Source organism: Crinia signifera, chromosome 8, assembly GCF_055691185.1.
Source record: "Crinia signifera chromosome 8, ASM5569118v1, whole genome shotgun sequence".
Lineage (NCBI taxonomy): Eukaryota > Metazoa > Chordata > Amphibia > Anura > Myobatrachidae > Crinia > Crinia signifera.
This window is the reverse complement of record NC_139224.1, coordinates 76,146,785-76,269,072: the sequence shown is the minus strand read 5'-3', so window position 1 is coordinate 76,269,072 and position 122,288 is coordinate 76,146,785. Positions and strand designations below refer to the sequence as shown.

At 45.7% G+C, this 122,288-nt stretch overlaps 1 protein-coding gene and 1 long non-coding RNA gene across 3 annotated transcripts; one reads left to right on the top strand and one right to left on the bottom strand.

Annotated features, from left to right (window-relative positions):
- Nucleotides 1-13,940: 13,940 nt before the first annotated feature.
- On the bottom strand, nt 13,941-34,238 carry LOC146026222 (uncharacterized). Of its 2 annotated transcripts, XR_014454394.1 has the most exons (5): nt 34,112-34,238; nt 28,735-28,876; nt 25,264-25,430; nt 24,167-24,308; nt 13,941-14,568 (listed from the first exon to the last, which is right to left on the bottom strand). It is a non-coding gene; the product is annotated as an uncharacterized LOC146026222 (long non-coding RNA). The 2 variants fall into 2 exon arrangements; XR_014454393.1 differs by lacking the exon at nt 13,941-14,568 and having other exon boundaries at nt 23,953-24,308.
- Nucleotides 34,137-93,314, top strand: TXN2 (thioredoxin 2). Its single transcript, XM_083156679.1, has 4 exons — nt 34,137-34,341; nt 54,398-54,672; nt 88,807-88,930; nt 92,553-93,314. Exons 1-4 carry the CDS (start codon nt 34,297-34,299, stop codon nt 92,667-92,669), a joined length of 561 nt encoding a protein of 186 aa, XP_083012805.1. The 5' UTR covers nt 34,137-34,296; the 3' UTR covers nt 92,670-93,314.
- Nucleotides 93,315-122,288: the final 28,974 nt, after the last annotated feature.

Sequence of the window (122,288 nt, the reverse complement as noted above, 5' to 3'; positions counted from 1 at the left end):
CGCTCTGGTTCCAGACCATCCAGTCAAATCATATTTACATATTATCTTGGTAGCAGATATCGAAGCATTATAAGTTAAGGATGGCTGGCCCAACGCCTGCTACCTTAAACTCTACCGAATGATATGTCTTAACAATACCGTGCCTGGTTTCCTTTGGTTGCTAGGAATGTTTCTGATTAATATATTGTTATTGTACCTCATGCCTTATTTTCTTCTACACATGTATGGATGATTATGATCATGATGTGCTCTCATATGTATACTCAACATGAGCAATGTTCCGAGCAAGATGAGAGCAAAATTGCTTCTGAAATGTGTTTCCAAAATTTAAATAATAATACTTAACTTTTATTATTCTAACTTAAAATAGGCAAAACTAGATATCCATCCTGTCTTGTAAACAATTTGGTGAAGATTGTTGCCACAATTAATTTTATCATTAGCAATGCTAATAATAGCATTAATTGTGAGAACAATTATTTGGGGATTGCTTTATCCCCGCCCTTTTTTTCCACAAATTATGAGAAACTACGATCTGCACCAAATTCTCAGAGAGACATGATGGATACCTACCTGCAAAGGATCCAAAAGTAGTAAGAATTTCTAATATAGTTCTAATATAGTTGGGATCGACTTTTGGAGGTAAGAAACATAAGAGCATGTTATATGCAAATAAACATGTTTTGAGATCTGCCGAGGCAATACCAATGCCACATATATCAGCATTAGCCCGTTGAGCCACCTCAAGAGGCTCCAGGGCCAATGCAAAAAGTAAGAGGGATGGGACACCCCTGCCTGGTTCCCCTTTGGACACTAAAGGAGGTAGAAAGATAGCCATTACTAGCCTCTTGAGTTAAGGGTTCATGATATAGGGTATAAAGCACTGTAATGAATGAGTCACCAAACCCAAACATACGTAGAGACTCAAATAGATGGTCCCAGTTGAGCATTTAATGATCTGATCACATGATAACCAGGACCACCCATTCAAGTGGGATGCTGAACAGCTGCTAAGACCTTACGTACATTAACGTCTGAATGCCTGCCATATATAAACCTTTTTTGATCAGGTGAGATAATGGACAGTGGTATACATTTTAGCCAGTCTGCTAGTATCTTAGTAAATAATTTGTAGTCAACATTTACAAATGAGATGGGTCTACAGTATATAATCCCAGATCTTTCAAATACCTTCCAGGCTTAGGGAGAACTTTAATTGTTGCCAAGTTAACATGGAGAGGGGGTGGGGAACACTGTAAAATGAAATTAAATACATCATGAAGAGTAGTACCTAACTTTCCGCTAATATTTTTTTTCCCGCAAACTAATTTTTATTGGCTAAAGAGTGAAAGAAATACAATGAGCATACACAAGTACACAACAGTGGTTACAGTGTGTCGGACAAATCTGTAGTATAAAGTATTAATTTTACAAGTCAATCAATGAATCACTGATTTAGCAAAAAGGAGAAAGAAAAAGGACATTAATAAATGCAGGGGGGAGACACAGGAGGAAGAGGGGGGAAAACAGATTGGGCATGAAAATAGATGAAGGAGAGGGTTCGTAGTCGTGGTATTATTTATTTATTAACAGTTTTTTATATAGCGCACACAGATTCCGCAGCGCTTTACAGAGCATAGTTATGATCAAAAACACATAACAAATTACAGTACAAGACCGTTTAGGACAAGTACATGGTTAATATGGATAGTTGCACCAGGGGACAGGACACTGAAGCAATCATCAGGGTGACAGAGATTTATATATTCTAAGAAAGGCACATGAGGAGAGAGGGCCCTACCCGTGAGAGCTTACATTCTAAAGGGGAGGGTTAGACAGACTGGGGTGACACAGAAGGCGAAGAAGTGAGCTTAAACAGGTTAGGTTGAGAGATTGTCAGGTTTTATGCAGGAGGGTGGGAAGAGGTCAGCTTAGTCTTTAATATTTTAAGTCTAAAAAAGCGCTGGGTCATCCAAGAGTAGATAGCAGAGAGACAGTAGGAGATATGAGTGAGGATAGAGGGAGAGAGATCAGGAAAGGATCGGTAGATTTTAGTATTATCAGCATAGAGGTGATAGTGTCAGGCGCCGGGGGCACACTCTGGCAGGGAAGGGGTGCCCGGCTGCCCAACAGCGTAGCGTTTGGTTGCTCGGCAACCAGAGACGCTAGCCGTCTCCACGTCAAGACGCAACCCCCGGCAGAAGCCGTCGGGGTTGCTTGGCAATGGAGGACACCTCTGACAGGCGCCGGAAACACCTCTCCCTGCTCTGGCGTTGCTGGGCAGCGTGCAGGACGCTGTCCAGCACGCGTTATCCCAGCAGGGATTAATTAGGCTACTGCCCATTGGTTACACTCCCTTTTTAAGGGGAGTCAGCTCAGCCAGACCCCGCCGGTGATAGCTTCCGCTCTGATGCTGTCACCTGCCTGATCCCGCTTCTCCTGTTCCCGTGCCTGTCTGCTTGCTGCTTGGAGCCATCCTGATCCTGTCAGTCAGTTCCTGGTACTGTAAGTTCCCCTTTTGGGGGTCTGGTTCTTTCCCCTTTTGCAAGTTGCCCGCCTGGGTATTGTTTGGTTTATTAACCCTCCGTTTGATTTTCTTGAGGGCATCTCCAGCAGTTGCTGGGTGTTCAGGTTACCCTGTCTGGGGTTTGCCAGTTGGGGTTATCTTCTTTGTTCTGTGTTTGTGCGTATCGTTTCATCGTGTGCTTTGGTGTGGTGTATTTATATTGTGTATGCGACGTGGTCGCAGTTGGTGGCGACTAGGTCGCTGGCGCCTTTAGCCGCGTTAGTTAGCTTCGGCAAGTTGCCTTTTTCCTTAATTTCAGTTAGGGTCCCTCAGCTAGATTATCCTTTTGACTGTACCCTGAGGGGGTCCCCGGTTCTTTGTTCTTACCTAACTCCTGGCTGCACCGGAGCTGGGGCGGGCTTAACTCGCCCTCCCAAACGTGGCGGCTACAGGCGAAGCCTAGTTCTCGCAGGAACCGGTCACCCAACTCTGGGAGTCAACAGAGGTAGCGTAGGACTCCGCCGTGGCTGTCCTAAACAGCAGTCCCGGCTACGGGTGCACACCCGAAACGTAACAGATAGTGGAAGTTAAGTGAGCAAATAAGCTCACCCAGAGAGGACATGTAGAGATAGAGAAGAAGAGGGCCAAGAATAAAATGTTGGGGGACACCTATTATCAATGGAAGAGCAGGAGAGGTGAAGTCATTAGAAGTACAGCTGTGCATTTTCAAAACAGACAGTGCATATGCAAGCAGAAAGAGTAATATTCAAAGTTTTAGCAGTTAAGAGTTGCACTTATGTTGATTGTAGTTTCCTTCAGTTTCTGTCCAGTTTAAGTCCAGGCTAAGTCTAGGCTGACAGTATGCGGTTGTATATTCCTACTTAGAATCTTCCTACTTTTAATTCTGACTAAATTTCTAAAGCCAGATTTCTATAGCCAGCCAAGGCTTAGTCAGCCTCCTATACCTATATTAGGGCAGGCATGTCCAAAGTCAGGCCCGGGGGCCAATTGTGGCCCGTGCTGTCATTTCAAGCGGCCCGCAGCCTCCAGCTGGAAGCGGGTAGAGCATCAGATGTGGGAAGCACGGCACAGGACACTAAAGGTGGGGCCCCGGCGAGGGCACCTTTACCTTGCTGTCTGCTGGCAGTGAGGAGGTGCTGGCCTCCACAGTGTTTGGCGTCCTACCCCTGCTGCTGCAATCGTACATTACCCTAATAGATGGTCCCAGTTGAGCATTTAATGATCTGATCACATGATAACCAGGACCACCCATTCAAGTGGGATGCTGAACAGCTGCTAAGACCTTACGTACATTAACGTCCGAATGCCTGCCATATATAAACCTTTTTTGATCAGGTGAGATAATGGACAGTGGTATAAATTTTAGCCAGTCTGCTAGTATCTTAGTAAATAATTTGTAGTCAACATTTACAAATGAGATGGGTCTACAGTATATAATCCCAGATCTTTCAAATACCTTCCAGGCTTAGGGAGAACTTTAATTGTTGCCAAGTTAAAATGGAGAGGGGGTGGGGAACACTGTAAAATGAAATTAAATACATCATGAAGAGTAGTACCTAACTTTCCGCTAATATTTTTTTTCCCGCAAACTAATTTTTATTGGCTAAAGAGTGAAAGAAATACAATGAGCATACACAAGTACACAACAGTGGTTACAGTGCGTCGGACAAATCTGTAGTATAAAGTATTAATTTTACAAGTCAATCAATGAATCACTCATTTAGCAAAAAGGAGAAAGAAAAAGGACATTAATAAATGCAGGGGGGAGACACAGGAGGAAGAGGGGGAAAAACAGATTGGGCATGAAAATAGATGAAGGAGAGGGTTCGTAGTCGTGGTATTATTTATTTATTAACAGTTTTTTATATAGCGCACACAGATTCCGCAGCGCTTTACAGAGCATAGTTATGATCAAAAACACATAACAAATTACAGTACAAGACCGTTTAGGACAAGTACATGGTTAATATGGATAGTTGCACCAGGGGACAGGACACTGAAGCAATCATCAGGGTGACAGAGGTTTATATATTCTAAGAAAGGCACATGAGGAGAGAGGGCCCTACCCGTGAGAGCTTACATTCTAAAGGGGAGGGTTAGACAGACTGGGGTGACACAGAAGGCGAAGAAGTGAGCTTAAACAGGTTAGGTTGAGAGATTGTCAGGTTTTATGCAGGAGGGTGGGAAGAGGTCAGCTTAGTCTTTAATATTTTAAGTCTAAAAAAGCGCTGGGTCATCCAAGAGTAGATAGCAGAGAGACAGTAGGAGATATGAGTGAGGATAGAGGGAGAGAGATCAGGAAAGGATCGGTAGATTTTAGTATTATCAGCATAGAGGTGATAGTGTCAGGCGCCGGGGCACACTCTGGCAGGGAAGGGGTGCCCGGCTGCCCAACAGCGTAGCGTTTGGTTGCTCGGCAACCAGAGACGCTAGCCGTCTCCACGTCAAGACGCAACCCCCGGCAGAAGCCGTCGGGGTTGCTTGGCAACGGAGGACACCTCTGACAGGCGCCGGAAACACCTCTCCCTGCTCTGGCGTTGCTGGGCAGCGTGCAGGACGCTGTCCAGCACGCGTTATCCCAGCAGGGATTAATTAGGCTACTGCCCATTGGTTACACTCCCTTTTTAAGGGGAGTCAGCTCAGCCAGACCCCGCCGGTGATAGCTTCCGCTCTGACGCTGTCACCTGCCTGATCCCGCTTCTCCTGTTCCCGTGCCTGTCTGCTTGCTGCTTGGAGCCATCCTGATCCTGTCAGTCAGTTCCTGGTACTGTAAGTTCCCCTTTTGGGGGTCTGGTTCTTTCCCCTTTTGCAAGTTGCCCGCCTGGGTATTGTTTGGTTTATTAACCCTCCGTTTGATTTTCTTGAGGGCATCTCCAGCAGTTGCTGGGTGTTCAGGTTACCCTGTCTGGGGTTTGCCAGTTGGGGTTATCTTCTTTGTTCTGTGTTTGTGCGTATCGTTTCATCGTGTGCTTTGGTGTGGTGTATTTATATTGTGTATGCGACGTGGTCGCAGTTGGTGGCGACTAGGTCGCTGGCGCCTTTAGCCGCGTTAGTTAGCTTCGGCAAGTTGCCTTTTTCCTTAATTTCAGTTAGGGTCCCTCAGCTAGATTATCCTTTTGACTGTACCCTGAGGGGGTCCCCGGTTCTTTGTTCTTACCTAACTCCTGGCTGCACCGGAGCTAGGGCGGGCTTAACTCGCCCTCCCAAACGTGGCGGCTACAGGGGAAGCCTAGTTCTCGCAGGAACCGGTCACCCAACTCTGGGAGTCAACAGAGGTAGCGTAGGACTCCGCCGTGGCTGTCCTAAACAGCAGTCCCGGCTACGGGTGCACACCCGAAACGTAACAGATAGTGGAAGTTAAGTGAGCAAATAAGCTCACCCAGAGAGGACATGTAGAGATAGAGAAGAAGAGGGCCAAGAATAAAATGTTGGGGGACACCTATTATCAATGGAAGAGCAGGAGAGGTGAAGTCATTAGAAGTACAGCTGTGCATTTTCAAAACAGACAGTGCATATGCAAGCAGAAAGAGTAATATTCAAAGTTTTAGCAGTTAAGAGTTGCACTTATGTTGATTGTAGTTTCCTTCAGTTTCTGTCCAGTTTAAGTCCAGGCTAAGTCTAGGCTGACAGTATGCGGTTGTATATTCCTACTTAGAATCTTCCTACTTTTAATTCTGACTAAATTTCTAAAGCCAGATTTCTATAGCCAGCCAAGGCTTAGTCAGCCTCCTATACCTATATTAGGGCAGGCATGTCCAAAGTCAGGCCCGGGGGCCAATTGTGGCCCGTGCTGTCATTTCAAGCGGCCCGCAGCCTCCAGCTGGAAGCGGGTAGAGCATCAGATGTGGGAAGCACGGCACAGGACACTAAAGGTGGGGCCCCGGCGAGGGCACCTTTACCTTGCTGTCTGCTGGCAGTGAGGAGGTGCTGGCCTCCACAGTGTTTGGCGTCCTACCCCTGCTGCTGCAATCGTATATTACCCTACTCCACAATCACAGTGACAGCAGTGTTTGGGGAGGGGGGAAGCTTGCTCCCGTAACATGCAGAGTGGAGGAGGGCAGCATCGGGAGCCCAAGCATCTCCTGTCCTTGCAGTTCCTGCTTTGCCTCTACTTTTGCTGGCTCACACAAGGGGCTGGGAAACATACAGTGAAGGAGGGTCAGGCTGGGGGACATATAGTAAATGGAGGCAGTGATGGCCATCCAGAGAAGGGGGAGCAGGGGCAGGCTGGGGGACATACAGTGAATTGGGGGCAGAATGGGGTACATAGTGAATGGGGGTCATATAGTGAATGGGAGTCATACAGTGAAGGAGGGTCAGGCTTGGGGACATACAATGAATGGAGGCACTGATGAACATTAAGAGAAGGGGGCAGGCTGGGGGACAGAGTGAATGGGTGCAGAGTGGGGATCATACAGTAAATGGGGGACATACAGTGAAGGAGGGGCAGGCTGGGGGAAATACAGTGAAGGGGCAGGCTAGGGGACATAGAGTGAATGGGGGCAGAGTGGGGGACCATTCTGATGTGATTAATGATTCAAAGAATGTCAGGCTGAATGGTCGACTCTCTGTATCCAACTGGATATAGGTGGTTGGTGGAGGTCCTCCAAAAGCAAGGGATGGTAGCCCTACCTGCGTTTACTAAATGTGAGTTTTGTAATAGGAAATTGGCATATCCATCAGGCTGAGGAGCCAAAATTCAAGAGTTTCCAGGACTGGGTATCCAGTGAGTTCATGAGAATTTTTTTGGACCTGTTACCTAAAACCAGTCAGTAACTTGCATTGCCACCATATATGGAGAGGAGTGCCCCGTGATTGCTTGCATCGCCAGCATAGAGCCAGGACAAGAAGCATGAAAATATTAAAAAAATTAAATAAATCATGCAACGAAGGGCTTAACAACCGCTCACTCCCCGCAGTCAAACCCTAACTCCCCCGCTGCAGCTTAACCCTTAACCTGCTAGTGCCTAAACTTAACCCAACCCCTTCCCCTAGCCAAACGCTAACCCATTCAGCATACTTACCATTGGGATGGCAGTTGTTGACATTCTCCTTGATTTTACCATTCCTACGCCTGTCTTTTGGCCACTAGTTGGGTTAATGGCATTGGTATTTTGACTGACAGCATTCTGACCTCTGGGATGCTAACTGCATGCACACCTTTTAATAATCACTATAACTTACCCCAATACTTAATGTTCAATTATATAATAATGTGTGCGCAATAATCTTCTAATTGCAAGGGATAGAGGCGACTGTTCAATCTTAATCCTTCTGGACCTCTCTGCAGCATTTGACATTGTTGACCATGGGATTCTAATTGAGCACCTGTATTTCTGTGGTCTGGGTGGTACAGTCCTTCAAATCATTTCATGCTGGCACCAGCGCCTTTGTCTTGTGGTGTCCCACAGGGTTCTATACTATCTCCCATGCTTTTTGCAGTATACATGCTTCCATTGGGTGACATAATCAGACGTCATGGTCTGGTCTACCACTGCTATGCAGATGATACACAACTGTACCTGTGCTTTGCTCCAGACACTGATAACACAAAGACAATCTTAAATGGCTGCCTAGCTGAGCTCCAGGAGTGGATGAGTGCCAGTTGGCTGAGACTGAACCCAGATAAAACATAAGTCCTGATGATAAATCACAGGACAAGACAGCAGCATAGCCAACTGACAGGTCTTACACTGGAGGGCACAGCACTAAAAATCTCTGATGGTGTGCGGAATCTTGGTGTTGTCTTGGATAGTGGCCTGACACTTAAACATCAGCTATAAGCCACAATCAAATCCTCATTCTTTCATCTGAGAAACATAGCCAGAATCACTTACTGTAACTCCCTCATAAGACCTGCTTAAAGTCATACATGCATTTATATAATCACACCTAGACTATTGCAATGCCCTCTACCTGGGTCTCCCATCAAATGGATTGCACTGCTTGCAGCTGGCTCAAAATGCAGCCGCCAGACTATTAAGTAACCAGCTTCGCTCCTGCCACATAACTCCCATTCTCTGCTCCTTTCACTGGCTACCTGTAAAATGGCGAATTGTTTTCAAGATTGGCTTACTCACTTTCAAGGCCCTACATGACCAGGGCCCAACGTAACTGCAGCAGCTTCTAATTCCTTACTGTCCTACTCGATTACTATGATCTGTTGAAGAAGGACTTCTAACAGCACCTAGAATCTCTCTGAATTCATCTGATGGACTTTGTTGCTTCATCTTTATGGAATTCTCTTCCTCGTACAGTGCAAAAAAGCCTCCACTGTAGAACCCTTTAAAAATAGACTAAAGACGTACCTATTTACTCAAGCATTTTACTGATATCTACTGTTAAGCTTGTTTTGTATTTTGAGCTGTAGAGTCAATTGTAAAGCACTTTGAGTCCTATTGGGAGAAAAGCGCTATATAAATATCATTATTATTATATGATTTCCTGTTTATATTTATGTGTGCTTACTTTGTATACTCCATAATATGAAGTTAATTTTAAAACATTTAATATAGAATGTAAGCTCTCACGGGCAGGGCCCTCTCTCCTTATGTGCCTTTCTTAGAATATATAAACCTCTGCCACCCTGATAATTGCTTCAGTGTCCTGTCCCCTGATGCAACTATCCATATTAACCATGTACTTGTCCTAAACTGTCTTGTACTGTAGTTTATGTGTTTTTGATTATAACTATACTCTGTAAAGTGCTGCGGAATCTGTGTGCGCTATATAAGAAACTGTTAACAAATAAATTATATATATATATATATATATATATATATATATATACACAGCAGGGTTTCTCCTCCTCAAAGAAAAGTTGAAACGACACGTCACTGCAGCAGATGAACAATTCTTTATTGGAGCCTCAACGGCTCGTTTCGGGGCATCAGCCCCTTTCTCAAGAGGCAAACAGAACAGCTTACAAGCAGCAAGATGATACAGTGTCACAAATGGCTTTACCTTTTAAATGTTTCAGACAGGCGCCAAATCAGTCGCATTCACGTGGAAATCAGCACAGCTGCGCTCAGTCAGGCACCAGCCGATGACGCGTACGGCTCCCACCCGCCACGTCATCACCATAGTAACCCGACAAGCGTCCCGGCCTGACCCTGACAGCGCGGCTCCCACCCGCGCTGCCATAGCAACAGGACGCTGCTCAGCTGATTGCCGCACACAATGAAGTATCCTGTGTGAGCAATCGGCTGTCAGTTCTCTGCAGCCAGACAGACCTCAGCAGCTCACACCTGCTTAGTCAAGCCCCTGTCATCGAACTCACAGCCTATGCTCAAAACACAGTGATGCGCCTGTGCAATACATACATTCATAATATAATTTATCAAGATGTAACATATTTTATATCACATATACTCATGAATAGAGAATGGTTCTTTGCTGTACATTTATTCATCAACAGAACAAACTGAGAAATACACAAATAAAAATAAAAATAAAAAATATATATATCATAAACCCACAGATATTAACTGAATGGTTGATTCACAAAAGCTGGACCGGTACGCTTATATCACACCAAGTGGCTCTCACTCACCAGGGTAGATAGTAGCTAATACCAGAACAGCCAATGGAAACCGTTCAGTTACAGCATCGTGGGCACCAGTTCATCCATATAAATCAAAAACCATATTGTGAACAGAAAAACACCCAAAGTGATAGAATAATTATTCAAAAAATGCAGGTCACTTTTTCTTCAGTCTGCGACCTGAAGTACAAAAGGTTAAAAACAACATTAAGAAAAACATTAAGAGAAATTAGGAACATGAATGCCATAAAGTTATAATAAGAACAACAGTAAGGTTCCTAGAACACCAATCTACATGAACGTACTCCATACAATACGCTCATTCAAGCCATTTGGGGCCACCGTATTTAATCGGTGGATCCAAGTGGCTTCCAGTTTTAATAATTTTTTAATTCTATCTCCTCCCCTGTTTGACATGGGGACTTGGTCGATAACTTGGTATCTCAGAGATGCCAAAGTATGTTGGCACTCCTTAAAGTGAATAGCCACCGGTTGGTCGGCCTTTTTCCCGGCCAATGCCAATTTAATGGCAGACCGGTGCATGGCCATTCTTTCTTTAAATTTGCGAGATGTCATGCCTATGTAAAATAGGCCACAAGGGCATACAATTCTGTATACCACGAACTGCGAGTCACAAGATAACACATACCTGATATGGTGGTTTTTAGAAGAGTGAGGATCTTTAAATTCACTCCCCACTATCATAAAGTTGCATGTAGTGCATCGAGGGCACTTATAGCAACCAGGTTTTTTAAAAGATGTATTGGGTTGTTCATTAACCCCATATCCGGTGATATCTGTGTGAACTAGAATGTCACGAAGATTTCGTCCCCTAGTGTAGCAAGTTAAAGGACGGACATTTCTAAATGTAGGTAAATTAGCATCAGTAGCAACTATGGGCCACAATGCTTTACTTGCAATGGGCACCACAGAACTCGATGTATCAAATTTAGTGATGAAGGGAAAAACAGAGGCAGGGGACTTAGTCACAGGCTTAAGTAAATCACTACGACATAGTCGCAAAGCTTTAGTTTTAGCTGTCATAAGTAGTTTAAGGGAATATCCTCTGTTACGAAATTTATCAATGATGATGTTAAGTTCATCCTGCATTTTTACCGGGTCACTACATATCCGCACCGCTCTCACCATCTGCGAATATGGAAGACCCCTGCGCAAAGCAGGAGGGTGGTGGCTGCTGGCATGTAACAGGGTATTACGATCTGTAATTTTCCTATAAAGCTCAGTACTGATTTTCCTATTGCACAAATTGACAGTTACATCCAAAAATTCAATAGATGATTGGCTGGATTTATGGGTGAATTTTATGGGCGTTTCCGCCTCATTGATTTCACCCATCATGTCATTAAATAACTGTGCTCCACCATTCCAAAACATAAATAAATCATCGATGTATCTACAGAACGTCCGGATGTGCTGGCTGTATCGATGTTCAAAGAAGAACTCGCGCTCAAATTTGAACATGAAAATGTTGGCATAAGCCGGAGCTACCGCCGCTCCCATAGCACACCCGGACGTCTGTAGATACATCCCTCCATCAAATAAAAAATAATTCTTAGTGAGCACCAGCTCAAGCAGTTTAAGATACAGATTGATGTTGAACTCAAATCCCTCTAAGTCGATCAAAAATTCTTGCATGGCGAGTAAACCCTGCTGGTGAGGGATGGACGTGTACAAACTGCACACGTCCATCACACACATGAGGGTATGATCGCAAATGTCATCCGCAGTGGCCAACCGATTAAGGAAATTTGTGGTATCCTTAAGGAATGATTGCTGGGAAGGAAGAAAGGGCTGGACCAACATGTCCAGGAGCTGGGAGATGGGTTGATATAGACTCCCCCTGGCAGAGATAATTGGTCTGCCAGGGGGGTCTACCTGGTTTTTATGCAACTTAGGTAGAGAATATAACGCCGGGATCACCGGATTGGCTACCTTCAGCGCTGTTGCACATTTAGCATCAAGAATCCCCTCCAACACAGCTCCGTCAATAACAGCAAATAATTCTTTCTGAAACATTTTAGTAGGATCACAGGTTAATTTTTTGTACACTTTATCATCACTCAATTGCTTATATAGCTCTTTGCGATAATCGGACACATTTTGTACAACTATCCCACCCCCCTTATCGGCGGGGCGGATAGTTATAGACCTGTCCTTGCTGAGTGACTTTAAAGCACTCTGTTCGGCCCTTGACAAATTACAGTGTACCGGGTGTTCAGCAGCATTAAACCTGGTCATAGAGTCATTCAGCAAGCGGACATAAGTCTTGATAGAAGCATTGGTACTAGGTGGATCAAATTTAGAAAGATGTTGGCTTCTAATAAATGCTCCTGTGATACTATTATCAGGGGGTAGTACCGAGCCCTGAAAATGTTCCCGTAGCCGTAAGTTCCTACCCAGTTTATGAGTGTTACATTGCCATTCAAAACTGTCATGGGGATTGGTGGGGATAAAGGATAATCCCTTACCTAGGACTTTTTCTTCAATCGTAGTAAGCGGACGGTCCGACAAGTTAAACACTAGGTCCTCTTTGAACCTCTGGCTCTTGAAGATCCTTTGGTTTTGTCCGCTGCGGCGGGTTCTTTTATCCCGCGACCGGCTCTTTTGCGGGTGGTTACCCCTAAAGGGGGACGACCTGTGGAAGGGTCATCTGATTCTGGCCAGCCGAAGTCGCTGTCACTGTATGAAGAGTGTCGATACTGGTCAGGTCTCTCTCTGCGATTCCGCCAGTTTCCATTATTGCGCTGTTTGAAGTTGCGTCTGGAAGAGCTCATTCCAGAGACCCAGCGGTACACCGTGTTGTCTTCGTAGTCCTGTTGGACAGTGTGCAGCTTGGTCTTTTTAAACTTTAATAACTCCAATTTATAATTTTCACATTGGGTTTCCAGCTTCTGCCACAGTTTCTCGTGCTCTTTCGCTGTGAGCACATTCTCATGGATGTTGGTAAAGGCCTCCAATTTGTCACGGGTGGATTTAAGTTCACGCCCAGCTTGCTCTATCACTAGAAGCATTAGATCTAGCCCACACTTATTGAGTACGGCTACCCACCGTCTACAAAAATCGGGGCTGGATCGGCCTATTGTAGGAACATTGTGGCATCGAAACCCACGGGGAATCATTTTGTCCCGGAAATAGTCAGAAAGTGACTGTCCATGTAATAAGAAATCAATTTCTTTTTTACGCATCTTCAATAAGCGGAAATAAATATCTTCAGTATTAGGGCTGGAATCGCTGATAGATTCACCAAACAGCATCTGAGCAGCATCTTCAGCAGTGAAGGATAAAGTCTCACCTTTAGGTAGATTCAGGTTCCCAGAAGAGAAGGTGCTTTCCATTCCTCTATCTGTTTGTGAACTTTCCATCATGCGTTGTAGCACTTAGAGTCCCAGTAAAAATTCTGGTGGTGGTATAGAACAATAATCAAGTAGGGGTGCCTTGTCCCTGGTCAGAAGGCAGAAGTCTTCTTAGATACAGGCAGGTAAACGGACCAGCACTCTCCTCAAGTTCCTTAAATGTGGCTGCGTGCCTTTGCCAGGATACATACACAGCAGGGTTTCTCCTCCTCAAAGAAAAGTTGAAACGACACGTCACTGCAGCAGATGAACAATTCTTTATTGGAGCTTCAACGGTTCGTTTCGGGGCATCAGCCCCTTTCTCAAGAGGCAAACAGAACAGCTTACAAGCAGCAAGATGATACAGTGTCACAAATGGCTTTACCTTTTAAATGTTTCAGACAGGCGCCAAATCAGTCGCATTCACATGGAAATCAGCACAGCTGCGCTCAGTCAGGCACCAGCCGATGACGCGTACGGCTCCCACCCGCCGCGTCATCACCATAGTAACCCGACAAGCGTCCCGGCCTGACCCTGACAGCGCGGCTCCCACCCGCGCTGCCATAGCAACAGGACGCTGCTCAGCTGATTGCCGCACACAATGAAGTATCCTGTGTGAGCAATCGGCTGTCAGTTCTCTGCAGCCAGACAGACCTCAGCAGCTCACACCTGCTTAGTCAAGCCCCTGTCATCGAACTCACAGCCTATGCTCAAAACACAGTGATGCGCCTGTGCAATACATACATTCATAATATAATTTATCAAGATGTAACATATTTTATATCACATATACTCATGAATAGAGAATGGTTCTTTGCTGTACATTTATTCATCAACAGAACAAACTGAGAAATACACAAATAAAAATAAAAATAAAAAATATATATATCATAAACCCACAGATATTAACTGAATGGTTGATTCACAAAAGCTGGACCGGTACGCTTATATCACACCAAGTGGCTCTCACTCACCAGGGTAGATAGTAGCTAATACCAGAACAGCCAATGGAAACCGTTCAGTTACAGCATCGTGGGCACCAGTTCATCCATATAAATCAAAAACCATATTGTGAACAGAAAAACACCCAAAGTGATAGAATAATTATTCAAAAAATGCAGGTCACTTTTTCTTCAGTCTGCGACCTGAAGTACAAAAGGTTAAAAACAACATTAAGAAAAACATTAAGAGAAATTAGGAACATGAATGCCATAAAGTTATAATAAGAACAACAGTAAGGTTCCTAGAACACCAATCTACATGAACGTACTCCATACAATACGCTCATTCAAGCCATTTGGGGCCACCGTATGTCGTTTCAACTTTTCTTTGAGGAGGAGAAACCCTGCTGTGTATGTATCCTGGCAAAGGCACGCAGCCACATTTAAGGAACTTGAGGAGAGTGCTGGTCCGTTTACCTGCCTGTATCTAAGAAGACTTCTGCCTTCTGACCAGGGACAAGGCACCCCTACTTGATTATTGTTCTATACCACCACCAGAATTTTTACTGGGACTCTAAGTGCTACAACGCATGATGGAAAGTTCACAAACAGATAGAGGAATGGAAAGCACCTTCTCTTCTGGGAACCTGAATCTACCTAAAGGTGAGACTTTATCCTTCACTGCTGAAGATGCTGCTCAGATGCTGTTTGGTGAATCTATCAGCGATTCCAGCCCTAATACTGAAGATATTTATTTCCGCTTATTGAAGATGCGTAAAAAAGAAATTGATTTCTTATTACATGGACAGTCACTTTCTGACTATTTCCGGGACAAAATGATTCCCCGTGGGTTTCGATGCCACAATGTTCCTACAATAGGCCGATCCAGCCCCGATTTTTGTAGACGGTGGGTAGCCGTACTCAATAAGTGTGGGCTAGATCTAATGCTTCTAGTGATAGAGCAAGCTGGGCGTGAACTTAAATCCACCCGTGACAAATTGGAGGCCTTTACCAACATCCATGAGAATGTGCTCACAGCGAAAGAGCACGAGAAACTGTGGCAGAAGCTGGAAACCCAATGTGAAAATTATAAATTGGAGTTATTAAAGTTTAAAAAGACCAAGCTGCACACTGTCCAACAGGACTACGAAGACAACACGGTGTACCGCTGGGTCTCTGGAATGAGCTCTTCCAGACGCAACTTCAAACAGCGCAATAATGGAAACTGGCGGAATCGCAGAGAGAGACCTGACCAGTATCGACACTCTTCATACAGTGACAGCGACTTCGGCTGGCCAGAATCAGATGACCCTTCCACAGGTCGTCCCCCTTTAGGGGTAACCACCCGCAAAAGAGCCGGTCGCGGGATAAAAGAACCCGCCGCAGCGGACAAAACCAAAGGACCTTCAAGAGCCAGAGGTTCAAAGAGGACCTAGTGTTTAACTTGTCGGACCGTCCGCTTACTACGATTGAAGAAAAAGTCCTAGGTAAGGGATTATCCTTTATCCCCACCAATCCCCATGACAGTTTTGAATGGCAATGTAACACTCATAAACTGGGTAGGAACTTACGGCTACGGGAACATTTTCAGGGCTCGGTACTACCCCCTGATAATAGTATCACAGGAGCATTTATTAGAAGCCAACATCTTTCTAAATTTGATCCACCTAGTACCAATGCTTCTATCAAGACTTATGTCCGCTTGCTGAATGACTCTATGACCAGGTTTAATGCTGCTGAACACCCGGTACACTGTAATTTGTCAAGGGCCGAACAGAGTGCTTTAAAGTCACTCAGCAAGGACAGGTCTATAACTATCCGCCCCGCCGATAAGGGGGGCGGGATAGTTGTACAAAATGTGTCCGATTATCGCAAAGAGCTATATAAGCAATTGAGTGATGATAAAGTGTACAAAAAATTAACCTGTGATCCTACTAAAATGTTTCAGAAAGAATTATTTGCTGTTATTGACGGAGCTGTGTTGGAGGGGATTCTTGATGCTAAATGTGCAACAGCGCTGAAGGTAGCCAATCCGGTGATCCCGGCGTTATATTCTCTACCTAAGTTGCATAAAAACCAGGTAGACCCCCCTGGCAGACCAATTATCTCTGCCAGGGGGAGTCTATATCAACCCATCTCCCAGCTCCTGGACATGTTGGTCCAGCCCTTTCTTCCTTCCCAGCAATCATTCCTTAAGGATACCACAAATTTCCTTAATCGGTTGGCCACTGCGGATGACATTTGCGATCATACCCTCATGTGTGTGATGGACGTGTGCAGTTTGTACACGTCCATCCCTCACCAGCAGGGTTTACTCGCCATGCAAGAATTTTTGATCGACTTAGAGGGATTTGAGTTCAACATCAATCTGTACCTTAAACTGCTTGAGCTGGTGCTCACTAAGAATTATTTTTTATTTGATGGAGGGATGTATCTACAGACGTCCGGGTGTGCTATGGGAGCGGCGGTAGCTCCGGCTTATGCCAACATTTTCATGTTCAAATTTGAGCGCGAGTTCTTCTTTGAACATCGATACAGCCAGCACATCCGGACGTTCTGTAGATACATCGATGATTTATTTATGTTTTGGAATGGTGGAGCACAGTTATTTAATGACATGATGGGTGAAATCAATGAGGCGGAAACGCCCATAAAATTCACCCATAAATCCAGCCAATCATCTATTGAATTTTTGGATGTAACTGTCAATTTGTGCAATAGGAAAATCAGTACTGAGCTTTATAGGAAAATTACAGATCGTAATACCCTGTTACATGCCAGCAGCCACCACCCTCCTGCTTTGCGCAGGGGTCTTCCATATTCGCAGATGGTGAGAGCGGTGCGGATATGTAGTGACCCGGTAAAAATGCAGGATGAACTTAACATCATCATTGATAAATTTCGTAACAGAGGATATTCCCTTAAACTACTTATGACAGCTAAAACTAAAGCTTTGCGACTATGTCGTAGTGATTTACTTAAGCCTGTGACTAAGTCCCCTGCCTCTGTTTTTCCCTTCATCACTAAATTTGATACATCGAGTTCTGTGGTGCCCATTGCAAGTAAAGCATTGTGGCCCATAGTTGCTACTGATGCTAATTTACCTACATTTAGAAATGTCCGTCCTTTAACTTGCTACACTAGGGGACGAAATCTTCGTGACATTCTAGTTCACACAGATATCACCGGATATGGGGTTAATGAACAACCCAATACATCTTTTAAAAAACCTGGTTGCTATAAAGTGCCCTCGATGCACTACATGCAACTTTATGATAGTGGGGAGTGAATTTAAAGATCCTCACTCTTCTAAAAACCACCATATCAGGTATGTGTTATCTTGTGACTCGCAGTTCGTGGTATACAGAATTGTATGCCCTTGTGGCCTATTTTACATAGGCATGACATCTCGCAAATTTAAAGAAAGAATGGCCATGCACCGGTCTGCCATTAAATTGGCATTGGCCGGGAAAAAGGCCGACCAACCGGTGGCTATTCACTTTAAGGAGTGCCAACATACTTTGGCATCTCTGAGATACCAAGTTATCGACCAAGTCCCCATGTCATACAGGGGAGGAGATAGAATTAAAAAATTATTAAAACTGGAAGCCACTTGGATCCACCGATTAAATACGGTGGCCCCAAATGGCTTGAATGAGCGTATTGTATGGAGTACGTTCATGTAGATTGGTGTTCTAGGAACCTTACTGTTGTTCTTATTATAACTTTATGGCATTCATGTTCCTAATTTCTCTTAATGTTTTTCTTAATGTTGTTTTTAACCTTTTGTACTTCAGGTCGCAGACTGAAGAAAAAGTGACCTGCATTTTTTGAATAATTATTCTATCACTTTGGGTGTTTTTCTGTTCACAATATGGTTTTTGATTTATATGGATGAACTGGTGCCCACGATGCTGTAACTGAACGGTTTCCATTGGCTGTTCTGGTATTAGCTACTATCTACCCTGGTGAGTGAGAGCCACTTGGTGTGATATAAGCGTACCGGTCCAGCTTTTGTGAATCAACCATTCAGTTAATATCTGTGGGTTTATGATATATATATTTTTTATTTTTATTTTTATTTGTGTATTTCTCAGTTTGTTCTGTTGATGAATAAATGTACAGCAAAGAACCATTCTCTATTCATGAGTATATGTGATATAAAATATGTTACATCTTGATAAATTATATTATGAATGTATGTATTGCACAGGCGCATCACTGTGTTTTGAGCATAGGCTGTGAGTTCGATGACAGGGGCTTGACTAAGCAGGTGTGAGCTGCTGAGGTCTGTCTGGCTGCAGAGAACTGACAGCCGATTGCTCACACAGGATACTTCATTGTGTGCGGCAATCAGCTGAGCAGCGTCCTGTTGCTATGGCAGCGCGGGTGGGAGCCGCGCTGTCAGGGTCAGGCCGGGACGCTTGTCGGGTTACTATGGTGATGACGCGGCGGGTGGGAGCCGTACGCGTCATCGGCTGGTGCCTGACTGAGCGCAGCTGTGCTGATTTCCACGTGAATGCGACTGATTTGGCGCCTGTCTGAAACATTTAAAAGGTAAAGCCATTTGTGACACTGTATCATCTTGCTGCTTGTAAGCTGTTCTGTTTGCCTCTTGAGAAAGGGGCTGATGCCCCGAAACGAGCCGTTGAGGCTCCAATAAAGAATTGTTCATCTGCTGCAGTGACGTGTCGTTTCAACTTTTCTTTGAGGAGGAGAAACCCTGCTGTGTATGTATCCTGGCAAAGGCACGCAGCCACATTTAAGGAACTTGAGGAGAGTGCTGGTCCGTTTACCTGCCTATATATATATATATATATATATATTACATTGACATAAAACCTTACGGTTTTACATGTCCCATTAAGGCTTCTTAAACATGATCTGGCATTTCTGAAACCTGTTGTAACTCTTCCACTCAAACGCCAAAAAGCAATGAAATTACGATCATTAAGGCTGACACCTTAATGGACGTGTTCCTTGCGCAATACAGATATGGTACGCCATCACAGCCTGTGGGTAAGTGCAGATTCAGCACTCTCACAGAGTGAGATTGCTGTCACTCACACAATGGTGGAGCTGCTAATTCACAGATTTGTGTGCTCATTGGAATACACACATGCAGTCTATGCAACTGAAGGTCTGAGCAGTGTGGCACACTCATCCTAATAAGTACCTGCAATCATCTAAAATTGTCTATACCTCTGAGTTACTATAGTGTTCATTCTAGCACCCACCATCTTTAAAAACCGATGCAGTTCCTCTTCCCTGCCTGGGGTGTAGCTGTCTGCTATAGTAATTCTAGCACAGTGTGGTCTGTATATCCGCACTGCAGACCAGACCTGTGCTAGAAACACTACAGCAGACAGCAACACCCCAGACAGGGAAGAGGAACTGCATGGGTTTTCAAAGATGGCGGGTTCTAGAATAAACACTATTACTAGAACTATCCCACTGAGGGTCCAACATCTTTCACACTCACTACATCTATCCATTTCATTTAGTATTCACATGCAGTTACCAGAAACATCTTTCATAATTGCAAAAACTATAATACTCCCAACTACTATGCATCTACACTTTCTTCTCCTATACGCCTTCATGCTGCTCTGTCTTCCCCAATCCCTACTGCTGTGTGTACTCCCTCATCCGCACCAATGTGTCTTTTCCTATCTGCCCTGCCCTGTCTTTCCACACAGATGCCACTGTTTCCTTCTATCTGTGCCACTGGCTTCCCCTCTATTAGTGATAATCTGTCCATCTCTCCATCCATGCTGCTCTGCCCGCCTCATCCATGCCACAGTTTCCTTCCATCTGTACTGCTGTCTCCCCTCTCCATCTGTAATGCTCTGTTTTCCCTTTATCCCCTTTGCTCTGAACCCCCTCCCCCATCAGTGCTGTCTTTCCTCCAACTGCTCCTGTTTCCCACCCAATCGCATCACTCTGTCTTACCTTCCCCAATCTGTGCCACTGTTTTCCACCCAACTGCTTCGTTAGTCCCCCATCAGTGCTGCTTAGCCTTCCTACCATCTACGCATTTCTATTCCTCCCCATCCGCACCACACTGCCTCCTACCCCAATCAACACCACTTTTACCCAATCCTCTCAGCTCTGTTTACTGCTCAGACCTTCAGTTGCATAGACTACATGTGTGTATTCCAATGAGCACACAAATCTGTGAATTAGCAGCTCCACCATTGTGTGAGTGACAGCAATCTCACTCTGTGAGAGTGCTGAATCTGCACTTACCCACAGGCTGTGATGGCGTACCATATCTGTATTGCGCAAGGAACACGTCCATTAAGGCGTCAGCCTTAATGATCGTAATTTCATTGCTTTTTGGCATTTGAGTGGAAGAGTTACAACAGGTTTCAGAAATGCCAGATCATGTTTAAGAAGCCTTAATGGGACATGTGAAACCGTAAGGTTTTTTGTCAATGTAATTTCATAGCTTTTTTCAATTTATTTTTATTTATTTTAAATTTAAAATTTCAGTGTAAGAATAAAATTAGATTTTTTAAATGTTTAACCCCTTCCCGACATTTGACGTACATGTACGTCATGGTCGGGAAGTACTTCCCGACATTTGACGTACATGTACGTCATGGCTTCTAACTGTCACTGCGTCTATAGACGCGGTGACAGTTACGAGATGTCTGCTGTCCCTGACAGCAGACATCCCCCCTCGCCGCCCCGGTCGGCGATCGCTGTGATTGGCTGTTCAAATCTGAACAGCCAATCACAGCGTTTCCTGTGTTACCGGCGGCTAAGCCGCTCGGTAACACAGAAAACGGTGGTGATCGGTGCAGCACCGATCACCACCGAGCGGCAGCACCCCCCTCCCACCCACCGGCACTCACCCGGCAGCTCCGCCGCCCGGAACAGCAGGCTCACCCGGCTCCCCCAGCGCACGCAGCGCTTCCCCCCTCCCACCCCCCCCCCCGCAAGCTGCAGCAGCAGCAGCAAATAATAAACTGGGGTATAACTGGGTTATAATGAAATATATATATATATAAATATATATATATATATATATATATGTGTGTGTATGTGTATATATATATATACACATATATGTATGTGTATATATGTATATATATATATATATACACACATATATATGTGTATATATATATGTGTACATATATATGTGTATATATATGTATATATATATATATATATATATATATATATATATGTGTATGTATATGTATGTATATATATATATATATATATGCGCTTCCAGACAGATATTCCCGACATATGACGTATATATACGTCATGGTCGGGAGGTACTTCCCGACCGAAGACGTATATATACGTCATGGTTTTATAAACTGTCACCGCGTCTATAGACGCGGTGACAGTTTGGAGATGTCTGCTGTCCCTGACAGCAGACATCCCCCCTTGCGGCGATCGCTGCGATTGGCTGTTCAAATGTGAACAGCCAATTGCAGCGTTTTCTGTGTTACCGGCGGCTAAGCCGCTCGGTAACACAGTGATCGGTGGTGACCGGTGCTGTTAAGTACAGCACCGATCACCACCGATCGCCAGCCCCCCCCCCCCTCCCACCCGGCAGCCCCCCTCCCTCCCACCCACCCGGCTGCCGCAGCGCCAGCACCCCTCCCAACCCCCCACCAGCCGCAGCGCCAGCCCCCCTCCCAAAGCTGGTGACCAAAATGGGGTCACATGTGGGGGGGTTCCACTGTATTGGTGCTTCGGGGGTCTTGCTAATGCGACATAGCACCCACCATTCATTCCACCACCAAAAATCACTCCTTCCCTTCTGAGTCCTGCCATGCACCCAAATGGTATTTTTGGGTCACATATGAGGCATTGCCGTACTGGGGAGAAATTGGGGCACAGATTTTGGGGTGCTTTGTCTCCTTCATTCCTTGCGAAAATGAAAAATTTTGAGCCAGAACTGCATTTTTGTGTAAAAAATTACATTTTTTTACACAAAAATGCAGATCTGGCTCAAAATTTTTCATTTTCACAAGGAATGAAGGAGACAAAGCACCCCAAAATCTGTGCCCCAATTTCTCCCGAGTATGGCAATGCCTCACATGTGACCAAAAAATACCAGTTGGGTGCATGGCAGGACTCAGAAGGGAAGGAGTGATTTTTGGATTTTGCAGCACAGATTCTGGTTGAATGACCCCTGAAGCACCCATACAGTGGAACCCCCCCACAAGTGACCCCATTTTGCAAACTACACCCTTCAGGGAATTCATCAGGGGGTATAGTGTACATTTCAAACCCCCAGCGGTTTCACCAATTTTGATACAACTGAGCTGTGAAAATGAAAAATTTAATTTTTTCATTTTCACAGCCCAGTTGTATCAAAATTGGTGAAACCCCTGGGGGTTTGAAATGTACACTATACCCCTAAATGAATTCCCTGAAGGGTGTAGTTTGCAAAATGGGGTGACTTGTGGGGCAGGTTCCTAACTTTTAGCACTTATGGTGCCTAGAAACCTACATGGTGCCTAAAAAAAAATCTCATAAAAAGGAGGCTCCAAAATCAAGTAGGTGCTCCTTCTATTATGAAGCCTGTGGTTTGGTCAACGTGCACACTAGGGCCACATATAGGATATTTATGAAAACAAAAGAATTGGGGGAATCAATTTTTAGTCACATTTCTCTAGTAAAATCTACTGTGTTCGTTAGAAAAACGTATTAAAATTGAAACTCTGCAAAAAAAAAGAAATTTTGAAATTTCACCTACACTTTGTTTTAATTCCTGTGAAACACCTAAAGGGTTAACAAACTTCCAAAATGCTGTTTTGAATACTGTGAGGGGTGCAGTTTTTGAAATGGCATCATTTATGGGGGTGTCTCACATACAAGTCCCTCAAAGTCACATCAGAACTGAACTGGTCCCTAAAAAAATCAGTGTTTGAAATTTTCTTGAAAATTTGAGAATTTGCTATTCATATTTTAAGCCTCCTAGTGTCCAAAAAAATGAAAATGAGGTTGAAATAATGATGGCAACATAAAGTATACATATGGTCTATGTTAGTTATTAACTATTTTGAGTGGTATGTTTATTTGTCTCACAAGCAGAAAATGTGACATTTTGCAAATTGCTAAATTTTCCATTTTTTCACGACATTTTGGTATTTTTCACAAAAAAACACAGACTGTATCGACCCAAATTTACCACTAACTTGAAGTACAATGTGTCACGAGAAAACAATCTCAAAATCACTGGGATAAGTAAAAGCAAAAAAAAGTTATCCCCACTTAAGTGAAACATGTCAGATTTGAAAAAAATGGCTCTGTCAGGAACGCAAAAACTGGCTCTGTCAGGAAGGGGTTAATGATAACACACCCCTGGGACAGCGTACATGCGGGGGGTGGGGCACTGGGGGGGCAGCATACACACGGGGCACTGTACACACGAAAGCACTGGGGGGAGGCAGCGTACACACGGGGTCACTGGGGGGACAGCGCGCACACGGGGGCCCTGGGGGGGACAGCGCGCACACGGGGGCACTGGGGGGGACAGCGCGCACACGGGGGCACTGGGAAGACAGCGCACACGAGGGGGGCACTGGGGGGGGGGCAGCGTACACACGGGGGCACTGGGAAGGGCAGCGTACACACGGGGGCACTGGGGGGGGGCAGCGTACACACCGGGGCACTGGGGGGGCAGCGTACACACACGGGGGCACTGGGGAGGGCAGCGTACACACGGGGGCACTGGGGGGGTAGCGTACACACGGGGGCACTGGGTACACACGGGGACAGTGGGGTGGGGGACAGGGTACACACAGGGACAGTAGGGGGACGGATTTACCTGGATGCAGCTGCTCCTCTGATGGCCCGGGTGTCTTCTTTCTGCCTTCTCGGTGGCGGAGGCAACTCAAGGAAGCACCTGAATCTGGTCCGCAGGCTGTGGAAGCTCCTCAGTCCTGGCGGTGGCATGGGGAGGTCAGCGTCTGGGCAGGAAATATAATAAATAATAATATTAAAGGGCTCAGTGTACACACGGAGGGGGGCACAGCGTATACACGGAGGGGGGGCACAGTGTACACACGGAGGGGGGGGGCTCAGAGTACACACGGAGGGGGGGGCACAGAGTACACGGAGGGGGGGCAGCGCACACACGGAGGGGGGGGCAGCGCACACACGGAGGAGGGACAGCGTACTTACAGGGGCACTGGGGGGGACAGCATACATACGGGGGCACTGGGGGGGACAGCATACACATGGAGGCACTGGGGGGGGGACAGCATACACACGGGGGCACTGTACCCACGGAAGCACTGGGGGGAGGCAGCATACACACGGGGGCACTGGGGGGCGACTGCGCACACACGGGGGCACTGGGGAGGACAGCGTACACACGGGGGCACTGGGGGGGGACAGCATACACACGGGGGCACTGTACCCACGGAAGCACTGGGGGAGGCAGCATACACACGGGGGCACTGGGGGGCGACTGCGCACACACGGGGGCACTGGGGAGGACAGCGTACACACGGGGGCACTGGGGGGGCAGCGTACACACGGGGGCACTGGGGGGGCAGCATTCACACGGGGGCACTGGGGGGGCAGCGTACACAGGGGGGCACTGTGAAGGGGACAGTGTACACAGGGGGGCACTGTGAAGGGGACAGCGTACACACGGGGGCACTGGGAAGGGACAGAGCACACACGGGTGTACTTGGGGGGACAGAGCACACACGGGGACACTGGGGGGGACAGCGTACACACGGGGGCACTGGGGACGGGGGAGAGCGTACACATGGGGGCTCTGGGAAGGGGACAGCGTACACATGGGGGCTCTGGGAAGGGGACAGCGTACACATGGGGGCTCTGGGAAGGGGACAGCGTACACATGGGGGCACTGGGTACACACGGGGACAGTGGGGTGGGGGACAGGGTACACACAGGGACAGTGGGGGGACGGATTTTCCTGGATGCAGCTGCTCCTCTGATGGCCCGGGTGTCTTCTTTCTGCCTTCTCGGTGGCGGAGGCAACTCAAGGAAGCGCCTGAATCTGGTCCGCAGGCTGTGGAAGCTCCTCAGTCCTGGCGGTGGCATGGGGAGGTCAGCGTCTGGGCAGGAAATATAATAAATAATAATATTAAAGGGCTTAGCGTACACACATAGGGGGGCACAGCGTACACACGGGGGGGGGGGCACAGCGTACACACGGAGGGGGGGGCACAGCGTACACACGAAGGGGGGCACAGCGTACACACGGAGAGGGGGGCACAGCGTACACACGGAGAGGGGGGCACAGCGTACACACGGAGAGGGGGGCACAGCGTACACACGGAGAGGGGGGCACAGCGTACACACGGAGGAGGGGGGGCCGCACGCACACGGAGGAGGGGGGCAACGCGCACACGGAGGAGGGGGGAAGCTCGCACACGGAGGTGGGGGGCAGCGCGCACACGGAGGGGTGGCAGCGCACACACGGGGGCACTGTACACACGGGGGCACTGGGGGGGGGACAGCGTACATACAGGGGCACTGGGGGGACAGCATACATACGAGGGCACGGGGGTGGGCAGCATACACATGGAGGGCACTGGGGGGGACAGCATACACACGGGGGCACTGTACCCTCGAAAGCACTGGGGGGAGGCAGCATACACACGGGGCACTGGGGGGGACAGCGCACACATGGGGGCACTAAGGGGAGGACAGCGTACACACGGGGGCACTGGGGGGGGCAGCGTACACACGGGGGCACTGGGGGGCAGCGTACACACGGGGGCACTGGGGGGGCAGCGTACACACGGGGGCACTGGGGGGGGCTGCGTACACACGGGGACACTGGGAAGGGGACAGCGTACACACGGGGGCACTGGGAAGGGACAGAGCACACACGGGTGTACTGGGGGGGACAGAGCACACACGGGGACACTGGGGGGGGGACAGCGTACACACGGGGGCACTGGGGGGACAGCGCACACGGGGGCACTGGGGGGGCAGCGTACACACGGGGGCACTGGGGGGGCAGCGTACACACGGGGGCACTGGGGGGGGCCAGCGTACACACGGGGGCACTGGGGGTGGCAGCATACACACGGGGACACTGGGGGGTGGCAGCGTACACACGGGGGCACTGGGAGGGCAGCGTACACACGGAGGCACTGGGGGGTGGCAGCGTACACACGGGGGCACTGGGGGGGGGGTAGCGTACACACGGGGGCACTGGGGGGGCAGCGTACACACGGGGGCACTGGGAAGGGACAGAGCACACACGGGTGTACTGGGAAGGGACAGAGCACACAAGGGTGTACTGGGGGGGACAGATTACACACGGGTGTAATGGGGGGGACAGCGTACACACGGGGGCACTGGGAAGGGGACAGCGTACACACGGGGGCACTGGGAAGGGGACAGCGTACACACGGGGGCACTGGGAAGGGGACAGCGTACACACGGAGAGGGGGGCACAGCGTACACACGGAGGAGGGGGGGCCGCACGCACACGGAGGAGGGGGGCAACGCGCACACGGAGGAGGGGGGAAGCTCGCACACGGAGGTGGGGGGCAGCGCGCACACGGAGGGGTGGCAGCGCACACAAGGGGGCACTGTACACACGGGGGCACTGGGGGGGGGACAGCGTACATACAGGGGCACTGGGGGGACAGCATACATACGAGGGCACGGGGGTGGGCAGCATACACATGGAGGGCACTGGGGGGGACAGCATACACACGGGGGCACTGTACCCTCGAAAGCACTGGGGGGAGGCAGCATACACACGGGGCACTGGGGGGGACAGCGCACACATGGGGGCACTAAGGGGAGGACAGCGTACACACGGGGGCACTGGGGGGGGCAGCGTACACACGGGGGCACTGGGGGGCAGCGTACACACGGGGGCACTGGGGGGGCAGCGTACACACGGGGGCACTGGGGGGGTCTGCGTACACACGGGGGCACTGGGAAGGGGACAGCGTACACACGGGGGCACTGGGAAGGGACAGAGCACACACGGGTGTACTGGGGGGGACAGAGCACACACGGGGACACTGGGGGGGGACAGCGTACACACGGGGGCACTGGGGGGACAGCGCACACGGGGGCACTGGGGGGGCAGCGTACACACGGGGGCAGCGTACACACGGGGGCACTGGGGGGGGCCAGCGTACACACGGGGGCACTGGGGGTGGCAGCATACACACGGGGGCACTGGGGGGTGGCAGCGTGCACACGGGGGCACTGGGGGGACAGCGCACACAGGGGCACTGGGGGGGCAGCGTACACACGGGGGCACTGGGGGGGCAGCGTACACACGGGGGCACTGGGGGGGGCCAGCGTACACACGGGGGCACTGGGGGTGGCAGCATACACACGGGGGCACTGGGGGAGTGGCAGCGTACACACGGGGGCACTGGGGGGGTCTGCGTACACACGGGGGCACTGGGAAGGGGACAGCGTACACACGGGGGCACTGGGAAGGGACAGAGCACACACGGGTGTACTGGGGGGGACAGAGCACACACGGGGACACTGGGGGGGGGACAGCGTACACACGGGGGCACTGGGGGGACAGCGCACACGGGGGCACTGGGGGGGCAGCGTACACACGGGGGCAGCGTACACACGGGGGCACTGGGGGGGGCCAGCGTACACACGGGGGCACTGGGGGTGGCAGCATACACACGGGGGCACTGGGGGGTGGCAGCGTGCACACGGGGGCACTGGGGGGACAGCGCACACGGGGGCACTGGGGGGGCAGCGTACACACGGGGGCACTGGGGGGGCAGCGTACACACGGGGGCACTGGGGGGGTGGCAGCGTGCACACGGGGGCACTGGGAGGGCAGCGTAAACACGGGGGCACTGGGGGGTGGCAGCGTACACACGGGGGCACTGGGGGGGGTAGCGTACACACGGGGGCACTGGGGGGGCAGCGTACACACGGGGGCACTGGGAAGGGACAGAGCACACACGGGTGTACTGGGAAGGGACAGAGCACACACGGGTGTACTGGGGGGGGGACAGATTACACACGGGTGTACTGGGGGGGGACAGCGTACACACGGGGGCACTGGGAAGGGGACAGCGTACACACGGGGGCACTGGGAAGGGGACAGCGTACACACGGGGGCACTGGGAAGGGGACAGCGTACACACGGGGGCACTGGGAAGGGGACAGCGTACACACGGGGGCACTGGGAAGGGGACAGCGTACACACGGGGGCACTGGGAAGGGGACAGCGTACACACGGGGGCTCGGGGAAGGGGACAGCGTACACATGGGGGCTCTGGGAAGGGGACAGCATACACATGGGGGCTCTGGGAAGGGGACAGCGTACACATGGGGGCACTGCGTACACACGGGGACAGTGGGGTGGGGGACAGGGTACACACAGGGACAGTGGGGGGACGGATTTACCTGGATGCAGCTGCTCCTCTGATGGCCCGGGTGTCTTCTTTCTGCCTTCTCGGTGGCAGAGGCAACTCAAGGAAGCGCCTGAATCTGGTCCGCAGGCTGTGGAAGCTCCTCAGTCCTGGCGGTGGCATGGGGAGGTCAGCGTCTGGGCAGGAAATATAATAAATAATAATATTAAAGGGCTCAGTGTACACACGGAGGGGGGCACAGCGTACACACGGGGGGCACAGCGTACACACGGAGGGGGGGGGCACAGCGTACACACGGAGGGGGGCACAGCTTAAACACGGAGGGGGGGGCACAGCATACACACGGAGGGGGGGGGCACAGCGTACACACGGAGGGGGGGCACAGCGTACACACGGAGAGGGGGGGCACAGCGTACACACGGAGAGGGGGGCACAGCGTACACACGGAGAGGGGGGCACAGCGTACATACGGAGGGGGGGGCAGCGCACACACGGAGGAGGGGGCAGCGCACACACGGAGGAGGGGGGCAGTGCACACACGGAGGAGGGGGCAGCGCACACACGGGGGCACTCTACACACGGGGGCACTGGGGGGGGACAGCGTACATACGGGGGCACTGGGGGGGACAGCATACACATGGAGGCACTGGAGGGGGACAGCATACACATGGGGGCACTGTACCCACGAAAGCACTGGGGGGAGGCAGCATACACACGGGGGCACTGGGGGGGGACAGCGCACACACTGGGGCACTGGGGAGGACAGCGCACACACGGGGGCACTGGGGGGACAGCGTACACACGAGGGGCACTGGGGGGACAGCGTACCCACGGGGGTCACTGGGGGGACAGCGTACACACGGGGGGGCACTGGGAGAAGCTAGTTCTATCTCTGATATAGCGCCCCTTTTCACAGAAAAGCACCCCTTTCACACGCTGTACATCCTGCACCCATTTTATTCTACTCATCATCAGTCCGGCAGAGCAGCAGTAAAGGCCATTGGTAAAATTGCTGAGTATTGTCCCAAATTTAAATTACACAGCACGCAGTGACCCATATTCATATTACATAGCGTATAATTACCCATATTCACATTACACAGCACGCAGTGACCCATATTCATAGCACATACAGCATAATTACCCATATTCACATTACACAGCACGTAGTGACCCATTTTTATATTACACAGCACGTAGTGACCCATAGTCGCATTACACAGCACGTAGTGACCCATATTCGCATTACACAGCACGTAGTGACACATATTCACATTACACAGCACGCAGTGACCCATATTCATAGTACATACAGCATAATTACCCATATTCATATTGCACAGCACGTAGTGACCCATTTTTATATTACACAGCATGTAGTGACCCATAGTCGCATTACACAGCACGTAGTGACACATATTCGCATTACATAGCGCGTAGTGACCATATTCACATTTCCCAGCATGTAGTGACCCATAGTCACATTACACAGCGATTAGTATCCTATATTCACATTACACAGAGGGTAGTGACCTATATTCACATTACATAGGACGTAGTGACCTATAATCACAGTACGCAGGACGTAGTGACCTATATTCACAGTACGCAGGACATATTGACCTATATTCAAAGTACGCAGAACGTAGTGACCCATATTCACATTAAGCAGGACGTAGTGAACCATATTCACATTACAGAGCATGTAGTGACCCATAGTCACATTACACAGTGCGTAGTGACCCATATTCAAAGTACGCAGAACGTAGTGACCCATATTCACATTAAGCAGGACGTAGCGAACCATATTCACATTAGAGAGCACATAGTGACCCATACTCACATTGCACAGTGACCTATATTCACATTACACAGCGCATACTGATCAATATTCATATTACACAGAGAGTGGGCGTTCGGAGGGCGGCGTTCCACTCGCTAAGCAGCAAAAGAACGATGCTTAGCGAGTGATCCTGAATCAGGCCCCCCTGTTCCTCTTACAAACTATGCTCTCACACACTGGTGCCTCCCCAGTCCATGCACACATTACCTTCAGCCTGGAGCAGCATGCCACAGATCAGTAAGCAGATCTTCAGCTACAGTAATCGCCAGGCAAAGCTACCCCATGCACAAGCAAAGGAGCATGATAGTTTTCAAAAGGGGGCGTGGCCATGGGGGTCTGTGATTAGGCCACGCCCCTTTTGAAAACTATCAGTAGCCCAGGCTACTGCTAGCCGGCCGGGGGAGGGGACAAGCGGGGAATCCTAAAGCCTGGTTTGCCTCTGCCAGTGCTTTTGACTAGTGAGGCAGAGCCGGTCTGAGGCTGAGTCAGCTCAGCAGCAGCATTGCAACAGCAGCCAGCCCGTCCGGCTCTGAGACTGGCAGCAGCATCACACTGCTGCTGACAGTCATAAGGAGGTGCCTGTGCACCCCCTTGTGCACGCCTATGGTGGGCATTAGGGGTACATTGTGAGCACTCACTTGCTGCCCCTGGGCTACCCTGCTCCATGGAGTCCTCTTCCAGGCTGCTATATCTGCTGCTTCTGCATGTGACGTTCAGCTGGCACAGAGACCATCTGAACTCACTCACCAGCGCTCAGCAACTGCACTCATGTCGGGTAGCTGTCAGCCGACTCCCCTGTAGCAGCGCCACAATTGTTTGTTTCTCCCTCTGTCCCTGCTGGCTGCAGCCTGAGCCACAACTTCCTCTATGGGGGAGAGAAGCCACAGCCAGTGCCCTGCACGGCTAACATACAACACACACCTGCAGGGTGGTAAAGTAACCTGGACAGCGCCCGCATATAACGCCTGCTGGACGGCAGGACAGTCACCCAGCAGCCCAGCACCAGGAGCACTTCCCCACAAAAAGCACTTTCATATTTGAATTTCCCGGCAGTGCTGGCAGTGCAGTGAATAAATTAGCTGACGTCACTCAGCTTACACCCACCTCCGGAACAGCACGGACCTTATTAAACTCTGTCATTAGAACAGTGTCAGTGAAAATAATCACACAGCGCCCCCCACCCCTCCATCCTCACCCCCATGTATAACATAAACACCACTAATTACACTTACACAAAAGAATTTCAGTTTGCGAGCAGGAGTCGGCCATCTTGATACACTCAAGTGAAGCCTCTCTGTGTACTCCCCCTCCTGGTGGCTTCTACGGTTGCGCAACAAGTTGAAACCTCCTATCTTTATAATGGGGGACGTTTCACTAAATTATAAAAAAAACTGCACCTATCTGAAAATCCTCAACCCCAAAAGGCACTCCACTGGGACAATAGCTACCTAATAAAACAAACCCCAAGTCTCAATTGTTCCTCTACCCCGAGTTATGCCTTCCCAAAAAAAACCTCATAGACTAACATGGGTGACAAAGTGTCATTTCTGAAGTGTCAGAAAAAAACTGACAGTTGGAAGTTTAGATCGCTCCCAATTGGTCATTTTTTAATATTTCGCCCTGAAATTTGGCACGCAGCACCGGTTGACGATTCTATGCGTCCATGCCAAATTTCAGCTCAGTACGCCCAGTCACTTTTGAGGTGCAGTCCCTCAAACACCATGCCCCCATCCGAAAAGTTCCCTATGGGAAAAATCCGTTCGTTGGATTCAGCCTTAATATAAGGGCATTTCCGTGCCCTTATAATATATATATATATATATATATATATATATATATATATATATATATATATACATATATATATATATATATATAGACAAAAACATGGGTCTCAAAAATGGGGTTCTTTCTTTTAGGGCCATAACTAGGGGGAAGCGGTGCACCGCATAGACAGCAGAGGTTCTGTGGGAGCACTCTCGACCACTACACCGCCTGCGCTTGTCTAGCAGAGTCATGGGATGGCACCCTTCAGCCAGTAGCGCAGCAGTAGTATCCCTGCAGCGGCCTGTACTCTGGATACTGCTGTAATTTCTGGGTGCTGGCAACCCGCATTCTGTGCATGACATCACACGCAAAGGAGGCCGGGCCAGCACAGGGCGCTGCGAGTGATTGTTACTGTGCTGCTTTCTTTGCTTATAGTAGACTCTATTTAGAATAACGTAGTACTCTATTAAACCCACATAAGCATCACCAACAGTTCGATTTTTTGGTACTTGTTTCCTAGAATGGCCACACCGATTTTGATCGGGTCGGAAAAATTGCATGCGATGCGACCGACGCGATGGACCCGATTTTTACATTGATTCAAATGTGAATAGGGTCCCTGGGACCCTATTTTACATTGGATTCAATGTAAAATTGTCCCCAGACCCCAATTTTAACCCCCCTGATGACTCAAATTCCCCCATTGTGAACGGTACCCCACGATTGACGCCATCCCGAAGCATGGCGAGCGTAGCGAGCCCGCTAGGGGCGGCGGCACGCGTCCTCCGACCTTTTCATACCCCTACTATCCACGTCGGCGTGGAGTTGAGAATATAAAGTGTGGCGAGCGCAGCGAGCCACCAAGCCCGAAGCGTGGCGAGCGGACGCGCATAACTTCACAGGTATACGCGTGCGCTCGCCACGCTTCGGGCTCGGTGGCTCGTCACACTTTATATTCTCAACTCCACGCCGACGTGGATAGTAGGGGTATGAAAAGGTCGGAGGACGCGCACCGCCGCCCCTCGCGGGCTCGCCACGCTACGGGTTGGCGTTAATCGCGGGGTGCCGTTCACAATGGGGGGGCATTAATTAATAGCCATGACGGGGCCAAATACAATGAGATATTGGGCCATTTCCCATTGTTTGCTATGTAAAATGTTGTTAATCGTGTCCATCGCATCTTGTGCCATTATAATGGCACAAGACCGACGCGATCAACGCGATTGCATTGTTAAAAATATTTTAACATTGAACATGGCAAAATTGAGTTGATCGCGTCGGTCGCGTGCCATGTTAGTGCACGCGACCGACGCGATGAACGCGATTTTGCCTTTGCCGGCAAAATGGACCTGATTTCTAAGGAAATCGGGTCCATCGCGTTAGTCGTGTACCTTAACTTAAGGTACACGATTACTAACGATTGTGGCCGTTCTAGGAAACAAGTACCGATTTTTTTTTTTTCACAAATGAAAGGTGGTAATCTTACAAATAGTTGGTTTAGCAAAATAATTACAAATGATATCCTGTGCAGTGCAGCATATCCCAAATTATTATGCTCGGTATAACATGATAAACGTTACATTAAAGTACGCCAATACTGTAATACTGTAATACAGAACCTCTGTGTAGCATAAACTTTGCAGCAAATCTTACGAGTAACATACTGTACACATTGCGTAAACACTCTAAAACCAGTGCCTAATACAGAGATAAGCATTCAGAATCAGAAATAGAAAACACCCGGGCCAGTCTGCCTTCCCTCAAGCTCCGCCCCTAAGCCCAGAAGGAGCCATCATCATACAGGCGACGGTGTACGTGACTGTGACCTCTAATATCCACGCTAGCAACAGATTCCTCCGCATATCTTTTTGGTTGTGCATTTTGTCCTACTGCAGTGCTGCTGCGCGTTTGCCGTTCAACCAGTCTACAGTAACGTCACATACGCCCCCTGGTCACGTGACTGGAATGTCATTAAGGTCCTTCTGAATGTTCTGTACAGTGTTTTTCTTTGGCTTCGCAGAAACCTCCAAGGTGAGTGAGAAAGCTGCACGCCGGTGGGATTAATGGTCGTTCGCCGGCTTCCCTCACATACAGCAATCTTACACGTGGGACACTAGGGAAACGTTAAAAGATACAGAAACACGCATGGTATGCAGCTACTCAAAAAAAAAAAAACCTGGTAGGAAGTTGCTGATAGCGCCGTAAATGGTCAGTAACACGCGCCCAAACACGTCTTCTGTCAGTGTTACAAGAGGTTATGCTGTCTAACATTGTATAAAGGGAACAGAGAAGTAATAAACTCGAAGTTGCTGTAATTTATACCACTTTCAAAAATACGACCCAGGAATTTCCCTGCTCAGACCTGGGTCGTTTTCATTTGAAAAAAAAAAAGTTCTTGCCCAAGACCCTTTTTTTTTTCACATTATGGGGTCTATTTAGTAAGGACCGCATATACAATGTGATTCAGGTGGGCCCTTACTGCCCAGGATCGCATTGCAAAACTTGATTTGGTGAGGCGGCGCAGTTTCACGCGCCGCCGCGCGCACACTCTGTCTCAGAAACTTGGCAGCCAGCCTTAACTGTGCTACGTATTGTAAGCTACGTTATCAGCGTAGTGCCGGGCAGCAGCGCGCTGCCCAGGCGCTGACAGGTCACTGTGGTACTTGTAGTTTCACAGTGAAATAGGCAGTCCTGCGCACTGCTGACAACGGGGGCATGTGAAGTGGACACCCCGGCACACCCCTGTCGTGCCGGGGCTTCTAAACTACACAGCCTGGCACACCGCTATCAAAGGGGGTGTCCCCCATGTAAACACTAAATTTTAGGCGCAAAACCGTCTGAATCCACACTGCCTGCAAGCCGCTAAGAAGGGGGAGTCTGGATTTAGGCGCTAAAGCGTCTGAATCCAGGCTCCCTGCAAGCCGCTAAGAAGGGGGGTGTCTGGATTTAGGCGCTAAAGCGTCTGAATCCAGGCTCCCTGCAAGCTGCTAAGAAGCGGAGTTTCTGGATTTAGACACTAAAGCATCTGAATCTAGGCTCCCTGAAAGCCGCTAAGGTGGTGGGGCATCTAAATTTAGATGCTAAAGCGTCTGGATTTAGTTGGGGGTAGGGGTACATCTAAATTTAGACGCTAAAGCATCAAAATTTAGTTGGGTCTAGGGGTACACTATTGAAACCTGTCCACAATGACACTAGTCGACGCAACAGCTGTCGACCTTGTTAATTCCACTATCCACGCCAACCCGAAGCGTGGCGAGCGGGGGCACGCGTCCTATGACCATTTCATACCCCCACTATCCACATCGGCGTGGAGTTGATTTTATAAAGTGTGGCGAGCCACCGAGCCCGAAGGGTGGCGAGCGGAAGCGGATACCTGTGAAGCCCGCGAGGGGACCCGTATACCTGTGAAGGTATGCGCCTCCCCTCGCGGGGCTCGCTGCGCTCGCCACGTTTCGGGCTCGGTGGCTCGCTGCGGTCGCCACACTTTATAAAATTAACTCCACGCCGACGTGGATAGCGGGGGTATGAAAAGGTCGTAGGACGCGTACCGCCGCCCCTCGTGGGGCTCGCACTCGCCACGCTTCGGGTTGGCGTGGATAGTGGAATTAACAAGGTCAACAGCTGTTGTGTCGACTAGTGTCATTGTGAACAGGTTTAAGAGTGTTTTGCATAGTGCACCCCTATGTACCCCTACACTCTACTAAATTCAGACGCTTTAGCTTCTAAATCCATACACCCTCTTTGATAGCGGGGTGTCGAGGGAGTCTGAGTTTAGACGGATTTAGACTCTAGTCTACACTGATAACGTAGCGCTGCGCTGAGAACAGCTAGAGCGGCACACGCTACGCTGGTAACGTAGTGCTGAGCACAGCTAGAGCGGCACGCGCACAGAGTCTGGCAAGCTGCCAAGTTTCAAACAGACTGTGCGCGCGGTGGCGCCTTGATTCTAATGGCAGGAGACATCAGTTTGCACAGGCAGGGAGAGTTGCCCGAAAATGAGCCTGTCCCTGCGATGCTCTCAGCTGAGAGGGTCTGCTCATGCAGGATGAGTGCTGACCACGGTCAGCGATGCCCGGCCTGAATTGCGGTAGGTAGGCTACAATGAGCTACCGGCATCTCAGAATTGTCTCAGTCCCGAGGGAGACCTAGGTTTTTATTTATCTTTTTTTTATTTTGTGATTATTATTTTTTGGGCTACTGAGGACAGGCCTCAAGACAGGTTCAGCCCTGTCTGCTTGCTACATGGGAGTTCCTGGTGGGGGTCAGGCCGCCACTGCATGCAGTGTTCTTCTAAAGGTGCCCATACACGTTACAATTATTGTATACAATATTGTATACAATATCGCATCTCATCCGATCTCGATTTTGCGATGACATCAGATGAGATGAGATCTAGTACAAAAAGTATGTTCAGCACATACTTTTTGTACTAGATCTCATCTGATGTCATCGTAAAACCGAGATCGGATGAGATGCGATATTGTATACAATATTGCATACAATAATTGTAATGTGTATGGGCACCTTAAGACTCAGCCACCGGGCACCCCCCACAGCTGCATGCAGCTCGCGTTACATGTCCACGGCTTGCTGCCAAACCACCAGGGGTTCTTCTGCAGGTAAGAGCGCACTTGCGCCGCAGTGGTACTCGCACACTGGTCGGCATGGGACACAGCGCACACGGGAAACAGTTTACACATCGCTCCCACTCCAATTTGACACCCCTGAGCTTTTCTTCCTGTGCAGCTGCCATCTTTGCCCACGCAGTTTCCCAGAGACTGCAGCAGCTCCTTGCTCTCCAGGTACCTGTGCATTCTCCAGGGTGTCCTCAGAAGGGCTTCAGGGACGCTGTATGTCCTGCAGAGGGGATTTTATTCAATATTGTGGGCAGTAAATTGGGGTTTGTAGTGGCTCCTCCCAGACCCTGCTTCTGCTGACAGGGTGTGATGTGTGTGTATATCGCAGTTAAGATGGTTAGCAAAGCCACTTCTAAAGGGGCACTTAAGCTTTTTAAATGTAAAAAGCTGTAAGGCACAGTACACTCAACACATTAAGGGCATATCCCTGTGTGAACATGTGGAGGATGATTCTCAGGGCATAAAGGCTTTAGGGCGGTATTCAATGAGGCTGATTCGCCATGTTTTTATGGCGATTTTGTGCTGTAAGGCAAATTTTTGACTAAAACGGTGAATCACCCTATTCAATGACCAGATGGAGAATACAATTCAAGGTTTTTTTCACCATGATTCACCGAGTAGCAATCGCTATCTTTTTATGGTGAAGTGGAATGTGAACTTTTAAAATAAAGTGTTTTGTTTTTTACATTTGGTGTCAAAAATTCAGGAATTTTATTCTGAGGAGGGGCATGCTCTATTTTTATTTTATTTTTAAGCACATGAATATATATATATATATATATATATATATATATATATATATATATATATATATATATATATATATATATATATATATATATATATATATATATATATATATATATATATATATATATATATATAATTTTTTTTTTTTTTTTTTTTTACACAGAGCAGCCAGCAGGGGGCCGGGAGCCGAGCTGCTCATTAGATATTCATATATTCACTGCACCCGATCATTACATATGCATGATCGGGTGTAGTGAATATACCCGGTCCCCTGCAGGCACCCCCGGGGGGCAGCCTGTGCTGCCTGGCTCCCGGGGAGCCCACCTCCCCCCCACAAACGTTCTGGGGCAGGCAGGGAGACTTCCATCTCCCTGCCTGCCACCGTCCTCAGGCTCCGCCGCAGGAGTTAAAATTCGACGGTCAGGGGCAGCGAGCCCCTGACTCGTTGAATACTGGAGCCGGCGAGGCTCCGGAACGCGGCGAACAGTGGCGAATGTGCAGCGAATCCTAAACAGGATTCGCTGCACATCGCCAAAATGCTCATTGAATACTGCCCTTAATGTTGCTGATGATGATCCTCCTACTCAGGCCTCTATTTTTGGGAAAGTCCAAAAACAATTGGTTGCTTTTCTGGATTCATCCGAATTAGCAATACCCATTGCTAGCTGCGTGAAAAACGCCTGACAACATTTTTTTATATTTTAAAGCGTCTCAGGTTGCTTTACCAAATTTCTCCTCAATCTAGGGAAAAGTGGGAGACTCCACCTCAGGAGGACATTTCAGTCTCTAAAAGATGACTGCCTGTTCTGGGCACTGTAGCATTAAAGGAAGCTCCCAACCGTAGGCTAGAAACTACCCATAAGACCATTTATACCACAGCGGGAGTTCTCTGCCCAGCATTAGCAAGTACATGGGTCAGCAAGGCCGTGAAAAAGTGGGCAGATGAGCTCGCCATGGGTTGACAACAAAATAGACCCAGAACAAAATTGTTACGCCTAGCAGAATATATCAGGGATTCTGGTTCGTTTTTGGGAGAGGCACCTTCAAATGTATCTGATTTAGGCACTAGGATTTCAGTTTTGACCAGACGCACCTTATGGTTGTGATCTTGGCAAGCAGAACCAGAGATTAAAAGAGCCGTCGAGGCATTACCTTATACTAGTGACATTTTATGTGGGCCTGAGCTTGACAAATTAATCTCACAATCAACTGAAGGGAACTTGACATTCCTTCCCTCTTCAGCTCCTCTTACAAAGTGACAATTTGTGGGCTCTTCCTTTCGTGCCTATGGATTTTGCGGTAGAGCCAGGATCCTAAACCAACGGAAAAGTCTATTGCATGATGCGCTCGCCACGCTTCGTGTTGGGGGGTGCGTTAAACCTATTTTGGGGACATACAATCATATTATTGTATACCTAATTTCATGGCATCGCACACCCTATAAAATCGTATGTGATTGCATGCAATTTTGCGGCAGATGCGATGGGACGGCCCAGGGCAGAGGTAGCGGTGAATAAATTACATAGGAAAATCACATCGCATGGCCCTAAAATGGCCCATGCGATGCAATGTGATTTTCCTACGCAGAATAGCCCACTAAGCAAATTGCTTAGTGGGTGCCGTTCTAGGAAATAAGTACCAAAGTTTTTTACCACTGCTCTATCTCGTTCACTGTAAAAGTGGGAAGCTCTCTGCACCTTTATTCAGAGCCTTCCACAAGCACATGTAGTTCCGTTGGATGAGAGCACTCAAGGATATTACTCTACTCTTTTCGTTGTCCGGACGGCTCGATGTGTCCGATACTGAATTTAAAACATCTAAATCAATACATTGTATATCACAAAAAATATATACACAAGGTATACCAGGCGCAAACATATATAAGAATATATGTATAATTTAAAGCAGGCATGTCCAACGTTGGCCCTCCAGATGTTTTGAAACTACACATCCCAGCATGCTTTGCCATAGTTTTGCTAATAGAGAATGCTAAAACTATTGCAAAGCATGCTGGAATGTGTTGTTTCAAAACATCTGGAGGGCCAACGTTGGACATGCCTGATTTAAAGCATAAAATAATTTATTTAATTATGTATTCTGTCTGTAAAAATATCAGAACCTACCAAATCAGCAATGGATACCAAATCAGTAATGGATAATCTATGGATAATCTATACCAGGTTGAACTAGATGGACGCAAGTCTTTTTTCAGCCTTACTTACTATGTAACTATTAGCCACAGTTTTAATTTAATGTCGGGCTGTTCCCACAAGAATTATCGGTACTTGTTTAGTTTCACGGCGGCAGCATGAACTTCCGGGTGCGGCGCTCACCAAACTATCTAAAATAAAGGAAATTAACTCTATGCCAACATAGATAATTCATACCCCTACTATCCACGTTGGCATAGAGTTGATTTTAGATCGTGTGGTGAGCGCATTGAGCCACCGAGCCCGCAGTGTGGGCGAGCGAAGCGAGCCCCGCAAGGTGACTCAATTTTACAAATTCAACAAGTAAAACAAAATATTTATAATTTAAGGGGGATATTCAATCCCCGGCGAGCATCTCCCGTCGGGCCCTATTCAATGCTGTCTTCCCCGACAACATTGAGCAGGGTTTCTCGGCAGAACGAGCCCGACATCACTAGCTGTCGGGCTCGTTCTGCCGAGAACGGCCAGGAAGTGACGAGCTGCCGTCTGCAGCTCGCCTCTTCCTGGCCGCAACTCGCAGCCACGCCCCCTTTTCACTCACCGGCAGGCGGGACATTGAATCCCGCCTGCATGTTCTCGGTCGAGCTGACCGAAAACGGGACTGGGTCACGGCGGTCGAGCAAGCTCGACCGCCGTGACCCTCAGATTGAATACCCCCCTAAAAGAGCACACTGAGTTGATTTAAATAATTATTTCCTCTACCTTCCCCCATGGCAGCCATTACTATGGGTTCCTCCCTTCTGGGTAGTCCTTCGGAAAAGAAAAAAAGACACCAGCCCCTATAAGAAGGCTCCACCTCCCTGCTCCGGTGTCTTTTTTTCTTTTCCGGGTAGTTGGAAGGGCTTACCCTGTGAAGTGCTGCCTGGATACCGCTGCTCAGGTGTGAGGACTTTGCTGCAGCTGGTGGGGTCCGGTCCCAGAGTTTGTGCCGCATGCAAACCCAGAAAGGGGTAAGCTGAGTCGGCGGCATCCTCAGGAGTGCACTATCAAGCGGCGCGGGATAGCGTTTGCAGTGTAACTCCTGGCCTGTGTTAATCTCCGTAGAGAACAGGCGGGTGTCAGGTGGTGCGCGACGCGGGAGATGACGCGTGCATAACAAGTAGCCGGCTGGAGGAAGAAGCCGGAAGACGCCGGGTCGCGTGGACGCTGCTGCACGGAGCGCGGTTGGACGGGTGAGAGAGTCTGATATTTTTTGTTGTCCACTGCATCACCAATGCTTGCGGGGAGAGAGAGAGAAGTAAGCACCTTGTATTTTGCTTTTGTCAGAATTCTGTGGAAAGGATTGTCTGCTTGGAAGCAGGTGTGTTGGAGTAGTACTGAGGCGGTAACTCTTTCCCTGCTGGATTGAAGAGGTGATTGTGGATGCAGTACTCTCTTACTGAATGAGCAGTGTTTTTTTGCATAAGCTAAAGTTGTATATGCTTCTATTCAGCGCACCACCTTGAGATTATGGAGGAGGAAAACCGGCAGGCTGTTAGGAAGTCAGGGTAAGCCCTAAGAGAGGAATAATTTTTTAATGGTGGTGGTCATTAGTTTTTTATTTTTATTTTTGTTGTGGCACCACTGTGTTTGTTACTTAGGTGATATTCTTTGTTGGTAGGTCTGAGACCAGCAGAGAAAAGGAAGCTAAGCAGAAGAGATCACACAAAGCTAAATGCAGTTCTTGTGACAAATCTTTGCCTGAGAGGCATGTGGGCAGCCTGTGTGAGGCTTGTAAGACCCCGCTGCAAATACCTATGGTTCAGATGAACAGTCTGGTAGATATGCTGAGAAAATCACTGTCAGATACCTTTATGACTAAGGAGGATTTTTCCAAAATGAGATCTAAAAGGAAACATGCTGTATTAAGTGATTCAGATGAATCAGTGGAAGCAGCTGGCAGTGTGCATGTGCTGGATCAAGATCCTGACATTGATGATGAGGATCAGGTGCAGGACAAGTCTGAGTCTGACTTCAGTACAGACATGATTAATAACTTATTGGGACTGATTCACAAGTCTTTGAACATAGAGGATCCAGCAGAAGATCTTAATTTGCAAGAATTGCTGTTTAAAGATAAAAGGAAAAAGAGTAAAGTTTTTCCATTATCACAGACTTTAAAAGGGGTGATTGCTGATGAGTGGAAACACCCAGATAAAAGGATTGCTATACCAAGTAGGATTGCAAAAATGTATCCATTTGAGAGGGAGCAAGTTTCATCCTGGGATGAGGCCCCTAGGGTGGATGCAGCGGTCTCTAGGATATCCAGGAAGACTACGCTTCCACTAGAGGACGCAAACATTTTTAAGGATCCCATGGAAAGGAGGATCGAATTGGGCCTTAAAAGGCAACACTTGGTAGCAGGGGCGGCATTAAAGCCTGCTGCAGCAATGGCGGTGACCTCCAGAGTTCTCAGAGGCTGGTGTCAGCAGCTTGAGGCTGATATATTGGATGGCATAAAGAGGTCTGAGTTAATCAAAATGATTCAGGACATACAACTGGCAGTACAGTTCTTGTGTGAGGCCTCTTTGGACTCAGTGCGCCTGGCTGCAAGGGCAGGGGCCACTACAGCAGCTATCAGAAGGGCCTTGTGGCTGAAGCCATGGGCTGCAGACGTTCAGTCAAAGAACAAGTTAATGTCTCTTCCGTTCCAGGGTGATTACCTGTTCGGAAAGCAGCTGGATGATCTGGTGACAAAGATATCTGGGGGCAAGTCGGTTTGGTTGCCCCAGGACAAAACTGCCAAGAAGAATGTGCCTAGTAGGTTCAACAGATACCAGCCACAGGATTATAGGGAAGCCAGGAGTTATAGGCCTGACAGGGCCTATAGAAGGGGATCCTGGATATCCAGGGCAAATTTTCGGGCCCAAAGGGGCAGAGAAAATAGATTCCCTTCCAAGAAGGAACAGCAATGACGCCGACCCTCAAAGGGTAGGTGCCAGACTGTTAAAGTTTCATCAGGTCTGGCAAAGGTCCACCACAGACAGGTGGGTCTTGGAAATCATCCAGTCAGGATACAAGATAGAGTTCAAAACGTGGCCAGGAAATCTGGTAGTAGAATCCCCTATTCCCAGGGACAAGGAGGAAAGGGAAGCTTTGTTTTTGAGTTTGGAAGAGATGATGGCCCAAGGCGTGGTCACTGTAGTACCAAGAGGACAAGAGCCTCTAGGGTGGTACTCTCGTTTTTTTGTTATAAAAAAAGCATCCGGAGGTTTTCGTACCATTCTGGATCTCAGACGTCTCAACAAAAAGGTGCGCATCAGGCCATTCAAGATGGAATCAATCAAGTCCATACTTCCAGAGATAGGTCCAGGAGATTTTATGACTTCAATAGATCTCAAAGATGCGTACCTTCATGTGCCAATATTCGAGGGACATCGAAAATTTCTACGTTTCAAGATTCTAGGTGTGAGCTATCAATTCACGGCCCTCCCATTCGGGTTGGCAACTTCCCCACGCACATTCTCAAAGGTACTGATAGTACTAGTGGCAAGACTGAGGCAAGAAGGCATAAAGCTATGGCCTTACCTAGACGACATACTTATAGTGGCAAGCTCCAGGGACGTTGTGCTACGTCACACAGAAAGAGTGATTCAATGTTTGGAGCAACATGGGTGGCTTATAAATCGAAAGAAAAGTCATTTAGAGCCAACTCAGAAAATACAATACTTGGGAGTGATAATAGACTCCGCCCAAATGAAGGTGGCATTAACCGCCGACAGGAGGTTGAAGTTGATACAACAAGCCAATATGATGAGGATAAGATCAACGGTGAGGTCACAGGACTGTATGAAGGTGCTGGGTCTCATGGCGGCCGCATTAGAGACAGTGCAATGGTCCAGATTTCATATGAGGAAAATACAGGCCTGCTTTCTCATACAATGGAACAAGGACAGCAAAAATCTGATGCAAAGAATAGTGTTGACAAAGGCGGCAAAATTAGATTTGGCCTGGTGGTCAGACGACGATCGGCTAAGACAGGGAAGGTCGTTCGCCCCCATGGAGCAAGTAGTCGTGACTACGGATGCCAGTCAAATAGGCTGGGGAGCAACTTGTGGTCCAGGGATTGCACAAGGAAGATGGTCCCCATCCTGGGGAAAAGCACACTCCAATGTGAGAGAAATGGAGGCAGTGGTCAGAGCGTGTCGTCAGTTCCAGAGTCAGATTCAGGGCAAAGAGCTCATCATCAGATCAGACAATCGGGCTGTAGTGGCCTATATAAATCGCCAAGGCGGAACAAGAAGTCGCAGTCTGATGGAAGTGGCAGACAGGTTGTTGGCCTGGGCAGAGACTTCTGTTCTAAACATAACATCGGTCTTTCTGGCAGGGAAAGAGAACTACAGGGCAGACGAATTAAGCAGGAAGACCTGTCTACCAGGAGAATGGTCGCTCAACGACGAAGTTTTCACCATGTTAGTGAGGAGATGGGGTCTACCTCAAGTGGACCTCATGGCCTCAGCAGAGAACAACAAGGTACCAGTGTACTTTTCTCGATTCAAGGATCCACAAGCAGAGCAATGGGACGCGCTGACGGCCACCTGGTGGATGAGGCGTGCCTATGTTTTCCCACCGATTCCGGTAATTCCGAGATTGTTGAGGAAGATTCAGAGGGAGAAAGCAGAGGTAATAGCGGTACTACCTTATTGGCCACGGAGGGCGTGGTTTGCTTCAGTACGCCAGATGGCGGTGGAAGAACCGTGGACGCTTCCGTCAAGACCCGATCTTCTCGTTCAGGGGCAAATATGTCAGCCGCAACCTTTGACCTGGAAGTTGACGGCCTGGCGGTTGAAACCAGGTCATTGACTGAAAAGGGTTTTGAAGGGGAAGTGGTCCAAACCCTGCTCAAGGCTAGGAAGGGATCCACTTCTGCAGCGTATTACAAAGTGTGGAAAAAATACGTATCAAGGTGTAAGGAGAAGATGCAGTCGCCGAGGGAAGTTACATCAGTACTAAGTTTTCTGCAAGTAGGACTGCAGATGGGACTGTCCTTAAGTACTTTGAAGGTACAAGTCTCAGCCCTGTCGGCAATGTTGGACTGGGACTTGGCAGGGGACAGGTATGTCCGAAGGTTTATTCAGGCAGTAAGAAGACTGAAACCTAAATTTAGATCTCCCATGGCACCTTGGGACTTGAATTTGGTGCTTGGGGTGCTTATGGAACCTCCGTTTGAGCCCTTACACGAAATTTCATTATTATTTCTTTCCTGGAAAGTTTTATTTTTGGTGGCAATTACGTCTGCAAGAAGAATTTCAGAATTGCAAGCGTTGTGGGCAGAAGAGCCTTTTCTAAATTTTTTTGAGAATAGGGTAGTTCTAAGAACTAATCCACAATTCCTACCAAAAGTTGTGACAGAGTTTCACATAAATCAAGAGATTGTTTTGCCCTCTTTTTGTATGAATCCTACAAACGAAAAGGAGAAGCGTTTGCATAACTTGGATATTGTGAGAGCGCTAAAAGTTTATGTTCAGAGAACAAAAGAAGTTCGAACAGTCAAGAATCTGTTTGTTCTAACAACTGGTGCTAGAAAGGGTCAAATGGCCTCAAAGGCGACATTGGCGCGGTGGATTAAGGACTGTATCCTCAAAGCGTATCAAGTGAGGCAGAGAGAGCCACCTGTGAGCTTGAAGGCACACTCTACAAGAGCAATGGCTGCTTCCTGGGCGGAGAAAGGATCCGCTTCAGTGGAAGAATTATGTAAGGCGGCAGGATGGTCGTCGATACATACATTTACAAAACATTACAGACTGGATGTAATGTCTTCAGCAGACGCTAAGTTCGGGAGGAAAGTTCTTAGCGCAGCTCTATGAAAGTTTAAAGAAGTTGTTCTGAAACTATGATTTATGATTATTATGATTTCGAGGAGGCAACAATTCGGTGCTGGTTGTGAGTATGCCCTCCCGAAAATGATAACTGCTGGGGTATGACCCATAGTAATGGCTGCCATGGGGGAAGGTAGAGGAAATATCAGATTATTACCTGGTAATATGTTTTCCTCTACTCCACCATGGCAGCATATATTCCCATCCCTTACGAATTGTTGTGTATTGTGTTATGTGGAATAATTATTTCTGTTTATGTATTAAAGCTGGAGAATGCAAGACACCGGAGCAGGGAGGTGGAGCCTTCTTATAGGGGCTGGTGTCTTTTTTTCTTTTCCGAAGGACTACCCAGAAGGGAGGAACCCATAGTAATGGCTGCCATGGTGGAGTAGAGGAAAACATATTACCAGGTAATAATCTGATATTTAATGTATCTAAGAAAATGTATTACCATTTCACATGTATATTTGCACACATAGATTTATTATAAAGATAAAAAATAATAATAGTAAAAATCAAGGTACTTGTTTCCTAGCACGGCCACACCGATTTACATCGGGGTGGTCGTGTCGGAAAAATCGGGTCGATCGCATCGCATGCGATTTGGTCGCATGCGATGCGATCGACGCGACCGACCGATTTTCGACCCGATTTTTGGATTGAATGAAATGTAAATCGGGTCCCTGGGACCCGATTTTACATTGGATTCAATGTAAAATATTCCCAACCCCCCCCAAATTTAACGGCGTAAACCCCACCCCACGATAGACTCCAACCCAAAGCGTGGTGAGCGCAGCGAGCCCGCGAGGGGCGGCGGTGCGCGTCCTCCGACCTTTTCATTCCCCTACTATCCACGTCGGCGTGGAGTTGAGAATAGAATAGTGTGGCGAGCGCAGCGAGCCACCGAGCCCGAAGCGTGGCGAGCGCACGCGTATACCTGTGAAGTTATACGCGTCCCCTCGCGGGGCTCGCTGCGCTCGCCACGCTTCGGGCTCGGTGGCTCGCTGCGCTCGCCACACTATTCTATTCTCAACTCCACGCCGACGTGGATAGTAGGGGAATGAAAAGGTCGGAGGACGCGCACCGCCGCCCCTCGCGGGCTCGCTGCGCTCGCCACGCTTCGGGTTGGCGTCTATCGTGGGGTGACGACGGGGACATCTATAATGTGAAATGGGTCATATTGGCCCATTTCACATTTTTCACATTTTCTCACGATTTCAATGTTAAAAAATATTTTAACATTGAAGCCTATGTAAAAATCGGGGGCATCGCGTCGGGACCAATGTTAATGGTCCCGACCGACGCGATGCCCCCGATGTTTTACCTTTCCCGACACGATTTCAATGTTAAAAAATATTTTAACATTGAAGCCTATGGAAAAATCAGGGGGGTCGCGTCGGGACCAATGTTAATGGTCCCGACCGACGCGATGCCCCCGATATTGTGTCCTAGCCGGCAAAATGGACCTGATTTCAAAGGAAATCGGGTCCATCGTGTGGATCGTGTACCTTAACTTAAAGGTACACAATCCATAAGATTGTGGCCGTGCTAGGAAACAAGTACCAAAATCAATATTCAAGTTAAATATAAAAGCATAACATATGTCCAGGAGCATCCCCAGTTAACCTATAAATGTATCCACTTTTTTTTTTTTTTTTTTTTATAATTCTCTTTATTTGATTTTTTTATACATTAACAAAAAATAAAGACATACATATACATATTCTACCTAACATAACAAAATAGCTTATCCTGTACTCCGATCAATGTTCATAAATTACTTCCTCTAGCTTCCTATATCATCCCGCTATTACTTCAACCTTGCATGATCGTTACAATGATACCATTGTTTCAATTTCTATTCTACCCACTAGCGTCGTTAGAGCTTTAAGCCGAATTAGTGCGAGTCTTAAATATTTATTGACGACCGAAACCCTTACATGCACTCTATATGGTAATGAAAGGCAGAAGGGGAGAAGAAGAGAAAAAAAAAAAAGGGAAAATTAATAACACTGTGCTGTACCTTTGGTGTAAATTATTCAATAATTTGTGACTATATTACTTCCATGCCATTTTCATAAATACTTCAAAACTGTGCTTTCCAACATAACATAGTGTGGGTTTAATTCATACTTAATTCTTACACTTCAAAACTAACTTTATGTGTACTTTAATCTATTTATCATACCTTATAATAATCTGAGTGGTACCAAACTCCCCATATTTTATAAAACTTATCAATATTATTCCTTAGGATATAAGTCTCCCTCTCATGCTTAAATACATCATTTACCAAATTGATCCATTCCGTTATTCCATGGGTATTATTGGCCATCCATTTCCTGGCCAAGCAGACTTTCGCCAATGAGCTTAAAATAATCGCAAACTGCCTCATATCTGCAGACATTACACTATTGGGCCAAACTCCCAGTACCAGAGTGAGAGGCTTGATTCCCTGCTGTGGTATTCCCAAACAGATCATCTTTTCTCTTATTTTCAACCAAAATTTTTGCACCTCACCGCACTGCCACATTAGATGCCAGAAGTTACAACCAGATTCTTTACACTTAGGGCAATTAGAAGGCTCTTTACCTGAGAATTTGCTTATTTTAGCTGGAGTTAAATATATTCGGTGGGTGATGTTATACTGAATCTGTTGAACCCGTAGCGAGTTAGAAGATATTTTAATGTATGCAAGGGCAATCTCCCAATCCCCTGTTGTCAATTCAGGTATATCAACAGTCCATTTCGTCTTAAGGTATATAAGTTGATCTGACTGAACAGTATCTATAATTTGTTTATAGAACCTAGAAATACTCTTTTTTTACCATTTTTCCTAATAAGGGTTTTTATTGGATTGTCCTGTAGCACTATGTGTGTTTTTTTAATATATTCCTCCAGGGCACTCCTCAGCTGAAAATAGCAAAAAAACATATTTGTCCCCAGGCAAAACTCCTCCTGGAGTAAATTGAAGGATTTTATTCTATTATGGTGTATGATTTGCCCAATAGAATTTACTCCCAGTGAATCCCATTTAGTCCTGCCTTGCTGGATTTCAGTTTTATCTAATGGGGCCATTGAAAAAATAGCTGTTTCGGGGTCTACCCCCTTATATCCACTAATCCAACTGTTCCAGTTCCATATTTTTATGCCTTGATTGAGAATCTGTGGGTATTTTTTCCTACAATGATTTGTGAGGATGGCCTGTAGAGGCGAGCAGCCTGGAATGGCCATTTCCACCATTTTCAATAATTCCTTCGATTGCTCTGACTCCACAAGCCACTCCCTCTAATGCACCATTTGGGCAGCAATATAGTACAATTTAAAATCTGGAAAGGCAAGGCCACCTCGATCTCTTGATCTTTTAAGTATGTCACATTTAATCCTGGGGGTTTTATTCCTCCAGATAAATGACAGCAGTACACCATTCAGTTTCCTGAAGATTGAATTGGTTATATAAATGGGAGAGTGTTGTAACACATATAATATTTTTGGTAGGATTAACATTTTAATTAAATTAACCCTTCCTATATTAGTCAAAGGAAGTTTCATCCAGTTTTTACATCTTCGTTTTATATCTTCAATCATTGGTGTAAGATTCAATGTGACATACTCATTGGGATCAGCAGATATCATGACCCCCAAGTAGTTAAATCTATCCACTCTGGGAATACAACTATTTTCTCCCAGCGATTCCTCCCCTTCACACCCTGGGGCACTGACCAGAAGATGGGACTTCTCCTTATTTATTACCAAACCAGAGTAAGACCCAAATTCTTGAAGATAGAACAGGACTTGGGGAAGATCTCTCTTATACTCCGACATGCCCACCAATAAATCGTCGGCGTTAAGAGAGACAAGGCCTCCTCACCTGCGGTACACACAGAATGTTTCTAAGTTTACAGGCAATTGGCTCAATAGCCACCGCAAATAAGGTGGGGGAGAGTGGGCAACCCTGTCTTGTTCCCCGGTATAATGGAAATGTCTCAGACACATACCCATTAATGGAGACTCTGGCGGTAGGGGATTGATATATAGAGAACACTCTATTAATAAAGCCTGGTCCAAAGCCAAACACTTCTAACACCGTTCTTAAAAAAATCCACTCCAGCGAATCAAAGTGTATCCACTTAGGTTGGCTCTTACCCACTTTATATAGAGTCACAGTCTCCTTTAGGTGGGGAGCATCTAGTGTCCTAATCTTTTTGAGCGGAGCCCAAGATCGGCACCGGGGGACAAGCTCCTTAATGTTTGTTTTATAGGAGTATTCCTTTAAATGTTTGGGGATCCCAATTTGGAAAGAAAAAATCTCCTTTATATATAAGGTGTCCGCTGTATAAAGGTTGTAGTGACGTGAGCAAGGTTAGGGCTGTGTAGTGGGGGTGATTTGATGTTGGCGGTCTGCTACAACCGGCGTGGCTCTCTTGCAATATGAGCCTGCACCAGGAGCAGATCCACACACCCCCACCTCTCGCTTCCTTCTCTGATGGCAAAGAGAGGCGTCACACTCACCCAGCCAGGTGTCAGCACCGACAAGATCGACGCAGGTCACTTCTTGGTGCGGCCGAAGAACAGCGGGTATCCGTGGGGAGATAAAGGGGTCCAGTTGTAAACGAGCAGCTTTGGGGTTAACTGGTGTTGCTGGATAGCAGATTTCAGTAGCTTGACATGTTTCTCCGTCCACACAGAGAGTGTTCCTTCCTATGGAAAAGATTGTGGCCTTACAAGCACAGGTGAAACAGGTTCTAAACCCTCACAGAGTGTCCATCCATTCGTCTGTTGGGAATGATGGTAGCTTCCTTCGAAACTCTTCCTTGTGGACGTTTTTGGTCACAAGTTTTTCAATGGAACCTCCTAACGCAGTGGATGGGGTCACACCTTCAGATGCACAAAAAATTGTTCTGTCACCAGAGACCTGGCTGAACGTAACCAATCTGTTACAATGGCGCAGTTTCAGTGTCTAAAACTAGACTATTGTAATGACAGATGCCGTCTCCGCAGTTGGGGCACGGTAACTCTGGGTCAGGCTTTTCAGGGCCATTGATCTCCAGCAGATTCAAGGCATCCTCAGGTTGCAGGGCCGTTCACTAGCTTTGTTAAAGGCAGCTGCTCTTCTCCATGGAAAAGCAATTCGCATTCAATCAGACAATGCAACAGCAGTTGCGTATATCAATCACCAAGGCAGAATGAGAAATCGTCTGGTGATCAAGAAGGTTTGTCCAATACTGCTGTGGGCTAAACAATATGAGACAAGTCTGTCAGTGTTTTTTATTCCCGGAATGGAGAACTGGGAGGAAGACTATATAAGCTGCCAGAACGTACACCCGGGGCAATGGGCTTTGCATCCTTAGGTTTTTTATCAACTAACACTGATGTGGGGCATGCCCCAGATCGACCTAATGGCTTTGAGGATAAACCACAAACTTCCACAGTATTTTGCCCGTTCACAGGACACAGAAGCTGTAGATGCTCTCTCCATTCCATGGAATTGCCATCTAGTGTAATTTGTTTCCTCCATTTCCACTTCTTCCAAGGCTACTCAAATGAATCAAAAGAGAGTTTGTTTCTGTGATTCTGGTGGCTCCAGATTGGCCGAGGCAGACCGGGTACTCAGATCTGTGTCTTCTTCTAGTAGACGAACCATGGCGTCTCCCATTGCAAAACAGAGCCTCTTCAGCAAGGACCATTTGTTTACCCCGACTTACCTTGTCTGTGTTTAATGGTGTGGCTGTTGAAACTGACCTCTTGTAAAGGTGTAGTTTTCCGGTCAAGGTAATTCCAACCATACTTTAGGCACGGGAAGAAGTCACGTGGGCCCATTACCATCAAATTTGGAAGGCGTATATTTCTTGGTGCGAGTCACATCATTGACCTTAAGTGGTTTTCAGACTGTCTCGACTTGGTTTCTTGCAGTCTGTTTTTTCTACCAGACTTTGTTTAGGTTCCCTTAAATTACAGATTTCAGTAGGCTGCTTCTTAGTCAGGCATCCAGATTTGGTAGTGCTGTATTGCATGACTCTCAGCTCTCTCACACCTGTGAGGGAAGCTTTAGAACCTCCCCAATGTGAAGACTGCAGATTTGGTACTCACCATTAATTCCATGTCTCTGATTCAGCAGGGGACACTGCATGCCCCCGAGTGCATGTGTGTGTCTGGGGGCTGACGACAGTTTGCTGTTTTGTTTCTTGTATAATCTTTGCTGTTTCTTTTCTGCTGTTCGGTTTTAGTGTCCATTTTGAATGTGTTGACATTTGGGATAAGAAAAAGTGAAAAACCCCATGTCGACCTTTTGACTGTCGACCTTGCCCATGTTGACCTAATGCTTGTGTTGCCCTAATGTCCCTGTCGACCTTCAGTCATGTCGACCTTGATGCATGTCGACTTATAGTGTTTGACTCAATGCATATCGACCCTATGACCCATACCCATTTTGCACAGATATTGGCACTCAAAGGGTTAATCGCCCTTTCCTTGCAATTTGATGAACAGGAAGTTGTCTTTTGGGGGTGGTAACCTACCATTTTCTGGGAGGGTCCAAAAAAATGAATTCGTGCCCAGGCGTTTAGAAGGAGGGTGTTTGATGTTGGCGACAGGCTTGATCAGCCTGTTTCTGTTGTAGAAGTGCCACATTTGCACAGAAATTTCACAATTCACTCAGATTTACAGAGGGTAGGTTTTCTTTATGCCTGGGCGGCGGCTAACTACTTGTATTTATCTGCAAATATGCAGATGAGCGATCAGATCTAAATTAGGCCCTCAGGTCATTAATGTGGCTTGTATATTATCTGGGTTTACAGCCGACTATTTGCATTATTTAAGTCACACATTATTGCTAGCTGGAAAGTGTTTATAAAGGGGAAAATACATTTTTTTTTTTAAATTTAGGTTTAATAATTTAAAATGTCAGCCACATCTCTTTCTCTACATGACTGATCCAAACTAATGTGGTACAAAATGTCAACATTTAGATTGTCCACATGGATACTGGGTCAGATGTATTATACCTGGTAAAGCAATAAAGTGGAAGGTGATAATGCACCAGTTAATCAGCTGTGTTCGAAAAATGACAGGAGATGATTGGCTGGTGCATTATCACCTTCCACCCTCCAGCTTAATACATATACATCTGCCCCATTATGTCAGCATGTTGACATGGTCTGAATGCAGCCTAACCCTAGCATGGTCACAGTATTGTTTATCCATGTCAACATTTTAAACCATGTCGACAAAGGGTCTAAGTCAGAAATGTATGCAAGCCGTATGGTTTGCAAATACGCATCTCAAGATCAGGTCCTGCGTTGTCACAAACATTGTCCCTAAGCTGCAGCATACTGAGGCTGTTTGGGGGTAGGGAAGGGGCGGCCATGACCAGCATTTCAGAAAAGGGGGGCATATCAGACCAGTTCTCTAGGCATGCCAAAGGCACTGGGCGCAGCTTCACGGAGACCACCAGTGTGAAAGCACTGGTTATCCTGAGAAACTTGAGGATTATTCAAATTGCCAGTGTTCACGCAGATGATCTGATGAAACCTGGAGGTGGCACAAGTCTCTTTTTGTGACATTAGCATAAAAATCAATCAAATATTTACATTAAATTACATTTCTAATTAATGTTTTTTAAGATCCATTTGATGGGTCATCTGTAATAAATATGTACAATTGATATATGAATTATTTGTGGATTCTTCTTTGTCAGCCCAGAGTCTATATATAGGTCCTGATTCTGTTTGACTCGCAGACACTTCCCACGCGGCCATCCGCCCCCTTCCCCAAACCCCCGCAGGCATACGAATGAATGCCTTTGTTTGCAGCCTTGGGTGCGAGGGAGAAATCATTCAATGGTTGGCAGCCATCAAATGATTTCTTCAGTGCTCGCAGATCAGAGACACCTCTGGTGTCTGATCTGCAGGTGCCCTGTGTGAGGACAGGGTGGGCAGCTGACATCAGCTACCCGCCGCCCGCACCCGTGTCATCAGGGAATTACCATGGGAACGCCCAGCGTTCTCATGAGAACGCCCATGAAATGCTGGGCGTTCCCATAGGCAAATTCCCTGGCCCGCCTCCCCATGCCCCTCCACAACCCCTGCTCGGGCTTCTGCGTGCGAATGCTGTGGGCGCTCGCACAAAGTGGCTGCGCATGTGCATAAAAACCTATGCCCATGCGCAGTCATGAACATTCGATCCCCTGTGCGAATGTTTTCTAGCATTCACATCAAGCCTATTAGGATTACATACTGTTGCTCATTCCTGTCCATATGCTAATTTAAAATCGAATGAGAAAAGCACTTACGTGCACTTGTTGAGTGTGCATTTTTCTGCTTAGGTTTGAGGCAAAAAAAACCCACTTGCTTTCAGTGTGTAAAACAGGGATGGGGAACCTTGGACCCTCCAGCTGTTGTTAAACTGCACATCCCAGCATGCCCTGCTACAATCTTGTTATTTGGCCATACTAAAACTTGCAGGGCATGCTGGGATGTGTAGTTCAACAACAGCTGGAGGGCCGAAGGTCCCCTATCCCTGGTGTAAAAGAAGGATCCTGGAAATACTCAGAACTGTTAACTATAGAGGTCTCTAATAAAAATAACTTAATCTGTAATACTGTGTTCTTCCTTGTTCATTCAGTTTGTAGTGGATGCATCTCTATCAAATGTAGCATTGTTTTATATATAATCTTTTTATTTGGCTGTTACAGATGGCCCAGAGGCTGATCCTTAAACATTTTTTCTCGACATCTGGAAAGAGTCTAGTTGTGCCAGCCAAATCTTCCTTCAATCCGATTTCAAAGTGTACACGAACATTTAGTCTACTATCTACAACTTCACAATCCTCTCATTTGCCTATTCTTAATGTTCATAAGACTTCTATGTCAAATTCTTGTAGTGTAACATTTAATGTCCAAAATAAAGATGACTTTCAAGATCGTGTTGTTGGAAGTGAGACCCCAGTGGTGGTGGATTTCCATGCACAGTAAGTTTTATTTACATCTATACAAAGTACTTATATATGCAAACATCCAGGGCTACTCTATAAAGTGCAAAACCGTTATAAACCTGTACCGGTCTTGAAATAAAAAAAGTTCTATAACTCTTGAAAAATTTAACCGGACACATATGCAGATATCCCTTGTTTGTGCTCTTGAAATCTTGGTTCACCTATTGGTTTTCAACTTTTTGGTCTAGTACAGTTATTCGAAGTCATTGTCCACATTGGTTTTTCATGGCAGCTTATTTGCTTTAATTTTGCCCCCAACATTTGGAAATTAAAACATTTTAATGAATACAATTGCTATTCTATAAAATGAGGGCCAGTTCGGTTGTGCAGGAGTTTGGAAATGCACTTTAGTCTTTAAAATCACTCACTGCTAATTTTCACGAAGCACCGCTTTGATTCTCTATTCTAAGGGGTACATTTACTAAAGCTTCTAATAATGAAAAAAGGTGATGTTGCCCATAGCAACCAATCAGATTCTCTTATTTTCTTGGATGCAATTTATAAATAAAAGGCTAACTACTCCTCACCTCTATTAGGAGAAGTACAGCCAGTGACATCTAGATACCACTCAACTGATCAATCTGCTCCTTTGTGTGCTAAAAGATGTCATAACAGAAAGTAAAACTTGCTGGATATCTAGAGAGGGAGCTGTGAAGACAGATTGGAGCAGATAGGGACTGGGGGTGGAGAGTTTGTGTGCTAAAAACTGGCACAGCTCAAAAGGAAAGTACATTGCAGAAACTGTCTTTTAACTAGTAGAGAAATGATAGACAGAATCTGATCACCTCTTTTAATATTTAGAAGCTTTAGTAAATTTACCCCTTAAATGTGCAACCTAGGTGAAGCGTAAGAAATGGTAGGAAAATCACCCTGTACACCCAAGAAGTGGCAAATAACATCGCAGAACAGTATTAGAAAGATTTAAGTTCTCATAGGAAAGTATTGGTTGTTCTTTAAAAGTGTAAAAGTTGATATTTATATATTTTTTTTAAATGGTAGAAAAACCTTGCAAGGATTTTGTAGCAAAGTAATAATTTTATAGTATTTTTGAGTACATTAAAATGTTTCATGTGATTTTTCAGTATCTTTAAATGTAACACTTTTAGCTCCAAACTACAAGCTCAAAAACCCATTTTTTCAAGAATGCAACACCTAGCCATACATGTCCCCGATCGATTAAAACAACTACAAGTGTATGATTATTAATTGGAAGGGATCTACCAGAGATTCTGCACTTCTGTATCTTGACATCACTACTTGAAACTAGGACTTTTTCCCTGCTGGGGATTCTAAGATTAAAAAAAATAGCCTCTGATAATTGTCCATTATTTTGGAACTGAATTGTGAAATATTGCTGAGATGATTTTTACTTGTCATTTTTCATTTGTTTGAACCAATTCCTTATACTTGAATTCCCATCTCCCCCATAGTCCTAAATTCCGACGTTATTCATTATTGGAGCTTTGTCACAAATTATTTAGGTTTCACTAATTCCAAAAATCTTTTTTCGACAATGTATTTTTGTACAAGCTGTCTGAATACTATAATATATGCTGTTAGAGATCCCTAGCATGCTGCTTTCCCTCTGCGACTACATATTGATTTCCCCATGCCCCTTTTCAGAATTTCATTAATCTATCCATGAGTCTCACAGTGAGTTCCCCTGGTTGAGAAAAACTGTTCGAATAGTAAATGTACAGTATACATCTTTGAAAGAGAGCAAAAAAAAGTGTTTGTTTGTAATTACATGCTAAAGTTTCCATTAATTTAATTCCTGCACATTGTCTTTAAGAAAACCATGAATTTCTTTATTTTCAATACATATTCTAAATTGTAAAATAATACTGCAAATCCTTTAATTGTTTGCAAAAAAGAAAAAGTAAGCACCTTTGCACAGACAGACCATGTTGCAATGCAATGGATGCAAATATTGTACATGTATTTGTTTATGTATCTACAGTAGTTTTAAATGTGGGGTAAATACAGCCTGATTAAAGGCCCCCATACAATAGTCCTACTTGTTTAAGGACAAGTTGGACCTATTTGCCTTTGAGCTCCCCCGTCAGCTCCCTAGGAGGCCCATTTGCTATTTGGCACTTGATGCAGTGATTTATTGCATGTAACTTCCGGGGGTGTACTGGCTCCTCCCCTCTGCTCCCCTCCCTCTAGTCAGTTTTAGAAATGTGCCTCAGGAGAAGCATGCATCAGGAAGAGCTCCAGAGAGTTTTGTCTTCTGCTTAATTTCTTTATTATTTTGGGGCTGCTGTTTGGACTTAACAGCAGTCCTGCGTCGTGGGAAACTAGGGGAAGGGTTCAGCTGCAGGCCACTTCATGGTACCGAGCTGTCCCTGCCACAGGACCACTGTCCTGCGTTGGTGATGTTACCGCGGGCATTGCGCTGCAGCGCGCACACCCCTGGCATGCCGCACACCCCTAGTCCAGTCTGAAGACGTCGTGTGGTGAGTATTACCCCGGGGTCCCCCGCCGTGGGGTCCCCGGGTAACGGTGCGGCAAGATGGCGGCGGTGGTATCGGCGGTGCCCTGCACAGGGACCGCGCAACCCCCTGCCTACACTGGGACAGGGTACTGCCTCCTGTATTGTCCAGGGCAGTTTACCAGAGAGGTTTGGACATTCTTCAATGTCAGTCTCAGTATAAAACGCAGGTAAGCTCCGGCACCATTACGCTGGGCGGAGCTTACCCAGAGTGGGACCATAGCTCTGTGAGGGCGCCAAAACCTGCTTCCTGCTTCTTCCCTGGCTACTGGAAACGCCATTGTACTGCTCCAGACACTCCTCAGCGGTGTGGAACAGAGGGAATCTGCTTGCAGAGACAGCTTCAGGTTTTCAGCGCTTGTGTACTTGTACACTTGCCTGCATACACTGTAAAGTACTGTTAAGATTACTGTACTGTTTACCAGCTCTTAAAATTGGTGAGCTAAGGTTGTTTGGTGTATTGGTCCCCTCCATTACCTTCTGTACACCACCACACTAGCTTGTTAAGCTATAAACAACTCAGATAGTACTACACATAGTAATTATCTGTCTAAATCACACTGCATAACTGTGTTTGCTCTGTGTGTGAGGGGAGACTGTTTGTTTGTCACAATGGTGAGGAAACTTACATGTATGATGTGCAGTGATAAGTTTGTGCCTGCATCTTCATCACAAGTTACTTGTGGGCCATGTATGTCCCCCACAAAGTAGTGGGGTTCCCCCACAGCTTACTGGGCAGCAGAGTAGCACACAGGACAGCTCACAGCAGCCTGCCTGGGCAGCAGGGATGAAATCCATGCTTGAAACTGTAACTACACAGTTAGCTGCTACAGCAGCACAGACCCAAAGGGTGCAGAGGGAGCTTGCTATCCTCTCTGCCAGAGTTGATATTATAACTCCTACCCCTGGCATAACTCGTAAGAGAAGTGCACCCTCACAAACCCCTGAATCTGGGGCAGATGACGGGGATGATGATGATGATATTGGAGATGCAGACGCGGGTGGTGAGGAGCCTAATGCTTCACAATCACTGCTCCGGGGCACAGAGCCATTAATTATGGCAATCACGGAGGTGCTGGACCTTCCCTTAGCTGAGTCCTCTGAAGGGGATTCTTTCTTTGCTACTCAGAAAAAACAGCAGGTTGTTTTCCCTGAGCAGTCTGACCTGGAAAATACTTTCAAGTCAGCGTGGAAAAAACCAGAAATGAGGTTTAAAGTGGCTAAGAAATTTAGAGCCACGTTTCCATTTGATCCTGCGGGACACAAGGTGTGGGAGGAGCCACCGGCGGTAGATTCTTCTGTGTCTCGCCTAGCAAAAAAAGATGGTGCTCCCAGTACCAGGGTCGTCTTCATTGAAAGATGCCACGGACAGGAAGGTTGAAAATACCCTATAGTCCATGTTTACTGCTAGTGGCGCGTGTCAGCGTCCAGTCTTAGCAAGCTGTTATATGGCTAAGTCTATATACACGTGGGCCTCCCAGATCCAGGAAGGTCTTCTGGGTGACATGACAGTGGCGCAGGTGTCTGAAAAATTACACCATATTCAGGACACAGCTAAAGTTCTGTGTGAGGCGCAGAAGGAGTTAGGAGCCATTAACGGCCGTAACTCAGCCATGGCGGTGTCGGGGCGCAGATCCCTCTGGCTGCGGCAGTGGATAGCTGACGCTGACTCCAAACGGAGTGTAGAAAACCTCCCCTTCACTGGCGACAGGTTGTTTGGGAGTGATTTAGATGAGTTAATCTCTAAAGCCACAGCAGGGAAGTCCACATTCCTGCCATCAACCCCACAGGCGCCCAAGCGTCCTTTCCAATCTCACTCCCAGCAGTCCTTTCGGGCAAATAAATTCCGTCCAAAGGCCAGGGGTGGCTCAAATGCTGCCAGAGGCTCCCGAGGTAAATTCAGGAAGCCTTCTGCTTCGGCCACCACAGAGCGGCCATCCGGGGTAGCTGCAGGTAAACCCGCAGCATGACGGTGGGTCTCCACCAATAGCTCCAGCCGAGGTGGGAGCCAGACTGGCGTTCTTCGGCCATGTTTGGGAAGCCTCGTGCCTCAATTCTTGGGTACAGGCTCTTATTACGCAAGGCTGGAGTTTGCAGTACAGCCACCTCAGAGGTTTTTCAAATCAGGCCTTCCAGCGTCCCCAGGGGACCAAATGGTTTTGCAGCAAGCAATCCAAAAACTGGTACAGGCCAGGGTAATAACCCTGGTCCCTCCCCTGGAGAGGGGGCAGGGTTATTACTCAAATTTATTTGTAGTCCCAAAACCGGACGGGTCAGTACGCCCGATACTGAACCTAAAATCCCTGAACCCTTTCTTGACTGTAACCAAGTTCAAGATGGAGTCCTTGCGGGCCGTGATAGCGGCACTGGAGGAAGGGGAGTTCTTGGCGTCCTTGGACGTGAAGGACGCCTACCTTCACATCCCAATATGGGCCCCTCATCAAAAATATCAGAGGTTTGCGCTGCTGAACGAGCACTATCAGTTCCGCGCACTGCCGTTCGGCCTGTCCTCAGCCCCGCGCATATTCACCAAGGTGATGGGGGAGATGATGGTGGTTCTCAGGAAACAAGGGATTTGTGTGATACCATACTTGGACGACCTGCTGGTAAAGGCGCGGTCACCAGAGGAATTGCAGGCAGCCTTACAAATTACCAGACAGACCCTGTCGGCTCATGGTTGGCTCCTGAACCTAGCAAAGTCCTCTCTGATCCCTTCACAGAGACTCCAGTTCCTGGGGATGGTGCTGGACACGGCTCTCATGAGAGTGTCCCTGCCACAGGACAAAATTGTAGACATTCAACAGCTGGTCACAGACTTGTTGAAGCCCCCCCAGGTGACAGTGCACCAGTGCATTGTCCTGTTAGGAAGAATGGTGGCCTCATTCGAGGTTCTCCAATTCGGGAGGTTTCACAGCAGGACTTTCCAGCTCGACCTCCTGAGCAAGTGGTCCGGTTCACACCGCCAGATGCATCGGCGGATTGTGTTGTCATCTCGGACCAGACTGTCGATACAGTGGTGGCTCCACACGCCCAACCTACTAGCAGGGCGTCGGAATGGCATCCAGGATTGGGTCTTAGTCACCACGGATGCGAGCCTCCTGGGATGGGGTGCAGTGACCATGGGTCAGTCCTTTCAGGGCAAATGGACCCTATGCTGTGTATTATGCACTTCTTAAGGCGGCCCCTCTCCTCAGCGGACAGGCGGTCCGCATCCAATCAGACAATGCCACTACTGTGGCATTTCTGAACAGGCAGGGCGGGACCAAAAGCAGGCCCTGCATGCGGGAAGCAACAAAGATCCTGTCCTGGGCAGAGAGTCACTGTCAGGCTCTTTCTGCCATATTCATACCCAGGGTGGACAACTGGGAAGCAGACTTCCTCAGTCGCCACAAGCTCCATCCCGGGGAATGGAGTCTACACCACCAGGTATTCAGTTCTCTGGTGGCTCGGTGGGGGATCCCACTAGTAGACTTGATGGCATCAAGACACAATTGGAAAGTATCCAGGTACTTCTCCAGGGCGAGAGACCCTCAGGCAGAAGGAGTGGGCGCCCTCTCCATACCGTGGACGTTCAACAGCCTGATTTATGTCTTCCCACCGATTCCCCTGGTGGCTCGGGTGTTAAGGAAGATAAGAAGAGATGGAGCCGAGGTAATTCTTGTGGCTCCGGACTGGCCACGAAGAGCGTGGTACCCAGATCTACTAAGTCTTCAAAGGGACTCGCGGCGCCTACCTCTGCAAAGAGACCTGCTCATGCAAGGCCCGTGTGTCTTCCAGGCCTTGGAACAGCTTCGTTTGACGGCCTGGAAGTTGAGCGGCAGATCCTGACACAAAAGGGATTTCACACATCAGTCATCAAAACTATGACAAGTGCAAGGAAACCAGTAACGGCTGCACATTACCACCATATCTGGAAGAGATATGTGGGTTGGTGTGAACAGGAAAAGTTTACTTCATCAGAGTTTAAACTTGAAAGATTTCTCAGATTTCTTCAATCTGGTTTGGATCTGGGCCTACGTTTAGGCTCCTTGAAGGTGCAGGTATCTGCATTTATCTGTCTTTTTCCAAAAGAAGCTGGCTAATATACCTGAAGTGCAGACATTTCTGCAAGGAGTATTGCATATACAGCCTCCTTTTGTGGCCCCTACTCCACCATGGGACTTGGATGTCGTTCTGACGTTCCTAAAATCCTCCTGGTTTGAGCCAATGGAGGAAATTGAGTTGAAATATCTGACATGGAAGATGGTGGTCTTACTAGCCCTAGCTTCGGCTAGGCGGGTCTCTGAGCTAGGGGCATTAACATGCAAGAGCCCATATTTGATCTTCTATGAAGACAGGGCAGAATTACGCACAAACCCGCGTTTTCTTCCCAAAGTAGTGTCTGCGTTCCATGTGAACCAGCCAATTGTGGTTCCTGCTAGTGGGCCTCATTCTGAGGTGCCAACATGTTTGGATGTGGTAAGGATTCTCCGTGTCTACATCAGGAGAACAGCGAGAATTCGCAAGACTGATGGACTTTTTGTCCTTTATGATGCCCAAAAGATTGGGCGTCCTGCTTCTAAGAAGTCTATTGCACGCTGGATCTGTGCAACCATTAAACAGGCTTATGTGGTAGCGAAGCTTCCTATGCCTGCTGGGGTGAAAGCCCACTCAACTCGTTCAGTGGGGACTTCCTGGGCGGCTGCCCGAGGAGTGTCTGCCTTACAATTGTGTAGAGCCGCTACATGGTCAGGCCAACACACTTTTGTCAAGTTTTACAAATTTGATGCTTTGGCCACTGAAGATACTCAGTTTGAGCAAGCAGTGCTGCGGCAATCTTCGCACAATCCCGCCCGTTCTGATGTCTTTGGTATATCCCCATCGTTATGAACGACTTCCCTGTATCCCATAAGAATGTAAGAGAAAATAGGATTTTAATATCTACCGGTAAATCCTTTTCTCTGAGTTCTTATGGGATACAGGGTGCCCGCCTCTGTGCGGAGTTCTGCCTTACTCGCTATGGTGTGCTATGGACCTATACTGGGTCCTCCTGCTACCTTTTGCTCCTTGCGAGCATACGGGTGTAGGTTACCAAGTTAACCTTACTGTTTACATCGTGTACCTCAGCTGTTCACGAGTGTATGTTGTCACTTAGGTGATATTTCTTATTAAGTTGTTCCAGTTGGAACACAGTTACAAAAGTTGTCATGGTTGACATGTTCTAAGGCCCTGAGACTTCCCATGTTCTGTGGTCGCTACAGTGGTCTATGTATGTTGAAAGTATGTTGGGTGTGCTGGATGAATCTCACCACGTTAAATATTACACATATTCCTCTCATATGTTTCTTCTCCTTCGGCACAGTTTCTATTAACTGACTAGAGGGAGGGGAGCAGAGGGGAGGAGCCAGTACACCCAGTATAAAGTTTTATATGTGCCTGTCTCTTTCGGATATTCTCTTTTCCCCATCGTTATGAACGACTTCCATGTATCCCATAAGAACTCAGAGAAAAGGATTTACCGGTAGGTATTAAAATCCTATTTTTTTAATTCAGCCGCTTCGCGCCCTGCTGCCCGGCAACCGCAGCTACCAGCTGCCCGGACCTCGCTACCTTGGCACACACCTAGGATCGGACCCAACACATCTTAGGTACTAAAAAGCAGACCCTTAATGTGTCCCGCTGATGGGTCTGACCCGATGCACATTGGAACACGCATCGGGTTGAAGGGGATGTCAAATACATCAGATTTGTGACGATTTCTTGATTGGGTGAAACCGGACCAAATCGGAAGTTTATGGGCACATTAAAAGTTGAATGCGATTTGCATTTCTGCTGAATCTTTGAATTAAGCAGCTAAGTGAAAATATGCTAATTTCACAGACAAAATATGGCCACTTAGTGTTCACTCTAGAAATTTTTTAGGGCAGGGTGCTGACCACAGGGAGGGCACATTTTTCAATCGCGATCGCACATTTTAATTTAAAAGGTCAAAATGGAGACACCTAAGCTACAAACCATCAGCACGTTTATGTTTTATAAACCATCTTGTGACACTGGAGCGTCACACCATCAGCACATTTATGCTATATAATCCATCCTGTGACACCGGAGCGTCACACCATCAACACATTTATGCTATATAACCACCTTGTGACACCGGAGCGTCACACCATCAGCACATTTATGCTATATAACCATCTTGTGACACCTGAGCGTCACACCATCAGCACATTTATGCTATATAACCATCTTGTGACACCTGAGCGTCACGCCATCAGCACATTTATGCTATATAACCATCTTGTGACACCTGAGCGTCACGCCATCAGCACATTTATGCTATATAATCCATCTTGTGACACCGGAGCGTCACACCATCAGCACATTTATGCTATATAATCCATCCTGTGACACCTGAGCGTCACGCCATCAGCACATTTATGCTATATAACCATCTTGTGACACCTGAGCGTCACGCCATCAGCACATTTATGCTATATAACCATCTTGTGACACCTGAGCGTCACGCCATCAGCACATTTATGCTATATAACCATCTTGTGACACCTGGACGTCACGCCATCAGCACATTTATGCTATATAACCATCTTGTGACACCTGAGCGTCACGCCATCAGCGCATTTATGCTATATAACCATCTTGTGACACCTGAGCGTCACGCCATCAGCACATTTATGCTATATAACCATCTTGTGACACCTGAGCGTCACACCATCAGCACATTTATGCTATATAACCATCTTGTGACACCTGAGCGTCACGCCATCAGCACATTTATGCTATATAATCCATCTTGTGACACCGGAGCGTCACACCATCAGCACATTTATGCTATATAACCATCTTGTGACACCTGAGCGTCACGCCATCAGCACATTTATGCTATATAACCATCTTGTGACACCTGAGCGTCACGCCATCGGCACATTTATGCTATATAACCATCTTGTGACACCTGAGCGTCACGCCATCGGCACATTTATGCTATATAACCATCTTGTGACACCTGAGCGTCACGCCATCGGCACATTTATGCTATATAACCATCTTGTGACACCTGAGCGTCACACCATCAGCACATTTATGCTATATAACCATCCTGTGACACCTGAGCTTCACACCATCAGCACATTTATGCTATATAACCATCCTGTGACACCTGAGCGTCACACCATCAGCACATTTATGCTATATAACCATCTTGTGACACCGGAGCGTCACACCATCAGCACATTTATGCTATATAACCATCCTGTGACACCGGAGCGTCACACCATCAGCACATATATGCTATATAACCATCTTGTGACACCTGAGCGTCACGCCATCAGCACATTTATGCTATATAACCATCTTGTGACACCTGAGCGTCACGCCATCGGCACATTTATGCTATATAACCATCTTGTGACACCTGAGCGTCACGCCATCGGCACATTTATGCTATATAACCATCTTGTGACACCTGAGCGTCACGCCATCGGCACATTTATGCTATATAACCATCTTGTGACACCTGAGCGTCACGCCATCAGCACATTTATGCTATATAACCATCCTGTGACACCGGAGCGTCACACCTATTGGCACATTTATGCTATATAACCATACTGTGACACCGGAGCGTCACACCATCGGTACATTTATGCTATATAACCATCCTGTGACACCGGAGCGTCACACCATAGGCACATTTATGCTATATAATCCATCTTGTGACACCGGAGCGTCACACCATCAGCACATTTATGCTATACAATCCATCTGGTGACACCGGAACGTCACACCATCAGCACATTTATGCTATATAACCATCCTGTGACACCGGAGCGTCACACCATAGGCACATTTATGCTATATAATCCATCTTGTGACACCGGAGCATCACACTATCAGCACATTTATGCTATATAACCATCTTTTGACACCTGAGCGTCACACCATCAGCACATTTATGCTATATAACCATCTTGTGACACCTGAGCGTCACACCATCAGCACATTTATGCTATATAACCCATCTTGTGACACCTGAGCGTCACACCATCAGCACATTTATGCTATATAACCATCCTGTGACACCTGAGCGTCACACCATCAGCACATTTATGCTATATAATCCATCTTGTGATACCGGAGCGTCACACCATCAGCACATTTATGCTATATAACCATCTTGTGACACCGGAGCGTCACACCATCAGCACATTTATGCTATATAACCATCTTGTGACACCGGAGCGTCACACCATCAGCACATATATGCTATATAACCATCTTGTGACACCTGAGCGTCACACCATCAGCACATTTATGCTATATAACCATCCTGTGACACCGGAGCGTCACACCTATTGGCACATTTATGCTATATAACCATCCTGTGACACCGGAGCGTCACACCATAGGCACATTTATGCTATATAATCCATCTTGTGACACCGGAGCGTCACACCATCAGCACATTTATGCTATACAATCCATCTGGTGACACCGGAACGTCACACCATCAGCACATTTATGCTATATAACCATCCTGTGACACCGGAGCGTCACACCATAGGCACATTTATGCTATATAATCCATCTTGTGACACCTGAGCGTCACACCATCAGCACATTTATGCTATATAATCCATCTTGTGACACCTGAGCGTCACACCATCAGCACATTTATGCTATATAACCATCTTGTGACACCTGAGCGTCACACCATCAGCACATTTATGCTATATAACCATCTTGTGACACCTGAGCGTCACACCATCAGCACATTTATGCTATATAACCCATCTTGTGACACCTGAGCGTCACACCATCAGTTTGCATGTGCGCTGCAATACTGCGCATGAATAGTACAGTTTGCATGTGCGCTGCATACTGCGCATGAATAGTACAGATCTGTGACATCGGTCATACTTTGACATCATAATGTCAGTAATCCAAATAGAGAATGGGCAATAGTGTTGTTGGCACCCTTTACGTATTGGCTATTTCAAGCACAAATTCATTGAGTTTAGCCATGTAAACCTGATAAATTTATGAATACTGCTGGGCTTTGAGTGCATTACCTCTAACCACCTGTGAGATGGGTGCGTACTGTAATGGGTGCTCATTTGTACAAACAATTGAATTGCTGTTGGTCAGTGTAGAACAATAAAGCAATGGCAGCAATCAACAATTGAATTGCCCCTAATGTCTACCTCATGTAAATGCTATTGATGGTTGATGACCATTGTACTGTAGGTGTTTGGGCTTTAAACCCTGATGACTTTTTCCATACCTCAAATCAGGGGCTGATTGTCATATTACTTTGTTAAGGCCCCCATACATTAGGCCGACTTGCAGCTCCCCGGAAGGCTCACATACAGTTTGGCACTTGATGAGCCAAATATTACATGTGATAAATCGCTTGCGATTTATCACATGTTGGGGAGCAGGGGGCCGGCGGTGATCCTCATCAGAGGGAGCAGTGGGGCGGGCAGCGGGTCCCTGAGCGCTTAGCTGACGGCGCCAGCGAGTGCTGACCTGGCTGGGCGGTGTAATCACAGATATCAGCAGCGCTGCGGGACAGGCAGTGCAGTGGCGGGTATTAGATTTTTAAAATACCTGTCAAATAACTGGCCGTTCTCTGATTGGCTGAGAGCGCTCAGGGACCCGCTGCCCGCCCCACTGCTACCCCGGTCAGTCTGCAGGCATATGCATACAGGGAGGTCGGATGTGATCTTATGTGCAGACCGTCCGACCTCCCTGATCCAGTCCGCACGGGACTGCACATCGGATCGGCTCAGATGTCACACACCTGCGATTTTGGGCCGATTTCATCCGGTTATCGGCCCAAAGTGCCGAAATCGGATGAAATCGGCCCAAAATCGCATAGTGTATGATCCATAGTATACAGTATCACCACCCACTGTGCGCTCACACAGCTTTGTCCTGCCCACTGCTGCTGTACTCACCCATGGTTGTTGTTTTTTCTCCCTCCATCTGCACATTATTATTATTATTATTATTGTTGGTGTCTGATTCTTTTTTTCCCCAACTGCATTTACGCAGAGGGGAGACTTTAGGCAGACAGGCAGCGTGTGTCTCTCGTGTCCGGGCTGGGAGAGGAGGCGGGGTGGGCAGGCACCTGAGAGTGAGAGACCTGAGTGGCATGTCAGCACAGCAGGGGGGAGGAGGGATGCTTTTGGAATAGCCTATAGCTTCTCACACAAGTCTTATGTGAGCGCCTGTCAGCTATTCCAGAAAGCATCCCTCCTCCCCCCAGTGCTGCTCACCTCCGCTAAAGAGGAGGTGAGCGGCTTGTCAGTGCCTCAGGGGGGGGAGGAGGAGGGATGCCTTCTAGAATAGCTGACAGCCGCTCACGTAAGAGGAGGTGAGCGGCATGTCAGTGCCTCAGGGGGGGAGGAGGGATGCCTTCCAGAATAGCTGACAGCCGCTCACATAAGAGGAGGTGAGCGGCATGGCAGGGGAAGAAGGCATCCTTTGCGCAATAGCTGACAGCCGCTCAAACCATAGGAGGTGAGCGGCATGTCAGACTGCAGGGCTGAGGGGGGAGTGACTGTCCACACGCTGCCGCGCTAGAAGCTTACACTGTCTGCGGGAGGAGACTTCTAGCGCGGCAGCTGCTAGTATACCTGTGCAGGGCGGGCAGAAACGGGCAGGGCGGAAATCGGAAGCTATTAAAGGGGCAGGGCGCAGCGCCCCGGGAAATAAGCCTAGCGTGAACACTACCACTGCGGGCATTAGAGATTCGAAAGATGCATCTGAAGACGCAGAATAGTATCATCAACCTTTTAAGTAAGCTTAAGCTGCCCAAACTCTGTAGCTGAAGATGCAGATACTGTCCTTGGCAGACTCAAAATGACCAGACATATACATACCCCTATTTTTTTAAATGGCCGCCCTCCCCCAAATGTCAGCAGCTTCCCTGATACTGCATCTGGAGTAGTTGTACGCACCACTTTGATTCAGGACCATTTTTCACAAATACTGGATATCTTTACACATTTTTGCACTGCATTTCAGTACAGTTCAGCAAGGACACACCACTATTAACACTCTGCTTATTTCAAATCGGCCCCTCCTGCATGGATACAAAATTAGCCTGATTATGCATATGAGATTGAAAAGCGATTGTTTGCTGGAAATATTTTGTAAGTGATCCAATGGTGTATGTAAGAAAAACAATTAAAATAAAAAGCTTGGCTGGATAAAACTGGAAGGAATTAGTTTATTGGTATTGTTTGGGGGATATAAATACAACATTTGTGTTATGCATTCTTTTAACACAATAAAACCACAGACTGGGAATTTTTAAGTACAACAGGCAGGTATGATGTCGGTTCCACCTCTTCCATTACCCTGCACAACTTTAGTAGTTGCTCCTATCTACTCCCTCATTACCTACCCTTACTAATCCGAATTATTAATACCTCTTACGATATAATCTGCTTCTACTAGGTTTGGTTTCTGAAATTCTACTTCTCACTTCCACCACACTTGTCTCCAAACTCCTCAGCTGCGATACGCGTTAAGAAGCCCACAGGCTTCTATGGGGTATCACCAGATTTTGCTGGCAATACCTCCCGCAGTGAAAACCCGGCGTGCAGGTTTACCTGCATACCAAACCCTGCATACCAAAATGCGGGGAAAATCCTGATAACAGGGTTTTTACCTCATTTTTTTGTTAGAGCATCCCGCACTACATAAGCAGAAACAAACTTCACACCCAGAAATCATTGAGGGCATGTATAATTTCTTGGCCATTTCATTCTCCTGGCTGTTTTCTTTTATTTTGCCCAGCCCGTGCAGTCTTGATAATAGGAATATACTCCTTTCCATTGGTTCCATCCCCAAAAGTTTCCATCCATCCCTTGTACTTTCAACCCATCTAAACAGGACACTATCTACACTGTCTTATTCCCTCATTTACTTTTCCTTTTACTTAAATCTATTTTTAATATAAGGGACCGCAAAACCAATTATAATGGCATTGCACAAATGTCAACAGCCAACTCCAGTCACTCCAGGTTACCCAAGTAGAGGTGGAGGAGATGTTCAAGAGGGCCAAACCAAGGAAAGCACCAGGTCCTGACGGGGTGTCACCATCTGCCTTGAGAGTATGCATGGGTCAACATATTTACCAGGATCTTCAACAAATCACTGGAGTTACGTAAGGTTCCCTCCTGCCTCAAAAGCTCCACTATTGTTCCAGTCCCTCAAGAAATCAACTATTACAAATCTGAATGACTAATGGCCGATAGCTCTGACGTCTGTTATCATGAAAACATTTGAGCGCCTGGTACTGAACCACCTGAAAGCTGTGACTGGCCACCAGCTAGATTCCCTCCAGTTCGCCTACCGATCTAATCGATACGTTGAGGACGCAGTCAACCTGGGCCTGCACTACATTCTGCAGCACCTGGATATGCCTGGTACCTATGCAAGGATCCTGTTTGTCGACTTCAGCTCGGCTTTTAACACAATCATCCCCAACATCCTCCACCCCAAACTACTCCGCCTATAAATCCCTGAAGCTACGTGTTCTTAGATTGTGGACTTTCTGAATGATAGAAAACAAGTTGCGAAGCGGGGAATTCACCTCCCAAGTGTGGTCCATCAGCACAGGAGCCCCCCAGGGCTGTGTACTCTAACCCCTGCTCTTCTCCTTGTACACCAACGACTGCACCTCAGAGGCAAATTCAGTCAAGATAATCAAATTCGCAGATGACACTACCGTCATTGGCCTTATCAAGGATGGGGACGAATCGGCCTACAGACAAGAAGTGGACCGATTGGCCCGGTGGTGCAGCAGCAACCATCTAGAGCTCAACCGTAGAGATGGTAGTGGTCTTTAGGAAGAAGGCTGTTGGTGTTCCTCCGCTAACAATTGCTGACAGTGTGGTGTCGCTAGTGGACTCCTTTCAAGTTCCTAGGAACCACAATTTCACAGGACCTTAAATGGGGGCCCAACACTGATACTATTGTTGGAAAAGCGCAGCAGAGGCTATTCTTCCTTAGGCAACTGAGGAAGTTCAACATCCCACAGAAACTTCTGCTCCTCTTCTGCAATTGTGCAGTCTGTTCTGTGCTCCTCAATACTGGTCTGGCATGGCTCCACCAGCGATTGAGACAAATGCAGACTTCTAAAGGTAGTCAGAACTGCGGAGAAGATAATCTGGACAGACCTTCCCTCTGTCCAGGACCTGTACTTGTCCAGAGCAAAAAAGTGGGCAACAAAGATAGTGAAGGACCAACTACATCCTGGCCATGGCTTGTTTAACCTGCTGCCATCAGGCAGACGCTACACGGCTATTTCCACCAGAAGCCTAAAAAGTTTATTTCCTCAAGTGGTTCACCTGTCGACACATATACTTATGAACACCTCACTGGCTAGTCGCACCATAACACTTTGCACATAATCTAACACGTGTCCCCTCGGAATAACTTTCTCTATGACTGTTCATGTTCCCTCACCTGTTTAAATTGTTTATTATTTATAATGTATGCTGTTTACTTGTTACCCACCTGGCTGCTGCACAGCAAACCAAAAACAAATTCATAGTATACGCAAGTATACCTGGCCAATAAAGCTGATTCGGAAAAAAGTTTTTTGTTAACCAAAATTAATCATAAAAATTTACCATAAAATTTCAGTTTTTTACTGTAGTATAAAATACACATATATGTTCAATTTAAAAAGATAATACAAACAGCTAAGCCATATAAATATGTTTATGCACACAATTTACTATAGTTAATTACTCGGAGTTCTCTCAAATTGGTGTTATAAACTTTAAATTCTCAGTCTATTCAAATTCTTGAACATATGTATATTTCTTCTTCTTACTTTATGGCAGCCATACAATGGCTCCCACTCTCCCTCATATAGTAGACAGGTAGTTTATTCCCTAGGACACGCCCCTCTTTTCTCACTCTCCTATATCAGCCTGCTCCTCCTCCTTGACGCTAGTCTTTTTCCTGTCTCCTTAGTTAGTGCAGGTGTTATTTTTTTTTTTCTCTTACCTCCAGTAGGCTTGTATGCTTCTGGGCTGGGCAGCCTGGGGTTGGTGGCGCTTCACCCCAGTGGCAGCAGGTCTGGGCCGGCGGCATGGACTATCCCCCCTCTCGCATAAAGAACATGAGGCACGGGCTCTGTCAGAGTGTGGCGAGATGCTGCGGTTGGAGGCAGGCGTCCTCAAAGTCTCCTGTGCGGCGGCAGAAGCAGGGACCGGCAAAGCCGGAAATCGGAGTTCTGGTAGTAGTGCTGTCTCATTTTCGGCTGATGCAGCGGGAGGGGGTGGGATGCATGCATTCCATTCCGGCGTGTGTTCCAAGAGGCGTAAGTGCCTCAGTATATAGCGCCTGGCCGGTGTTACAGGCGCTCAGGCGGCTTAGTGCAGGAATGCAGCAAGCTATGGAGGAAAACTCCCCAAAAAACGCAGTATCGCTGCCCAGGTAAGTCCTCATATGAGGACTGTTTTTTTTTCTGGTTTTTCTTTCTAATATAGGTTAGTTAGTGGTACTTTCTCTTGTCATTTTAGTGTGCCTTCTGCTACTAAGAAAAAGGCCTCCAAGAAAAAGCAATGTGCTAGGACATGTCCAGCTTGTGATAAATCCTTTGTGGGTGAAGAGTCCTTCTGTCATGATTGTGCTAAAAGAAAGTTCTACAGCTGGTGCTGGTACATCATCTCGATTGAATGAGCTTATGTCATGGATGAAAAATAATTTTGTGACCTAAAGAGGAGTTTCACAGCAATAAGAGATCTAGGTCGCAGACGAGCTTAGAGTACGACTTGGATTTGATTCTAAGGATACGGGGTCTGAGGGAGAAGGTTCGCTTGTTTCTAGTGCAGAATCTGGCGAACTTGTGGAGTGTCTGTTTAATTTGGAGCTGGTTGAAGTTGTCCTTAAGGATCTATATAAGACTTTGAATTATAAACAGCCAGTTAAGTCTGAATATGATGCCCTATTTGAAGATAGGTCAAAAAAGGGAGATGCTTCCCAGTACATAAAGTGGTGAAGGATATACTTACAAAGGAGTGGGCTAATGCAGATAAGTGTATTGGCTCAGTCAAGCGTGCTGAACGTATGTATCCAATTGAAGACGCAGAATTTTTGAAATGGTGTGGTATTCCTAAAATTGATGCTGCAGTCTCAGAGGTCACCACGAGGACAACCATTCCCTTAGAGGATGGTGCATCTTTAAAAGAGGCCATGGAGAAGAAAATGGAGAGTTTGTTAAAAAGATTACACATCTCTGGTTCCGTATCCATGAGATCAGGAGAAGCCATAGCCTACTCTGCTAGAGCTCTAAGAATCTGGTGTGCCTCTCTTCAAGAGGATCTACAGGAGAAGGTGGCCAGGGAGCAAATTAGCAAAAGGTTGGCCCAGATCCAGTTGGCGGTGGACTACATCTGCGGTGCTTCGCTAGATGTGCTGGACTTCTCAGCTAAGTCTGTCATTTCAGAGGTGGTGGCAAGAAGAGCCCTGTGGCTTAAGTCCTGGGCTGCGGACTCCCACTCTTAGAACAAGTTGGCATCCCTCCCATTTGAAGGTGACTTTCTTTTTGGGAGTAAATTAGACCAAATGATACAGCGTATGTCTGGTGGCAAATCCGTCAGATTGCCTCAAGATAAAAGAGGAAGATTGGCGAATTATTTCCCGAGACAAAGGGCCTTATTCTAGTTTACTCTTAGAGGAAAGTTCCTTCTCAAATGGACAAAAACCATGTGCACTGCAGGTGGGGCAGATGTAAAATGTGCAGATCGAATTCGATTTGGGTGAGTTATTTTGTTTCTGTGCAGGGAAAATACTGACTGCTTTATTTCTACACTGCAATATAGATCTCACTTTGAAGAAAAACCCCACCCAAATCTAATTCTATCTGCACATGTTACTGTATATCTGCCCCACCTGCACTGCACATGGTTTTGTCCACTTTGAGAAGGAATTTTCTTCTACAAGTGAACATATAAGGCCCAAAGCCTCAGACAGGCTAGGTCATATAGGCCTGGTAGGCTGTTTCGGGACAGATATGCATCAATCACGTCAAGGGCATTTTTTGCCAGACCGTTAAAAGGGGCACCCAGTAACAGTGACGGATCGTGTCCCGTGGGAAAGGTTCCGGTAGCTGGGAGACTGCTAAAGTTTTCTCAGAAATGGAAGCAAACTGTTCAGAACAAATGGGTGCTAGAAGTGATCTCCACGGGATATCGACTAGAGTTTCTTTCAAAACCCAGACGGGAACGATTTTTAATTTCAAGGCTCCCCTGCCCAGGGGCAGAGAGGGAAGCTTTAAAGTCATAGTAATAGACTCAGGAGCAGTCTAAGTGGTCCCAGAAGCAGAAAAAGGTCTTTTACACACGCCTGTTCATGATAAAGAAAAGTTCGGGAGGTCTAAGAACGATATTAGACTTAAGAAACTTAAACGACAGGATATGAAAAAGAAAATTTCATATGGAGCTGGGCAAATCCATACTGATGGGTCTCAGAGAAAATTATTACCTTGTTTCAATAGACCTCAGAAATGCTTATTTCCATGTCCCTATTTGGGTGCAAGACAGGAAATATTTAAGGTTCTGCATGGGAGAAAGACATTTTCAGTTTACTTGCCTTCCACTTGGTCTCACCTCCTCACCAAGAGTCTTTACAAAAATCCTGGTAGTTCTAATTGAATGTCTCAGGAAAAGAAAGATTTCAATATGGGCCTATCTGGACAATTTGTTAATCTCTGCAAGAAGCTATCTTAGCCACAAATACCGTCATTCAATTTCTCCAGGACCATGGTTGGTTGGTGAATTGGGAGAAAAGCCATTTGATCCCCACACAGAGGCTCCAATTCCTAGGTATTCTCATCGATACAGTAAAGTTTGAGATTTCACTGTCCAATCACAGATGCGAGAAAATTCATAAACTGGTTTTGCATAGCACAAGAAGATACAAAAGTGCCACTGAGTTTGGCAGTGAGTCTGCTAGGGATGATGGCATCCACGGTGGAAGTCATTCCCTGGACCAGGTGGAACATGAGGGCTCTACAGTGGAATCTCCTCAGGTATACCAAGAACCAAGTTTCATTGAACTATCAGATCACATGCCTCAACATTGGTGGGGAGATGACGATCTGCCATCCTGAACTCTGTCCTTGTCAAGTCCACAGTACGTGGTGTTGACAACGGACACAAGTGCCTCAGGCTGGGGAGCACATTGTCTCGGCAGAACCAATCAAGGAGCCTGGTCCCCTTTAGAGGCAAAGATGTCTTTGAATCACAGGGAATTGAAGGCAGTCCGTATGGCAATAGAGGTCTTTAGTTCAGACATTGTGGGGTCACATCTTCGAGTATTTTCAGACAACGCAACGACAGTCTCTTATATCAACAGGCAAGGAGGGACAAGAAGTCAGCTTCTCTCAGAAGAAGTTTGAGGTATTATGCTATGGGCCGAGGAACATATTTTGTCCATCTCTGCACTCCATGTACCAGGGGAGGACAATCAGCTGGCAGATTTTCTGAGCCGAAATTGCATTCTCCCGGGGGAATGGGAACTGGAAGAGTCTGTGTTTCAACTAATACCTTTATAGGCTTACACACCCCCGTTCCCTAGTGAGTAATGGTACGCACATTGGAGCATTTACCCGCTTGCATCCAATATCCATCTTAATTGCACCTGTGGTGATCCACCTAAAAGATACCGTTATCCACGTCCAGCACCGCAGTTTATTGTGAGTTCTGGTACGCCGCCTATATTTGGGATCCCATTTCATCTCTCTATACCTTTGATTGTGAGATTGCGTGTTATTAATACACATATTGTGTGTTTTTCTCTTTATCTATCCATTCGGAGATAAACCCATACCATCTGAACAAACAGAGTCAAGCGCCCACAATTCCTCGTCTTGTTCCAGAAGGATAAAGGCCTATCTACAGTAGTCATTGATATTCTTCTGCAAGTGAGAAAAAAGGTCTCTTCTAACATCTATCATAGGAACTGGAGGATCTTCGCTGAATGGGCTGAAGGCAAATTTGAATTTCCAAAAGCTGATGTCAAGCATGTCTTACAGTTGCTTTGTGAAGGATTTAACAAAGGCCTGGTGGTCGCGACTTTGAAGGTACAGATTTCTGCGTTGAGCGCTTTATTAGATGTAAGATTATAAGAAGTTTAATAAGATTTTGCCAAGCAATAAAGAGGATCCGTCCAAGGATCAGGTCAGTGGTTCCCCAGTGGGATCTGAATTTGGTTTTAAATGGCCTTATGGCCGCCCCATTTGAGCCATTGGACAGGGCCAAATTGTAATTTATAACGTGGAGAATTTTCTTTCTTGTGGCCATCACTTCGGCCAGGAGAGTTGGCAAGCTACATGCTTTGTTGGTGCAGGAACCATATTTTAAGTTATTTCCGGACTAGAACTCGACCTTCATTTTTACCTAAAGTAGTTTAATCTTTCCACATCAATCAAGATATTGTGTTGCCTTGTTTTTTTCCAAATCCGACCAACAGAAAAGAAGAGGATCTTCATACGTTGGATGTGGTTAGGGCCATTACAATTTATTTGGACAGGACTACCAGTTTTAGGCTAATGCTGGGTACACACCAGGACAACAAGGGTCCGATCCCATCAATCTAGATCCAATTCCAACCGATTGGATGTAGATTGTGTGATTGGGCCCTTTTCTGTCCTGGTGTGGACCGATAGCGATCCAATGCGCGGTCCCGCGGGTTGGTCGGTCGTAATTCAGATCCTACCTGCAGGTAGGATCTGGAAACGACCATGCTCCCAGGTGCGGGTCGCCATCGGATCGGACCCACTCACGGTGCACATCATGAGCAGGTCGTGCCCCCCCCCCCCCGCGCGTCATCGTGAGCGGGTTGGAAGAAACACTGTCGTCCTGGTTTGGATCCAGTATAAGTCTCTGTTCGTCATTCCCCCACGAGCAAAGGGATTTGCTTCGTCCAAGCAAACTATTTCAAGGTGGCTTAAAGAGGTAATTAGCTTTACCTACAAGAAAGTAGGTTGCCAAATCCTGGAAGGTATTAAGGCACACTCAGCTAGAGCAATGGTGGTTTTCTGGGCAAGAGAGGCTAATGTGTCAATCCAGGACATATGCCAAGCAGCAACATGGTCTTGAGTGCACATGCTTTCCAAACCTTACGCTTTGGATGTGTCGGAGGAACAGTTTGGGAGCAAGGTCTTACAACAGGCATTGTGTTAAGGTATTGTAGCCCTCCCTACTGCTTTGGTATTTCCCATTGTATGGCTGCTATGAAGTAAGAAGAAGAAAGCAACGGATTATACTTACAATAATTCCTTTTCTTTGGATTACTTCATGGCAGCCTAGATTTGTTATCCCCCTGTTTGTGTTTTTTTCCTAGGATCAGGTGGTGGAGACATTCAAAGACTAGATACGGTACTTGGCTTATCTCCTTTGACACTACATACTCTGTAGATTTTTCCTACGGGGGACTGTCCTTCAGATACAGAGAATTTATTGTAGTAAGCATCTTTCTAAGTTACTGTATGTCCCCAAACACTCAGGGTTTTTCGAATTCTGCGCACACTATCACATTGATGTCCTGGAATTATTTATGGGCAATATGCCACTGTGTGCTCATTAACACCAGTGGGGGTGCTATCCCAAACGTTCTGGACAAGAAAAAAGAGTTTGTGGTGGATGCATTCCTTACAGACAATGGAAATTTATTGTCGGAACATATTCCTTTGTTGGCTTCTTTACTGAAATGTGGTGGGAGCTCATTTTATCTTTATTAAACATGAAATGGATAAGGAGACAGCCACACGGTAGCGAAATAAGGGGTTAAAAATTACATTGACGTACACACATGTAGTGATGGTAGAGAAGGAAAATGTGGTTTAAAGATTTAAAATGTAGGGTCAGCTTGAAGAAGCGCATCCAGTGAAACACGTGTCCTGTTCACTGTAGCGCTAGAGAGTAGACTGTTTAGTGTTAGTGCAGGAAATATATTGTCCATCCTGTACCAGTAATATACGAGGCTGTTTCTCCATACCCAGGCGGCTTGTGCAAATACCCAACAATTGATGGGTTTACTTAGCCAACAAACATCAGATTATTCCTTAAATTGCAACCTATATTAGACAAGTTTGGTGCAACAACATATTAGATCTAGACACTGCTATAGACAAAATTGTCCAGCAGATGTCACTGCTGCTCCATGTTCTCTGATCTAGAGACACTTGTATAAAGTTTCTGTTTTAAATCTCCGGGCATACAGCCAGATTGGAGAGAAAAGATACAATTAAGTCAATTTCTCTTTCGTCCAGTCTGGTGACAAAGCTCACAATGGGATGTAGGAGGGGTCCGCAGGACCCAGGCACCTATGCTTCAAAGTCTTTGGGAGCAGGCTCCTCCCTACTGCATCCCACAATGCTTCAGTTAGTTTTAGGTGCCCACAGGAGTGGGTGCTATGCTTCGCAGCTGCGCTGCAGCTGCATTATTTTCTTTGGATTTTTGCTAAAGATAGTTAGGTTTTTATTATTTTATTAATTCACTAGCTTAGAGCAGGTTTTCTAGTGTGTTACTTCATACTGAAGTTCACACACACTGAGAGCACAGCAGAGGCTGACAGAAGCGTGTCCTGTCAGCTTTCTGTGTGCAGAGGGACATTTTTTACTTCCTCTGCACAGCGCTTAACCTCTCATCAATAGAGGTTTTCCTGGGCCCCGGGGTTGTTCTAACCGGCTCCTTCTTGGAAAGGCTTAAAGACTGAAATCCCGCCAGGGAGTTAAAGTCTTTTACAGGAGTCCGGCGCTGCCGGACAACTCCAAGTGGTCCCATATGAAGGGACCACACAGAGGTAAGAAGAGACAACAGTGGGAGCGGCTGAAGGGGGACAAATAGGCTAGTCTCCCGCTGAAGCAGAGACTTGGTCTCTTCCTGCACTGTGTTTTTGGCACCTTTTCTCCGTGCTGCAGAGCTGACAAGGTGAATTACTACACAGACTCCAGTCTCTTCTGAGAAGAATTTCCCTCACTGATCGCTGACTGAAAAACAGCACAAGATAAGTACTCTGATACATTGCTCTGTGCGGTGCCTGTCATTTTGCATTGTGTTAATTACATGGCTGAAGGGTTCACTTCTGCTGCAATTGAGGAGGGAGCGCTGGACATGTTTAAATATTGCAAAAAATGTAAAGCAAAATTTACATGTGAACAAGAGGACCAAGTGGATTTATGCCCTTCCTGTGAAGCTGTTCCCAGTGGGTCACGCGCCCCCAGAACTAAGATAGCTGAGCCAACCTGGGCTGTGGCTTTAGGCGGGTCTATGAATGCCTTAACAGAGGCTTTGAATAGGCCCTTCTGGCCTTGTCTCTCAAGGAAAAGGGAGTTGTGATTCCGGTACCTCAGGAGGAAAGGAAAAAGGGATTTTATTTGATTCTTTTCCTAGTCCCCAAACCAGACGGGTCTTTCAGGCCTATTCTAAATTTTAAATCTTTTAATGTTCACTTATGGGTAGATCATTTTCACATGGAGTCCCTGCGTTCTGTGCTCTTAAGCATAGAACATAGGGGGAGGGGCCCTAAACTGCAAACCCTGGACATATGATGTGCTACCTGCTGAGACCTGTAGTGCAGCAAGCAGGAGGAGGAGTTTGCAGGTGCACACTAAATATAAATGCTAGACCTTTTAATATTATTGCTATATTGCATTTCTGAGGTTATTAACATAATGATGGCCATTATTATCGGCTTGTCCACCACGTCCAGGTTACCTCAATAGGACAAGTCCCTAATAGTACTCTGAGACAGGTCCAGGGCACAGGGCCCCCCAGGCCAGGCCAGCAGAACCACCCCATGGCATCACATTGAATACATTCCTAAAGTAACTAAAGGTAAATTCAACAAAAAAAAGCCACCATGGTTGGACAAAGAAGTAAGGTCAGCTATCAACAATAAAACCAGAGCCTTTAAATTCTATAAAAATAACTTGAATGAGGAGGCGTTCGCAAAATACAAAGAATCAAACAAAACTTGTAAAGGGGTAATCAAAGCAGCTAAAATATTATATGAAGAGTGCATAGCCACTGAAAGCAAAACCAACCCAAAGAAGTTTTTTAAATACATAAATAGTAAACGTTTAATTAAGGAAAACATAGGCCCACTAACTGATACTAGTGGAAAAAGTGTTACTGAGGACAAGGGAAAAGCAAAACTGTTAAATGAGTTCTTCTCATCAGTATTTACTAAGGGAGAGCAGACTGTGGAACGAACATTTACCACAAACGGGACAAATAAGCCAGATCTCATTGTGGATTTCACGCCGAAGGAAATAATACTGAGGCTAAGCAAACTCAAAACAAATAAGTCACCAGGGCCAGATGGGATTCATCCGAGGGTATTAATGGAATTAAGGGATGAACTAGCTACCCCCTACATTATATCTTTAGCAAGTCACTATCGTCAGGTATAGTACCAAAAGATTGGAGAATAGCAGAGGTAGTGCCAATATTCAAAAAAGGAAGATCCCGCTAATTACAGACCCGTCAGTTTAACATCAATTGTGGGTAAACTATTTGAAGGATTTTTAAGGGATGGTATCCAGGAATATTTAGATCATCACCGTCTACTCAGTACTAACCAACATGGGTTCGTGAAAAATCGTTCATGCCAAACTAATCTACTAGGGTTCTATGAAGAGGTTAGCAAAAACCTCGATAATGGAAATGCTGTAGATGTGATTTTCCTAGATTTCGCTAAAGCATTTGATACTGTCCCACACAAGAGATTGATTAATAAAATGGAGAACCTAGGATTGGGTGAAAATATCTGCAGATGGGTAGGGAATTGGCTATGTAATAGAGAACAAAGAGTGGTTGTGAATGGTGCCGTATCAGATATGATACCGGTACTAAGTGGAGTGCCCCAGGGTTTGGTTTTGGGGCCCATTTTGTTTAACATTTTTATTAACGATATTGGGATAGGGTTACTCAGCAATGTATCCATCTTTGCGGACGATACAAAACTTAGCAAAGTCTTGCAATTCTAGATGAGTGGGCAAAAAAATGGAAGATGAGGTTCAATGTAGATAAATGTAAGGTTATGCACCTTGGGAGACACAACCAGTGTGCAAGTTACAACCTTAGCGGAGAGGAACTGGGTAATTCCATACTTGAAAAGGATCTAGGAGTCCAAATAGACAGCAATCTAGGATGTAGTGCCCATTGTAATGTAGCTACAAAAAAGGCCAACAAAATTCTGGCATGTATTAAGAGGGGAATGGAAACTAGGGACTCAAGGGTAATTATGCCACTATATAAAGCATTGGTGAGACCTCACCTAGAGTACGGAGTACAGTTCTGGGCCCCACACTATAAAAAGGACATCATAGAATTAGAAAAAGTCCAAAAGGCGAGCAACAAAGCTTATTAGGGGAATGGAGAATTTAAGCTACGGGGAGAGATTAAGCAATTTGGGACTATTTACATTAGAAAAGAGACGTTTAAGGGGGGACATGCTCAACATGTACAAGTATATCAAGGGCCAATATAAGAAACTGTCGCACACCCTATTTTCTACTAGAAATCTCAGCAGGTAGCACCTCATATGTCCAGGGTGTGCAGTTTAGGGCCCCTCGCCCTATGTACTATATATTGTGTATTCATACACACTGGAAGGAACTAGAGACGCCTTCCCCCTTAACTAGCACCCCGACCACCTGTCCCAGATTGTTTTTAATTAGGTTGGAGTCCAACATTCAAGACTGCACATTTCAGCTTGGCACTATGAGGGTAAGTCCTACTATATATATATATATGCTGAGTGTTGGTCTGTGGGACTGTGTTTGGGGCGCAGGGCTTTTTGGGCTGCTGTTGCTGGGCTGCTCCATGGCATTATATCGTACACTTTCCATCACCCCTTTAGTTTGTTTAGCATATATGTAGCACCCTCCATATTTATTATTACCTCTTACCTAGGTAAGTCTTATCACATATAATTTCCCCTATCCCTTTTTACTATAACTTCCATTTCACAATAATGTGATGCCATGGGGTGGTTCTACTGGGCTGGCCTGGGGGGCCCTGTGCCCTGGACCTGTCTCAGAGTAGTGTTAGGGACTTGTCCTATTGAGGTAACCTGGACGTGGTGGACAAGCCGATAATAATGGCCATCATTATGCAAATAACCTCAGAAATGCAAAATAGCAATAATATTAAAAGGTCTAGCATTTATATTTAGTGTGCACCTGCAAACTCCTCCTCCAGCCTGCTTGCTGAGCCAGGAGAGTTTCTGGCATCTGTGGATATTCAGGATGCGTACCTCCCATGTGCCCATTTACAAAGAACACCAGTCTCTTCTCCGATTTTCAAGAGGAGAAAACCATCGGCAGTTTCAAGCTCTGCCATTTGGTTTGGCAACGGCTCAGAGAGTATTCAAGTGATGGCTGCAGCTCTCCGTCTGAAGGGAATAGTAATTATTCCTTATCTGGATGACCTTTTATTCAAGGCGGAGTCGGCGGGAAAACTTCAGGAACACCTGAGTATCGCGACACAGTTCGTGCAAGATCAGGGTTGGGTGCTAAACCTCCCAAGTCGCATTTAACACCCACTCAGTCTGCAATTTCTCGGAGTGATTTTGGACACACACCTTCACAGGGTGTTTTTACCACATTCCAAAGCAGTGGAGATTCATCAGATGGTGCTGACAATCCTTCATGCTCCTGCATTAACGGTGTGGCAGGGAGTAAGGTTGCTGGGCAAAATGGTAGTAACCTTCGAGACACTGCAGTTCGCCAGATTCCATTGGAGGAGTTTCCAGTGGAACATTCTATCGTGCTGGTCAGGGAATGCAAAGACTATGAAACAGGAATGGTTGGTTCTGTCTCAGGAGTCGAGAGTATCCCTGGAGCGGTGGACAGATATAGAGACTCTGCAGCTGGGGTGTTCCCTTTGCTCCTGGGATTGGTTGGACATTATGATGGATGCCAGCCTCAGGGGTTGGGGAGCGGTTGTCCTTCACCTAAGGCTACAGGGTCTTTGGTCCAAGGAAGAATCCAGGCTTCCTATCAACATACTGGAACTGAGAGCAGTATGGAATGTCTTATGTCAAGCAGAAGAGTTTATGAAGGGATTACCACTACAAGTTCAATCCGACAATGCCACAACATTGGCGTACCAGAACCATCAGGGAGGAACTCGCAGGAAGTGCGGCTATTCACCTGGGCGGAAGTACGGGTGCCGGCACTGTCGGCTGTGTTCATTCCGGGGATACGGAATGTAGAAGCAGACTTTCTCAGCAGGGCAGATCTGCTGGAGGGGGAATGGTCACTTCATCAGGAACTTTTCCAAGAGATTGTAGACCGCTGGGGACTGCCAGAAATAGATCTAATGGTGTCAAGAAACAACTGTCAGGTACCGAGGTTTTGCTCCTGGTCGAGGGACCCATCAGCTTGGGCAGTGGATGCCATGACTATCCCTTGGTGTTTCCACCTGGTCTACATATTTCCCCCCATTTCCAATGATCTCAAGGGTGTTAAGAATAAAGAACAGAGTGTACCAGCCATACTGATTGCACCAGATTGGCCCAGGAGGCCATGGTACTCAGACATACTGAGATTGTCGATAGACTCGAGGCAACTACCTCTTCGTCCGGATTTGCTAAGACAAGGACCATTCCTACACCTGGACCTAGCTCGTCTCAATTTGACGGCATGGCTTATGACACCTCCTTATTTAAAAAGAAGGGCTTATTGGATGCAGTTATACAGACCATGCTCAGGGCTCGAAAACCGGTGTCAGCAGCCAATTACCATTGGGTCTGGAAGATTTACATCAGGTGGTGTGAACGACAGAGTTCACACATCTAGGTTTAAGATGGCGAGGCTACTGGAATTTCTACAGGAATACCTTTCATCTGGACTTTTTAAATTTTTTGAAAGTGCAGATTTCTGCACTATACATTTTCTTTCAAGAAAGGGTGGCTCTGTTATCAGAGGTTCAGACCTTTTTACAGGGTGTGACAAGGATTAAACCCCCATACAAACAGCCGGTTGCACCGTGGGATTTGTCTCCTGTTCTGTCTGTGTTGCAAAAACCTCCGTTTGAGCCACTGAGATCGGCTGATCTCAAATATGTTTCTTGGAAACTTACCTTTTTATTGGCCATTGCCTCAGCTAGGCGTGTGTCAGAGTTGGGTGCCTTGACCTGCAAGTCACCGTTTTTGATTTTCCATGATGACATGGCTGTGCTCAGATCAGTACCTAAGTTCCTACCCAAGGTAGTATCCTCATTTCATTTAAATCAGGACATTGTTCTCGTGTTTGAGAAATAGGGACAGTTTGAAAAAGTTGGATGTGGTTCGCGCCTTGCGAATCTACGTGAATAGGGTAAAGGATATTCGCAAATCTGATTTGCTTCTGGTGTTGTACGATGTACATAAGATTGGGTGGCCTGCTTCGAAGCAGACGATTGCTCGTTGGTTGAGATCAACTATTGCTTTTGCCTACTGTAAGGCAGAGAGTCCTGTTCCGTCACGGATAAATGCCCATACCACAAGGTCAGTTGCCTTCTCGTGGGCTGTGGCCATGGGGCTACGGCGGAGCAGCTGTGCAGGGCAGCCATCTGGTCCTCTGTTCATACCTTTACCAAATTCTACAGGTTTCATGAGTTCGCGTCGGAGGATGCTTCATTTGGATGGGCAGTGATGAGAACTGGCAGTCTGAGCGTACCCTCCCAAAGGACCAGCTTGTGACCGCCCCATCGTGAGCTGTGTCACCGGACTGGACGAAAGAGAAAAGGGGATTTTTGTAAGAACTTACAGTTCGAACCCATTTTTCTGAGTCCAGTCCAGTGACACAGCGATCCCTCCCTAGCGCTCAGTAAGTTGTACCGTTCATGTGTTGTCATGTTATGGTTCCATAAGTTGCATATAAGATGTTCAGGCATTGTACAGAGTTATGTATCCTAGTGCGCTGTTGAAGTTTAACTGAAGCATTGTGAGATGCGGTAGGGAGGAGCCTGCTCCCAAAGACTTTGAAGCATAGGTGCCTGGCTCCTGCGGACCCCTCCTACATCCCATCGTGAGCTGTGTCACCAGACTGGACTCAGAGAAAGGGGTTCAAACTGTAAATTCTTACAAAAATCCCCTTTTAGTGTCTATAGTGCAAACCTTGACAGTGTGTCTATTCAAAACGGCTTCAATCTCCTGGGGTGATTAACCCAATACACTATTAAAGCCAATCCAGGCAATAACTAAAGAGTGTAAATTGGGGGAATCACACTAAGTCCCAATTAATTGAATACAAATACAATTCGAAACACCCTGGTGGGGAACATACCCCCGTATACACCAAAGCACTATTACCTCCAGTCACCCCTACCTACATTTTAAATCTTTAAACCACATTTTCCTTCTCTACCATCACTACATGTGTGTACGTCAATGTAATTTTTAACCCCTTATTTCGCAACCGTGTGGCTGTCTCCTTATCCATTTAATCTTTAATAAAGATAAAAGGAGCTCCCACCACTTTTAAGTAAAAAAGCCAACAAAGGAATATATCCGACAATAAATTTCCATTGTCTGTAAGGAGTGCATCCACTACAAATTCTTTTCTCTTGTTTTTTTTTCTTGTCCCCAAACCCTACCTGTCTTTTCATTTGAAGTTCACACTGTACATCTATTTTTTCCTTTACAGGTTTCTGTAACATTTGTCTCCCCACAGAAACATTTGCTAATTACTTACGACTTTGCTACCTAGCTTTCTATTGACTTGCCTTTTCCTACACTAGTGGATTTCAGTATTCCTAATGACAGTTCTATTGTCTCTGCTGCTATTAAACTTGTTTTGAATACTTTGTCCTCTCTGTTGGACTTATTCTCACTATGATTTTAACTGTACCACCGTACACACTGGGCGATTTCTGGAGGTTGAATTATCTAGTACAGTGGTTCCCAACCCTGGTCCTCAAGTACCCCCAATATTGCATGTTTTGCAGGTCTCCACACAGAATCACAAGTGCTATAATTAGCTCCACCTGTGGATCTTTTCAAATGTGCCTGAATAATGAGTGTACCTGCTGGATGACCTGGAAAACGTGCACTGTTGGGGGTACTTGAGCACCAGGGTTGGAAACCACTGATCTAATACATACACAATTAACAATATTGTTTAACGATATTCAATGGTGCCACTGGCTCCCCTGCTAAGCATGCAGTTGCTGATTGTATTGTCAGATTGAACTGCATGCACAGATGACGAGGGGTCGTTAACAGGAGAGTACATTGGGCCTTATTCAGATCTGAGCTCAGTACAAATTTTTTGGAAAATGGGCAAAACCATGTGCACTGCAGGTGGGGAAAATGTAACATGTATAACGAGAGTTAGATTTGTGTGAGTTATTTTGTTTCTGTGCAGGGTAAATACTGGCTGCATTATTTTTACACTGCAATTTAGATTTCAGTTTCAGCACACCACACCCAAATTTAACTCTCTTCGCACAGGTTATATCTTCTCCACCTGCAGTGCACATGGTTTTGCCCATTTTCCAAACAAATTTGTACTGAGCTCAGATCTGAATAAGGCCCATTGTCCGTTATTTGGAGCAAACAAACTTAGCGATATTATGAGATCCGCATTTATTTCAGAGCACACTATGGGGTTTATTCTAGTTCATTCTTTCTGACAAAATCCTTCTTAGATGGACAAAACCATGTGCACTGCAGGGGGGCAGATGTAACATGTGCAGAGAGAATTAGATTTGGGTGAGTTATTTTGTTTCTGTGCAGGGAAAATACTGACTGCATGATTTTACACTTCAATATAGATCTCACTTTGAAGAAAAACCCCACCCAAATCTAATTCTCTCTGCACAAGTTACATCTGCCCCACCCGCAGTGCACATGGTTTTGTCCATCTAAGAAGGATTTTGTCAGAAAGAATGGACTAGAATAACCCCCTTAGTCTCCACATTTGCGGCCGACTTGTATACTAATTTGTATCTGACCGTCTAGACCTCAGCCATGACACATCATACACAATGCTAAATGTTAAAGTACTCCTGAACTGCTCAGTGCTGGAAATATTACTAAATCTTACTGAACTGCTCTATGACATGGCAAGTAAACATACTCCACTTCTGTAATACCCATCCATTCTCCGAACCCTTGTCACCTCTTTGCCATCTACTGTAGGTTTTGATTCTCTGCCCTTTGACCTACCCCTTCTTCAATCACAGCCCATGGTTTTTCACCTACTTCAGACACATACCTTTCAAAAAGATATTTCTTCATACCAAACTCTTGTGCCTCTGCCCACCTTCTCCAATCCGACCCTCCTTTCATTCTCTCCAGTAACTGAAGATAAATTCCCTGCCCACTCACTGCATGGATACATTGGTCCTTTTAATATTGCATTCCTCTTACAAACCTGTAAGACTGCTTCTGACAGAGATAGTGTCTTATATCTGTCGCATTTTTTTCCTCCACTTCTGCAGATGTGATTTATATTCTCTTTTCGCTGCCATCTGATTTTATACTTTTCTCTTGGTAAAAAATATTGCTAATTCATCCTCTAGTATAAATAACTATTCCATAGGAGACTGAAAAGTGAAACTGGAGACATTATTAAAGACCACTTTTTATAGATTGTAAGCTTGCAACAGGGCCCTCTAACCCCCAAGTCTGTCTGTTGTTACCCAGTTTGTTTTATCACTGTTTACTATTGTAAAGCGCAACGGAATCTGCTGCGCTATATAAGAAACGGTACTTATGTATTATCTGGACTCCCATGTTAAATGCACCCCATTTTTTCATACCCCTACTATCTAACTATGCATGGAGTTGATTTTATATAGTGTGGCGAGCGCAGCGAGCCACCGTGCCCGAAGCGTGGTGAGCGCAGCGAGCCCCGCGAGGGGACGCGGTCTCATAAGAAAAACGGGAGTCCTGATATTACATAAGTACCTAAGAAACTATAAATAAATATTTCTCTTATTACCGTTAAACTGTATACACATTGTTTTCATGGGAATTCAAGCAAATGTACAATATATTGTGAGCCCCAATATGTCTGTGCTGCATGACCGATATATCAGCATATATATCAGGCCATCTGACTATGCAGATGGTGTGCTGACCACCCCTACAATTCCTGTGGGAGCTGTTGTCACAGTTGGGTGGGCAAATTCAAATGTCTGTCTAGCTGGCGATTCTGAGTGACACGTTGAGCATCTGATCGGTAAGTGTGTAGCAGCTTTATTGGGTTCGGTGAGGTGTCGGTCAGGTGTTATTTTCTTTATCTATTATGCACCATAACTTTTATCACTATTACGTTTCATCACTTTATTGTGGTGGCACCAACCTTTTTTATTTTTGTACTAATTTTCATGGATGCTTTGCAAATATTTCTGTTAATTGCATCCATGTATTCATTTTTCTGCTCATTTATATTCTCGTCCATTTTATTATGCCAACTGACTTCATGTATGTTAGGCATTATAAAATCTCTAAAAATCCTACATATAATTAATGGTGTTGAATTACTAACTTTTTAGTTGGCCGCTTTAAAGCAAGATTCTCTTTAATCAAGATTTAGTGGAATACGCTACAAGTTTATGAAAGGCCCTGATGGCAAGATATGTTTGTCTAAAATAGAGAAGAAAAGCAGAATGGAAAACTACAGCTCAAACATTTTGTGATACTAGTTTTACAAGGAAACCTATAGATTTCAATACAAAACCCACTAGCAAGAAAAAAAGGTGCACAGAAAGAAGCATAATATAAACATGCTTGTCCATTTCATCTATGTATCTTCTATTCATTATTTTGTCATATTCAAGCTATTATATTTTATGGATTGTAATTTTTCTGTGTGTGGAGGTTAGATTTTTCTTGACTTGCAGCAGTTTGTTCAGTAAGTTTCAAAACATGTTATGACCGTTGCCTGCAGTGTAGTTTTCTTAGTGATTTGCAAATGATTGCAGTTTTTCAGTGGGGATGTGGTCATCATCCAGGCGGCCAAGATGCCGGTGTTCAATATACTGATGCTGGCATCCTGGCTGCCATCATAAGACCGGTGCAGAAACCTTGAACAGGAGCAGTATGCCATTGCTGGAATACCGACAGCCAGCATTGTGATCAGTAAGTATTTGGGCCGCCAAGCGTGCGGTCCAGGAAGGAAGAGTTAGGTTTAGGCACTAGTGGGGGGATTTAAGATTAGGCTGCAGGGATGGGAAGGTTAGGGTTAGGCTACAGTGAGGGGTAGTTAGAGTTAGACACTTAGAAGGTGGTGTGAGGGTTATGCTGTGGAATGGTGGGTGAAAGTGTATCAGGATGCCGGGGTCTGTCTTTTCACCGCTGACATCTTGACTGTTGGGATATTATATGTGTCCCTTTTCATTGGACAGCATATACTGTACTTTCAGCTTCCTCCAATTATCAGGAGTGCTGGCTGTACTATTCATTCAGATACATACAGTATTATAATGTTGGTATGTTTGCCAATTGTATTACAAACAAACTGAATACAGGGTTTTTTTTGTGTAGTATGTAGCTTGTATATAAATAGAATACATAAATGATAAAAAATTTATATTTAAAATAGTCCTGAAAGCTACCTGATAATGTATCCTATGGTTCCTCAGGTGGTGTGGTCCATGCAAGCTCTTGGCTCCCCGATTGGAGAAGGCAGTTGCTAAACACGAAGGAAAGGTGGTAATGGCTAAGGTTGACATAGATGACCATACTGACCTTGCACTTGAATATGAGGTATTTACAGTATTGTAATTTATTACGTTTAAATATATCATGTGTACTACTTGGTATACTACAACTGTATTAACTGCTATGATAACTTGGTAACGTCATTAACATCCTGTTGCAATTACTTAATGATGTTGCACACAAAATTAATTGAATAAAAATACTAATAATTAAAAAAATGTCAGATACATCATACATATTGTGGCACTGTGGTATATTACAGTTAATATGTTAGGTAGTGTTGAAAGAGTCTTACTGTGTATTTGCAGTACAAGACTTCTGACCATATGATACGAATAGCTGCTTCCTAGTTCTGTCAGTCAGCTTCAATTTTTTTACATTTCTATATACTACTACTGTTAATTGGTACGATATTTCTCCATGGTCATAATGTTGACATTAACATCATCATTTGTAATGTAGACAATGGTGTAATGTTGACATGTTAGAGAGTCAACATATTGTCCTTGGTAGCCACAGAAGGGAATTGTATCTTTAATCCAATGGGGACACAGGAGGCAATGGGGTATAGCAGGTGTGGGAGCTAGTCTGGGCACTAAAAGGTAAAAAATCTTCCAAGGCAGGCTTCTCTCCCTCTATAATGCAACCCCTGCTTCCCAGCTGCCAATGTACTTAAAGTAGCTGGGTACACATTACATGATGAGTACCCAGTGCAATGTCTGGAGTGACCCGTCGCATCAGGGTAGCCTGCATCTTCCATCGTACTGCATGTATAGATGACGGGAAGGCATAGCATTACGACTTACAGGAAACTGCATCATTAACAATATAGGTTGTGCACAGTACAAAATATGTACAAAATATATTGTTAACGATAAGTGCGTATCGTTTAATATATTGTCTAGCTTTGATGCTGGTCTATATATTCACTTATCATGTGAATACCCTCACTGGTGATCTTGTGGTCTGATATAAATTTTACTAGAGTTTCCTAACATTTTCACTGCCCCACTCGCCACTCACTGAAATAGTTAATGCTCAGCATGGACTCTGCCTCCCAAAGTGCTGCTCAGATTTCATCTAGACAAACTCAAGTGGCAGATCCAGTTCTGCATTTTGTGAAGAAGCTGAAGAACTGTGATGCAAATACTGATTACAAGCCTTTCAGGGAATATCAACTTGTGTGGATGATCTACAACATCAGATTTCTCAATCAGACGCAGTTAATTCTTTTCATCGGCCGTGTGGTGAAAATTTAGGTGGTTATTAAATTTGCATGCCACGTGATTTTTTATCAACTTTGCATGCGTACGGCTGGCAGTACACATGATCGATACCATTCTGCGATAAAATCCAGTGTATTTTCTGATCGCTGGCCCCACCTGTCACCCAGCCATTTTCTGGGAGTGTCAGGGAAAATGCAGGGTCTGAGATGTTCGTACTGGCCCCCATCAACCTATTTCTTATTTAATGAAAAGCAGTAGCACAGGCATTTGCTGATTTTAACAAATTAAAGGGTCTCTGAATCTAATTGTACTGTTCCTGTCTGTCTGAGTGTGGGATGTCTATCTGTTAAAGCTGAAGAGGTATTCCAGTCTGTCTCGGTAGGAGACAGTGATAGTTGGATCTGTTTTGGTGGAAAAGGCAGCGGATTGTCGAATTCTTGGCCAATTCTCAACAATTCACTGCCTTTTTCGCCAAACCTTGGACTTTCTGACACTCTGCAGTCGGAATATTGAATTCCAACTATCAAGTTCCTGTTGAACAGAACTAAAAGGGCCTGGGATTCTGACTGTTGGGACATTCCGACAGTTGGAATCCCAGCTTGAATACCCCCCAAAGTCGCATAACTTATATAAGATAACACTTAAGCTGTTTTGATAGTATTTTATATGAGGTTTATTGTGGGCTGTTCAATTATAATTTCTTCACTATAGTAGTGCCTGTTGTATGATGAATAGAGTTTATCACTGCAATAAATTGAGTTTGTTACCGTGGAATTGTCATTTAAGTGTTCTTACAGGCATTGCCTTCTATTCCCACTAGGCCTCCCTCAGAGATTTTATTAAGCCACTTTTATGGCACATGTGTGTTCTGGTATTATTGGGCACATATTTTTGTTTCATGCTCTTCCTAGTAAGAAAAAAAAAACATCAAGGAAATTTTGATCAGTACTCAATATAAATCAATTGAAATGAATCCATTTGTTCAAGACATTTCAGTAAGGTCTATTTTATCCTCCCACATAAAATAAAAAGTAACACATTTCTATTTCACTTCATCCTGATCAATTTGGACCAATACCCCTTTAGTTTTGGGATATTGGTCTATTGATGGTATTGAGTGAAGGAGGGAGGGCGTCCTTTACAAGGATTCTTCTTTCTTATCAATGAAAAACCCTTATGCCGCCAATGCATGGTGTGTTTTGGGCTACCGATGTGATGAGCGCTCCCAAGCACATTACATCATACAGTCCAAAAAGTATGTGCTGCAGGTACTTTTTGAACTAGACTGCATCACATCTAGTTCAAAACGCCAGTGCTTTAGCACATCACAAGCATTTTGGACTAGATGCAATGCAATCTAGTTTAAAATGCATGGTGCGCATTGAACCGTGTATGGGTGGCATTATTTCCTCACCAGCTACAATATTGGTAATAGAAGTTCCTGAAGTATTCTCCATAAAGGGCCTAGGTTTGTGTACATCTCAGATGTTTGCTGAACTGTGCATGAAGGTAGGGGAGTTGTTGCAATGGTGACTATTTTACAAAAAAGGGCGTGTCCGCTTCGTTTTGTTGGGGTGCTGAGGCCAGGGCCGGCTCTACCATTAGGCAGCTTTAGGCATCTTAAGGGAGGGAGAAACAGCCAAACACTAGAGAGTGGGCAGCTGTTCACAGAAAGGATTCCTTGTGGGAGGCACACTTTTATATTATAAGAGATAATGAGTAAGATAAAACATAGCTTTTAATTCCAATTATTTAAAATATTGGATCACATAATAGACAGTTACTAATGAACATATTTGATAAACAATAAATGGGGTGCTGAGGGAGGCCAATATCTGCTTTTTCGGACACACATTCACTGGCCACAGCATTGGGAAACAGCAGAATCTGAAAGTTACTCATATGACTGATGTTCATGCAGATGCTGCATAGTCGGACTCAGTAGTGGGTCACAAAAGCTACCAGGAGATGTATTTTTACATACTGTAATATGGGGCATATTACAGTATGTAAAAATACATCTCCTGCAGCATCAACACATTTTTGCACAGCAGCTGCATCCACCTCTGAATCTGGCTCAAAGTTTCTAATTCTCATAAGGAAAAATGATTACAGTGATAATTCTTAGAAACATTTTTATTTCACCGATCGCATACTTTTTTACTTTTATTTATTTTAACAATTATCATTTAAGATGATTGCAATTTAAAATAAATTGACTAAAGACTTTATTAAGTATAAAAACTTTAGAATTTAGTATTGTTTAAATATTTTATTTTGGGATGGTGATGTTTCTACTTTTGCATGTCTAGTAACAAGCATAAGTGTTGAATCTTATACAGTTGTTGTTTTTTTTATATCAGCAATGTTTTTTTTTTTTAAAGGTATAGTTGCATGTTATGTTATGTGAATGTCTAATGATTATCTGATTTTTTTCGCAGGTATCTGCTGTACCTACGGTTATTGCTATAAAAAATGGTGATGTTGTAGATCAGTTTGTAGGTGTAAAAAATGAAGACCAGCTGGAGGCTTTTCTCAAAAAACTCATTGGACCATAATTATTTGTAAGGTGTTTGCAAATCATATCTGGAACATAAAGGTGCCCATACACTAGTAAGATTTATCTTCAGATCTGGCTGGTTGGAACAAAAACATGGTTATGGATTAATAACAGTTTGACAATTTCCCAGTATTTCCAAGCAAATGGTCAACTATAATTTGCTCTCATCCATAACCATGTTTTTGTTCAAACCAGACAGATCTGCAGATAAATCAGCGTGTGTATGGCCACCTTAACTGTGATTCGGAAATTAACACATGATCACTTTCTTAAGGCTTGCTTAGGTTTTTCTAATCCACCTCTAAAGTCCCGCACACACTAGAAGACCACACTGCGGAGGATATCGTTAACGATATTGGCCGCAGGTGAACAATATTGTGCATACACACTGGACAATATCATTGACTATATTGTTGAGTGACGTCACCCGTGTCCGCTGGACATGCATATCATTGGCTACATAGCTAAAATTGACCTGCAAGTTCCAACGATGGGGAATGGGGGCGTTAACGATTCACCCTTCCTTGCATCGTTAACTTTGAGTGTACACACTATATTTTTTTCCTTTTTATTTATATATATATATATATATATATATATATATAATGTAGAGGGGACGGCGGCACTCGGTACGAATAAATCACACGGTAGGCATGGATTACCAACGTTTCGTGGCCAGGGTCGCCACTTTATCAAGGTGCCAATAAACGATTTATTGGCACCTTTATTGGCACCTTGATAAAGTGGCGACCCTGGCCACGAAACGTTGGTAATCCATGCCTACCGTGTGATTTATTCGTACCGAGTGCCGCCGTCCCCTCTACATTCTACAGTTGGCCAGCGTCTTCTTTGGCACCGGATCTCCACCATTGTATCATTGCCTGCTGGGAGTGCCGCTGTCTCTACCGTTTTATATATATATATATATATATATATATATATATATATATATATATATATATATATATATATATATATATATATATTGCACAAAAGGGTCCTTCTGAGCGATATCTTTTAAAAAATGATGAAATGTGTATGGGACTTTATTAATATTCATGAAAACTTTTTTTATTGTTAAAATTGCATTACAGAATATTCCGGACCCCTGTTTGTATGGTACATTTTCATGCATATTTCTTCTCATGCGATTCATTTTCTCTTAATACCAAAATAAATAAGAATGCCTGTATTCTGTTATATAATGTCCTCAATACTCCAGTAACTTAAATACTTGAGTAACATAAACATGCAATTTGATTATTTGAGTAGGGCATGAAGGAATAAATAGGTCATTGTTTTGTATTCTTGTGTTTAGTTTGGGTAAGACAAAATAAAATGTTGTTTAAGAAGTAAATTTATTAAAGTGTAAGTTTTTAGTGAGAGATATTGCCCATACCAACTAATCAGATTCTAGATATTATTCCTGCAGAAGATGCAAGATAAATGATAAGTCGAATCTATTTGGTTGGGCAACATCTCACACTTCCAAAAACTCACACAAAGTAAACTCCCCTTATAGTTTTGGTGTGGATCATTAGGTTAACAGTAACTAGATCGACCAATATTGGTCTACAGTGAAAATGTTGACAAACGGTCAATATGGAAATGGTCAACACATGAAAAGGTCGATCTGTTGACATGTAGCCCCTGTTAGTGTAACTCATACCCTTGCATGGTGAATGAACCATTCCCATTTGTAATCCATGTGGATCATAAAGTATGAACCGAAAAAAAAAAAACTGTCAACATTTTCATATGTATGTCATGAAATATGTATTTCATTTTATATGTCAACCATTGCCATATTGGGTACTTATGTAGTATCTGGGCTGCCGATTTCTAAATCGGGTCGGATCGGGAGATCGCATCGCATGCGACCATGCGATTCGATGCGATGCGATGCGATGACCCGATTTTTCCATAGGAATCAATGTTAAAATGGACTGAGTCCATTTTAACATGGAATTCAATGGGAAAAATGGGTCCTTTTCATACCCCTACTATCCAAGTGGGCATGGAGTTGGATATAAACCTGTGGCGAGCGTAGCGAGCCACCGAGCCCGAAGCGTGGCGAGCGAAGCGAGCCCCGCGAGGGGACGAATACCGTCCCGTCGCGGGGCTCGCCACGCTTCGGGCTCGGTGGCTCGCTACGCTCGCCACAGGTTTATATCCAACTCCATGCCCACTTGGATAGTAGGGGTATGAAAAGGACCCATTTTTCCATAGGAATCATTTTAACATTGATTCCTATGGAAAAATCGGGTCATCGCATCCGATATCGGATGCGATGCGATGCGATGCGATATCGCATCGCATCTGATTGTATGCCTTAACTTAAGGCATACAATCAAAAAATCGGCAGCCCAGATACTACATAAGTACCCCATATTGTATTTATTGTGTCAACCCTTTGTTATGATGACCTAGTGCATGTCGAACTTTTACCTGTTGACCTTACATCCAGAATCATACAGTTTATGGTGTGTAAGTATAATCATGTTTTTGTGCATCAGTCTAAGATCGCTCTTACCCAAAGAACATACACTATGTTATGTTACTACAGCTGTTTATACTGTGAATACTGTAGGAGTCGACAGTGGCATTTGCTGTGCTTCTAATTATTATTGGTTTTAGTTGTTCCTTTAATAAAGAAAAACATGAAATTCCATATGACATTTGTCTGTTGTGTTTGTCTTTTCCAACTATACCTACGCGCATGCATTTGTAAAATATTGTAAGTGCATACAGTACTATGTATACTTTGTAAACAAATGGATTCTTAATTTTCATCACTTAGATGAAATACCGATCAAGGGACCTATTTACAGATTGAGCCATACTCATCTAGCCTGCCTATAGCATTTGTCTCGCCACGGTGCGCCTAGTCGTATGGCAGTGCAATAAGTTGCTCAGGTTGGTGTATGGCGTTACTGGATGAGTGCAATACCAACTGATGTTGCTTTTTAAAATCACCACTGCGCTTGTGTTAGATGTCTAATGCAAACCTATAGTGAAAGAATCTGCATTGCGCGTGCGTGAAGGGTCCGTTTAAATGTACTGTAACGCAAGAACTACTGCTTTACTGTACAGTTTGTTAAATACCTGTATACATTTTTCTCTGAAAATACTTTTGCATAGACGTGCGTATCATTACGCTATTTAGAACAGGCTATAGGGATAAGTGAGCATGTATAATGTATGTTTGCCGATAATCGGACGCCGAGACGGGTCGCTGCAGCAGGAAAGCAGCAAAGATAACCGCGGATCCATTCTGTAGGTTACACTTGTGTAAGGGCACTGCTGTACATGTCTCATTACGCTACACTAGTTAAACACAGATTTACGCTACAGTATGAATGTCATTCAGTACGAGCAGGCCAGACTCGAGCACCGAGGGGGATAACAAAAGGGCTACCGGGTGTCAGCCCAAAACTATGGAGCTAGCAAAGGAATAGGTTACACTTGTGTAAGGGCACTGCCATTTAATAGAATATCACAAAACTGTAAACAATCATTTCTCTTTCAATGGTCCTGGTGACACAGCTCAACATTGGGATGTAGGAGGGTCCGTAGGAGCCAGGCACCTATCCTAAAGCTTTTGGAGGGTAGGCTCGTCCCTTCTGCATCCCAGACTCCTCAGTTCGTGTTAGGTGCCCACTGGAGTGGGTGCTATTCTAAAGGGCTACCGGAGCAGCCGAAGGATTAGAGTTAGTTAGGGTTTTTATTATTTTATTAACTTTTACACTAGCTAGGTAGGCACAGTGTGAGGATTCTCACTGAATCCTCACACTGACAGCGCAGCAGGAGCTGACAGAAGCGCGTCCTGTCAGCTCACTGTGCACAGGGGAGACGCTGTCTGGCCTCCCTGTGCAGCGCTTACAGCTTCTTTTAAGAAGCTGCCTGGGCTCCGGAGCGCTCTGAAACCGGCTTCACGCTAGGTGGGGATCATGGGGGACAGGCGCTCCGTGATGGCGGCGGCCATTTTCCGCGGAGCTTACACACTGAGCTCCTATATGAGAGGACAGCAGTGTGTTACAGGCATGTTCCAAGTGGTCCCCAGCTAAGGGGGAGATACTGGGACTAGGAGATCCTGCAATGGGAGTGGCTGTCTGGGGGTGGTTGGCGCCAAAAGTCACGGACCCCGCAGCAGCAGGGACTTGGTCTCTTCCCTCACTCTGTTTTGGCGCCATTCGGAACGCTTGCAGCGGAGCTGAGCTGGCTGACAGATCCTGGCAGAGTGTTTGGATTTCCTGGGCATCGCTTTCCCCACATCTGAAACCATCAGACAGATAAGTGACTGGGTGCATTGGCTCGGTATAAACGCTGTGACTGTGTTATTTTACATCATGTCTGAGCATCAGTCTGTGGTTTTGGGGGAGGGAGCCCTTAATACATTGAGCGCTTGCAGTGTTTGTACACTGAAATTTGTCCCTGAGCAGATGTATTACTTGTGTATTACTTGCGCTGCTGTGAGACCCATGGGGAGTGAACCCCAGAGGGTAGAGCAATTGGAGCCTGCGTGGGCCAGTGCCCTGGGCAGGTCTGTGAATGCTTTAGTGCAATTGCTGGACGGACAGAGTGATGTCTTGGTAGATTCTCAGAGACCTATGTCATCATCTCAGCAGTCCTCTGGCTCCTTGCCTCTGACCCAGGCAGATCCTGGCTTCCTTCAGGTCATGCAGGATACTGCAAAAGGGATTAGCAGGTTTAGTGAATTACTAGACAAAATAGATGTTGATGCTGTGGGGACCCCTAAAAGGTCTTATTCAGTGCCTTTACTTGTTGCTGAAGAGGAAGGAGAATATGCAGACATTCCCTGGGAGCAGGGTGATGATTCTGAGGATTCCTCTGCCGCAGGGATGGAGGATTTGATTACTGCTGTAAAACAGGCTTTGAATTTGTCTGTAGAAGATAAAACTCCTGCAAAAGGTGTGTTTAAACGCCAGCGTAAGGAAGCTGTTACCTTCCCTGCAGATGAAGGTTTACAGGATTTATTGGAAGGGGCTTGGAAAACGCCCAATAAAAGGCTGCAGATGCCAAAGAGATTTTTAAGTTTATATCCCATGCCTGAGGCTCATGCAGACCTCTGGGAGAAAGTTTCAGTGGTAGATGCTTCTGTGGCACGTTTATCAAAAGCCACTGTGCTACCAGTGCAGGGGGGAGCAGCCTTTAAGGACCCCGTAGATAAAAAGCTGGAGGGTAACCTCAAGGCAATTTTTGAAGGGGTGGGCTACACACTCTGATTGCTTCAGCCTGGGTCTCTAAGGCCATGATTGTGTGGGCCAATGACCTGTGCACTATTTTACATGCTGATCCTTGTGTGTTGTTACTTGCGGAGAAACTTAAAGCAGCTGCAGAGTATGTGCTTGAGGCTGAGGAGGAAGCTCTCAAAATGGCTGCTAGAGTTTCCACAGTGTCTGTGAATGCCAGGAGAGTGCTCTGGCTTAAAGCTTGGGAGGCGGATAATGAGTCTAAGAAGGCCTTAGAGGCATTAGCTTTTAAAGGAAAGCTGTTGTTTGGTTCAGAACTGGAAGAGATTATTAAGCAAGCCACGGGAGGCAAAAGTACCTTCCTGCCGGCTCCTGCAGCCAAGCAGACATCAAGGTTTTCTGCTTTTAGGCCATCCTTTCGGCCCTCCCCTAGAGGAGGTGCGTCCTTTCGAGGACAGTCCTTTAGGGGAAAGTTTCAGTCCTCCAGGGGCAAGGCCCCAAAGTCTAAATTCGGTTCCTTTCAGAAGAAACCAAACACCAAAGGAGAGGACAAGCCCGCCGCATGACTACCAGGGGATTTGCCCGGCGGTGGTCAAGGTGGGGGGGGCGTCTGTCACAGTTCAGGGACGCATGGGCATTGTTAGACCAGGATTCCTATTAGACATTATATCCCAGGGTTACAGAATTCCCTTCAAAGGTCTTCCTCCGAGAAGATTCATTCCCACACCACTACCAAAGGAGGCTCGGCTCCATGCAGCTCTCTTGGGAGTGGCTCACTCTCTTTTAGAGAAGGGTGTGGTGATCCCGGTCCCCAGAGCGGAGTGGAAAAAAGGCTTTTATTCCACTCTGTTTCTGGTGCCCAAACCAGACGGGTCTTTCAGACCGATTCTCAATTAAAAGTCATTAAATATCCATCTGTGGGTAGACCATTTCAAAATGGAGTCTCTACGGTCAGTGCTGCTAAGCCTGGACCAGGGAGAATTTTTGGCGTCCATGGATGTCCAGGACGCATACCTTCATGTATATTCCATCCAGAACATCAGACTCTATTGAGGTTTGCGATAGGAGACCTGCATTTGCAATTCCAGGCGTTGCCCTTCGGTCTGGCTACAGCGCCAAGGGTATTCACCAAGATAATGTCAGTAATGGCGGCAGTGCTTCGACTGAGGGGAATCACTGTGATTCCATATTTGGACGACCTGCTGTTCAAAGCAGAATCAGCGGAAAAGTTAAAGAGTCACTTGGCAGAAGCCATCGGGTTTTTGCAGGCTCACGGTTGGCTTTTAAATTTACAAAAGTCTCAGTTGGTGCCATCACAGAGACTCCAGTTCCTGGGAGTTGTTCTGGATACCCATCTACATCGGGTATTCCTGCCAGAGGCAAAGGCCAGGGACCTGGCTGCTTTGGTCCAGGAGATCCTCGGGTCTCAGAGCACATCAGTTTGGAGGTGTCTCAAGCTGCTGGGAAGATGGTGGCGTCTTTCGAGACGTTACAGTTCGCCAGGTTCCACTCTCGAGTGTTCCAGTGGAACATTCTGACAGCCTGGTCGGGGAATACTCGGACCATGAAGTCAGAAAACATAGTGTTGTCTCCAGAAACTCGGTCTTCCCTGAAATGGTGGATGGAGGTGGATTCCCTTCCGTGGGGTCGGTCTCTGCAGTCCTGGAGCTGGCTGGTAGTCACTACCGACGCCAGTCTCAGGGGCTGGGGGGCAGTAGTCTTGGACCTGCGTCTGCAGGGCTTATGGACCTCGGAGGAGTCTGCCTTGCCGATCAATATCCTGGAACTGAGGGCTGTGTGGAAGGTGATTTTTCTGGCAGGAGAAAGATTACAGGGGCTCCCTTTAAGGATTCAGACCGACAACGCCACAGTTGTGGCGTATCTGAATCACCAGGGAGGCACACGCAGCAAGCTGGCTATGTGGGAGGTATCCCGGATCTTCTTGTGGGCGGAACAGAATGTTCCAGCGTTGTCAGCGATATTCATCCCAGGGGTGGAGAATATAGAGGCCGACTTCCTGAGCAGGGAGGAGCTGCTGGAAGGAGAATGGAGCCTGAACCCACAAATATTTCTTCAGATTACACTGAAATGGGGAACTCCGGATGTGGACCTGATGGCATCAAGGTTCAACCATCAGGTGCTCAGGTTCTATGCCAGGACGAGAGATCCACTGGCAGAAGCAGTGGATGCTATGACCATCCCCTGGGAGGGGAATCTACTTTATGTCTTTCCGCCAATTCCAATTCCGGTAAGAGTTTTGAAAAAGATCCAGGCCCAGGCAATTCCAGTGATTTTAGTGGCCCTAGATTGGCCAAGGAGGTCCTGGTACTCGAGGCTTCAGAGATTGCCTGTGGACTCGTGGCGTCTACCTCTGAGGTCAGACCTTCTAAACCAAGGACCGTTCAACCATCTGGATTCAGCTCGGCTAAATTTGACGGCTTGGCTGTTGAAACCGCCATCTTGAAGAACAAAGGGTTCTCAGAGGCTGTGGTTAACACCATGATTAAAGCTAGAAAGTCAGTGTCTTCTGCAAATTATTATAGGGTCTGGAAGACCTATATTAGGTGGTGTGAAAGGCAGAAGTCACACACATCGAGATTTAGATTGGCTAAATTGCTGGAGTTTTTGCAGGATGGTTTTTCATCTGGGTTAAGCCTTCAGTCACTCAAAGTGCAGATCTCGGCCTTGTCAATTTATTTCCAAAGAAGGATAGCATTGTTACCGGAAGTACAGACCTTCCTGCAGGGGGTTTCTCGATTGAAACCTCCCTACAAGCAACCAGTAGCGCCATGGGATTTATCTCTGATTCTGGAGTGTCTTCAAAAGGCGCCTTTTGAGCCGTTAAGGTCGGCTGACCTTAAATTCCTTACATGGAAACTGGTATTTTTGTTGGTGGTGGCGTCAGCAAAAAGAGTATCGGAGTTGGGAGCATTGTCCTGCAAGTCTCCCTTCCTTATATTTCATGATGATAGGGTTGTCCTTCGGACAGTACCCCAATATTTACCAAAAGTAGTCTCTGCTTTTCATCTAAATCAGGAGATAGTTCTGCCTGTGTTTCAATCCCCAGAGGGTTTAAGGAAAAGGGACAAATTGAGGAGTTTGGATGTTGTGCGCACCTTGCGCTTTTATGTGGAGAGAGTAAAGAGTGTCAGGAAGACTGATACTTTGCTAGTTTTGTATGATGTACACAAAATTGGTTGCAGGGGGGAGCAGCCTTTGACAGTCCATTGCTAGGTGGTTGCGTTCTGTAATTGCTTTTGCATATACTAAAGTTGGTAGGCCTGTGCCGGCCAGGATTAATGCGCATACCACCAGGTCAGTCGCCACATCTTGGGCGGTTCGGCATGGGGCAACAGCTGAGCAGGTTTGCAGGGCTGCCACTTGGTCATCTGTTCATACTTTTGCCAAATTCTATAGGTTCCATGAGTTCGCGTCGGAGGACGCATCATTCAGGCGAGGAGTGATGAGAGCTGCAGACCTGAGCGTACCCACCCAAAGGACCGGCTCTGGAACGCCCCAATGTTGAGCTGTCACCAGGACCATTGAAAGAGAAAAAGGGATTTTTGTAAGAACTTACCGTTCGAATCCCTTTCTCTGATATGGTCCTGGTGACACAGCGATCCCTCCCTTACGCTCAGTAAGTATGCCAGGTTCATGATGTTTCATGTTATATATGGTTAAAAGTTATTTTGATATTGTGCATATAATATGTGCAGGCGTTTGTACTGAGTTAATGTATTCCAGTGGCTTTGAAAGATTGAACTGAGGAGTCTGGGATGCAGAAGGGAGGAGCCTACCCTCCAAAAGCTTTAGGATAGGTGACTGGCTCCTACGGACCCTCCTACATCCCAATGTTGAGCTGTGTCACCAGGACCATATCAGAGAAAGGGATTCGAACTGTAAGTTCTTACAAAAATCCCTTTTTTTTGTTTTAGGCACTGTACTCTATGGCATATATTCAATGCCGTGGGCGAGCGGTGACTGCGAGCAGGACTTTTTGCTCACAGTCACCGCTCACCCTGTCAGTATTCAACTGACCCCCCCTCATACGCAAATTCCCCCTCGCTACGTTTTTTGAGCGAGGGAGAATTGGCGTATGTGCCTCCAAAAGCTGCGAGAATCGAGGCTAATTACAGCGAGTTTGCTGCACTAGCCTTGGCTCTCGCAGTTTAGGGGAATCCTCGCCGTTCTGTGACGGCGAGGATTCCCCCGGAACGTTGCATAGTGCGAGCGGCCAGCGTGGGGGTTAAACTGCGAGGATCACTGGTTTTCTGTGATCCTCGCAGTTTAACCCCCTCGCCGGCCGCTCGCACCGGCATTGAATACATGCCTATGTATAGTACTGTACATACAGTACTGACTAAGTACTGTAGGATAACTTACAGGGGCAGTACAGTATGTGCTTTTCCTACAGCATATTACATACAGAAAGATCACATGCGATATACTGTATTGTACTGTACCACATCTAACATACTGTATTACCTGCCACCCTGAACCTTAGAGAGTGGCTCGGGAGTAGTTTATGGGTTCCTTAAGAAGCTTGCTGGACAGCCTAATGGCGTGCCATCTGCAGACGGTGTAGGAGTCAACAAGCAAGTAACCTCCGTAACTGGTGTGTGGTAATATGCAGCTGTGCGCGTCTTTGGTGAAATACATCCGGGTGAGATAACACAGGTCCACTCAAATTGGCAAATGGAGGCGAAGTGAAGCAGAACCCTATCTGTAAGTATCTCTATTCCTTAGGACTTCTTTCGTTCAGATGGAAATCAGCTTTTTAACCCAAATCCTCGAGTTTCCATTCAACACTCTATATCACCATACTGACCTGGTGATAATGCCTTATATGCACATAGGGGTTTCTTTTATACACTTCCGCCCTTTTGAACCTTCTTGGAGGTATGAACATAATTTTTTTTTTCTGGGTGTCCAGGCGTATTAATGAATACTGACCTCTGCTCATGGCGCTATGTGCGGATTCAGTATGAAATCCCGTCGGTCGGGATCCCGGCGTTCAAAGTCCCGACGCCGGAATCCCGACCGCCGAAATCCCGACAAGGGGGGGACGTGGATCGCCCCCCCTTGCGCGCTCGCCACGCAGCGGGCACGCTAATTTATTCTCCCTCCAGGGGTGTCGTGGACACCCACGGAGGGAGAAAGTGTCGGGATTTCAGCGTCGGGATTCTGAACGCCGGGATCCCGACCGCCGGGATTTAAACTGCATCCCCTATGTGCACATCAGGGTTTCTTTGTACAGTAGAAATTTTTTGGAGGAACTAATTATATTAAACCGCTTATATCATTAAAATGTTAAATATATAATCCTTCAGCAGCGGTATTGGTGATGTGACTGTGTAATCACACCTAAATTAGATGGTGATCCTACAAAGTGCAGGATTCCAACTACAGCAATCTACAAATTGAATCCAATTAACTGCGCTAATTATTGATATGGTGCATATAGGTCTGAATTCAAAACTTGACACACTTATCAAATAATTTTTTAATTAAGTATAAAAAGAGATATATATATAACACTACAATGTTAAATTTTAAAAAAATGCAATACTCCTATGCGGTTCATTATGGTGGCCACCTAACACTCTCACAATTCTATATATTTATCCAATAAATTATGCATATATTTGGATTGTTTTTATTATTTATTATTATTGCAAGCCAAATATATGCATACACTCATATAAAATGTGCACATATACTAAAAACTGTGAGGAAAAAAAGTCTTAATTAATGAATGAGCCAGATTCTTTTTGAATTGGGTCCATTAGAACAATCTGTAGATGCAAATCTCCATTAATGTGCGTGATACTCAAAGTTTCCAATAGTGTAATGGCAGTGTTGATGCAGATAGGCAGGAGGGTTCTGTGTATAATCCACTGCCCTCCGTTCTACTACCCACCGATGAGATTTAATACAAAATCCCATTCTTTGTACAATGGGTGGATTCTCCACATTAAAACCTCCCGACTCCTTTACTTACAGTGATTACACAGGTGACTGAAAAATGTGCATACTGACCTTCAACACAGGCCCAAAGTTCACATTAGGGTTTCTTTTACAACATTCCTTCAACTTCTCAGCAATACACACATTCAACCTTCAGAACAGATCCCTTTTGTGCATCCACTCACCTCAGTAAGAGGCCCTATCTGCCTCAAAATGTATCTTTGTGTTCTTCCTCTACCGGAATGTCACACAAATTTCGTTTAACAAATTTATCCATAAATATAGCAGTTTATTCCAATAAAAAACAGATACATTGGGCAACATTTTATAGGATAAGAGATTCAGAAAGTGAGAGATTTGGTAAGAAATCTCCTGGTTTTTTTAAAGCGGCAATCCTACCAAATGTCTCACATTCCGAATCTCTAATCCTATTAAATTTCCCCCAATGTATCAACAAAAACACATTAATTAGTTAAAAAAAACACCCTGATTGCAGAGACTAACTACACTTCCCCGTATCCGGAACAGGAGAAGATAGTACCAGATGGAAAATAAGGTAGGTCTCATACAATTACAGGTGCCCTTCCACTCACCAACATGTTTCAGGTATCCTTAATGCCCTTTCTCAAGGTGTAGAGGGTATGTGCTGGATGCTGGTATTTATACAAGAACTAATACAAACATTATAATTCTAACTAGTGTGATCCATAGGTAATAAAAATCATCCATCCCCAAAGCATGGCTTAAAACTGTTGCTGATCATATATTTCTGGTGTAGTTCAATAAAACAGTCCATGTCATATTTTTAAAATTGGTACTAAGGCTGACAGCTGATATCCAGAAGGCTAGTCTATGATCGTAATTGCCACGACTAAAAGTGTTCCGCACTTCCGCCCATTTTAAAACACAACTTCCGGTTCATGAGTCGCAAAACGCGGAAGTCCAGCGGCTTTGAATGCTGTGTCATATATCCCGTTTGTTATCTGATCGGGTTTTGTTTTTTAACACATTTTATTTAGTGACTCGCATCCATACAATTAAGTAGACAGACCGTGAGTATTGAATAAAGTGCTCATCACAATCACATATTCGTATATAAGTGTAATATAAATTAAACATACAGAGTGTATGTATGATTTGTATACAATCACTGTCATTAAGAGGTATAATTAGGCGAAATCTGTATTCATAAGAATCACCATCCAAAAATGTTTCTTTTATGCAAATAACAAATAGTAAAGAAAAAAGCAAACCATAACAAGGGGGACAGACAGACGTCATGCAGTAAAAAGACAAATGGGAGATACAAGGGACAGGAGTTATCCTTACGCTAAAAGTTATACAGAACAAAGTAAAGCTGTGTACACACGGGGGCAATAGGGGCTGAAATCGCTGGAAATATGGTCGCTGGTGATGGGAGTGTGCCCCGGCGATAAATCGCTGAGTGCGCGCTCCCATTTTCAGCCCCATTATAATCGCTGGCAGAGGTTCGTTTTCATCAGCGACCATCTCTGGTCGCTGATGAAAAGGAGACACTGGGCAATATATTGCTCATAACCAGTGGCGCAGGGGGGGGGGGGGGGGGTTCGGAGTACCTGGAATCCCCCCTGACATGCCAATTTTTTTTAGGGGAAGACGGAGACCATCACTACAGTGGGTGCTGCAATCAGAGTAGCTGGCTAATGAGCTGGAGGCAGCGACGGAGGAGGGGAGAGGAGGAGGAGGCAGTGGTGCTCCCTTTCCTGGCGGAAGGGAGAGCAGCAGGCAGTGGTTTTCTGCGGAGGTGCTCCTTTCTGCCGGGCTTAGAGTTCAGGGGTGCGGTGGATGGAGAGGAGAGCAGGAGGCGGCGGCTGTCTGCTGAGGTGCTCCTTTCTGCCGGGCTAAGGGTGCGGGGGATGGAAGGGAGAGAAGGAGGCAGTGGCTGCCTGCAGAGGTGCTTACCACTTGGCTTAGAGTTCAAGGAACGGAGGAGAGGGGTGGAGGGGAGCTGCACATAGTGGCCAGCTGTCTGTGGGGTAGTATAGATGTGAGCTGCAGGCAGGCATTAGGCTCCATGCTGTATGATGTCAATGTTAGAGCTGCTTTCAGCCCTCCCCTGTCAGTAGCTTTCTTTTAGAGTGATCACCTATTGGTTCCCTGCACTCGTGACATGCATTGTTTTGCAGAGGAGCCCAGCATCCACCACGCGGACGCCATCATGTGTTAACCCAGCCCCAGCTTGATAGGGGGGGCAAATACGTTTCCGCTTTTGCCAGAGGGATGATACACCGCTGAAACTTCCAGCCAGGCCAGCCGACATCACTGCAAAGGCACCGGTGTCACTGTCTGACAAGCAGATGGGGATGTTCTTGCCCTGCTTCCTTCAGTGTTGGTGAGTAGAAGCAGAAATTTTGGGGCCCCATACACTGTGTTCTATCACACCGTCGTACTCCCTCACACTGCGTTCTATCACACTGACAGGCTCCCTCATCACATGGTTTGGGCTCTGTCACACTAATGCTCTCCCTCACCCTGCGGCCTGCATTCTATCACAACGATGCCCTTCCACACCCTGTGGACATTTTTGGAGGGGAGCAGGATCTCTGTAATGCTTCCAGAGACTCTGCACCTCTGCAGATCAGCGGTTTCTTGGATACCTTTAACCGAAATGTTACAGTAATAAAATTAATGAGCTTGTTCCAGAACGTCAATATCTTGCCACATTGCCAAACATTATGATAAAAGGTGGATCTATGTTGGCCACACTTAAAAGAGGTATCGGGCTCCCCTTGAATCATGTGTGCCCTTTGAATAGGAGCCACATAAGCCCTGTACAATACTCTCAAGTGTACCTCCTGAAGGGAAGCAGAGTGCAAGCATTTTAATGTCAGTTGGTAAGGTTTCAATACAGCCCCACCTCCAGAAGGGATTGTATATCAATCCCCAAGCCGTCATTGACCTGGCCCATTTTTTGTCACAAAAGGTGACATGGACTTCTGCAATAATGTAATCTGTACGTGTCACAGACATAAGGGTAGCGATTGGATCTGTGTCCGCATCAGCAGACATTGCAGATGGTAACGATTGAATTAGATGTCTAATTTGCAGAAACCTATAGAACTGGGTTTGTGGTAACTCATATTTTGCTTTCATAGAAGATGACCACCCGGGTCATACACATCTCTGAAGGCAGATAGAGCCTTTTCCTATCTTCCATATCAAAAACTGATTATTGTCAATTGCCCCAAAATGTAATGAAGCGAGAGACCAAAGGGGATCTCTGGAGCTTCTTATTAGTGAACACCCAGGCATTGTATGCATCCCTGAATAAAACATTATTAAGTATCTCTGGTTTAATTATTCCCTTGGGGGGTATGTAGAAAGGCAGCAATGGAGTAAGAAGAGGTTAATTCTTCCTCCAAAGATCGGTTCATAAAGACATAGGGTGACATTTAATAGGATGCGAATTTGGATTTTTGGCGAAAATTAGGCAACAAAATGGCGTTTTTCAGAAATCGCCAATTTAATAGGGTGCGCTAAGTCACGAAAATCACACTTTTTGTGCGATAACTCGCACTTTCTCACTTGCCGGTAAAATTTTGCATTTGTATCACATCCATATAAAAGTATACAAATCGCTTATTTGATGGCATGCGCAAATGGAAATTGCACTTTTGAGGTGTCTAAAAATCGCACTTTTTTCAGACCAGGTTCTGATGGCGAATTGGCCCAGAAGCAACTTTGGTCAAGTGCACAAATGGTTAATTTGCTCACAGGTGTCCTCATTTTGTTTCATAAACTGCCCTACATATACCCCAACAACATTAAGGACACCTGTGAGGGTTTCAGAGATGGAGATTGTGCAGAGTGGTGTGGAGCTGGCTGATTGGGACTTTGGTCGTTTGGAGGAGCTGCGCAGGAGGAGGGAGGAAGCTGCGCGCCAGATCCAGGTACCCCGAGTACTGCGTGCTTCACGTAGGTATCGTGCTAGGCTATAACTGGACTCCCTCCCGGATCAACAGGTTGTCGGGAAGTTTCGGCTGAACCGCACTAACCTGTTGGACTTATATGAGCAGGTAAGACATTTCCAAATGTGCTGGGAGCCATAGATTGCACACACATTGGGCTTCGGGCACCGCACGTGAGCGGACACGTCTATGTCAATAGGCATGGGCGGCACTCCTTGAACGTGCAGGTGGTATATGATGCTACCCTGAAAATACTAAGGGCCTTATTCTAGTTCACTCTTAGAGGCAAATTCCTTCTCAGATGGACTATGTGCACTGCAGGGGGGCAGATGTAACAGGTGCAGATAGAATTACATGTGGGTGAGTTATTTTGTTTCGGTGCAGGGATACTAACTGACTGCTTTATTTCTACACTGCAATAAGAAAAACCCCACCCAAATCTAATTCTATGTGCACATGTTATATCTTCCCCACCTGCAGTGCACATGGTTTTGTCCATTTAAGAAAAAAATTGCCTCTAAGAGTGAACTAGAATAAGGCCCTAAGTGTGGTTGCAGGCTACCCAGGGAACTGACCTCTTGGACTGATTCCAGAATCAACAAATGCCAGAGGGCTGGCTACTTGGAAAGGACAGTTTAAAATATACAAATGTTTTACAATGTGTAAATTGACATACTAAGAAATTAGGAGTGTCCCAATAGAATAGAATATACCCACAACTACATTAAATCCTCATTACCAGTACAATATGCAGGAATTCTGCATAAAATATGCCTATGCCTGTTACAAGCAGTAATTACCAACAGTAAGTGTACCCTACCCTGTACTAATGTGCATGTTGTTTTACAGCTAAAGTGGCACTGTAGTGTGTACTTCCCTCTGATATGTGATATATAGGTGGAAGCAGTCCCTCTCATTTACCAGTTTTTAATGCATATTGCTCTTGTACCACTTACTCATGTTACCCCAATGGACATACGTTACCATATACTGCACTGACCTCATCTTTTCTGTAAAGTTGATGCAGGATATGGGTGCCTTCCGTGGCTCATGACACCTCTGCGTTCCCCAGAAGGCCCTGCACAGCACCGTTATAACGAAGCACACAGTGTTGTGGAACGCACCTTCGGGGTGCTGAAAAGTCATTTCAGGTGTTTGGACAGGTCATCAGGAATACTGCTTTACAACCCAGCAAAAGTAGTGATGATTGTCCAGGCTTGCTGCATGTTACACAACATAGCCCTTTCCCAACCTTCTTATGTTGAGGACAACAATGCAGCAGTCGTGCACGAAGCTCAAGCTACCTCACCTACAGTAGTATTATGTACTTACACATGAACCCCGTGACTTTAGGTAATGATAACTTTGATAATAAGAGTGATGGGTGATTATCATTTCATTCATTTCCATTGGTATGTAGCAGCAGGAGATGAATGTAATGTGTAAAGTTTTTTTTTTTTTTTTCATTACCTGCAGCCTCTGCATCTGCAGCAATCTGTCTGGATCGTTGTGGTGCGGTAATCTGCAAATGAAATGATAGACACGCGTTAGAGACCTTGAATGGACAGCATTTATTACCAGCATGTTTCTTTATGTTACAAATAACCCCAAATACTCACATGGGTGATGGTCACCACTATTTTTTATTTTTATTTTCAGTTTTATTTTAACAAATCATTGACTGATATAATAAATATTGTTTGTGAAGGAAAACTGCCAGCAATTATGCTGTATGTAAGCGTTTCAGCTATACCAACATGGCACCTATGTTTGGGCCCACAGCCATGTAAACCTGTAACAAAATCCAGCAGGTGTGGAACTACATGGCCCAGCATCATCAATTTCTATCTATGAGCATGACCTTTATCTAGAATTACCTTGCTGGGATATGTAGTTCCACAGCAGCACTATTGTTGGTTTATTATGTTTCCCCAGCAGCCGCTCATATATAGGCATTTTCTTCATACAAAAACCGCACCTTCCGGCCACTTTGGGTGCGTCCAGTTTCTCCCTCCTCTTCCGGCTCCTCTATGGCCATGTCCCCCTTCTCCTCCAGGGCAGTCTCCCCCCTCCTCCTCCTCCTCACCTCCATCTTCCTCCACCTCAGGCCAGTCGACCTCTGAGATGTGGCCCTCCTCTGTCTGTGTGGTGAAGAGTTCCTGGGTTAGTGGATGGGATGGGGATGCAAGAGGGTCCTCCATCTCCTCCTGCTGTGCCTGCTCCTCCGGGGTCTGACTGGCCCAGGCCTTGCTGTGGCCATGCTGCCTGCCACACTGCTGCCTCTCCCTCTCAATGTGCTGGGTGTCAGCATTCCTCTGCTGCCTCTCCCCCTGGCTCCTCTGGTGCTGCTGCTGCCTGTCAGTGGGCCACTGCTTCCTCTGCCACCACCACCACTTACTGCCACTCTACCTCTCACAAACATACCTCCTCTCCATACTCCTTACTCCCTTTCAAAGGTTAAAATGGCGTCTGTGCCCCTTTATATTGGGGGTGTGATGCATAATGTAGGGGACTTAGGTGGGACAATAGGTTAGGGGGTTATTTGGCATGCGGAGGCAGTGTTGTAATCCGCACTCCGGCTGGCCCTAAACTCACACATGACTGCTGGGAAAATCGCATCGCACCACAATGCATCTCTTCGCACTTTATCGCACTTTTTAGCCACATATACGCGTCCAATTAAATATGCGGTTTACAAGGGAAAAATGCAATTTCAAAAATTGCGATTTGCAGCGATATGGTTTGATTTTAAAAAGTGCGATAAAATCGCATCCTATTAAATGTCACCCATAGTGTCTCCAGAACCAAGCTGTTATGAATCTAAAGCTAACACCTCTGCTAAATGTAAAGACGTCTGGGATGCCCAATCCCCCTTCACAATGAGGAAGCTAAAGTTTGGCGTAAGCTATGCATGTTTTTTTATCAGCCCAGAGTAATTTAGTAAATACAGTAATGATGGAACAATCATGTCCGGAAAGGGTTAAAGGGATCATTTGTAGCAGATAGAAAAGCTTCGGGAATGCAATACTTTTAATGACAGTGGCCCTGCCCAACAACTAGAGTGGTAGAGAGGTCTATTTAATAGAGTAGGGCAGATATTTCGGCTTTCATCGGTCTAAAGTTGACTGAGTATAGTTCTGATAGGGATGTGGGAATACATATACCCAAATATTTTAATGAATGGGACACCACAGGGAACTGAGATAAAGTTGCTTCGAGAAGGATCCAGAATCACCAGTGAAAACCATTAGCTCTTGGTTAATCATGGGTATTATTGCAGGGATAGATTTGGTCGGGTTCGAAGCAAAGGGCAACAAATCATCGGTGAAGAGGGCCAACTTGCCCTCCTCCTTGCCGACCCAAACACCCGTGTATAAAGGGGACGACCTCAGGGCTATGGACAGAGGCTTGAGGGTCAGTTCGAAGAGTAATGGGGACAACAGGCAACCCTGCTGGGTCCCCCGTTGGATAACAAAAGGCTGGTAAAGAAAACCATTATTTAACACTTGAGTGGCCGGGTCAGTGTAGAGAAGCTGTATAAGTGATATCAATTTTTATGGGACTCCAAATCTGACCAAAGAAACAAACACATGGTCCAATGTGCTCAGGTCGAATGCCTTCTCCGCATCCAGGGAGAGAATGACATTCAACCCCTTAGTTGGGATGGATCTGAGCTATTCCATAACGGTCAAAACCTTACGTATATTAACTAACGATTGGCAACCCCAAATAAAACCGGATTGATCTGGGTGTATAATAGAAGGAAGAACCAATTTTAACCTGTTAGAAAGAATTTTCGTAGGAATTTTATAATCGGTGTTCAGCAAACAAGATAGGCATATAAGAGCTTGGGATTTCTGGGTCTTTGCCTGGCTTTGGCAATATTCTAATAATGGCTGAGTTAAAATAAAGGGAGGGAGCCCCTCCAGATATGATCATATTGAAGAAGGTAGCTAAGTGGGAGCATATTTTAGTGATAGTATTTTAAAATACTAATTTGCAAAGCCATTGGGTCTTAGAGTTTTACTGGACTTCAATGCATTAATGGTCAACTTAACTTCTTCAGGGTAAAAAGGGGACTGCAGTGAGTCCATTTGGGCTGAAGTCAGGCCTAGAATTGTAATATTAGACCAAAAAGCCTCCTCTTCTGTCACATCAACAGTCGGAGTTGAGTATAAATTAGAGTAAAAATTACGAAACAAAGGCCCTTATTCTGATCGGTGCGTACTTTCCCGAATTCTTATGTAGCGGGCCGCACGCCACGCTGTGCGGACATCGTCCGTAGAAACGCCCACCGAACCTCCGCATTCGGATGGACTCACTGTTTAAGAAGAGGGCGTGTGTACGGACGACATACAAACCTTGCGTGTGCGGTGGACACGTACAGATTCGGCACGGTCTTACAGAGTAAGCACGGTCTTACCGCTTCAGAACGGACGGGAACCTGGCCGTACGCACCGATGCGGTGTATTTACGCACAAATCACCACTATTATCAGAACACCCAAATCACATGACCCACTTATGCAATTAGGCTACCTCATTCAAAACGGATTGTTTTTAATGGTCATCTATTATTTATCTAATTGATAATTAAACACTTTAATACCACTTTAGATTAACCCTTACATCATGCTAAGTTCACAACATTCTTTCTTGCCCCTTTACGCCCATGTGTTATGTATGCATATGACATCATCAATTATTCTTCACCTGCAAACACACACATACACATCAACACACTATGTACATCTTTACATTACCCTTCACTTTCAACCACTTTTATGCACTAAACCCATCTATATACAGTATACTGTATATCCCTTTTGCACCTTACATAAATAAACACCACTATTTATACTTATATACTTATATTTATACTTATACTGTAAAATTATACAATAACACACAGACCACTTCTAACTTTTATGAGAAAAATTTATTAACATGTAACAAATAAATAAACGAACTTCTTCAGACCAGGAGGTCGCATACATTCTGGACCTCTTCAGCCATGTGCAGAAGGTGCTGGCGCAGTCTGAGGAGGGCCCCTCTCAACCCCTCGCCTTCTTGACTCTGGTCATCTGTGGGCATGTTAAAGGGGGATCAACATTAATTATGCTATTCAGGTCGACCTTGTACAGTCAATCCTAAGTACCTACAGCGTGAGAATTCATACATACAAACAATTACATAGGCAATACTGTTTGTAATGGAAAAAAAAGATGGGCCCACACACACACACACACACAGTGGCTTACACTACAGAATATGTGAGTGATAAAATTGCCAATGTATGTATCAAAATCATAACAACACTTGAGCCTCACTCACACTTCTCCTGCCTTAACACTCACCAATCTACTAGAAAGCTACATCCAATAGAACATGCCACATTTTGCCATACATATATACCTGCATGTCACTGCTTAATAGCTAAACTGCATGATAGATAGATAGATAGATAGATAGATACATAGATACATGGATGGATGGATGGATACCACATTTAACCCCTTCCTGACGCAGTATGTTTTTGCCTTCCTGACAGAGCCCTTTTTTTCAAATCTGACATGTATCACTTAAGTGGGGATAACTTTTTTTTGCTTTTACTTATCCCAGTGATTTTGAGATTGTTTTCTCGTGACACATTGTACTTCAAGTTAGTGGTAAATTTGGGTCGATACAGTCTGTGTTTTTTTGTGAAAAATACCAAAATGTCGTAAAAAAATGGAAAATTTAGCAATTTTCAAAATGTTAAATTTTCTGCTTGTGAGACAAATAATCATACCACTCAAAATAGTTAATAACTAACATAGACCATATGTCTTCTTTATGTTTCCATCTTTATTTCAACATCATTTTAATTTTTTTGGACACTAGGAGGCTTAAAATATGAATAGCAAATTCTCAAATTTTCAAGAAAATTTCAAACACTGATTTTTTTAGGGACCAGTTCAGTTCTGATGTGACTTTGAGGGACTTGTATGTGAGACACCCCCATAAATTATGCCATTTCAAAAACTGCACCCCTCACAGTATTCAAAACAGCATTTTGGAAGTTTGTTAACCCTTTAGGTGTTTCACAGGAATTAAAACAAAGTGTAGGTGAAATTTCAAAATTTCATTTTTTTTGCAGATTTGCAATTTTAATACATTTTTCTAAGGAACACAGTAGATTTTACTAGAGAAATGTGACTAAAAATTGATTCCCCCAATTCTTTTGTTTTCATAAATATCCTATATGTGGCCCTAGTGTGCACGTTGACCAAACCACAGGCTTCATAATAGAAGGAGCACCTACTTGATTTTGGAGCCTTCTTTTTATGAAATTATTTTTTAGGCACCATGTAGGTTTCTAGGCACCATAAGATGCTAAAAGTTAGGAACCCCCCCCACAAGTGACCCCATTTTGCAAACTACACCCCTCAGGGAATTCATCTAGGGGTATAGTGTACATTTCAAACCCCCAGGGGTTTCACCAATTGTGGTACAACTGGGCAGTGAAAATGAAAAATTATTTTTTTTACACAAAAATGCAGTTCTGGCTCCAAATTTTTCATTTTCACAAGGAATGAAGGAGACAAAGCACCCCAAAATCTGTGCCCCAATTTCTCCCGAGTATGGCAATGCCTCACATGTGACCAAAAAATACCATTTGGGTGCATGGCAGGACTCAGAAGGGAAGGAGTGATTTTTGGATTTTGCAGCTCAGATTCTGGTGGAATGTTGGTGGGTGCTATGTCGCATTAGCAAGACCCCCGAAGCACCAATACAGTGGAACCCCCCACAAGTGACCCCATTTTGCAAACTACACCCCTCAGAGAATTCATCTAGGGGTATAGTGTACATTTGAAACCCCCAGGGGTTTCACCAATTTTGATACAACTGGGCTGTGCAAATGAAAAATTAAATTTTTTACACAAAAATGCAGTTCTGGCTCCAAATTTGTCATTTTCACAAGGAATGAAGGAGACAAACACCCCAAAATCTGTGCCCCAATTTCTCCCGAGTACGGCAATGCCTCACATGTGACCAAAAAATACCATTTGGGTGCATGGCAGGACTCAGAAGGGAAGGAGTGATTTTTGGATTTTGCAGCTCAGATTCTGGTGGAATGTTGGTGGGTGCTATGTCGCATTAGCAAGACCCCCGAAGCACCAATACAGTGGAACCCCCCCACAAGTGACCCCATTTTGCAAACTACACCCCTAAGGGAATTCATCTAGGGGTATAGTGTACATTTGAAACACCCAGGGGTTTCACCAATTTTGATACAACTGGGCTGTGCAAATGAAAAATTACATTTTTTACACAAAAATGCAGTTCTGGCTCCAAATTTGTCATTTTCACAAGGAATGAAGGAGACAAAGCACCCCAAAATCTGTGCCCCAATTTCTCCCGAGTACGGCAATGCCTCACATGTGACCAAAAAATACCATTTGGGTGCATGGCAGGACTCAGAAGGGAAGGAGTGATTTTTGGATTTTGCAGCTCAGATTCTGGTGGAATGTTGGTGGGTGCTATGTCGCATTAGCAAGACCCCCGAAGCACCAATACAGTGGAACCCCCCCACAAGTGACCCCATTTTGCAAACTACACCCCTCAGGGAATTCATCTAGGGGTATAGTGTACATTTCAAACCCCCAGGGGTTTCACCAATTTTGATACAACTGGGCTGTGCAAATGAAAAATTACATTTTTTACACAAAAATGCAGTTCTGGCTCCAAATTTTTCATTTTCACAAGGAATGAAGGAGACAAAGCACCCCAAAATCTGTGCCCCAATTTCTCCCGAGTACGGCAATGCCTCACATGTGACCAAAAAATACCATTTGGGTGCATGGCAGGACTCAGAAGGGAAGGAGTGATTTTTGGATTTTGCAGCTCAGATTCTGGTGGAATGTTGGTGGGTGCTATGTCGCATTAGCAAGACCCCCGAAGCACCAATACAGTGGAACCCCCCCACAAGTGACCCCATTTTGCAAACTACACCCCTCAGGGAATTCATCTAGGGGTATAGTGTACATTTCAAACCCCCAGGGGTTTCACCAATTTTGATACAACTGGGCTGTGCAAATGAAAAATTACATTTTTTACACAAAAATGCAGTTCTGGCTCAAAATTTTTCATTTTCACAAGGAATGAAGGAGACAAAGCACCCCAAAATCTGTGCCCCAATTTCTCCCGAGTACGACAATGCCTCATGTGTGACCAAAAAATGGCAGGACTCAGAAGGGAAGGAGTGATATTTGGATTTTGCAGCACAGATTCTGGTGGAATGTTGGTGGGTGCTATGTCGCATTAGCAAGACCCCCGAAGCACCAATACAGTGGAAACCCCCCACAAGTGACCCCATTTTGCAAACTACACCCCGCAGGGAATTCATCTAGGGGTATAGTGTACATTTGAAACACCCAGGGGTTTCACCAATTTTGATACAACTGGGCTGTGCAAATGAAAAATTACATTTTTTACACAAAAATGCAGTTCTGGCTCCAAATTTGTCATTTTCACAAGGAATGAAGGAGACAAAGCACCCCAAAATCTGTGCCCCAATTTCTCCCGAGTACGGCAATGCCTCACATGTGACCAAAAAATACCATTTGGGTGCATGGCAGGACTCAGAAGGGAAGGAGTGATTTTTGGATTTTGCAGCTCAGATTCTGGTGGAATGTTGGTGGGTGCTATGTCGCATTAGCAAGACCCCCGAAGCACCAATACAGTGGAACCCCCCCACAAGTGACCCCATTTTGCAAACTACACCCCTCAGGGAATTCATCTAGGGGTATAGTGTACATTTCAAACCCCCAGGGGTTTCACCAATTTTGATACAACTGGGCTGTGCAAATGAAAAATTACATTTTTTACACAAAAATGCAGTTCTGGCTCCAAATTTTTCATTTTCACAAGGAATGAAGGAGACAAAGCACCCCAAAATCTGTGCCCCAATTTCTCCCGAGTACGGCAATGCCTCACATGTGACCAAAAAATACCATTTGGGTGCATGGCAGGACTCAGAAGGGAAGGAGTGATTTTTGGATTTTGCAGCTCAGATTCTGGTGGAATGTTGGTGGGTGCTATGTCGCATTAGCAAGACCCCCGAAGCACCAATACAGTGGAACCCCCCCACAAGTGACCCCATTTTGCAAACTACACCCCTCAGGGAATTCATCTAGGGGTATAGTGTACATTTCAAACCCCCAGGGGTTTCACCAATTTTGATACAACTGGGCTGTGCAAATGAAAAATTACATTTTTTACACAAAAATGCAGTTCTGGCTCAAAATTTTTCATTTTCACAAGGAATGAAGGAGACAAAGCACCCCAAAATCTGTGCCCCAATTTCTCCCGAGTACGACAATGCCTCATGTGTGACCAAAAAATGGCAGGACTCAGAAGGGAAGGAGTGATATTTGGATTTTGCAGCACAGATTCTGGTGGAATGTTGGTGGGTGCTATGTCGCATTAGCAAGACCCCCGAAGCACCAATACAGTGGAAACCCCCCACAAGTGACCCCATTTTGCAAACTACACCCCGCAGGGAATTCATCTAGGGGTATAGTGTACATTTCAAACCCCCAGGGGTTTCACCAATTTTGATACAACTGGGCTGTGCAAATGAAAAATTACATTTTTTACACAAAAATGCAGTTCTGGCTCAAAATTTTTCATTTTCACAAGGAATGAAGGAGACAAAGCACCCCAAAATCTGTGCCCCAATTTCTCCCGAGTACGACAATGCCTCATGTGTGACCAAAAAATGGCAGGACTCAGAAGGGAAGGAGTGATATTTGGATTTTGCAGCACAGATTCTGGTGGAATGTTGGTGGGTGCTATGTCGCATTAGCAAGACCCCCGAAGCACCAATACAGTGGAACCCCCCCACAAGTGACCCCATTTTGCAAACTACACCCCTCAGGGAATTCATCTAGGGGTATAGTGTACATTTCAAACCCCCAGGGGTTTCACCAATTTTGATACAACTGGGCTGTGCAAATGAAAAATTACATTTTTTACACAAAAATGCAGTTCTGGCTCCAAATTTTTCATTTTCACAAGGAATGAAGGAGACAAAGCACCCCAAAATCTGTGCCCCAATTTCTCCCGAGTACGGCAATGCCTCACATGTGACCAAAAAATACCATTTGGGTGCATGGCAGGACTCAGAAGGGAAGGAGTGATTTTTGGATTTTGCAGCTCAGATTCTGGTGGAATGTTGGTGGGTGCTATGTCGCATTAGCAAGACCCCCGAAGCACCAATACAGTGGAACCCCCCCACAAGTGACCCCATTTTGCAAACTACACCCCTCAGGGAATTCATCTAGGGGTATAGTGTACATTTCAAACCCCCAGGGGTTTCACCAATTTTGATACAACTGGGCTGTGCAAATGAAAAATTACATTTTTTACACAAAAATGCAGTTCTGGCTCCAAATTTTTCATTTTCACAAGGAATGAAGGAGACAAAGCACCCCAAAATCTGTGCCCCAATTTCTCCCGAGTACGGCAATGCCTCACATGTGACCAAAAAATACCATTTGGGTGCATGGCAGGACTCAGAAGGGAAGGAGTGATTTTTGGATTTTGCAGCTCAGATTCTGGTGGAATGTTGGTGGGTGCTATGTCGCATTAGCAAGACCCCCGAAGCACCAATACAGTGGAACCCCCCCACAAGTGACCCCATTTTGCAAACTACACCCCTCAGGGAATTCATCTAGGGGTATAGTGTACATTTCAAACCCCCAGGGGTTTCACCAATTTTTATACAACTGGGCTGTGCAAATTAAAAATTACATTTTTTACACAAAAATGCAGTTCTGGCTCAAAATTTTTCATTTTCACAAGGAATGAAGGAGACAAAGCACCCCAAAATCTGTGCCCCAATTTCTCCCGAGTACGACAATGCCTCATGTGTGACCAAAAAATGGCAGGACTCAGAAGGGAAGGAGTGATATTTGGATTTTGCAGCACAGATTCTGGTGGAATGTTGGTGGGTGCTATGTCGCATTAGCAAGACCCCCGAAGCACCAATACAGTGGAAACCCCCAACAAGTGACCCCATTTTGCAAACTACACCCCGCAGGGAATTCATCTAGGGGTATAGTGTACATTTCAAACCCCCAGGGGTTTCACCAATTTTGATACAACTGGGCTGTGCAAATGAAAAATTACATTTTTTACACAAAAATGCAGTTCTGGCTCAAAATTTTTCATTTTCACAAGGAATGAAGGAGACAAAGCACCCCAAAATCTGTGCCCCAATTTCTCCCGAGTACGACAATGCCTCATGTGTGACCAAAAAATGGCAGGACTCAGAAGGGAAGGAGTGATATTTGGATTTTGCAGCACAGATTCTGGTGGAATGTTGGTGGGTGCTATGTCGCATTAGCAAGACCCCCGAAGCACCAATACAGTGGAAACCCCCCACAAGTGACCCCATTTTGCAAACTACACCCCGCAGGGAATTCATCTAGGGGTATAGTGTACATTTCAAACCCCCAGGGGTTTCACCAATTTTGATACAACTGGGCTGTGCAAATGAAAAATTACATTTTTTACACAAAAATGCAGTTCTGGCTCAAAATTTTTCATTTTCACAAGGAATGAAGGAGACAAAGCACCCCAAAATCTGTGCCCCAATTTCTCCCGAGTACGACAATGCCTCATGTGTGACCAAAAAATGGCAGGACTCAGAAGGGAAGGAGTGATATTTGGATTTTGCAGCACAGATTCTGGTGGAATGTTGGTGGGTGCTATGTCGCATTAGCAAGACCCCCGAAGCACCAATACAGTGGAACCCCCCCACAAGTGACCCCATTTTGCAAACTACACCCCTCAGGGAATTCATCTAGGGGTATAGTGTACATTTCAAACCCCCAGGGGTTTCACCAATTTTGATACAACTGGGCTGTGCAAATGAAAAATTACATTTTTTACACAAAAATGCAGTTCTGGCTCCAAATTTGTCATTTTCACAAGGAATGAAGGAGACAAAGCACCCCAAAATCTGTGCCCCAATTTCTCCCGAGTACGGCAATGCCTCACATGTGACCAAAAATACCATTTGGGTGCATGGCAGGACTCAGAAAGGAAGGAGTGATTTTTGGATTTTGCAGCTCAGATTCTGGTGGAATGTTGGTGGGTGCTATGTCGCATTAGCAAGACCCCCGAAGCACCAATACAGTGGAACCCCCCCACAAGTGACCCCATTTTGCAAACTACACCCCTCAGGGAATTCATCTAGGGGTATAGTGTACATTTCAAACCCCCAGGGGTTTCACCAATTTTGATACAACTGGGCTGTGCAAATGAAAAATTACATTTTTTACACAAAAATGCAGTTCTGGCTCAAAATTTTTCATTTTCACAAGGAATGAAGGAGACAAAGCACCCCAAAATCTGTGCCCCAATTTCTCCCGAGTACGACAATGCCTCATGTGTGACCAAAAAATGGCAGGACTCAGAAGGGAAGGAGTGATATTTGGATTTTGCAGCACAGATTCTGGTGGAATGTTGGTGGGTGCTATGTCGCATTAGCAAGACCCCCGAAGCACCAATACAGTGGAAACCCCCCACAAGTGACCCCATTTTGCAAACTACACCCCGCAGGGAATTCATCTAGGGGTATAGTGTACATTTCAAACCCCCAGGGGTTTCACCAATTTTGATACAACTGGGCTGTGCAAATGAAAAATTACATTTTTTACACAAAAATGCAGTTCTGGCTCAAAATTTTTCATTTTCACAAGGAATGAAGGAGACAAAGCACCCCAAAATCTGTGCCCCAATTTCTCCCGAGTACGACAATGCCTCATGTGTGACCAAAAAATGGCAGGACTCAGAAGGGAAGGAGTGATATTTGGATTTTGCAGCACAGATTCTGGTGGAATGTTGGTGGGTGCTATGTCGCATTAGCAAGACCCCCGAAGCACCAATACAGTGGAACCCCCCCACAAGTGACCCCATTTTGCAAACTACACCCCTCAGGGAATTCATCTAGGGGTATAGTGTACATTTCAAACCCCCAGGGGTTTCACCAATTTTGATACAACTGGGCTGTGCAAATGAAAAATTACATTTTTTACACAAAAATGCAGTTCTGGCTCAAAATTTTTCATTTTCACAAGGAATGAAGGAGACAAAGCACCACAAAATCTGTGCCCCAATTTCTCCCGAGTATGGCAATGCCTCATATGTGACCAAAAAATACCAGTTGGGTGCATGGCAGGACTCAGAAGGGAAGGAGTGATTTTTGGATTTTGCAGCTCAGATTCTGGTGGAATGAATGGTGGGTGCTATGTGGCATTAGCAAGACCCCCGAAGCACGGTGAAATGATGAACCTAATAATCCATAGATGTGTGGTATATTTTAAAACACTCCTTTATACATAGGCCGGGTTTGTCGGGGCAAGTTTCACAGTGGAAAATAGTATCCTTTCTTATTCCCTTTTTATAGCAAACTTTGCACCTTTTTTGTGTCCTGCCCTTTCTTGCAGTGGAGGGGATTTCGTTAGGAAAATGCTGCCCTGGTACAATACGGGGGCCAGTACTAGAAGTACTGGGGCCCTCTGCCTGCTGGTTCCCAAATATTAGGCCCTTTATGACTTCCTCTTGAAAGTGCATAAATGTCCCCCTCTGGCTGGTAGAACGGAATAGCACGTAAGCGTTATACAGTGCCATCTGGATGATATACACGGCCAGCTTCTTGTACCAGATTTTTTTTTCCGTAGGGGACTGTACGGCTTCAGTACCTGATCTGAAAGATCCACTCCGCCCATGTACTTATTGTAATCTAGGATACAATTAGGTTTTGAGGTGTGGGTACTGGTACCTCGTACAGGGATGGAGGTGGTACTGTCTCCATGAATTGTTGTCAGTATAAGGACATCCCTCTTGTCCTTATATTTGACCAACAACATATTTTCGGTGCATATTCCCCTGCTTTCACCCCTTCTCAGTAATTGGGCAACATGCGTTTTTGGGAGGCCTCTTTGGTTCTTGCGCACAGTACCGCAAGCTGCTGTACCTCTTGAACCAAGGGCCTTAAACAGGGGGATGCTAGTGTAAAAGTTATCCACATAGAGGTGATAACCTTTATCCAGGAAGGGGTGCACTAAATCCCAGACAATTTTTCCACTAACACCTACGAGGGAGGGGGGGCATTCTGGCGGTTCAATTCTTGAATTCTTCCCTTCATATACCCTAAACCTGTGGGTGTACCCTGAGGTGCTTTCACACAGTTTATACATTTTTATGCCATACCTTGCCCTCTTACTGGGAAGGTACTGGCGGAATTTAACCCTTCCTTTAAAATGTATAAGGGACTCGTCGATACAAATACATTTTTCAGGGATGTACATCTCTGCAAATTTGGCACTGAAATGATCAATGACCGGCCTGACTTTGAATAGCCGGTCAAAGGTGGGATCATCTTTGGGTGGGCACTGTGCATTATCGGTGTAATGTAAAAATTTAAGGATTGTCTCAA

Bases quoted from the DNA above. Each gene is read 5' to 3' on its own strand.
- TXN2 (XM_083156679.1), top strand. From the start codon at position 34,297: ATGTTCTGTACAGTGTTTTTCTTTGGCTTCGCAGAAACCTCCAAG. The intron at 54,673-88,806 runs GTAAGTTTTATT...ATGGTTCCTCAG, and splicing joins GTGGTGGATTTCCATGCACA to GTGGTGTGGTCCATGCAAGC. The intron at 88,931-92,552 runs GTATTTACAGTA...TTTTTTTCGCAG, and splicing joins ACCTTGCACTTGAATATGAG to GTATCTGCTGTACCTACGGT.